We start from the raw sequence: 144,179 nt of genomic DNA on the forward strand, positions 1-144,179 counted from the left end.
TCCCTCAGAAGAAATGGAGTAGCAATCATGGTCAACAAAAGAGTCTGAAATGCAGTATTTGGATGCAATCTCAAAAACGACAGAATGATCTCTGTTCGTCTCCAAGGCAAACCATTCAATATTATGGTAATCCAAGTCTATGCCCCAACCGGTAACGTCGAAGAAGCTGAAGTCGAACGGTTCTATGAAGACCTACAAGACCTTGTAGAACTAAGACCAAAAAAAGATGTCCTTTTCATTATAGGGGACTGGAATGCAAGAGTAGAAAGTCAAGAAACACCTGGAGTAACAGGCAAATTTGGCCTTGGAATGAGGAATGAAGCAGGGCAAAGACTAATAGAGTTTTGCCAAGAAAATGCACTGGTCATAGCAAACACCCTCTTCCAACAACACAAGAGAAGACTCTACACATGGACATCACCAGATGGTCAACACCGAAATCAGATTGATTATATTCTATGCAGCCAAAGATGGAGAAGCTCTATACAGTCAACAAAAACAAGAAAATTTACATAGTTGGATTTAAACAAAAAGTAAGTTTGGAAAAGTCCTATTACTGTTATGGAAAATTAAACCATGGTTTTAAATCTTTTACAAAGACAACATAAGTCAGATTATATGAAGAAATATAAATATATGTGAATAAATCTATAAGTATAAGTAAATATATATGAATTTGTTACTTTGTTTTCAAAGTTGTACATTTTGGGGAGTATTCTCTTATTAATATTAAAAAGAATTTATTTATTTTTGGTTACTCTGGGTCTTTGTTGCTGTGTGTGGGCTTTTACTAGTTGCAGGAGTCAGGGCTACTACTCTCAAGCTGCAGTGTGCAGGCTTCAGTCATTGCCGATGCTGAGCCCTAGAGTGAGGGCTCAGTAGCTGGGAGCACTGGCTTAGCTGCCCCGCGGTATGTGGGATTTCCCCACACCAGGATTAGAACCTATGTCCACTGCATTGGCAGTGGGTTCTTAACCACTGGACCACCAAGGAAGTCCATCGTATTAAATTTTTTTTGTACTTAAAAAACTTTGGAGGGGAAGATTGTAGATTCACAAGCAAGTGTAAGAAATAATTCAGAGATTCAGTGTATGCTTTGCCTGCTACTGCTGCTACTGCTAAGTCGCTTCAGACATGTACGACTCTGTGCGACCCCACAGACGGCAGCCCACCAGGCTCCCTGTTCCTGAGATTCTCCAGGCAAGAACACTGGAGTGGGTTGCCACTTCCTTCTCCAATGCATGAAAGTGAAAAGCGAAAGTGAAGTCGCTTAGTCGTGCCCAGCTCTTAGCAACCCCATGGACTGCAGCCCACCAGGCTCCTCCGCCCATGGGATTTTCCAGGCCTAGTTCCCCTCAATGGTAACATTTAGAGGAGCTACACTATGAAATCACCAGCAGGATACTGACATTGATACAGACACAATACAGACAATTCCATCCCTACAAGGATCACTTGTATTGCCCTTTTATAGCCGTACCCATCTTTCTCCCAGACTTTCTTCTCCAGACTCCTGGCAACCAATAATCTGTTCTCCATTTCTATAATTTTGTTATTTCAAGATTGTGATATGAATGGAATCACTTAGTATGTAAACTTGTGAGACTGGAGTTTTTTACTCAGCCAATTCCAAGTTGTTGGGTGTATCAGTAGTTTATTTCATTTTATTGCAAAGTAATATGTCATAGCATGGGCATTCTATAGTGTGTTTGGCTATTTACCTTAAAGGACACTTGAGTTGTTTCTGGTTTGGGGATGTTATGAGTAAAGGTATTTAAAACATTATTGTGTAAGACTTTGTGTAAACATATCTTTTCATTTCTCTGGGATAAATGCCCAGGGGTGCAACTGCTGGATCATAAGCTATCAGTTAGATTTTTAAGAAAATGCCAAACCATCTTCCAGAGCAGCTATATCATATTTTATATCCCATCTACAATGCATATGTTTCTCAGCTTCCTTCCAAAATTTAGTGTTGGCCCTACTCTTTTAAGTTAGCCATTCTGATAAGCATATACTGATAATACATTGTAGTTTTAGTCTGTGTTTCCTTAATGGCTAACAATGTTGGGCAGAGCATCTTTTCATGTTCTCATTTGCCATCTATATATCCTCTTGGATGAAACATCTCAATGTTTTTCATGTCACTTGCCTGTTTCTTTTTTTCTTGATCTTGCCGGTCTGGAGACCACATTTTAAATTCTTCCCTCACCCCCTTTCTTTTTCCTTTTTTTAAAAAAACAATTTATCTATTTATTTTTGGTTGTGCTGGGTCTTCTTTGCTGCTCTCAGGCTTTCTCTAGTTGTGGTGAGAGGGGACTTTTCTCCCATGCAGTAAGCAGGTTTCCCATTGTAGTGACCTCTCCTCACTGCAGAGGATAGTCTCTAGGTACAGGAGCTTCATGAGTTGCAGTTTGCAGGCTCAGTGGCTGTGGTTTATGGGCCCTAGAGCACGCCAGCTTCAACCTTGCCCATTTCTGATGGAGTTGAGTGACTTTAACAGTTGCAATCTTTGGGTTCTTTATACATTCAGAATAATAGGCTTTTGTCAAATATGTGGTTGCAAATATTTTATTCCATTCTATATATGTCTTTTGATCCCCGTGATAGGATCTTTGACAGAGCAAAAGTTTTTGTTTTTGATCAAGTCCACTTTATTAACTTTTCTTCTGTGGTGCTTTTGGTGGCAAGTCTTAAGAATTCTTTGCCTAGCCCCGGACACCAAATACTTTCTTCCATGTTTTTTCCTAAAAGTTTTATAATTTTATAAAATTGTAAAAACATAATTAAATCTAAACCTGTGATCCATTTTGAGTTAATTTTTGCATTAAATGTGAGGTTTAAGTTCATTTTTAAACCTGTGGATGATTAATTGCTTTAGCACCATTTGTTGAAAAGGCTATTATTCCTCCATTGAATTAATGTTACAACTTTGTAAAAAATCAGTTGAGCATATTTATATGAGGCTATTTATAAGCTTTCTATTCTGTCCCATTGATCTATGTATCTGTTTCTCTGTCATATAGCCTTGACCATTTTATGATTTGAAATCAGGTAAGTCAACTTCTCCCATCTAATTCCTTTAAAAGATTGCTTTAGCTATTCTTTTTTTTGCCTTTCTATATAAATTTTATAATAATTTTGTCTATACAAAGAATTTTATTGAAATTTCAATAGGAATTTCACTAAAAATGTATCAATTTGGGGAGAATGGATATGTTGAGTCTTCTAATCCTTTAACTGGTATGTCTCTCCATTTAATCTTTGATTGCTTTCATTGCATGCTGTAGTTTCCAATATAACAGTTATGCACATGTTTTGTTAGACTTAAATTGAACTATTTCCATTTTTTGAGTGATTATAAATAGTATTGATATTTTATATTAGTGTCCATGTGTTTATTGCTCATATATCGAAAGAAAATTTATTTTTGTATGTTCATTTTGTCTACTGTGACCTTGCTGAATTCCCTTATTAATTCTAGGTTGTTGTTATTATTTTTTTTTTTTTTGTAGATTCCTTAGGATTTTTTATGTAGAAAATCACATAAGTTTCAGTTTTTATTTCTTCCTTTCTGATCTATATCTTTTAATTTCCTTTCTTGCTTTATTGCATTAGCTTGAACTTCCAGTACAATGTTGAATAAAAGTGATAAGAGCAGATATCTTAGCCTTGTTCTCATTCTTGGGGTAAACAACATTTAGTTTTTTACCATTAAGTATGATTTAATTGCATGGTTTTTTGTAGATGTTCTTTATTATGTTAAGGAAGCCTCCCTCTATTCCTAGTTTTCTATGAGATTTTTTTTTTAATCACAAATGAATGTTGAATATTTTCACATGATTTCTCTCTACAAGTTGACTTGTTGTTTAATTTTCTATTTTAGCCTGTTACTATGGTAGTTGATTACTTTTTGAACATTGAATCACCCTTGTATTTTGGTATAAACTCCACTTGCCATGGTATATAATCCTTTCATATGTGAATTCTGTTTGCTTATATTTGTTAAGGATCTTTTGTGTTTATGTTCATGAGGGATATTGGTTTTTGCTTTTTTTTTTTTAGGTGAGGCACTCTGGTTTTTGCATGAGGGTAATTCTAAATTTATAAAATCAATTAGTAGTGGTTCTTCTATTTTCTGGAAGAGATTGTATAGAAGTGATATTAATACTGCTTTTCTTGTTTTGGCAGAGTTCTCCAGTAAACCCATATGAGCCTGGAGACTTCATTTTTGGGAATTTAAAAATTATATATTCAATTTCCTTAAAGCTTATAAGGTTATTCGGGCTTCCCTGGTGGCTCAGCTGATATAAAGAATCCACCTGTAATGTGGGAGACCTGGGTTTGATCCCTAGTTTGGGAAGATCCCCTGGAGAAGGGAATGGCTACCCACACCATTATTCTGGCCAGGACTGAGCTACTTTCACTTATAAGGTTATTCAAATGATCTGTTTCACACTGGATAAGATATAGTAGTTTATGCTTTTCTGAGAATTGGTCAACTTCATCTAAGTTGTAAAATTTATGTGTGTAGGGATGTTCATGTGTGTGTTAAAGTTGCTCAGTCGTGTCCGACTCTTTGTGACTCCATGGACTATATAGAGTCCATGAAATTCTCCAGGCCAGAATACTGGAGTGGGTAAAATCCTGAAAGATGATGCTGTCAAAGTGCTGCACTCAATATGCCAGCAAATTTGGAAAACTCAGCAGTGGCCACAGGACTGGAAAAGGTCCGTTTGCATTCCAATCCCAAAGAAAGGCAATGCCAAAGAATGCTCAAACTACCACACCATTGCACTCATCTCACTTGCTAGTAAAGTAATGCTCAAAATTCTCCAAGCCAGGCTTCAGTAATACGTGAACCGTGAACTTCCTGATGTTCAAGCTGGTTTTAGAAAAGGCAGAGGGACCAGAGATCAAATTGCCAACATCCACTGGATCATGGAAAAAGCAAGAGAGTTCCAGAAAAACATCTATTTCTGCTTTATTGACTATGCCAAAGCCTTTGACTGTGTGGATCACAATAAACTGTGGAAAATTCTGAGAGAGATGGGAATACCAGACCATCTGACCTGCCTCTTGAGAAATCTGTGTGCAGGTCAGGAAGCAACAGTTAGAACTGGACATGGAACAACAGACTGGTTCCAAATAGGAAAAGGAGTACGTCAAGGCTATGTATTGTCATCCTGCTTATTTAACTTATATGCAGAGTACATCATGAGAAATGCTGGACTGGAAGAAGCACAAGCTGGAATCAAAATTGCCGGGAGAAATATCAATCACCTCAGACATGCAGATGACACCACCCTTATGGCAGAAAGTGAAGAGGAACTAAAAAGCCTCTTGATGAAAGTGAAAGAGGAGCAAGAAAAAGTTGGCTTAAAGCTCAACATTCAGAAAATGAAGATCATGGCATCCGGTCCCATCACTTCACGGGAAATAGATGGGGAAACAGTGGAAACAGTGTCAGACTTTATTTTTGTGGGCTCCAAAGTCAATGCAGATGGTGACTGCGGCCATGAAATTAAAAGATGCTTACTTCTTGGAAGAAAAGTTATGATCAACCTAGATAGCATATTCAAAAGCAGAGACATTACTTGCAGACTAAGGTCCATCTAGTCAAGGCTATGGTTTTTCCAGTGGTCATGTACGGATGTGAGAGTTGGACTGTGAAGAAGGCTGAGCACCAAAGAATTGATGCTTTTGAACTGTGGTGTTGGAGAAGACTCTTGAGAGTCCCTTGGACTGCAAGGAGATCCAACCAGTCCATTCTGAAGGAGATCAGCCCTGGGATTTCTTTGGAAGGAATGATGCTAAAGCTGAAGCTCCAGTACTTTGGCCACCTCATGTGAGGAGTTGACTCATTGGAAAAGACTTTGATGCTGGGAGGGATTGGGGGCAGGAGAAGAAGCGGACGACAGAGGATGAGATGGCTAGATGGCATCACGGACTCGATGGACGTGAATCTGAGTGAACTCCGGGAGTTAGTGATGGACTTGGCGTGCTGCGGTTCATGGGGTCGCAAAGACTCGGACACGACTGAGCGACTGAACTGAACTGAACCTCCCCCTTCTCCAGGGGAGTCTTCCCAACCCAGAGATCGAACCCAGGTCTCCCACATAGTATTCCTTCTTCCTAATGTTTTTGGAGTCTGTAATGATACCCCTGTTTCTTGATATTAGCAATTCTTTTTTTTTTTCCTTTGTCAGTCTTACTAGAGGTTTGTCAATTTTCTTTTCTAATTACCAGCTTTTTAAAAGTTGATTTAAAAAAAATATTTGTTGTTCTGAGTTCAATTTCACTGAATTCTTCTCTCATCATTGACTCTAGTATATGTTTGTGTGTTTTTCTTTGGATTTATTCAGGTGAGCTTTGCTTGGCTTTTTGAATCTGTAGATCGCGGGGTCCAGCCGCAGTGGATCCAGGGAATTCGAAGGGTGGACGGAGTCGGCGAGGAAAGACTTATTTATTTATTAATATAAGATTAGACTAGGAAGAAATAGTGTAGTAAAATTAAGTGGAGAGAAAAGGCTGATTAATTTGGGTTACGTGGAAAACCAATAAAGCTCCAGACAAGGAGCTTGCACCGTCTACATTAGGCCGCCGGCGCCCGTTTGAATATTGGAGAGTGCCCCGCCTTGGGCTCTCTCTCTTACGGATCTTAGAAGCCGGGACAAGTAAGTAGACACAGTGAGCCTCCACGTTCCAAGGGATCAGCCTGAAAAGGAGAGGGAGGGAGCAAGAGAAAGAATCGACACGGGGGAGGCCAGGCTTGTGCAAAAGCCCCCTCCAACTTTATTATTTAAAAGGTGTTTATACACCCTAAATTTTACATAATGGAAGATACAGAGTCACGCAGGGGCAGCAGTCCTGACCCTTTCTGTATATCTTTTTTGTATACAAAAGGTCTCAGGTGATTTACATTATCTTCTGGCCAGGAGGCTTGCTAACACTTTTTTGGCTCTCTTTCTTAATGAATGTTAATCTCGTTTCCCCTGAAGTGTTTTTCTTTAATCTGCATCTCCTTAAAGTATTAAAGTTACATCTCTATAGAACAAAGGTGCAGTGGGTTATAACAAAGAAGGTACTTAACTCAAAGATCTAATGTTGCTAATAACAGGCCTACTACTTGTTTTTCTATATACCAACTATATCTAAAAATAAAGGATATGGAAATTTGGCAGCAAGTATTGGCTCAACAAATGAAACTTTTAATCAATCCTATTCTAATGACTTTGACTCCTTGGAAGCCCCTACATTCCTAGGATGTTTTAAGCTTCCTGTGCCTCCTGCGGTGAGGAGACCTCAAACAATCACATGCGCAGCTATACGAGTCCTGCAGGCAGGCTAGAAAGCCATCAGAGGGATTTTTGGATTGAAATACTCTTTCAAATGCAGAAGACTAAAGCCCTGAATTGACTTTTTCCAGAGAATGTCAGAAGAGTGGAAAAACAGGCAGATTCTTATTTTTTGGGGTGTGGATGCTCAGGAAATTCCAGGGGGAAAACCTGAGGTCTGATTAGCCTTGCCATCAGAGTTCTGCCGCATGACCTTGTCACGGGTGGAATTCCTCACGCTGGCTCCCGGCATGTAGATTTATATATTTTGCCAAATTTGGAAAGTTTGCAGCCATTATTTCTTCCAATAATTTTTTCAATCTCACCTTTTTTCTCCACTCCTATGATTATTATTAAATAAAATACAGATTTTTTTTAATGGACCCATGGTTCTTGAATCTCTGCATTTTTCTCAGATTGGTGATTTCTTTTACTCTATCTTCAAGTTTAGTAATTCTTTCCTCTGTTCCCTGAATTCTGTTGAGTCAGTCGTTTGTGTTGTCTATTTTAACTATTGTGTTTTTAGTTCTAAAATTTCCATATAGTTCTTCTTATGTCTTCTTTTTTTTTGTTTTATTTATTTGCTGAAACTCTTTTTTCATTTGTTTCAAGTACCTTCACATTTCTTCAGTCAAGGATTTTTACTATAACTGTTTTAAAGTCTTTGTTAGAGAGTTCAAATCTCTCTGTCATCTTGGTATTGTCATCAATCAATTGTATTGTTTCATTCTTTTTGAGGTCTTTTCTTTAATTCTTGGTATGATGTGTGACTTTTTTTTATTGAAACCTGGACATTTGGGGTATTCTATTATGAGGTTCCAAATCTTATGTAAAGTTTCTGTTTTAATTGACTTTGGTGTGATATCACTCCATCAGGGAAAATGAGAGTGCACTTTGCTTGTCCCTCCCAGGTGGGGATGAAAAAATACAGCTTCCCCACTTGATTTCCATTGACACCTCAGGGGGCCTGACTGCTGAATAAGGATGAGAGTTCTGGTTTCCCATTCCGTGCTGATAACACCCTGCATCACGATGTTTCTTTTGATAGCTAGGTTCCTAGTTAGTTTACCTTCCATTGTCTACCTTTAAAAGCCATCTTTTGTATGTCTTTGTAGTTAGTGAAAAGAATAGGGAAAAGTGTGTCTAATCCATCTTCATAAAAGCTGAAATCTATTTTTAGCTTTATCTGTAATTATGTCTCTTCTTTAATTATTTTATGATCAATCATGCCATAAGTCTGCCTATTTTGTTAGGTTTTACAAAGAGCCAGTTTTTGGTCTATCCAGCTCTTCTGTTTTCTTCTTTTCTGTATCATTAATTTCTGCTTTTATCTTTATTGTAATATAGCTTAAAATTTTCTTTGAGATATTCTATTTTTTAATTTCATAAGTTTACACCCAGCTGATTAATTTTCATTATGTTTTATTATCTGGAATCAGTAATTAAGGCTATATGTTCCTCTCCATGTAATACCTTTGCCTCATCTCACAAGTTTTAAAATGTAATGTTTTAATTTTTATTCAGTTACAATTGCTTTAAAATTTCCTTTTTTATTTTATTGTTAGCTTATACATCAAGGCTCCATATTGTCACCCTGCTTATTTAACTTATATGCAGAGTACATCATGAGAAATGCTGGACTGGAAGAAGCACAAGCTGGAATCAAGATTGCTGGGAGAAATATCAATCACCTCAGATATGCAGATGACACCACCCTTATGGCAGAAAGTGAAGAGAAACTAAAAAGCCTCTTGATGAAAGTGAAAGTGGAGAGTGAAAAAGTTGGCTTAAAGCTCAACATTCAGAAAACAAAGATCATGGCATCCGGTCCCATCACTTCATGGGAAATAGATGGGGAAACAGTGGAAACAGTGTCAGACTTTATTTTGGGGGGCTCCAAAATCACTGCAGATGGTGACTGCAGCCATGAAATTAAAAGATGCTTACTCCTTGGAAGAAAAGTTATGACCAACCTAGATAGCATATTCAAAAGCAGAGACATTACTTTGCCGACTAAGGTCCGTCTAGTCAAGGCTACGGTTTTTCCTGTGATAATGTATGGATGTGAGTTGGACTGTGAAGAAGTCTGAGCACCGAAGAATTGATGCTTTTGAACTGGTGTTGGAGAAGACTCTTGAGAGTCCTTTGGACTGCAAGGAGATCCAACCAGTCCATTCTGAAGGAGATCAACCCTGGGATTTCTTTGGAAGGAATGATGCTAAAGCTGAAGCTCCAGTACTTTGGCCACCTCATGCAAAGAGTTGACTCATTGGAAAAGACTCTGATGCTGGAACGGACTGGGGGCAGGAGGAGAAGGGGACAACAGAGGATGAGATGGCTGGATGGCATCACTGACTCGATGGACGTGAGTCTGAGTGAACTCTGGGAGTTAGTGATGGACAGGGAGGTGCCGGGAGCCAGTGTGAGGAACTCCACCCATAGCAAAGTCATGAGGAAGGAGGCTTCAGCATATGCAAAGGCGGATTGAGCCTCACGAAACCCCCTGTTCCCGAGCATCTACCCCCAAAACCAGAGTCTACCTACTTTACTGTTTCATGCTCTCACCTATGCCTCTGACTTTACGGGGGGCTGACCCCCATTACCCCTCTCGGAGAAGGAGTTAACTTACCGCTCCAAGTCAATAAAAATTCCTGGGTGTGACAAGAGTGTTTCAACTTACGAACTCCTCTGAAGGTTATTTAGCCTGCCTGTACAGGTTCTCCAGCCACGTGTGTTTGTTTACAGCCTCCCAACCATGAGAGGCACGAGATACTTTAGACTTACTAAAGGCAGATTCTTTTGGGAAATTAGACATTATTAGTATAGTGGGTTGGTTAGGAATTATATTGGTGAAGGGTTTTTCATTTGTTGTGCCAATAATTGCTGCTAATTCCCTGCCCTGGGTGTGACAAGGGTGTCTCAGGTCAAACCTCTCTGTTGACAGACTAGCTTGTGTGACAACCTCTCAACCATAAACAGCACAGAGAGTTTGGAGTATTTTGAAAGTCTTAATTAGCATAGGGCTTTTCTCATTGTTGAGTCAATGATTGCTGCCAGGCCTCTGTATCCTTAGGCACCTGGGAATTTATTAATGTATTTGGAATATAGAAAAGGGAATATAGTAGTTTTTGATGTTGGCAATACTAGACTTTTTGAGTTAATGAATTTTCTCTTTTGTTATAGATCACTGTACTTTGTTATAAATCACTGTGTCCTTGCTATGTAAAAATGTAACTTTATCACTATCTTAAGACTAAATAGATCTTAAGGGGAACATTGGTGAAGGGTTTTCATTTGTTTGGCTGATGTTTGCTGCTAAATCTCCATATTTCCTGCCCTTATAATGAATATAACTAGCATATAGGAAAAATAAGAATTAACCTTTAAGATTAATCATGTTAACCTTAGGTTAAATAAATTCCTTTCTTAGTTGTAACCCACTACACCCTCACCCTATAGGAATGCAACTTTATCTGGTATCTTCAGAGGGTGGTGCCTGGTTTAAGAAAAAACACCCTTGGAAAAAATAAGTTTTTTGGTTATCAGAAAGAAAGGATCATAAAATGTCAGCAGGCCTCATGGCCAGAAGATGATGTAAAACCCCTTATACCTTTATGTATACTTTTATGTGAAGCACCTGATTTTGATAAAGGTCAGGACTGCTGACCCCCACATGACTTTAAAATTTCCGTTTGTCTCTATGTGTACCTAAATAATAAAGAAATCGGATCAGTTTCTGGAAAGACTGATTCCCCCGTGTTGTTTCTTTCTTGCTCCCCGTTTTTCTGGCTGAATTTCCATCTGGAGCGTGGGTGCTCGCCATGTCTACTTACTTGCCCCAGCTTTTAAGTTCCACGCAAGAAGGAACCCAAGGAGGGGCACCTTCCGATATTCAAGTGGCGCCGGTGGCCCAACGTAGATGGTGCAAATTCCTTGTCTTGGAATTTTATTGGTATCCCATGTAAACCAAGTTATTCAGCCTCTTTTTCTCCACTAATATTTCCTACTACACTCTCCGTTTCTAATCTCTCTATATATCTTTAATTAAGCAATTAATTCCTAGGACGCCGATTCCATCTCCCCTTTGAATTACCCTGGATCCACTGGGGCTGGACCCCGGCAGGGAGGCCTGGCGTACTGCGATTCATGGGGTCGCAAAGAGTTGGACACGACTGAGTGACTGAACTGACTGAACTATACGTTTTCTGGTTTGTTTTTAAATTTCCAAATATGTAGGGGTGTTTCTATTTAGTTATTTTTGTGATCCACTTCAGACTTCCTTGCATCCCAGTCCAAGAATATGCATCTCTTATGCTTATTGTTTGAAGTTGATAAGACCTCTTCTCTAGACAATAAATACCACTGACTTAAGCAACAGAAGCCCTAATTGCAATTTCACTGACACTTGTGGCATCTTCCCCAGAGAAGATTAGAATGCTCCCAGGCACATGATAGGAAGGCGTTGTTTTAGAAAATGCCTTATGGTCCAGCCTGATCAGAAATGGACGGCAGGATAGTCAGTAGCTTTGCCTGAAGACTGCATACATTCTTGGTCCCTCTGTTGCGATATTAATGCATATATCTGGACATCCTGCTGAACATCCCTGGGATCTCTTACATTGATGACATCATGCTAATCAAGTCAAATGAGCAGGCCAGCACACTAGAACACTTGGTAAGAAACAAGCGTCCTAGGGGATGGGCGATAAACACCCTGAAGACTTGGGGACTGGTCACATCGGTGTCTGAGTCTGTTTTCAGGAGAACATGAACTGCAACAGATTTTCTCATTAATTCTGAAGATCCTGAACTCTTGATGTCATATTTAATGAGACTAAAAGAACATGCTACCTTTTCATTTGTCATTTTCTTATTGCTGATTTTGTGTTTGGAGCCAGTGAAATCCTAAAGCCCCACTTCAGACTGCAGAATATAATACTGCATGAAACACACTAAACGAATGAGCAGCCCATTTCTGTGAAATGGCTCCTTTTCCTTGTTTTATATGATCCCTGTTACCCTATATCTGGCTTCCCTGGTAGCTCAGTTGGTAAAGAATCCGCCTGCAATGCAGGAGATCCTGGTTCGATTCCTGGGTCAGGAAGGTCTGCTGGAGAAGGGAACAGCTACCCACGCCAGTATTCTGGTCTGAAGAATTCCATGGATTGTATCGTCCATGGGGTCGCAAAGAGTTGGACTGACTGAGCAGCTTTCACCTTCACCCTATGTCTAGCCATTACCATGGACCAGTGAATCTGAACCATGTGCAGATCAAGTTCTTCTGTTTATTTGTCGTTTTGGTTGCACTGGGTCTTTGTTGCTTTGCACAGGCTTTTTCTAGTTGCAGCAAGTGGGAGCTACCTTCATTGCGGTATGCGGGCTTCTCATTGTGGTGGCTTCTCTTACTGTGGGACACAGGCTCTACGCATACAGCTTCAGTAGTTGTAGCAAATTGCAGCTTGTCGGATCTAGAGCATGGGCTCAGTTGTGGTGCATGGGTTAGTCACTCCGTGGCATGTGGGATCTTCCTGCACCAGTGATCGAACCTGTGTCCCCTGCACCAGCAGGTGGATTCTTATCCACTGCACCACCAGGGAAGTTCTCAACTTCTTTCATATCTAATAAACTAAGCTATAATGTCTTTTTGTTCCTGTATCATGATTTTAAATTAATGCTAAATTATCCTTAAACACTTAGCTCACTTGGAGCTTTCGATAGAGATATTTATAGAGACATCTTTTTGTGTAGACATTCAGAAATCAGATTGTCTTAGTTTACCAAATTGTAATCCATTTTTCTCTAGGACTTGGAGTTGGTGATGGACAGGGAGGCCTGGCATGCTGCGATTCATGGGGTCACAAAGAGTCGGACACAACTGAGTGAATGAACTGAACTGAACTGAACTGGAACTACTTTAATTTTGTTTTATTTGAGCTTGGTGTTTGTGATAGCCATGAAAATGCACTTTAAAGATCTCTAACTGTAGGGAGCTTAATTGACCAAGCGCCTTTTCTGTTGGACTCTGAAATTCATTCTTGCATTTGCATCAAGGCAAATTGCATGGACCTCTCACAGCCAGTGACTGATCAAAGCAAGGATACTAAGGCTGGTTTTGGACGATCAGAGACTCCTGATGGCTAATTTTTTGTTTAAGGATGGTGACAGTCAGTTCTCCAGAGCAATAGAACCAATAGGATGTGTATATATGTATGTGTATATATATATATATATATATATATATATATAGAGAGAGAGAGAGAGAGAGAGAGAGAGAGAAAGGTGGGGTCGGCGGGCTTCCCAGGGCTTCAGTGGTAAAGAATCTGCCTGCCAAGCAGGAGATGTGAGTTCAGTCCCTGGGTCGGGAAGGTCCCCTGGAGGAGGACATGGCAATCCATTCCAGTATTCTTGCCTGGATAATGCCATGGACAGAGGAGCCTGGTGGGCTATAGTCCATGAGGTCACAAAGAGTAGGACATGACTTAGTGACTAAATAACAACAACAATACAGAGAGAGATGTATACACACACACAAAATCCACACTCACACATAGTGTGTATGTGTGTGTGCTGTGCGTATGTTTTGTAGCTGAAGTTTGGAGGCACTCTCTCTAGAACTTCTTCCTTGGAAGACTTCAGTCCTTTTTCTTTTATGGCCTTCAACTGATTGGATGAGGCTCATCCATATTATGGAGGATAAACTGCTTCACTCACAATCTATGATTTAAATGCTAATATTATCTTAAAAATATCTTCACTACAACATCTAGATGGCTGTTTGATATAACATGTGGGTGACCAAATATCTGGGTACTGTGGCCTAGCCAAGTGACATAAAGTAAATCACTAAAATACAGGCTTTACCTATATTTTCAACAAATAGGATGAGATGATGATAGCATTTAAACAAAGGGTAAATTTCTGGACTTCAAACTGAACAATTTTCTCCTTCCACTAATCAAAGAAAATACAATTTTTAATTTTTACTTACTTTAAATGTATTCAGTAGAGATATAGGACTCTCAGGCTACAAAGCCTGCCCTAGAATTAGAAACTGGTCTACAATGTTATGATGATGATGTACATACATATTTAAGTTTTAAAAGTACAGAAAGGAACAGAGAATAATAGTACACATGCTTTAATTGGCATGGACTTCCTGACAGTAGAAAAAGAGAAGGTGAAAAATCTATAAACATTTCAGTGCATAGGAGCTCTTTTTTTATTTTCCAAGTTTCCTACAGAAACACCTCTGGAGGAGCAAGAATGTAAAAACAAGTAAGGAAATAAAGTACAAATTTTTAAGAGAAATAACTTAGTCCATTTAAAAAGTGATCTTCCCCTTGATGTTACTGAGATTTCTTTGCTAATCTACATTCCAAATAACCAGAAGCAGAATCCCATTGAGTTTCCAAAGCTCATTGTTCCAGCTGCCATTTGTTTGAGAGAGTTGATTAATATTTCTTTCTGAATACTAATTTGGGAAACTTCTTTCTTTTTCTGGTGGGGAAGCTGTACCAGGTGGCTTGTGGGATACTAGTTCCTGGACCAGGGATTGAAACCAGGCCTGGGCAGTGAAAGCACTGAGTCTCAGACACTGAACCACAGGGAATTCCTGGGAAACATGTGTTACAATGACCTGATCAGCGATTTTCAAGTTAAAAAAATATATCTGATGCCTTCTCGGTCTAGGTTGACTCTGTCTGAATTGGGAAATAGAATAGGCAATTTGGAAACACCTTTCAGGAGATTCTGTTCAACCGAAACTGCTGGCTTATGGAATAGTAAATTATTAATATTTAAATCTTATATTCCATATTTCTGTTTTTCAAGCCCAAATTCTATGGACCTAAGGAAAATATAAACCTAAATAGGTAAAGAGAATGATAGATCAATGTACTTGTCAAATTTGTCCAGCATAATTCAACTATTTTTTTAATTTGCAAAAAAGAAAAACGGACACACATTTATTACTCTGCTGTTCCTTGGCTAAGAGGCCTGGGTGCTGATGCTGATTATAATTATTATTATTAGTTTGAGCAAAATAAGAAAGTGATCATGATCTTCTTGAGTTATAATGAAGGTCAATAATGAAGGTTGCTCAGTCGTGTCTGACTCTTTGTGACCCCATGGACTGTAGCCTACCAGGATCCTCCGTCCATGGGATTTTCCGGGCAAGAATACTGAAATGGGTTGTCATTTCCCTCTCCAAGAGATCTTCCCGACCCAGGGATTGAACCAGGTCTCCCACATTGTAGACAAATGCTTTACCATCTGAGCCACCAGGGAAGTCTCTCTTGAGTTATACGATCATCTAAATTCCAAAGCACTCACAACATTGAGCAAACAGAGCCTGTACTTGCATACTAGGAAAAGGAAACATATTGCTGCTGGAAGCCACAGGCCAGGTCAAAAATAAATGTTTTATATCACATGGTAAAATAAAAGAGGGATTCTACCCCAAGACCACCTTGATAAAGACCCATAGTTACTGCAGCTGCAAGGGTGAGTCCAGTCAAGGCAGCTCAGAATAAACAGCAGCCTAAAAAGCAAATGTGTTAGCACATTATTTCAAACCCCACCCCACCTCATAGCCATCTGCTTTCCAGAGATAGTCTAGAATTTCTTGAAAGGGAGAGATACACTTGCAGGGCTGCCGGCCCCCCTCACCCAGAGATCCCAAAAAAGGAGAGGCAGCAGCATGGGCCAGACTGGGACTCTGGCTTTCTTAGGATGAACAAGTAAGGCATACAGACAGAGTCCCCCAAAAAAACATAATTAGATTTATCTGTGAAAAACGGATTTTGTGAGATAAAATTATTCTTACATTTTAACTTTGGCCCTAAAATGACAGAACTCAGACACCAAAGTTAGATGATACACCAAGATATGTATTTTCAAGGTAAATGTCCAAGAACCAATTAGACAACTGACCTACAGTAAATATTAAAAGAGTTGATAGCATGGAGCATGGGTTGGCAACCTTTTCCTGTAAAGAGCCAGATGGCTGTGCAAATATTTTAGGTGTGTGGGCTATATGGTCTTGGTTGCAACTATTCAACTCTGTTGCAACACAAAAGCAGCCAAAGCCAGTATTTCAACAAGTGAGTGTGGCTGTATTCCAATAAAACTTTATTTAAAAGTAAAAGACAGGCTGGATTCGACCCACAAGTTATAGTTTGTCCACTGCTGGCATTGAGGAAGAGAGGGTTTATGAAGAGGTTCTTTTGGTGACAATTCTCCCAAGCACCATGAGAATCTCATCCTGAGCCTGGGAGGTGGGGAGGAGGCTTCAAGGGGACCATGTGAAGTGCTTGATGTATCCTCTTGACTATTAGGCATGTTGTTCTCAAGACTGGACATTAGATGCACTCTGTACCAATGGTAGAACAAACATCCATAAGTGCTTCTCACATACCTGACTAAGCTGCTCTGAGTTCAAAAGGATCACCTGGGAAGGTAAGAGGATTCCAACCGAGACTATTTCTCTTAGAGCAGAACAAAACTTGGAACGGTATGGGAAGTGGCCCCAGAGAAATTATTGTGACTTGACCTTCTCAACTCTAAATTGAAACTGTATTTGAACAGAGGACTATTTTGTGCCAAGAGTGAGCAGATAAGTTATGAAGCTGAAATTTCATGCAGGAGCAAAGGAAAAACCCCCTCCAGTGAAAAAAATTGAATGGGATTGTTGAGGCAAAACAAACAGCATTTCTTGTTTGTTTTACAAATATTTTATAACAGAACACTTCGAAAGCACAGTCCAAAGAGAAGAGCAGAGTCTGATGACCTCTCATGGCTTCATAATACAGCACTTGTTAACTCTGGTTCAATCTTGTTGCAGCTATAATGCCCATCTACTCTCTTTTATCCATCTCCATATCCCATACACAGAATTACTTAGAAATATATCCAATGTCTGTATTTCCTTTAAATTGGAAGTAAGATCCAGAGGTTTGATTTGATTCGGGTTCATTTATTTGGTGAGACTGTCTCAGGGTTACAGTGTGCACTCCTATAGCACTTCCAGGACAGTAATGTCTGCTTCTCTCTCAGCAGTGTTAATATTGATCAGGATTTAAGACAGTTTGACTCGTCTATTATAGTTCTTTATCAGCTTTAAAAAAAAAAAAACAATCAGTTTTAGCAACCATTGATGATTTCGCAGATCCATAATTCTATTAGGGAAAATGACATTTTGATTACCTCTCATTGGTTGTGCATTGGTTATATGTATACTTGGTAGAACAATGGGAGACCCTGGATTGGGGACTCATTAGTCTTTTCACAAGAGTCCTTTTTATTCCTTAGCTTTGGAATTTTGCTGTATTTTTGTTTGTTTGGAAGCCTATGAGCTTCTTAGCTATAGAAACAAAATTCACTTTGCTCAGTTGTCACCTACTTCATGAAAAGGAAGCCTACTTCTCCAATCTACTTTGGTAAGATCTGCATACTTCTATGGGTATAACCTTCAGAGAACTGGTCCTCTGCTTTGAAAGATCCTTCGGTGCTAAGTACAGAGTACCTTCCCAGTCTGCCCGGTAAGATTAAACGTTGTTGCTGAGAGGTTTTCACCTTTTTTGTGAAATGGTTTTGCAGATATTGTAATGTCTTGGTACAATAACCATTGTCTTTTGATTCTGAAAAATTTTCACATTTAAGAAGAAAGTAGACAATCTTCCTCAGTCCAGGCCTTGGTTGGTTAATTGAGGGAATGGTGGGTTTCTGCAGCTGAATGATGACATTCACTGCTTCCCATCCCTTCCATGTTGTTGTTTACTCTTTAAGTCGTGTCCTACTCTTCTGCGGCCCCATGGGATGTAGCCTGCCATGTTCCTCTGTCCATGGGATTTCCCAGGCAAGAATATTGGAGTCCATTGCCATTTCTTTCTCCAGGGGATCTTCCTGACCCAGGGATTGAATGCGTGTCTCTTGTGTCCCTTGCTTGGCAGGCAGATTCTTTACCACTGAGCCACCTGGGAAACCCAATTCCATCCGGCTCCTTCTTATTCTGCCCTCAGTGGTGCTGTCCAAACCAAGGAAGATATTTGATAGTTTTCACATCTCTCATTCCTTGCTTTTTCATCACAGTCTATGTGGGACTTACAACATGCTTATGAGGAAATACAAATACTGTATGCACAGGGCCAAAAAACTAGAGTCTGTATCTATAAATTTGCCAACTTAAAGTCTGGTGGGAGAAGGAGAGGGTAGAGGACAAATTGAGAGTAGCAACGACATATGTACACTATCATGTATGAAACAGGAAACTAGTGGGAAACTGCTGTATAACAGAGGGAGTCCAGTTTGGTGCTCTGTGAGGACCAAATGGGTAAAATGTGTCGGGGGCGGGGAAGAGGGAGACGGAAAAGGGAAGGGGTAATTATGACTGATTCCCAGAAGAGGCCACCACAACACTGAAAAACAATTATCCTTCAATAAAAAAAAAATAAGTATACATCTTGGATCTAAAAAATTAAGTGGTATTTTGTCCATATTCTTGGAGCGAGAAGGCCAAACTCTTAAATAATCTCAATGTCGTAAGCAAGTGGGCCTCCAATGGAAAATCCCAGGTAAAAAGATACTTTTTCTATGCTTCTGCCGCTTCTGAGTTGACCCAGAAAAGCAGGTGTGATGGGTATTGTGATTTTTTCATTGATTCCATATTCTATGTATAAACAATTATTTCCAGCTCGTCCCTTTAACCGAAGCAAAAGCTCTTGGACTTTTTTCTCCTTCCATACATCTCCACTCTGCCACAAGGAATTAATATCAGCTGTCTTTTCAAAACATTGATCAATTTTTCCTTTGTGAACAAGTCTGTTCATATTGTTACCTTTCCCAAGAAAGAAATAGGCGATTGGTTGCTTTGTACGATACATATGCTTATATTGTCCCCGAAAAGAATTTTCCAGTGACCGAGCATACTTTTCCATTAGTCTAGAATCTTGATCTAGTTGTTGGTTTTCTGGCCAGAATAAGAGGGAAGCTAGGAAATAAGGTTCTGGATACTGATATGACATTCCTACTTGTTGTAAGACTTCTCGAAGCTGATCTTTCAGTTTTTTAATTGGCTTCACTATTTTGGAGGTCGGTTTAATACAGTAGAGAATGATGTTGGCCAGAATGAAATTTTGCTTTTCCTTTGGTGGGATTCTGACAGTGCATTGTTCAAAGAGAAAAGTATATTTTTTCATTATATCTTCCATGGTGTGTATAGCATCTTCTTGAGCTTTGATAAGATATTCCAAGAGTCCAGAAAACTTGTCTGCTTTTAAAACTTCCAGGTTTCTCCTATACAGTTCTACCTGAAGTGGCACACTAAGCTTTGGACAAAAATCTTTGTACTGTAATTCCTCTGAGGGGCCAAATATATCTGCATACCTCTTAAAATACCCAGCCACCTTTCTCCGAGTTTTGGCCTCTTCATTTTGCTTAATATTGTTCCTAGGTTTTAGAAGGACAAAGTATTCATCAAAAAAATCAAAGGATTTTTTCAAAGAAAATTTCAACTTGGTTAGGTAAGAAATAAAGTTCTTGAGGACTAATTTAAATTCATTGTTTGGATCTCCAGGAATATCTGTACTTCCTGATATAAAATTGATCATATCTCTTTTAGACAGTTCATTTTTATTGTCAAAAAAAGGAATGAACTGGAGAATCTGGATTGTGTAGAGCCCAACTTCTATCTCCCCTTGATAGCCAGCTATATTGTAAATATCATACCGCCTTTTTGACTTCTGATAAACCCTTCCCTTAACTTCATACTCTTTATCTTCACTTTGCTGTTGAGATTCCTTGAATGCATTTGAGGCATGTACTGCTAAATCCAAAAGACCAGATAGCTCATCAACAGAAATGCTCCTGTTTCTTTCATTATCTTCTACCCACCATCTTATTTTACTTTTGAAGACTTGGCCCAGTGTATCTGAGATATAAGAATTGTCAGGTTCTATCTTTTTTGCTTGCTTTGCCCAATGTAGAGCACTGTGAAAGTCCTTCTCTTTAATGTAGAAGTGTCTTGCCAAGGCTTGGCAAATGAATGCATTTGGGTTGAACCGACTAATACCTTCAAGTAATACCTTTTGAACTGCCACATTCCCTTCTTCTTTATGTAATGCTTCAATGAACGGGGAAAACCAAGTTCCTGTTTCACCTTCGTTTTCATTGCGCTGTCTCGTGAGCAGCAGTGTTTGCACATCTTCTAAAAATTTGCTTCTTCCTATTCCAGTATCGTAGAACAAATTTTCTGTTAGCATGTTCAGCATAATTTGACTCTTATCCAAGTCATAGCTTATCTTCAATTCTTCCAGTGAACGAATGGCAATCAAAGGGTGAATAATGCGTACTCCACAGTAGTTCCCACATTCTACCACCTCTGTTTTTATTAGAATTGTAGAGTAGGTGCCCATTTTGTCTTCAAATTTTTCTGTTCCCCAGAAAGCTTTCTTGTTTGTGATTCCTAGGAACTTTTCACACTGTGATAGTGAAATGGTGGTATCTGGCACATATGAGTTAAGAAGGGCCAGAAAGGAAAAAAGCTTTGCTTCCTTGGTGGAAATATTTTGTTCTTTCAGGATATTCCTGACCACATCTTCTATGTACTTTTTATTAAAGTTGGTTTTCATAATCATGAAGGAATAAAAATCTTGAAAGTTTTTATGTTGGTCTTCGATTTCTTTCAATTTAAGCTCAAAAGCTCTCTGTTCCTTGGGAGACAATTGTTGTATTAGGGCAATACTGTCTGAGATCTTTGCACTTTTTTCAGGATTCTGTGATCTCCTGCAATTTAGGATGATCACTAGAGGTTTCTCATATCGAATATACCTATTAGCTATAGCTGTTTGAATAGAAGCTTGCAGAAGATAGACATTATCTTGTTCTTCAAAATCATCAACAAGCAGTAATATAGGTAAGTATTCCTGATTATTTGTTGTCCCATAAGTTATTAAATTAGTCACTTGTTCTCCAATTTCAGAAAAATCCACTGTCTTGTTTTTCAGCACAGCACATCTGAATTTCTTCCTTAGTTCCCAGAGAATATGCATAGCCAACGTAGTCCCACCACAGCCTGGATGATGATACAGATGAATAATTTTGACACATATCGGCTTAGAAGAATCTGCCCCTCTTTGAATCATTTCTTCAAGTTTTTCATATTTATCCCTTTTCACAAAAGGGGAAGAATAGTTTTCAGAAGAGAAGTAGAAATTCCACCATGTTACTTTGCCTCCTCGATAAAAATCTTCCTCTTTCAATGCTTTGAATTCAAGTAATTTTTTTTGGTCCTTCTCTAAGATTGTATCTTCACATTCATTTTCACAGAGAATTTCCAGAGCAGTCATGATATCTTCTTCTTTTTTCAGAAGGACAGTAGATGAACCAATAGATGGTAAAAATCTCTTGGAAGACTGAGTCACAGATTTTAGCTTAAGAATAGTTCCATTTATCTCTTCAAGACTTAAAGAAGAAATACATTGGTTTGATAATTCATCTTGCTGTGTTGTTAATCTTGCTTCAAGTAGATCTTTCCATCCCTGACATATGCGTGAATCTACACAAATACACAATATATTTTCCATTCCTTTGAGATCTTGGTAGAAAGCACAGAAGGTCTCAATGAGGGGGTCTCTTGGGTCATCAACGGAGGAGAGTAATAGAAATACCACCAAAAACTTCCCTCTTGGCATTATGTCTTCTTGGGTAAGAAATGAAATCAGCTTCCTGACTTCAGACGCTTTTTCTCTTTGCCAGGAACTTGCATCTAAGGGTTTATACTCTTCACTGTCAAGATCTAACCGGCCATTGCAGAAAATCCAGCTGAGTTGTTGATAAAGATTCAGATTAGTAATCTTCTCATTTGTGGTTTTCCCCTCCACATACGAACTTGGGAAGTGAAGATTTGCTACTCGGGTTTCTTTGTATGCTTTGACCACACCCTTGCTCACAGATTCAGGATCAAACTCCAACACAGCAAACCATTTAATTTCCTTTAGGAAATCTAAGTGTTTGATTTGTGTAGGATGGCATTTGTTTATTACAAGAATGTACCAGTCGTAGTATGAATTATCTAACAAATCCTGATTTCCTGTCAACAATTTAACAAGCTTTGGCCCCTCGCTCTCTTTTTTATTTGTTTTTACTCGGCATTTCTCTTCTGCTTCTTTCCTAGATTCTGCCAGTTTTTTCAAATCTAATTTAAATGCTTTGAAATCTGCATTACTTTTCATGATGTCCTTAGAACTGGCCCCATCTCGCACAAAGACTGAGAATTTTGGACTTTGTTTCCATATTGTGTTGCTATAATTTTGCATTTTAATCTGGAAATAATCAACTTCACATTCAGAATATTTTGGAACAACATCCACTTCAATAACAAATCTGTCAGATAGAGTACTATTTGGCAGTAAAACTTCTACAAATCTTGGCTCTCGAATGCAGTTCTTTGCTTTTTGGACCTGATGGTCTTCAAAATATTGGTGGATCATCAGATTGAAGTGGTCAATGAGGGCTTCCTTGGTGATGGTGGTAAATTCCACACCAACAATTGTTCCGTGAGGTTTGTCCTTGACTCCAAAATGAATGGTGCCATTGGTACGTGAGTTCATACAAGCAGAAGCAAATCGGAAAGCCTCATTGCTAAATTTCATTTTAGCATCCTCTTCCGTGGCTGTTTCTGTGTTTGTGAAGGCTTTGAATTCATGTATTGGGTCAATGAGATTGAGTGGTCCTGTTTCAGGCTGTAGTTTAAAATTCAATTTGTAACGATATGGATCACTGAATTCATCAAAAGGGTATGCCATGCATGTCGGTTCTGTGGATGGTTGTTTTTTCTTTGTGTCATCTATTTCATCTTCTAAGAACTCATTTTTCAGTGACTTAGAACCTTTAGTAACTGTACTCACTGTAGAGTCATTAACCTTATCTGATTTCTTTTTATTCTTTTGTTTTGAAGTCCCTCCATCTTTCTCCTGTGTTTTAGGAACAGTTGCACTGCCTTTTCCACTCTTGCATGTTTGCAAAGGATCTCCAGAGGATGTTTCCAGCAACTCTTTGAAGAGATGTTCTATTTGGATAGCTGGTCCAAATTTTATGCCCATAGCAACAAGGTGATCTTTAGTTAAGTACTTCAAGTTTGCACCATTCACATCTTGTTCAATCAAAATTATTCTGTGTTTTTGTTCAATTTTATGACTTTCTAACCACTGATTTACATCCTCTTTTGTCCAGTCATCTGTATTTTCTGGTAAGTTAAGTTGTGCTGCCATTCTGATACCTATGTATAGAAAAAGAAAAATTATTTCATATTTTTATAAATAAATTTAAAAAATAATCAGTTAATTTTTCAGTTGACAATATGTGTGTGTCCTAGAAAATTGAAAATGGTGCAAAAGGATATACATGCCCTCTAATGACCCTGTTGAGAGGAAATTACCATTATCAGTTTCCTCTATATCCTTCCAGAGAAATACTACCAAATAGAAATGCGTGAGCACTTTTTTCCATTCAAATGGCAACATACCATGCACAATTCTCTTTGCCATGCCTTATTCATTAACTACATTTTGGGGATACATATAAACCATCCTCACAGAAAACCAGTCAATCTAATCACAGTAGGACCACAGCCTTGGCTAACCCAATGAAACTAAGCCATGCCCTGTGGGGCCACCCAAGACAGGCAGGTCATGGTGGAGAGGTCTGACAGAATGTAGTCCACTGGAGAAGGGAATGGCAAACCACTTCAGTATTCTTGCCTTGAGAACCCCATGAACAGTATGAAAAGGCAAAATGATAGGATACTGAAAGAGGAACTCCTCAGGTCAGTAGGTGCCCAATATACTACTGGAGATCAGTGGAGAAATAACTCCAGAAAGAATGAAGGGATGGAGCCAAAGCAAAAACAATACCGAGTTGTGGATGTGACTGGTGATAGAAGCAAGGTCCGATGCTGTAAAGAGCAATACTGCATAGGAACCTGGAATGTCAGGTCCATGAATCAAGGCCAAAATCACTGCAGATGGTGACTGCAACTATGAAATTAAAAGACACTTACTCCTTGGAAGAAAAGTTATGATCAACCTAGATAGCATATGCAAAAGCAGAGACATTGCTTTGCCAACAAAGGTCCATCTAGTCAAGGCTATGGTTTTTCCAGTGGTCATGTATGGATGTGAGAGTTGGACTGTGAAGAAAGCTGAGTGCTGAAGAATTGATGCTTTTGAACTGTGGTGTTGGAGAAGACTCTTGAGAGTCCCTTGGACTGCAAGGAGATCCAACCAGTCTATTCTAAAGGAGATCAGTATACTGTATTGGTGTTTTTATACAGTATACTAACACATATATATGGAATTTAGAAAGATGGTAATGATGACCCTGTATGCGAGACAGCAAAAGAGACACAGATGTGTAGAGCGGACTTTTGGACTCTGAGGGAGAGGGAGAGGGTGGGATGATTTGGGAAAATGGCATTGAAACATGTATACTATCATGTAAGAAACGAATCGCCAGTCTATGTTCGATGCAGGATACAGGATGCTTGGGGCTGGTGCACGGGGATGATCCAGAGAGATGATATGGGGTGGGAGGTGGGAGGGGGGTTCATGTTTGGGAACTCATGTACACCCGTGGTGGATTCATGTCAATGTATGGTGAAACCAATACAGTATTGTAAAGTAAATTAAAGTAAAAATAAAAATTAAAAAAATAAATAAATAAAGGAGATCAGTCCTGGGTGTTCTTTGGAAGGAATGATGCTAAAGCTGAAACTCCAGTACTTTGGCCACCTCATGAGAAGAGTTGACTCATTGGAAAAGACCCTGATGCTGGAAGGGATTGGGGGCAGGAGGAGAAGGGGATGACAGAGGATGATATGGCTGGACGGCATCACTGACTCGATGGACGTGAATCTGAGTGAACTCCGGGAGTTGGTGATGGACAGGGAGGCCTGGCGTGCTGCGATTCATGGGGTCGCAAAGAGTCGGACATGATTGAGAGACTGAACTGAACTGAACTGATACGTATATATGTATACGTATATATATATATATATATATATATATATATAGAGAGAGAGAGAGAGAGAGAGAGAGAGAAGTTTCATCCTCCTTAATGGTCATTTTCTATAAGGCGTGTTAGCTCTATTATTTATAAATATTCAATTCTGCTGTAGAAAATAAGAGAAACAAAAAAGGCTATATAAAACTAAAGAGAGATGGACATGTAAAATGAGAAGTATTTATGAAGCAAGGTATAGAAGCAAGTAGTTTGTGAAACATGTTATAATAGACATAGATAAAGTAAATAGAGCTGCTGCTGCTGCTGCTAAGTTGTTTCAGTCGTGTCCAACTCTGTGCGACCCCATAGACGGCAGCCCATGTGAGCGTTAAACATAATTAGGAAGAGACTGAAGGGCCAAATAGATATTAAATACTCATGAAGCACTCTTGAAGCACTTTATATGTTTAAAATTTTAATTGGGTCACCTACTGTTGACACCCATTCTGGTCTTTTGTGTCCTGTAATTAAGAAACATAAACAAAATCCTGAGTAGCTTATCAGACTAGTTGATGAGTTAGAGCTGCAGTCAGGCACACATGCCCCTCTGCATCTCTCAGATTGGAGCAAGTGGACGTCACTGACAAAAGGTATCTTGTATTTGTTGATTTCCCTTGGAAAGACCTTAGCTTTCATTCTCAAAACCACACAATCAGTAGAGAATGCTGACACTGCAGAGCGGGAGAGAGAAGATATATGAACTTGTATAACTTAGGTAATAAGACCCTTCTACCCTTCTTATATTGAATCCCAAGTGTGTTACCCATCTCTTCCCCCCTGCTTTTTGTTGTGTATTTAAATAATTTAATAAAGATGTGCCTCAAACACCTTAGACTGATCTACGAGCCATTCAGTTCTGACTTCTGGGATAGCTTGCTGGGTAGTGAATTTAGAGGTTACTATTACATTCATGTAAATTTTCACATAATATTTGGTAATAGCTGATTCCTGGGCAGTATTAAATGGCATTACTATTTGGTATACAAATGGAAAGCTACTATTTGGAAAATCATTGGCAATCTGGGTTACAGAAATATAGCAATGGTTAGGAAAAAAACAATAGACAATAATAGTTAGCTTTAAGTACAACCCCAAATGGCTCAAAAATGTGAGCTTTTAAAAAGCCTCTTGATGAAAGTGAAAGAGGAGAGTGAAAAATTTGGCTTAAAGCTCAACATTCAGAAAATGAAGATCATGGCATCCGGTCCCATCACTTCATGGGAAATAGACGGGGAAACAGTGGAAACAGGGTCAGACTTTATTTTTTTGGGCTCCAAAATCACTGCAGATGGTGACTGCAGCCATGAAATTAAAAGACACTTACTCCTTGGAAGAAAAGTTATGACCAACCTAGATAGCATATTAAAAAGCAGAGACATTACTTTGCCAACTAAGGTCCGTCTAGTCAAGGCTATGATTTTTCCTGTGGTCATGTACGGATGTGAGAGTTGGACTGTGAAGAAGGCTGAGTGCAGAAGAATTGATGCTTTTGAACTGTGGTGCTGGAGAAGACTCTTGAGAGTCCCTTGGACTGCAAGGAGATCCAACCAGTCCATTCTGAAGGAGATCAACCCTGGGATTTCTTTGGAAGGAATGATGCTGAAGCTGAAACTCCAGTACTTTGGCCACCTCATGAGAAAAGTTGACTCATTGGAAAAGACTCTGATGCTGGGAGGGACTGGGGGCAGGAGGAGAAAGGGATGACCAAGGATGAGATGGCTGGATGGCATCACTGACTCGATGGACGTGAGTCTGAGTGAACTCCGGGAGTTGGTGATGGACAGGGAGACCTGGCGTGCTGTGATTCATGGGGTCGCAAAGAGTTGAACACGACTGAGCGACTGAACTGAAGTGAACTGAAATAGTCAGCTTTAAGTACAATCCAAAAATGGCTCCAAAAACGTGAGCCATTTCTATGAAATCAGTATGGGAGAATCAAATCAACAAAGAAGAAAAGCCTGGGGGATAGTGGAAAATAGACTATATAGGTACACTTCCATGAAATAATTAATACACAGGCATATTGCCTACAAGAGGCAGGTAAAAACTCAGATTAGGATTTACTTTCTCTTTCAGACATAAAGCTGCCAGACCAATGGCCCAAGGTTAAAGCTATTATTCTCTGGTTAGTAATTCCTGTATTCATATTAAGTGAATAAAAGATACACCTTATCTTTTGCTATATCAACATAAAAACCGGCAAAGATATGCACAATTGATGGAAATTCTTACAATACTATGACAATCAGAAACCACAGAGATGCAATGCCTTGTAAAAAAGGTTAATTAGGTGAAATTTCTTTCAGTAATTTGGCCTGTAGATACTAAGTAGCTCAAATTTAAAATAAGCTGGGGAAAGAGAAAGAGAAGAGGTGGGAAATTGTTTTAAGTGTACTAATTTTTAAAGTAAGCCCTTTTGTGGGACTATATCAAACTCAAAAAACTATGCCTCGAAGGGCGCAATGAATAGAATGAAAAGGTGACTTACGGAACGGGAGAAAATATTTGTAAAGCATAGATCTGATGAGGGGTTAATCTAGAATATGTTAAAAAAAAATCTCCTACAACTCAACAACAACAAAACAAATAACCCAATTAAAAGTGAGCAAAGAGCTGAAACATTTCTCCAAAGATAATATACAAATGACCAACAAGCACATGAAAAGATGTTCAACATCACTAATCATTCATTTCGGTTCAGTTCAGTTCAGTCGCTCAGTCATGTCCAACTCTGCGACCCCATGAATTGCAGCATGCCAGGCCTCCCTATCCATCACCAACTCCCAGAGTTCACTCAAACTCATGTCTATCGAGTCAGTGATGCTATCCAGCCATCTCATCCTCTGTTGTCCCCTTCTCCTCCTGCCCCCAGTCCCTCCCAGCATCAGGGTCTTTTCCAATGAGTCAACTCTTCGCATGAGATGGCCAAAGTACTGGAGTTTCAGCTTTAGCATCATTAGAGAATTACAAACCTAAAACACAATACTGTATCATTTCACATCTATTATGATGCTGCTGCTGCTACTGCTGCTAAGTCACTTCAGTTGTGTCCGACTCTGTGCGACCCTATTATGATGACTACTATTAAAAACCTCCAGGAAATAGCAAGAAATTGTGAGGACAGTGTGGAGAAACTAAAGGAAACTTTGTGCACTACTGGTGGGAATATGAAAAGATGCAACCTACACAACCTACCTTAAAAGAATGGTGAAAGGAAGTTCTCTAAACAGAAAGAAAATAATAAGAGAAGAAACCTGGGTATATTAGGGAGGAAAAATGAACACAGTAAGCAAAAAAACTGGTAAATATAATAGACTTCTCCTCTTTGGTTTTTAAAACTTATGTTTGATTTTTAAAACACTGTCTGATATGGTTCTAAATGCATTTAGTGAAAATATTTAAGATCATTATACATGACAGGATAAGGGGATATGATAATTTCTATGCTTCACTCAAACTGGGGAAAAAAACCCCATTATTGAACTATCATAAGTTATGCATACCTAATGTAACATCTACAGAAACCAACAAAAAAAATTATACCAAGTTTCCCTCCCACATACAAATTTGACAACTCAAATGAAATGGAACAATTCCTCAAAAAACAAACTTCTATATTCCATTTCATACAAAACAGATTATTTGAATGGTTCCATAACTTAAAAGAAAGCTAGATTTTTAATTTTAAAGATCTCTCTACAAAGAAAAATTTCCAGGTCTAGATAGATTTACTGAAGAATTCTACCAAACATTTAAAGAATTAACACTGATTTTATATAATCTCTTCTAGAACACAGTAAAAGAGGGAATTCTTCTCAATTCATTTTATGAAGCTGTTATTACCCTACTAACCAAGCCTCTGCAAAACCAGCCTTGAGATGAGCTTCAGTGAACCAAGACTCCTGCTTCACCCTAGTAACAAGACAGTTACCGGAGACCCCAGGCTCAAGGTAGTCTCCTGCAGAATCGGGTTCCTGCCTTACTCCAGGACTGGGCCTGCTCCTATGAACTTAGGCTCTCTGTTTCCCCAGGTGCTGGGCTGGGCTCTATGGAACCAGACTCCAGACTGGTTCCTTTGGAGTCAGGCTCCTGGCCTCCCCCAGATTCCAGACTGGCTCCTGAGGACCCAGGTACATGGCCAGCCCCAGTGTCAAGCTGCACCTCATGGACCCAACCTTCAGGCCAGTATCAGCGGCCCCAGGCTATAGGCCAAATTCTGTTGCATCGGTCCATTACCAGGACTTCAGGGACCAGGGTTATTATCCCATGGACCCAAATGCCAGCCCACCCTTATAAACCCAAGCACTAGTCCAGCCCAGCCACTGACCCAGGCACCAAGCCTGCTCACTTGAAGACTCCAGCATCAAGCTCATCTTCAGAACCTACCAGACAATTCACCTACAATCTCTGGACAAGGTGACTGGAGAAGGCCTTTTCCTGCCTAAGCCCAATCTGTGAAGACTGGAAGAGGTGCCTACTTCTTCAAATGTGTAGACAATAATGCAAGGCCACAAGAATTAGGAATAATCAATGAAGCATGACACCATCAAAGGAAACTAATAAAGCTCCAATAAATGACCCTAAAGAAATAAAACTCAATGAACCACCTGATAAATACTTTTGAATAATCTTCATACAAAATTCTGTGAACTACAATAAAACACAGACAAACAAAATTAGTAAAACAATGAAGAACAAAATGAGAGGTTCAACAAAGAAACAGGGACCATTAAAAACAAACAGAAATCCTAGCATTGCAGAACACAATGATTAAATTGAAGAATTCAATAGAAAGCTTCAATAGCAGACTCATTCAAGCAAAAGAATCAGTGAACTTGTGAAGACAATACATTTGAAATTCTCTATTCAGAGGAGCAAAAAAAAAAGAAAAAGAAAAAAGAATGAAAAAGAGTGGAAAAAAAAGCCTATGTGCATTATCAGATACCATCAAATGTAACAATCCATTCATTGTTGGAATCCAAAGAGAAGAGAGGAAGAAAAAGCCAGAAGGTTTATTGAAAGAAGTCATGGCTGATATGACTCAACATTCCCACTGCTGGGCATACACACTGAGCAAACCAGAATTGAAAGAGACACATGTACCCCAGTGTTCATTGCAGCACTGTTTACAATTAGCTAGGACATGGAAGCAACCTAGGTGTCCGTCGGCAGACAAATGGATAAGAAACTTGTGGTACATATACACAATGGAATATTACTCAACTATAAAAAAGAACGCATTTGAGTCAGTTCTAATGAGGTGGATGAAAGTGGAGCCTATTATACAGAGTGAAGTAAGTCAGAAAGAAAAACACAGATACAGTATATTAACACATATATATGGAATTTAGAAAGATGGTAATGACAACCTTATATGCAAGACAGCAAAAGAGACACAGATGTAAAGAACAGACTTTTGGAGTCTGTGGAAGAAGGTGAGGGTGGGATGATTTGAGAAAATAGCATTGAAACATGTATATTACCATATGTGAAATAGATCGCTAGTTCAAGTTCAATGCATGAAACAGGACACTCAAAGCCAGTGCACTGGGACAACCCGGAGGGATGGAGTGGGGAGAGAGACGTGAGTGTGGTTTAGGAAGGGGGGACACATGTACACCCGTGGCTGATTCATGTCAGTGTATGGCAGAAACCACCACAATATTGTAAAGTAATTAGCCTCCAATTAAAATTAAAAAAAAAAAAAAAAGAAGTCATGTTTGTGAACTTCCTAATTGTTGGTGGGGGTGGGGTGGGGTAGAGATTTGGACATTGAAGTTCCTGAAGCTCATAGATTTCCCCAAGAGTTTTGATACGAAAAGATCTTCTCTAAAACACATAATTAGACTAAAGTCAAAGACAAAGAATTTTAAATGCAGCAAGAGGAAAAATATCCCACATACACAGGAACCCACATATGACTATCAACAGATTCCTCAGCAGAAATCTTACAGGCCAGTAGAAAGTGGGATAACATATTCAAAGTGCTAAAAGACAAGCGTTAGCCGTGAATACTAAAGAAACGTTCAAGTTGTCCTTCAGAAATGAAGGAGAGATAAGGATTTTCCCAGACCAAAACAAACAAACCGTAGAGTTATTCACCACTAAACCCATCTTACAAGAAATGCTAAAGGGAGGTCTTTGAGTTGTAACAAAAACATGCTGACAAATGAAAAGAATATGAAAGTATGACACTTACTGTAATGGTGAAAATATAGTCAAATCCAGAACACTCTAGTACTGTAAAGGTGGTAGACAAATCGCTTTTAACTCTGATGTAAAAGTAAAAGACAAAAGTACTAAAAATAACTGTGAGTAAAATAATGTGTTAATGGATACAATATGAATAAAAGATGTAAACTGTGGCATTAATAACACAAAATGTGGAGAGAGAAGTTAAAGTGTAGAGTTTTTGTATGTGGGTGAAGTTAAGTTGTTATAAACTTAAAACAGACTGTTATATCTATAGGATGAATAATGTAAAGCTACATGATTACTACAAGTAAAAAGCCTGTAGTAGATATACAAAGGGCTTCCCAGGTGGTGCTAGTGGTAAAGAACCTATCTGCCAAAGCAGGAGACTTAAGAGACTTGGGTTTAATCCCTGAAGAGAGAGATTCTTTACCTCTTTACCTATCAACAATTACTTTAAATATAAAAGAATTAAATTATCCAATCAAAAGATATAGTGTGTCTGAATGGATTAAAAAAAATCAGATCTGACAGTGATATGCTGTCTTTTCAAGAGACTCATTTTAGACTTAAGGACATACATGTACTGACAGTGAGAGGATGAGAAGACATATTCCATGCAAATAGCAATGAGAAGAAGGCAGGAGTGGTTACAATTAGACAAGATAGACTTTAAGTCAAAATGGTCAAAAGAGACAAAGAAGGTTACTATATAATGATAAAGTGGTCAATTCATCAAGATGATAATATATAATGCACCAAAATTCAGGTACTTCAGTGTACCTAAAAATAAAGCAACTACTAGTAAAACTAAATAGGAGAAATAGACATGTACAATAATAGTAGGTGACTTCAATATCCCAGTTTTAACAATGGATAGATCATTCAGACAAAATATCTATAAGGAAACAGCATACGTAAACAACACCATAGGTCAAATGGATCTAACAGACATATTCAGTACATTCCATCCAAGAGCAACAGCATACACATGCTTTCAACGTACACATGGAACATTTTCCAGGATAGATCTTATATTAGTTCACATGAGAAGTCTTAACAAATTTAAGAAACTTGAAGTCCGTATCAACTATCTTTTCTGATCACAATGATATGAAACTAGAAATCAATAATAGAAAGAAAGTTGTATAATTCATAAATATGTGGAAGTTAAATAACATACTTCTGACCAACCGTTTGGTCAAAGAATAAGTCAAAAGGGATATCAAAAAATATCTTGAGACAAAAGTGGAAATACAACACATCAAAACTTTTGAGATGCAGCACAAACAGTTATAAGAGAGTAGTTAATAGTGACAAAGGCCTACATAATGGAAGATCTCAAATAAGCAGCCCAATGTTATACCTCAAGAACAAACTCAATCTAAAGTTCACAGAAGGAATGAAATAATAAAATCAGAGAAGGAATAAGTGAAACAGAAACTAGAAGAACCATGGAAAAGGTCATATTTTCCCACTGCCAGACCTCTGGACTTGAAGGACTGATGTGGGGCTCAGAATCTCACTCCCATGAGAAAACCTCTGTAATATAATTTTTCTCTTATCTGTGGGTCACCCACCTGGGGGGGATGGGCTTTAGTTGTTGTTATGTCTTTGGTTGTAGAGGATCTTTTCTAGTAGGTTTCAGTGTTTTTCAATGACAGTTGTTCTGCAGATAGTTCTTCAGATGGTGATTTGGGTGTGTTCAGAAGGTGAGCTTAGGGTCCTTCTACTCCATTGTAGTCAAAAGAAGATCTTTGCATCAATACCAAGTTTCTTAAAAATAGTTTGTATCTTGAAGCAGCAGGGCATGAAGAAAATAACACTGCAAAGAGAAAAGAAGACCAGCCAAATCAGTGACAGAGGCATCAATCTTCTCTTGCTACTAAGAGCTATTGTTTTGTAACATAAACAAAATTGACAAACCTTGAGCTAGACTAAGAAACAAGTAGAGAAAACTCAAATATATAAAATTACAAACGAAAGAAAGATGTTACAGCTGATATCACAGAAATGCAAAGTATATTAAGAAACCACTGTGAACATTTATATGCCCCAAATTGGACAATGTAGAATAAATAAATTCTTAGAAACATACAAACCATCAAGACTGAATCATGAATAAATAATCTGAACAGACCAATGAGTAAGGAGTTTGAATCAGTAACTGAAACCTCCCAGACCAATAATGAGTAAGCAGTTTGGATTAGTAATTGAAACCTCACAAAAAAGGAAAAATCTCAGACTTCATGGCTTCACCAGTGAATTCTGCCAAATATTTAAAGAAGAATTAATTCTTTTTAAATTCTTCCAAAAAACAGAAAAGGAGGGAACAGTTATAAGTACATTTTATGAGGTCAGCTTAATGATGATCCCAAGGCCAGTTAAGGACAGTACAAGAAAAAGGAAGTTACAGACCAATATCACTGATGAACATAAATGTAAGAATCATCAACAAAATACAAGCAAATGAAGTTCAACAGAACATTATAAGCATTATAAAGATCATATACCATAATCAAATGGGATTTATCTCTGGGATGCAAAAATGGTTCAAGATATGCAAACCAATGAATGCAACATATCACATTAAAAGAATGAAGGATAAAAATCATATGATCTCTCAATAGATCCGGAAAGAGTATTTAATGAAATTCTTTACTTGTATTATATGATAAAAATTCAACAAATTTGGTTTAGAAGGGTTAGGGGTTATTACCTAAATGCAGTAAAGGCCATATATGACAAGCTCATAGCTAACATCATACTCAGTAGTGAAAAACTGAATGCTTTTCCTCTAGGATCAAGCCAAGAATTTCCACTCCCAGCACTTTCCTTCTATATAAAACTAGAAGTCTTAGAGCAATTAGCAGAAAAATAAATAAAGGCTTCCAAACAGGAAAAGGAAGAAGCAAAAAATTGTTTCTGTTTGCAATGATATTGTACACATAAAACCTTGTGTGTGTGCTTAGTTGCTCAGCTGTGACTCGTTGCGACCCCATGGACTACAGGCCACCAGGCTCCTTTGTCTGTGGGGATTCTCCAAGCAAGAATAATGGAGTGGGTTGCCATGTTCTCCTCTAGGGGATCTTCCCAACCCAGTGATCAGACCCAGGTGTCCTGAACTGCAGACAGATTCTTTACAATCTAAGCCTCCAGGGAAGCCCATAAAATCTTAGAAACCACACACACACACAAAAAGATAGATATATAGAGAGAACCTTTAGAACAAAAAAACAAATTAGGAAAAGGTACAGGATACAAAATCAATATTAAAAAGCTGATCCTCTACATAGAAAATCCTAAAGACTCCACCAGAAAATTACTAGAGCTAATCAATGAATATAGTAAAGTTGCAGGATATAAAATCAACACACAGAAATCCCTTGCATTCCTATACACTAATAAAGAGAAAATAGAAAGAGAAATTAAGGAAACAATTCCATTCACCATTGCAACGAAAAGAATAAAATACTTAGGAATATATCTACCCAAAGAAACAAAAGACCTATATATAGAAGACTATAAAACATTGGTGAAAGAAATCAAAGAGGACACTAATAGATGGAGAAATATACCATGTTCATGGGTCGGAAGAATCAATATAGTGAAAATGAGTATTCTACCCAAAGCAATCTGTAGATTCAATGCAATCCCTATCAAGCTGCTGCTGCTAAGTCGCTTCCGTCGTGTCTGACTCTGTGCGACCCCATAGACGGTAGCCTACCAGGCTGCCCTGTCCCTGGGATTCTCCAGGCAAGAACACTGGAGTGGGTCCTATCAAGCTACCAACGGTATTTTTCACAGAGCTAGAACAGATAATTTCACAGTTTGTATGGAAATACAAAAAAACCTCGAATAGCCAAAGCAATCTTGAGAAAGAAGAATGGAACTGGAGGAATCAACCTGCCTGACCTCAGGCTCTACTACAAAGCCACAGTCATCAAGACGGTATGGTACTGGCACAAAGACAGAAATATGGATCAATGGAACAAAATAGAAAGCCCAGAGATAAATCCACGCACCTATGGACACTTTATCTTTGACAAAGGAGGCAAGAATATACAATGAAGAAAAGACAATCTCTTTAACAAGGGGTGCTGGGAAAACTGGTCAACCACTTGTAAAAGAATGAAACTAGAACATTTTCTAACACCATACACAAAAATAAACTCAAAATGGATTAAAGATCTAAACATAAAACCAGAAACTATAAAACTCTTAGAGGAGAACATAGGCAAAACACTCTCTGACATAAATCACAGCAGGATCCGCTATGACCCACCTCCCAGAATATTGGAAATAAAAGCAAAAATAAACAAATGGGACCTAATTAAAATTAAAAGCTTCTGCACAACAAAGGAAACTATAAGCAAGGTGAAAAGACAGCCTTCAGAATAGGAGAAAATAATAGCAAATGAAGCAACAGACAAAGAATCTCAAAAACATACAAGCAAATCCTGCAGCTCAATTCCAGAAAAATAAACGACCCAATCAAAAAATGGGCCAAAGAACTAAACAGATATTTCTCCAGAGAAGACATACAGATGGCTATCAAACACATGAAAAGATGCTCAACATCACTCATTATCAGAGAAATGCAAATCAAGACCATGATGAGGTACCATCTCACGCTGGTCAGAATGGCTGCTCTGAAAAAGTCTATAAGCAATAAATGCTGGAGAGGGTGCAGAGAAAAGGGAACCCTCTTACACTGTCGGTGGGAATGCAAACTAGTACAGCCACTATGGAGAACAGTGTGGAGATTCCTTAAAAAAACTGGAAATAGAACTGCCATTCGACCCAGCAAACCCACTTCTGGGCATACACATCGAGGAAACCAGAATTGAAAGAGACATGTGTACCCCAATGTTCATTGCAGCACTGTTTACAATAGCCAGGACATGGAAGCAACCTAGATGTCCATCAGCAGATGAATGGATAAGAAAGCTGTGGTACATATACACAATGGAGTATTACTCAGCCATTAAAAGAATACATTTGTATCAGTTCTAATGAGGTGGATGAAATTGGAGCCCATTATACAGAGTGAAGTAAGCCAGAAAGAAAAACACCAATGCAGTATACTAACGTATATATACGGAGAAGGCAATGGCTCCCCAACTCCAGTACTCTTGCCTGGAAAATCCCATGGATGGAGGAGCCTGGTAGGCTGCAGTCCATGGGGTCGCTAAGAGTCGGACATGACTGAGCGACTTCACTTTTACTTTTCCCTTTCATGCATTGGAGAAGGAAATGGCAACCCACTCCAGTGTTCTTGCCTGGAGAATCCCAGGGACAGGGGAGCCTAGTGGGCTGCCATCTATGGGGTCACACAGAGTCGGACACGACTGAAGTGACTTAGCAGCAGCAGCAGCAACACATATATATGGAATTTAGAAAGATGGTAACAATAACCCTGTATGTGAGACAGCAAAAGAGTCACAGATGTATAGAACAGTCTTTTGGACTCTGTGGGAGAGGGCGAAGGTGGGATGATTTGGGAGAATGGCACTGAAACATATATAATATCATATGTGAAAGGAATCGCCAGTTCAGGTTTGACGCATGATACTGGGTCATGGGGGCTTGTGCACTGGGATGACCCTGAGGGAGGTGGGAGGGGGGTTCAGGATGGGGAACATGTGTACACCCGTGGCGGATTCATGTTGATGTATGGCAAAACCAATACAATATTGTAAAGTAATTAGCCTCCAATTAAAATAAATAAATTAATATTTTAAAAAGATTAAATTATGATTAGCATGAACAGTAGATCAATTTAAAAATAATTTTTGTAATAAAAATTTAAAATCAGTTAAAAAATAATAAAAAGCTGCATTTCTATACACTGACAGTAAACTATCTGAAAAAAATTAAAAGGAGCTCATTTACAGTAGCATAAAAATTACTTAGGGATACATTTGAAGAAGGAGGTGAAAGATCCATCCACTGAACACTGAAACACTGATGAAACTAAAGAAGACACAAATAAATGAAAAGTATCCTGTGTTATGAATTAGAAGAATATTATTAAAATGTTTATACTACCCAAATCAATTAGAGATTCAATGCAATAGTTATAAAAATTCCAATGAAATTTTTCACACACACAAAAAAAGCCTAAAATTCATATAGAACTACAAAAGACCCATGAAAAAGTGATCTTGAGTAGAAAACATAAATTGATTAAAGACTTAACTCTAAGACCTGAAACCAAAAAACTATAGATGAAAATAGAGGAAAATCTTCTAGACATCAGTCTGAGCAACCAGCTTTGGATATGACCCCCAAAACACAAACAATAAAAGCAAACACAGACAAATAGGACTGCAAACTAAAAAACTAAAAACTTCTGCACAGCAAAAGGAACAATCCACAGAATGAAAAGGCCCCCTGTGGAATGAGAGAAAATACTGGCAAACCCTATCTTAGTTCAGTTCAGTTCAGTTGCTCAGTCATGTCCAACTCTTTGTGATCCCATGGACTGCAGCACTTCAGGCTTCCCTGTCCTTCACCAACTCTGGGAGTTTTCTCAAACTCATGTCCATTGAGTCGGTGATTTCATCCAACCATCTCATTCTCTGTTACCCCTTCTCCTCCAAAATACATAAGAAACTCAAACTACTCAATAGCAAGAAAACAAACAATCTTATTTGAAAAATAAACAAAGGACCCAAACAGACATTTCTCAAACGAACACACAAATGGCCAACAGATATAGAAAAAAAGTGTTTAATATCACTAATCATCAGGGAAATACAAATCAAAATCAAAATCAGAATGAGGTAATCTCTCACACTTGTTAGATGTCTGTTATTCAAAAATAAAACTGATAACTAGAGCTGGTGAGGATGTGGAGAAAACACTTGTACATTGCTAGTGGGCATGTAAACTGGTACAGCCATTATGAAAAACAGTATGGAGATTCCTCAAAAAATTAAAAAACAGAATTACTCTGTGATCCAGCAATCTCACTTCTGACTGTATATCAGAAAGAAATGAAATAAGTATTTTGAAGAGACAGTTGCACTCCCACGTGTATTGTAGCAAATAAACATATTTACAATAGCTATGAGAAAGAAGGAAATCCTTCTATTTGTGACAATATAGAAGAAACTGAAGGAAATTATACTAAGTGAAATAAAACAGAAAGAGAAAGATAATTACTGTATGAACTCACTTATATGTGGAATCTAAGAAAATAACCACTTCCCCTTCAAAGCTGAACTCAGAGAACAGAGGTTACCAGGTGCTGGAGTGGGGAAGAGGGATGGGCAAATTGAAAGTGAGGGGAAGGAAAACCATATTCTGCACAAACTGAAAAAAGAAAAGCTGGAGTAGCAATACTTTTATCAGACAAAATATACTTTAAAAGACTACAACAAATGAGAAGAACAAAAAGAACAGTACATAAGGATAAATCAATACAACAAGAAGAGGTAACAATTGCAAATATAGATGCACCCAACATGAAAACAAAGTGTTAGTTGTTCAGTCATGTCTGACTCTTTGCCACTCCATGGACTGTAGCCCGCCAGGGTCCTCTGTCCATGGAATTCTCCAGGCAAGAATACTGAAGTGGGTAGCCATTCCCTTTTCCAGGGCATCTTTCTGACCCAAGGATCAAACCTGGGTCTCCTACATTGCAGGTGGATTCTTACAATCTGAGTCACTAGGGAAGCCCAACATCAGTTCATTTCAGTTCAGTCACTCAGTCATGTCCAACTTTTTGCAACCCCATGAATTGCAGCACGCCAGGCCTCCCTGTCCATCACCAACTCCCAGAGTTCATCCAAACCCATGTCCATTGAGTTGGTATTGCCATCCAACCATCTCACCCTCTGTTGTCCCCTTCTCTTCCTGCCCTCAATCTTTCCCAGCATCAGAGTCTTTTCCAATGAGTCAACTCTTCACATGAGGGGGCCAAAGTATTGGAGTTTCAGCTTTAGCATCATTCCTTCCAAAGAACTCCCAGGGCTGATCTCCTTCAGAATGGACTGGTTGGATCTCCTTGCAGTCCAAGGGACTCTCAAGAGTCTTCTCCAATGCCACAGTTCAAAAGCATCAATTCTTTGGTGTTCAGATTTCTTCACAGTCCAACTCTCACATCCATATTGTGATCCACACAGTCAAAGGCTTTGGCATAGTCAATAAAACAGAAATAGATTTTTTCTGGAACTCTCTTGCTTTTTCCATGATCCAGCAGATGTTTGCAATTTGATCTCTGGTTTCTCTGCCTTTTCTAAAACCAGCTTGAACATGTGGAAGTTCACAATTCATGTATTGCTGAAGCCTGGCTTGGAGAATTTTGAGCATTACTTTACTAGTGTGTGAGATGAGTGCAATTGTGTGGTAGTTTGAGCATTCTTTGGCATTGCCTTTCTTTGGGATTGGAATGAAAACAGAACTTTTCCATTCCTGTGGCCCCTGCTGAGTTTTCCAAATTTGCTGGCATATTGAATGCAGCACTTTCACAGCATCATCTTTCAGGATTTGAAATAGCTCAACTGGAATTCCATCTCCTCCACTAGCTTTGTTTGTAGTGATGCTTTCTAAGGCCCACTTGACTTCACATTCCAGGATGTCTGGCTCTAGGTGAGTGATCACACCATCGTGATTATCTGGGTCATGAAGATCTTTTTTGTACAGTTCTTCTGTGTATTCTTGCCACCTCTTCTTAATATCTTCTGCTTCCGTTAGGTCCATACCATTTCTGTCCTTCATCCAGCCCATCTTTGCATGAAATGTTCCCTTTGTACCCAACATAGGAACACCTAAATACATGCAGCAAATATTAACAAACATAAAGAAAGAAACTGAAACTGATACAACAGTATTATGGGACTTTAGCATCCCACTTATATCAGTGGACAGATTATCCAGACAGAATATCAAGAAAGAAACATGGGCCTTAAACAATATGCTAGATGAGAAAGGATCCTAATCATGATCAAGTGGGATTTATCCCAGTAATGCAGGAATGGCTCAGCATCTGTAAATCAATCAATGTGAAAGACCATATTAACAAGTTGAAGAATAAAAATGATCTGATCAACTCAAAAGATTCAATAAAAGTTTTTAGCAATCAATTTATGATAAAAAAAAAAACAACCCTTCAATACAGCAGGCATGGAAGGAACGTGTTCTGTGCTTAGTTGCTCAGTCGTGTCCAATTCTTTGCGACCCCATGGACTGTAGCCCACCAGGCTGCTCTGTCCATGGAATTCTCCAGGCAAAAATACTGGAGTGGGTTGCCATGCCCTCCTCCAGGGGATCTTCCTGACCCAGGGAACATATATCAACATAATAAGAACCATATATAACAAACCTACAGTCAACATCAAACTAGTAGTGAAAAGCTGAAAGCATTCCCTTTAAGACCAGGAACAAGATAAGGATGCTTACTCTTGCTACTTTTATTTAACATAGCATTGGAAATACTAGTGATGGCAATTAAACAAGAAAAAGAAATAAAAGTCATCCAAATTGGATATGAAGAAGCAAAACTGTCCTTTGAATTCTAACCACATAATACTATGTATAGAAGATAACGTAATACTATGCATGCTGCTGCTGCTGCTGCTGCTAAGTCGCTTCAGTCGTGTCTGACTCTGTGCGACCCCATAGACGGCAGCCCACCAGGCTCCCCCGTCCCTGGGATTCTCCAGGCAAGAACACTGGAGTGGGTTGCCATTTCCTTCTCCAATGCATGAAAGTGAAAAGTGAAAGGGAAGTCGCTCAGTCGTGTCCGACCCTCAGCGACCCCATGGACTGCAGCCCACCAGGCTCCTTCATCCATGGGATTTTCCAGGCAAGAGTACTGGAGTGGGGTGCCATTGCCTTCTCTGAATACGATGTATAGAAGAACATAAAATGCCACCAAAAAACTATTAGAACTAATAAATGAATTCAGTAAGATTGCAGGATATAAAATTAATATACGGAAATCTGTTGTGTTTCTATATATTAACAAACTATCAGAAGAGAAATAAAACAATCCCATTTATACTTGCATTAAAAATAACAAATGAGTAGGAATAAATCTAAGGAGGTAAAAGACTTTTACACTGGAAACCATGTGACACTGATACAACAAAACAGATGGAAAGATAGACCATGTTCATGTACTGGAAGAATTAATGTTGTTAAAATGGCGATACTACCCAAGGCAATCGACAGATTCATTGCAATCCCTATCAAAATAGCAAAGGCATTTTTCACAGAGCTAGAACAAATAATTCTAAAATTTGTATGGAACTATAAAAGACCCTGAAGTATTTTTCTCTAATATAGTAAGCAGGAATGTTGAATGTTTCCTACACCAAAATACATGATTTTCCCATTGCATATGCAGATGAAATTTGCAAAAATAATTTTTCAATTCTATATACTTTACTAGACCTGTCCCGAAAATTTGGTTCTGAGCTTCTTAGCAACTAGTATTTTAAAAAGGAACTTGTTAATTGATTGTTAGTTGATTGATCAAACACATATATATTTATCAGCTGTAGGGTTAACTTTAGGGCTGGTTCATTTTTCTAAAAGAAAAGGAAATTGAAGAGTAGGGTTTTAATCAGAACTGTATTTCCCTCACCCTCTGGTACTACCTTGTTCCTTACCTTGGAGAAAATCAGATATAAACCCAAGATTTTTACCAGGAAAGAGGAAGCCTGTTATAATTTCAAGTACTTTCTGTAATCTGTCTACAACTCTAGCACTATCTCTGTCTCTGCCCCTTTATAATACATGTCATCTGACACTAATATCTGAGGATTTATCAGGGAGTTTTATTTTCTGGCAACTCCTCAGAGTAGATTAGTAGGAAGTACATTTTAAATTTTTCATTATATGTTGAAAATATATAATGCCATAGTTCATCAATAAAAATACCTCTAAAGGAAAAGTGCCTTTAGTTTTCAAGTGCATCTTTTATGGAGTATTGTGACTCATTTTTTTTTTATTAATATAAAGCACACAGTGTCACAGCAGTGAACAGCTTAAAGTTTAGGCTTAAAACATCATTTTTTGGAGTATATTTCAATTTTCTAATTGAGAAGTAGATTCCTTCCTACTCAATAAAATGCTGCTGTAGATAGTAATAATACTGTTAAAAACAGATATTGTACTCACCCCGATTTTTCTTGCATAGTTCTAATAAACGACAGGAAAATCATGTATTTCAGTGTAGGAGGCATTCAAATGTCTGTGTTTTCTTCTTCCTAGCAGGCTAGAGAAAAATACTTTTTTTTCAGTCAGGTTTTTATGCACGTTTCTCCTCTGCTTCCACTTCAGTCTGAGCTCTAATTGGCTCAGAAATGGCAGTGTTTCTCAGTATGGGTGTGCCGAAACTGGAAGGTGGGGAGAAGGAAGTCTGCACATTTGATTTCAGTTTCGTTTCCCCAGATCTGCATTTACTGAAGTGACTTTTTTTTTTCTCTCTCTGAAAGAAGTCCTTCGGTAAGCCATTACTCATCCACTCTTCTGGTGTGTGTGGTTAGAATTCAAAGGTTAAAATCTTTTCTTTGCTTGAGACTTTTGAGGGCTGCCAAGAGCCCAGAACTTGAGTAGGACTTTAAGCAGGCATTTCACTGGTTTTCTTGGGTGCACTATCCACCTGTCTCTGTTTTCCCAAAAAGAATGTAAAGGAGTGGCTTTCAGGGCCTTTTTGGAGCCCCCTAGGGACTTCCAGGTGGCATGAGTGGTAAAGAACACACCTACAACGCAGAAGACAAGAGATGTGGGTTTGATCCCTGAGGGGAGAAGATCCCTTGGAGGAGGAAATGCCAACCCACTACAGCATTCTTGCCTGGAGAAGCTCATGCATAGAGGAGCCTGGTCAGTTACAGTCCATGAGGTCTCAAAGAGTTGGACATGAATAAGTGACTTAGCACATTCATGTTCAGTTCAGTTCAGTTCAGTCACTCAGTCGTGTCCGACTCTTTCTGACCCCATGAATCACAGCACGCCAGGCCTCCCTGTCCATCACCAACTCCCAGAGTTCACCCAAACCCACGTCCATCAAGTCGGTGATGCCATCCAGCCATCTCATCCTCTGTCATGTCCTTTTTCTCCTGCCCCCAATCCCTCCCAGCATCAGAGTCTTTTCCAATGAGTCAACTCTTCACATGAGGTGGCCAAAGTACTGGAGTTTCAGCTTTAGCATCAGTCCTTCCAAAGAACACCCAGGGCTGATCTCCTTTAGAATAGACTGGTTGGATCTCCTTGCAGTCCAAGGGACTCTCAAGAGTCTTCTCCAACACCACAGTTTAAAAGCATCAATTCTTCGGCGCTCAGCTTTCTTCACAGTCCAACTCTCACATCCATACATGACTACTGGAAAAACCATAGCCTTGACTAGACGGACCTTTGTTAGCTAAGTAATGTCTCTGCTTTTTAATAGGCTATCTAGGTTGGTCATAACTTTCCTTCCAAGAAGTAAGTGTCTTTTAATTTCATGGCTGCAATCACCATCTGCAGTGATTTTGGAGCCCACAAAAATAAAGTCTGACACTGTTTCCACTGTTTCCCCATCTATTTCCCATGAAGTGATGGGACCAGATGCCATGATCTTCATTTTCTGAATGTTGAGCTTTAAGCCAACTTTTTCACTCTCCTCTTTCACTTTCATCAAGAGGCTTTTGAGTTCCTCTTCACTTTCTGCCATAAGGGTGGTGTCATCTGCATGTCTGAGGTTATTGATATTTCTCCTGGCAATCTTGATTCCAGTTTGTGTTTCTTCCAGTCCAGCATTTCTCATGATGTACTCTGCATATAAGTTAAATAAGCAGGGTGACAATATACAGCCTTGACGTACTCCTTTTCCTATTTGGAACCAGTCTGTTGTTCCATGTCCAGTTCTAACTGTTGCTTCCTGACCTGCATACAGGTTTCTCAAAAGGCAGGTCAGGTGGTCTGGTATTCCCATCTCTCTCAGAATTTTCCACAGTTTATTGTGATCCACACAGTCAAAGGCTTTGGCATAGTCAATAAAGCAGAAATAGATGTTTTTCTGGAACTCTCTTGCTTTTTCCATGATCCAGTGGATGTTGGCAATTTAATCTCTGGTTCCTCTGCCTGAATGCTAAAGCCCTCCAGGTTAGTTCTGCAGAGCAGACCAGGGTAGGGCCCCCAGTGGCCACCCTGCTGGGATTCACCTTTTCTAATGTCTGACTCAGTGACAGGCACAGAACTGCCTGAGAATGGCAAAGATAGCATTTCAAAAATTAAAAGCAAGTGGCGCAGCTTTCTTGGAGGCTCAGCGGTAAAGAATCCACCTGTCAATGCAGGAGACACAGTTTCGATCCCTGGCCTGGGAAGATTCCCCAAGCTGCAGAGCAACTAAGCCCGTGAGCTACAACTACTGAGTCCATGCTATAGAGTCCATGAGCTGCAACTACTGAGTCCACGGTTTGCAGCTGCTGAAGCCTGCGTGCCCCAGAGCCTGTGCTCCGCAACAAGAGAGGCCACCACAACGAGAGGCTGGAACACCTCAACTAGAGAGAGTAGCCCCGGCTCATGGTGACGAGAGAACAAGCGCACAGCAATGAAGACCCAGTGCAACCAAAAATAAAAATTCTAAAAAGCAAGAAAAAAAATGTAATAGCAACTGTTAACATGTATTATGTGAACTCAGTTAGCTTTTGGCTTCCACATTCAGACTGGCTTCATATGTTTTTTAAGCATTTATTGGCATATACTGTGTACTGGGCACTGTTGTAAGTGCTTCCTATTACTTATTTCCTCTTCACCACAATCCTCTGAGGTAGATGCTATTATTATTTCCATTTTACAGCCAAAGAAACTGAGGCACAAACTGTTAAATAATCTCTCTCACTCCCCACTTCCCTCCTTCCTTCTTTCTCTCCGATATGTGCTACTGGTTTTGTTTCTCTGGAGAACCTTGCCTAACACAAACAGGTTGCAAAAATTAACTGACGCTCTGCTCTCCATACTTAGTTTTATTCCCCTGGCTTGTCTCATAGCTCAGATTCCCTGTGAGGCCAGTTTCCAGTTCTTCAACATGTGCAATCCTTCTCATCTATCCTGTGTCTCTCTCCTCATGCTGCCTCTCTGGCTATCCAGACAGTGCTTCTCCAATTCTTTATTAGACTGTTTCCCCCTTAAGGAGGAGGATTTCAACCTAGTTATCCTCTCCCTTGAAATTGTAATACTACAGATATACTGCGTGAGTTTATGTATATCTGTGCCCTATACATAAACAAGGGCATCAAAGGTCATCAGGAAACTGCAAATTCAAACAATGAAATACACACCTATTAGAATGGCCGAAATTCACTAACACCACCAAAGGCTAGTGAGGATGTTAGAGCAACAGGAACTCTCGTTTATTGCTAGTGGGAATGCAAAATGGTGCAGCCACTTTGGAAGACAGTTTGGCGGTCTCTTACAAAACTAAACCTTCCCTTACCATATGACCCAGCAATCACATTCCTTGGTATTTACCCAGAGGAGTTGAAAACTTGTGTCTACACAAACACCTGTACACAAAAGCTTATAGCAGCTTTGTTTACAAATGCCAAAGCTTGGAAGCAACCAAGATATCCTTTAGCAGGTGAATGGATAAATAAACTGGTACATCCAGACAATGGAATTTTCATTCAGTGCTGAAAAGAAGTGAGCTGTCAAGCCATAAAAAGATATGAAGGAAACTTAAATGCATATTACTTAGTGAAAGTAGTTAATCTGAACAGGCTACATACTATATGATTCCAACTATATTGTATTCTGGAAAAGGCAAAACTTTGGAGACAGCAAAAAGATCAGTTTTTGCCAGGAGTTTGAGAGGAGTGAGGAATAAATTGGTGGAGCTTAGGGGATTTTTATGACAATGAAATTATTTTATATGACACTATAATGGTTGACATATGCCATTACACACATATTTGCCAAAACCCATAGAAGATACAACACCAAGACTGATCCATAAGCTGAACTATGGAGTGTGGGTGATGGTTGTTAATGTAAGTTCATCAGTTGTAACAAATGTGCTACCCTGCTGAGGGATGTTGATAGTGGGGGAGGTTGTATTAATATATATGTGAGGGCAGAGGGTAGTTGGGAAATCTCTGTATCTTCTCAATTTTGCTATGAACTGAAAACTGCACTAAAAATGAGGTCTATTTTAAAGAAAGTCCTGATATTTTTTCTTTCTTTCTTTCTTTTTTTTTTTTTTTGCTTCTAAGAAGCAATTTTTCCTCCTTGGAGGTAAGTTGAGAATGCATGACCTAAATGTGCATGTACTCTTTGCCTGGATTCCTCGTTACTTCACCCACCCTGCTGGTTCAGTCCTGCTATTGCATATGAATTTCTTGGGCCAACTGTTTGCTCAAACAGTCCTGTAGAAAACAGAACCAGTTGTGTCTGTCCACCTGAGGGGGTAGACTCTGCTGGTGATTTCTGATGTTGTCCAGCGCCTCTTCTCCTGTGCTCTAAGATCTGTCTGGTTCTTCAACCATCAGCCCTTTCCTGCTGGGAGTCAGCCTCTGAATAATCCTGGGATGTGACCTGTCTCACTGGTGGTCATGATCTATATTTGAGAGGAATTCTTTGCTATAGATTGGGGGAAGTTCCTTCTCCCTTCCAGGCCTTCTTTTAAACTCTTTGTTGGAGTGAGGTTTTGTTATCTTTAAAAAATTATTTCAATAATCCAAAGAGCAAGGATCCTTTTAAGTGTTCAAAGTTAAGCTCCCTGGATACTATCTGATCGGGGTTTCTCTTTTAACTCATTTGGGGTTCTTATGCACTAATAAAATTATTATAATGTAGCAAGTACAGAAAAATTGGTCATGATCTAGAAATGCTCTGTAGAATAGCTCATGCTTTAATTACATGCTCTTGTTTTTATATAAAATTTCTCTTAGGAACAAAAACAACAAAAGTTTTACTTTTGATCATGTTCCTCTTTCTCTCAGATGAAGGAAGTATTACAATACCAAGAAGCCTCTTAGCTCATGAGACAGGATTTTTGCAAGCATCCGGAATACAATACCCTTGTTGTTATTGATTCAGAGTAATTAGGACTGAGAGTCATTTTGGGGGGGTGTTATTTGTTATTGTTTAAAAACTTTTAGGGCTTCTCTTGTGGCTCAGTTGGTAAAGAATCAACCTGCAATGTGGGAGACCTGGGTTCGATCCCTGGGTTGGGAAGATCCCCTGGAGAAGGGAATAGTTACCCACTCCAGTATTCTAGACTGGAGAATTCCATGGACTAAGCAAGAGAGTTCCAGAAAAACATCTATTTCTGCTCTTCTGGCTATGTCAAAGCCTTTGAGTGTGTAGATCACAATAAACTGTGGAAAATTCTGAAAGAGATGGGAATATCAGACTACCTGACCTGCCTCTTGAGAAATCTGTATGCAGGTCAGGAAGCAACAGTTAGAACTGGACATGGAACAACAGACAACTCCTTTTCCAAATAGGAAAATAGGAGTACATCAAGGCTGTATATTGTCACCCTGCTTATTTAACTTCTATGCAGAGTACATCATGAGAAATGCTGGACTGGAAGAAACACAAGCTGGAATCAAGATTGCCAGGAGAAATATCAATAACCTCAGATATGCAGATGACACCAACCTTATGGCAGAAAGTGAAGAGAAACTAAAAAGCCTCTTGATAAAAGTGAAAGAGGAGAGTGAAAAAGTTGGCTTAAAGCCCAACATTCAGAAAACTAAGATCATGGCATCTGGTCCCATCACCTCATGGGAAATAGAGGGGAAACAGTGGAAACAGTGTCAGACTTTATTTTTTTGGGCTCCAAAATCACTGCAGATGGTGACTGTAGATGAAATTAAAAGACGCTTACTCCTTGGAAGAAAAGTTATGACCAATCTAGATAGCATATTCAAAAGCAGAGACATTACTTTGCCAACTAAGGTCTGTCTAGTCAAGGCTATGATTTTTCAGTGATCATGTATGGATGTGAGAGCTGGACTGTGAAGAAAGCTGAGCATCAAAGAATTGATGCTTTTGAACTGTGGTGTTGGAGAAGACTCTTGAGAGTCCCATGGACTGCAAGGATATCCAACCAGTCCATTCTAAAGTAGATCAGTCCTGGGTGTTCATTGGAAGGACTGATGCTAAAGCTGAAACTCCAGTACTTTGGCCCCTGATGCGAAGAGTTGACTCATTGGAAAAGACTCTGATGCTGGGAGGGATTGGGGGCAGGAGGAGAAGGGGACAACCAAGGATGAGATGGCTGGATGACATCACCGACTTGATGGACATGAGTTTGAGTAGACTCTGGGAGTTGGTGATGGACAGGAAGGCCTGGTGTGCTGTGATTCATGGGGTCACAGAGAGTTGGACACGACTGAGCAACTGAACTGAACTGAAAAACTTTTAAAAACATGTATTCATTGTTTTTGGCTGAGCTGAGTCTTTGCTGCGGCGTGTGGGCTTTCGTAGTCGTGGTGTGCAGGTTTCTCACTGTGTGGCTTCTCTTGTTGCAGAGCATGGTCTCCAGGGCATGAGGGCTTAGTAGCTGTGTCTCACTGGCTCTAGAGTGTGAGCTCAGCAGTTGCAGTGCGCGGGCTTAGTTACCCCCACGGTACGTGGAGTCTCCCTGGACCAGGGATCAAACCTGTGTCCCCTGCATTGGCAGGTGGATTCTTAACCACTGGACTACCAGGGAAATCCTAATATTTTAAAGACGGTAATATTTATAGTATATTTTTTGTAATTAAAAGACTAACATGTGTCCAATTAAAAAATAAGAAACAACTAGGAAAAGAAAAAAGAAAAACAAGATCTACCTGACTTCTAACCCTTGTTCACAGTTATTAACATTTTTGGTATACAATCTCACTGTTTTATAATCTCTCAGCAAAATATTTGCCAACAGGAGAAACATGTGTCATAATATTTTGTTCTCCCATTCATCAAACTATAGCTTCTGTTTCCTCACATCATGAACTAGAGTTTCACAGCACAACTTCTTTGGAAAATTTTAAATACACAGTAAACAGGAAAGTATAATGAACACTGTATCCATCACTCAGCTTCAGAGTGATTGACTTTCTGATATTCTCCCTCTCTTTTTTACATTCAGTTACTCTTATTTCAGCTATATTTGTCCTGAGATAAAACTGGAGAGAACGTATATTAAATGTAAAATTTTAACAAACCACCCCAATCTAGACATAGAACATTTCTGTCACCCCATGTGCCTTCTCAGTCACTACTAACCCCCTCCAGAGGAAACCATTCTTCTTAGGGGGTGCTAGTGGTAAAGAATCCTCTGGCCAATGCAGGAGATATAAGAGACATGGGTTCAATCCCTGGGTCAGGAAGATCCCCTGGAGGAGGGTATGGCAACCCACTCCAGTTCTCTTGCCTGGAGAATCCCATGGACAGAGGAGCCTGGCGGGCTATAGTCCACAGGTCGCAGAGTCAGACACTACTGAAGTGACTTGGCACACACACACACACACACACACACACACACACACACACACAGATTAGCTTAACCTTATCTGAGAATTGAAATACTAGAATCATATAGAATATACTCCTCTTTATTCAATATAATATCATTGAGATTGGTCTAAATGTTGCCTGTATCCATAGCTTGTTTCTTTTTATTGTTGAATAGTATTCTGTTTTATTAACGTCCCACACTTTGTTTATCCAATTTTCTTTTAATAGACATTTGACCTATTTCCATTTTTGGCAGTCATGCAGAAAGCTGCCATAACTATTTCTGCACAAGTCTTATGCAGACATGTATGTTCACTTCTCTTAGGTAAACAGCCCTGGCAAGGTATTGCTGGATCAAATATTAATAGCTGCATGTTTAACTTTTTAAGAAACTGTCAAGCCTACATCCAGACTCGTACCAGAAGCAATACTCTTTAAGGCATGGTGAGTCTTCACATCAGATCCCTCTATCAGTCAAAGTGAAATCAGGAACTGGTATAATCTCACCTGGTAAGTTTAGGAATAAAGAAATAATGATACTCAGCATATCCGTATCAAGAGTCTGAGACTGCCAAATATCAGAGTTTTACCCTACCACATCTGTGAGTAAAAGGTGTTTTAGTTTAATTGGTACTCAAACTATATGGCCTGATGTTGCTGCTGCTGCTGCTGCTGCTAAGTCACTTCAGTCGTGTCCAACTCTCTGAGACCCCATAGACGGCAGCCCACCAGGCTCCCCCGTCCCTGGGATTCTCCAAGCAAGAACACTGGAGTGGGTTGCCATTTCCTTCTCCAATGCATGAAAGTGAAAAGTGAAAGTGAAGTCGCTCAGTCGTGCCCGACTGTTAGCGACCCATGGACTGCAGCCTACCAGGCTTCTCCGTCCATGGGATTTTCCAGGCAAGAGTACTGGAGAGGCTTGCCATTGCCTTCTCCGTCTAACCGTCTTAGGAAGGGTCAAATGTGATACTCAATGTTTATATTTTTACAATAGCTACAAGGAACATCATTTCAGAACTTGTAAGACGAGCCAGCAAAGTCAATCTGCTTTACATATATTGAGTGGACTGATGGAAAGTTAATACAAGTAGTTGAAAGAGTGAAATAAAGTGACATTATGGATATTGTGTCCTACCAGGCAGCTCTTGCTCCTTTGCACACAATGAATATCTTTTAAATAATAGACCATGTGGATATTTCCTATTAGCTTTCTATTTCTTACTAATTTCTTCTTTGTGGATGGACTTATAAATTGTGTGCCATGACTCATTTGAATGCCTCTTTCCATTTTTCTAAGACTGTAAGAAAAAAATTAATCTTCCCATGGCTATTTATATCCAATGCATGTGTTCAGTCTTTTGGACACATGAGGCTCCTTGAAGAGTCGACAACATTCAGGAACTGGCTTATATCCTATGAGCAATAGATAATCATTGCCAACTGTCCACTGGAAATGCCCCATTTTCCCACAGAGACTAGGTATGTTTGGACAAAATACCTAGTTGTTAGAATAGAGACTGTTCCACAGACTGTTAAAAAAAAAAGTTTGGGTAAAATCAGAGCACACAGGTACACTTTATTCACTCAAGAGTTACTCAGCTTTAAGCAGAGACCTCTGTTGTCTCTTAAAAAGTACCTCCCTGGCGGTCCGGTGGTTAGAACTCTGCACTTTCACTGCTGGGCCCTGGGTTCTATCCCTGGTCAGGGAGCTAAGATATCCAAAGCTGCAAAGTGCAGCCAAAAAAAATTTTTCTTCCCCTTTGTTCCATGTGTCTTTGGTAAGAGTCTTTTTGGTAACTTAAAAATACTATTCACATGATTTTAAATCCCACATTGGCTGTGCATTTCTTATCATAGCTATTTCCACACTAAAATACCAGTTATTCCTTCAGAGTGATATCAAGCTTACTGTAAGTTTTTGTCTAAGCCAGTCTCTGTTTATTTAGTCAAGTGTTTTGAGGAAGTATTGGGAGTATTGTTAACGCTGGAAAATAGAATGATTGTTCCCTAAAGAATTTGCTGATCCAAATAGTCTGTGTTTACCTGTCCTTCAGAGGTATTGTGATGTGGTTTCACAGTGATTAGTAGAAGCCGACCATGTTTAAAGATATGCTGGCTCTTAGATAACTCATGCATATTTGGTATTCAGGTACGTATGATATTTATTTTCTCAAAGAAAATGAAAAAATAAAACATTCAAATGGTTTGAAGAAACATTCTGGGGTATGATTTTTTTTTCAATTTATACTTCACTTAGGTATGAGTAATGAACTAAAAACAAACAAACAAACAAAAAACTATCCAGTTGTTCATTTCCTTGTTTCCAGTGTGATAATTAGTTTTCCAACTATTGGAAAAATATTGTTTCTACTTGAAATCATATAAACTGATGTACCTGTAACATATCTAAATGTGAAGGCGAGTATTGGAAAAGGGGTGAACAATATAGTTTGAGAAAATGAAGTTTATATGTTTAGGACAAGGGGATTGAAATACACTATCAGTGAATAAAGGACTTTAAACAAAGACTGAAATGGGGTGACAAAGATAGTTACTTAAATTCAAGAAGGTCTTGGCAAACTTGGTAAAACACACCCATCTTAGATCAACAAAGTGATATTCATTTAGTGCTTCACAAAAATAAATTGCCTTCATGACTGAATACACAAAGTGTGTTATATTCATACAATGGAATTTATTTGACAATAAAAAGAAATGAAATCATGATAACATAACATGGATGAACCTCAAAAACTATGCAAAATGAAAGGAGCCATTTACAAATAAACATATATTGTGTGATTCCAGTTATATGAAATGTCCAAAATAGGCAAATCCATAGAGACAGAGAGTGGATTGGTGGCTGCCAAGGGCTGGAGGATAGGGTAAATGGTGACTGACTGCTAATGGGTACAGAATTTTTAAGGGTGTGATGAGAATGTTCTAAAATTGATTGTGCACAACTCTATTGATATACCAAAAACCACTGACTTGTATAACTTAAAAAGAATTTTATAGTATGTGGATTATCTCATTCTAATAAGAGCCTACTAAGTGCCAGATATGTATCAATAACTTACACTATTCAATTTAATCGTTACCAGATGCTTGCAAACAAAGTTTATTCTCACATAACAAAGGAGAAAACAGAGTTCTAACTCACCTGGGTCACTCACTCAATGGAGGACTGGCACTGCTGGGCTTGCACGCTAGGCCTGTTTTCTAAGTATAAGCCTTTTCCATTGGCTGTCCTGCTTCACCCTGTTTCCAGAGTTTTTACTTTAGATCCTCGGTGAGCTCGACTCAGGGGGTCTCTGCATTGTCCTCTGCTCTTTTAACTGCTCTGGCTGTTCCAGCCAGACAGACCTTACTCTGGAGATGCTCCTATCATTCTCCGCAGACCTGCCCTGCCCAGGTCTGAGGCACTATCTTCTCTTAGCCAGTGTCTCACAGTAAGCTCCTCTGGGCGCCCCCAAAGACTGTGAAGAAAAGTTCTCGGTTTTCTCTCCAGTTTCAGCCAATGATTATAGCCTTTGCCTCTGGCCTGGAACGCTACAAGAAAAAGCCCATGAAGGATTTCCTGCTTACAGGCTATTACTTGCCCAGAGACACCGTGTGTGTGCATACTGGCATGTGTATGTGCGTATGTGTAACGTGGGGATGGTGGGAGTGATTTATTTTTTTACACTTCCTAACAGGGAGACAGGCTCTTTCTTGCTTTCTCCTTCATTGTTTGAATTCTCCCAGGAATTCTATCCAGGGAGATGGAAAAGAGTGACTGACATCTGTTCTTCCCAAACCAGTTTTTTTTTTTTAATTTTTTTGCGTTATCTCAAAGCTTCCCCCATTATTCAAAAATGAAGACCCTTTATAAAATCAACAAATTTCTCAACTGCCCACTCTTATGATGGGAGCTGAGAAGATACATACTTCTTTGAAGCTACTATATATTTGGTAATGCTTTCACATGAATTTTGCACTCTGTCAATTATATGAGCAACTTATATGGTCATGGATCCATATTTGGTCTGGAGTGATATATTGTACTTAATTTAAGGTGACAATTTGAGCAAAAAGGTCTTACAGTGCTTTGATATAACTCCTTGGCGCATCACTGTCTTCAACCTTTTCTTCAGTGATGGTTTGTTAATGTTTATACAGAACTTTAATCTAGTTCGTGGACTTCCCTGGTGGCTCAGATGGTAAAGCGTCTGTGTACAATGCGGGAGACCTGGGTTGCATCCCTGGGTCAGGAAGATCCGCTGGAGAAGGAGATGGCAATCCACTCCAGTACTATTGCCTGGAAAATCCCATGGACAGAGGAGCCTGGTAGGCTACAGTCCATGTCGTCACAAAGAGTCGGACGCAACCGAGCGACTTCACTCACTTTCCTTTAATCTAGTTCACTGTTCTGAGGCTTACAAAGGTCTTTCATGAACATTACCTGATCAGATTTATGTTCTGGACTGTTGGCATATTTTTAAACATGAGAGACCTTTATGTTTGGCAAGACTACACAGTGTAAGTAAAGGGGGTGGGGGAGTTGTGATCAGGAAAACTATTCCATAATTAAATTACGTCTTCTCTCAGCTAATCTGTTTCACCGCTCATTGTGCGTATTGGGCAATCGGACCAGAACCAGTGTTGTCTTGTTTGTTGCTTGTTTTTGCTTTGCTTCTTCAAAAGAGATGCACTTGAAACATCTATGTCTAAAATGGGTAAAGGGGAAGCTGCTCCTGGAGCTGGGGAGAAGAATTCCAGTTTACCTTCTTTATTCTGTTCTGGGAAAGTTTTGAACCCAGAGTTCTCTTTATGAGTACTTACTCTCAGGATCCATTGCCTAAAGTCTTTTATGTTTTCTCTTGGGGAGTGGTGAGCAGGAAGGATTAAACTAGCAGCTTCAGTGGTGAGAACCGGTGCCCACCCCCACCTTTAGGAGACTGGGCCTCAGCAGCCTGAAGGTACTCATGCCTCCAGGAAAGGATGCTCCCAGTCTTGGCCGGAGCCCAGCAGGCATATGCCTTGCTCTGATGTTCTTTCGGACTAAAACTACAAAGCTAGCTAGTTTCATTTTCCAGGACTGTGTTTAACTACATTAAAATTATGTAATTCTTCTCATAGTCTTTATACAAGCTAATTGTCAAGGAAAGCCTTGAGTAAAATGTTGATTAAACTTTGGAGGTTTTCATCTTTAACTAGATGTAAACTTTGATAGGGTTTCCCTGGTGGCTTAACGGTAAAAAACCCAGATTAGGGTTGATCCCTGGGTCGGGAAGATCCTCTGGAGAAGGAAATGGCAACCCACTCCAGTATTCTTGGCCTGGGAAGTCCCATGGACAGAGGAGCCTGGGGAGTTACAGTCCATGGGGTCACAAAAGAGTTGGACATGATTTAGCGACTAAACAACAGCAACAACAAAAACTTTTGATACCATCTTGAGTTACGTCGGACAGAGTTTTGCATAGCTGCACGTAGTCACAATTTTTTAAACAGTTTGGTATGCTTGAACTCCTGGTCTTTGATCTAAATTTTACTTAGGTCTTCTAGCCTCATCTCCAGAGCCTTCCACCATCAGAAACATTCTGCACCTTGCTTGCTGGAAGGTTTCTTTTTTTTAAACAGTGGCATCTGGCGATCTGTATATGAAAGCAATGAGATCTCTCAATACTTTTAGAATCATTTTGTTAGAAATGGCTTATGTACACTTCAAAGTATATTCATTTCCAAAGTTATGCTTTAGTTTTTAGAATTAGTTTTTAAAGATAGCTTTTAAAGAAAGTTGATGAAACAGATATCTGTAATTCTTAGAAACTTACCAGGGCTTATCTGAAAACTCCTCCTTTCATATCAGCAACTTGAAATAGGTCTTCAAGAGGTTCTTTGATCTCCTGCTATTAGATGAGCTGCATTTTCTTGTGAATTTACAGGAGTTACATTCCAGAAGGCATCTATAACGAAGCAGAGGTATGAGAAGAAAAGACCTGGTCATTGCCCAGCTTTACCTGAGGATATATTTGTTGAGAATCTATTACATTAAACAATCACAGCAAAATTAAAATGCAATTGATTGGACTGTTACTAGAAATTGCTTGTGGGACAGATTTTCCCCTTAACTTTTTACTAGAAAATTTTTCAAGTGTAGAAAATTTAAAAGCACATTCTTTTTTTTTTTTTAAAATAATTTCTTTGTTTTAATTGGCAGCTAATTACTTTACAATATTGTGGTGGGTTTTGCCATACATTGACATGAATCAGCCATGGGTGTACATGTGTCCTCTGTCCTGAACCCCCCACCCACCTCCCTCTCCATCCCATCCTTCAGGGTCATCCCAGTGCACCAGCCCTGAGCGCCCTGTCTCAGACATCAAACCTGGACTGGTGATCTATTTCACACATGGTAATATACATGTTTCAGTGCTATTCTCTCAGATCATCCCACTCTCGCCTTCTTCCACAGAGTCCAAAAGTCTGTTCTTTACATCTGTGTCTCTTTTGCTGTCTCACATATAGGGTCATCGTTACCATCTTTCTAAATTCCATATATATGCATTAATATATTGTATTGCTGTTTTTCTTTCTGACGTACTTCACTCTGTATAATAGGCTCCACTTTCATCCACCTCATTAGAACTGATTCAAACGCATTCTTTTTGATAGCTGAATAATATTCCATTGTGTATATGTACCACAGCTTTCTTATCCATTCGTCTGCCAGTGGACATCTAGGTTGCTTCCGTGTCCTGGCTATTGTAAACAGTGCTGCGATGAACATTGGGTACATGTGTCTCTTTCAATTCTGGTTTCCTTGATGTGTATGCCCAGCAGTGGGATTGCTGGGTCGTATGGCAGTTCTACATGGCATCTCATCCTATACGTAAATACTTTTAATTAAATAAACATTCAAAATATGTTGCAGGCATACTTTCTCTTTCTCTTCTCCCACATTCTACATTCAGTGTGGAGCAAATGCTATAGGTCACATCTTCAAAACAGGCATCTGATTCCCAGCTACCCCCTCCATTCCTGGTCCAGGTCCCAACATCTCTCTCCTAAATTAAGCAGTGGCTCCCTCACGAGTTTCCCTCTTGCTGTAATTGATCCTTTGGGGGACATCTCAAAATCTTGGCTAGAGTGACTCTTTCCAAGTGTAAATAACATACTAATATTCTGTTCAGTTCCTCCAGTGGCTCCCCATTTGACTTGCAGTGAATGCCGAGCTCCTTATTATGAACTTTATGTGTGTGTGTTAGTTGCTCAATTGTGTCTGAGTCTTTGTGGCCCCATGGACTGTAGACCACCAGGCTCCTCTGTCCATGAGATTTCTCAGGCTAGAATATTGGAGTGGGTTGCTATTTCCTACTCAAGGGATCTTCTTGACCCAGGGATTGAACCCAGGTCTCTTGGGTTTCCTGCATTGGCAGGTGGATTCTTTACCACTGTGCCACATGGGAAGCCCAGGCTGCAGATGACCAGGTACCCTGTTACCCCTCTGATAGAACATCTTAGCTTTGTTTTTCTGTCTCTAAATCTGGTACAGCTCTCTGTTGCTCCTCGCCCGTGGCATCTGCTCCTTCTTCCAGCACTTCCCTTGTTTCCTCTCCCTGGAATATCCTCGGACACCAGTAGGGCTCACTCCTTCTCTTCCTTCAGGTCTTTAGCAAACATCACCTTCTTACAGAGACACTGCTCTGGTAGCCTACTGAATACAACCCCATCTCCTGATGTCTCCTTTCCCTCATCTGGATTTTAAAGAAAGTTAGATAGGACTTGTCACAATCTAGTGTTCCAGTCCATGTATTTTTACTTATTTACCTTTTTAATGTTCTGTTCTCTCCATTATTCTGTGTCAAGAGTTTTTGTGTTTTGTTCACTATTTTCCAGTGCCTGGCACGTGGTAGCTTCTTAACAAAAATTTGTTGAATGAATAACGTATTTTCTTAGAGTAGTTAAAAATAATGAATTTTTGAAAATCATTGAGTTAGCAATGTCTGGGTCAAGGAATTTTTGCTCATTATACTAGGGCACTTATTTTACTTGGCTTGAATCCCAGACTGAAATCTGGGGAATTTTCTTTACTCTGCTGCCTGTTAGGCCAGACCTAACAACTCTAGCTTCAATCATCTGGTCACAAAAGAAGAAAAAAAAAGTTTTATCAAAAGGAAAAGAAAGTTAGTGTGTTTTCTCCCCCAGTCCTTCTAGGTACCCCAGTTCCATAATACCCCATAAAACTTTTCTGCTGTGTCACTCCCAGTCCCCAGATGAGGCCATTTCCCAAGGCAGGTTTCCCCCGGCATGGGTCCCTTTTTCTCCTGGGCCCTCAGGGTTGGCGCCTCGGCACGTCTGCTATTTTCACCTGCTGCCTCTGCTCGGGGAAGCTGATCTCCAGTGAGGCACCTGCGTCTTTCCACAGACGCACTCTGTTAGGGTCTGATGCAATACAGACTGCTTTCAGTAATTTAAACCATCTCCCCTCTCTCTGCATATCCTAAGGACTCAGAGGACAGACTCCAAATTTTCTCTTTTGATTTAACCAGTGACTACAATATTCCAATAAGACCCAACATTCTGGAAATGAAGCAGCACATCAAGAATTTCCCTCTGGAGCTCAGCCCAGTGCTCTGTGGAAACCTGGATGGGCTGGATGGGTGGGGTGCGTGGGAGCTCAAGATGGAGGGGATATATGTATACTTATGGCTGATTCACGTTGTTATATGGCAGAAACCAACACAACATTGTAAAGCAATTATCCTCCGATTAAAAATAAATTTAAAAAAAGAAAGAAAGAATTTCCTTGATTTCCTCGTGTAATCGGTCGCTTATTTTGACAGTTCTTTCTTTGGTTTCTAAACCTCCAGTGGCTCACTGTGTGCGGTGTCTAACGTCGGGGATGCTGCAAAGGGCAATTTGTGCCATCTAACAGGCAGAAAAAAGTTTTCTGTTTCATCTTTTTGTTTAGCTTCTGCCTATAGATACCAGGGAAATAGAAGTACTTTTCTCACATAAGGTCACTGACATTTATTCCTCAAGTATGGAGTCTTTTCTTCTGTTAAGAAGACAATACCTGGTCTCAAGAAAATATGCTAAACTCTTTAAAAATATCCGTGGACTGATTATAATTTCAAAAGTTTCTCAACTCCTCTCTCCCACATGATAGGAGTGATGACAGATAATGATTTTAACTTATTATATTTGGTAATGCTTTTAAAGTAGTTTATAGTTCATCAATTTTAAGACCATACGTATGCGTGTGTATGTATGTAGTTGGAAATATATAAAGGTCAAAATGACTGGTGTGGACAAGTTTTGAGACTGTCTTGACACACTCTTGGTTTCCCAGGGGCCCTCACCTTCCTGTTTTGAGATAATCATGAACACAAATCTCATTAGTAGTAGTAACTAATCATCAACAGAGGAGCCACAGGATGCCATTCTCGAGGCACTCCTCCCGTCTTCTCTCTTGAGGATTAAGAAATACCAAATCGGCAGAGCTCTTCAGGATAAGAACTAGGGCTCACCCACCTTCATCTCAAGGGGCTCTCAGTTGTTGTTGTTTAGTTGCTCAGTCGTGTCCAACTCTTTGCGACCCCATCGACTGTAGCCCGCCAGGCTCCTCTGTCCATGGGATTCTCCCGCAAGAATACTGGAGTGGGTTGCCATGCCCTTCTCCAGGGGATCTTCCTGACCCAGGCATTGAACCTGAGTCTCCTGCATCACAGATGGATTCTTTACCGCTGAGCCACCAGGGAAGACTAAGGTCCTCAGTAGCATCCCAGATATCATGCCCTGAGGAGCTGTTCTGCTTCACATGACTGAGAGCTGATTGAGGGAGAGACCATTCAGAATCCTGGCTGCTGCCCAGGAAGGCTACTCACATTGTCTTTTGATGGTCTGACAAACTGAAACCACACATAAGCCAAGCTTAGTTTTATTTTCCTAAGCGTAAGTTTAAGTTTTCATTTTAATTTTTAAACCAAATTGCTGTATGAGATGGATGTGAAGCAAGCACTTAACCTAAAAAATAGCCTCTGGGGGATGTTATCTTTGATCACATATTCTGTTGGACTTCTAATAACATCGTAAGTTCTGGAAGGCAGAATTGCACATGACCACAGGTTCCTTTACAATCGCTTATGTTAAACTTTCTGCAGTTCTTTGCATTGTTTCTGTATCGTTTTTCCCCACTGCCCTACATGATCAGAAACCTGCTCACCACCTTAGGTATACTTAATGATCCATTTCTTTTTAGAAGAACATTTACAAAGACAGTCTTAGTTAAATACACCAATATAGAATTAAAACACTCGTATTTCTCCTTTCAATAGTTTTACAAGTAATGGCTTATGTACAAACACATGTGTTTTTAATTAAAAACTACAGCTGGAGTTTATAAAAATAGCAGTTTCCTCATAAGCATAAAAAAATAAAAGTGTAATGATTGGGAAACTTACCAGGATTTTTCTGAAAACGTCTTCTTCTTATATCAGGAACTTTAAATGGTTGATTTTTAATTTTTGCTTTCTTATTCTTCTTCTAATGGGTAGGAGATGTGTGGTTGTAAGAATCCTTTTTAAAAAATAAGGCTTTAAGTTGTGACGTTTACTTGTCTCCTGAAGCCCTGACCCTGTGCAGAAGCAGAGTGAGGAAGTGGAAATGCAAACAGTTTCAGTTTTGCTTCTGAACATATTTCTTTAGGTTTGTAAAATATTAAATATATGTAAATATATGTTAATGGTTATAAAATATTAAAAGATTAACATTAAAGAAAATCAACAAAGTTGAACCATTGCTGAGAAACTGTTCACCAGACAGAGTTTCAAGTCATCCAGAGTTAAGAAATCGAGGTGGAAAAAAACAAAAAACCTACAGAAAAAAATACTGGGAAAACACTGAAAGCTCAGAGTAATCCAAGTGTCTGTTACAGGCTGAATTGTTTCCCCAAATTCATAGGTTGAAGCCCTAACCCTCTTTATCTCAGAATGTGACTGTATTTGCAGAGAAGGTCTTTAAAGGGTTAATTAAGCTAAAATGAGGCTATAGGGTGGATCTTAATCCAGATATGACTGGTTTCCTGGTAAGAAGAGATTGGTGTTACATGCTCACACACTCACACACACACACACACACATGCACACATCAAACGACCCTGTGAAGACACAGGGAGAAGAGAGCCATCTACAAGTCAAAGATAGAGATCTTAAAAGAAACTAACTCTGACAAATCCCTGATATTGGACTTCAAGCCTCTGTGAGCAAATACATTTCTGATTTTTAACTCATCTTATCTGTAGAAATTTGTTATGGCAGTCCCAGCAAACTAATACTTATGTATATTGGGTCATCATGAATTTCATTATTTTTTAAAAATTAGAACATTAGTTTTTTAAATTATGAATATAATTGAAGTTCATTTTCAAACTTAAGAAATACAGAATATAAAAAGAAGGGGAGGAACCATATTATCCAAATGCAATCTTTGTTTTCCATTATACTTTTTTCTATTCATGTATTTTAAAAATATAAGTTTAATATTCGAGAAATTTTACCAGACTCTGAAACATATAATGTCAAATAGGTAGTGAACACTGCCCAGTAAATGGTGAATCACATTTTATTTCTTGAATTATTCTGATATGAATATCAAAATTCAGAACCACTGGAATATGACAACTTTGGGGGTTGTGTGTATAGTTTTTGTTAATTTGTTTGCATTTTAAAATTGGAGGAAAATTGTTTTGCAATGTTGCTTTAGCTTCTGCTGCTACTTTTTAAAGAAACTGAAACTGCTACATCTGCTAGTAGAAGTGCTTTGTTTTGCTTTGAAGTTTTGAGATTGTTCAGGTGTATCCTGGTTCAAGGGCTTCCCAGCTGGCTCAGATGGTAAAGGCTCTGCCTGCAGTATGGGAGAACCAGGTCAATCCCTGGGTTGGGCAGATCCTCTGGAGAAGTACATGGCAACCCACCCTAGTATTATTGCCTGGAGAATCCCATGGACAGAGGAGCCTGGCAGGCCACAGTCCCTAAGGTCACAAAGAGTTGGACACAGTGACTAACACACACATCATGGTTCATAGACTTATAAAGAATGCCATGAACTATATTTATTCTTATATGAAATCTACAACTTTGGGGGATGATAGTGGAAGTGGTGCCTCTTACTATCTTATGTAACACATTTGAACATTTTCATCAGTATTACCATCATCTGTTTAAATCTCCCAGTGTATTTCCTCAAAGTCTGTTTACTTAAAATTGTATGGAATGATATCATTAATAAACAATAAAATCTTAATAACTCATACACCCCCACAACCTTGGTAAGCTTGTTAAGCAAAATCTCTAAGAATATTATGAAGATTTTTTTCATTAAGTAAAGATCATTTTTATAGTTGTTTGAGCTATAATGTCTACTGATAGTCCCAGGGGTTTTACCAAACTGGTGGGCTATACTAAAACCCAAGTGAGTGTGGACTTTCAGAATGCGCATGTTTCTGTGTTCCACAATATTCTAAAGATGAACAATCCACCCCAGTAGGACTCTTGCTACAGTTTTTGTTAAGTTCAGCATTATGTCCACAGTCTTTTGTTCTTTATCACACTTTGTCTCCCTCTCTGAATAAGAATTGATGCTTTCAACTGTGGTGTTGGAGAAAACTCTTGAGAGTCCCTTGGACAGCAAGAAGATCCAACCAGTCCATCCTAAAGGAGATCAGTCCTGGGTGTTCATTGGAAGGCCTGATGCTGAAGCTGAAACTCCAATAATTTGACCCCCTTATGTGAAGAGTTGACTCATTTGAAAAGACCCTGATGCTGGGAAAGATTGAGGACAGAAGGAGAAGGGGACGCCAGAGGATGAGATGGCTGGATGGCATCACTGACTCAATGGACAAGGGTTTGGGTAAACTCTGGGAGTTGGTGATGGACAGGGAGGCCTGGAGTGCTGCGATTCATGGGGTCACAAAGAGTTGGACATGACTGAGCAACTGAACTGAACTGAATAAGTATAGTTTACTAGATTCTCTACTTCCCATCTCCTGAAAATTCTGATCCCCTCATTCTCACCTGGTGACATCTCTTCCTACCTAATGGACAAAATTGAAGGCTTCAGGTGGGCTTTCTCATATACTTCATTCTCTAGATCCCTAAACCCACCTGTGCCCCTATTTACCCCTTCTTTGTACCTAATGGTGCAGTTCTGAGCCCAGACTCCACAATAACATCACCTGGAGTTTTCAATAAAAGCAGAAAATGCCCAGGACTGCTTTTGGGCAACCATATATCTCTAGGGACAAAGCCACATATCAGTACTTTTTTTAAAGCTTCCTAAGAAGTTCTAATATATAGACAGGGTGAGAATGTGTGGAATGAAATGAAGTCTTCATCTTCCCCTTTCTTTCCCCGACCTTCTTTTTATTTCTCTTCCATTTTCAAACAGTTCAGTCCTTAAATCATTATATGTGCAGAGAAAAGTAGATGTCTATGGTGGGAGAGTGGGAAGTGAGGGCCTAGGAAGGCGGCTGACCTGGCGGGGTGGGGGTGCGGTCGAGGTGGGGTGAGTAGAACCTGCATAGCGTGAAGGGAGTATCCATGTGTAGGAGTGACCGGTGCTGGGAATCCGAGCCTGAGGGAGGTGTGGAGGGTGTGCGGGGCCACCTGGCGTGGTGTCAGAGTGCTAGCACAGTGAGCAGAGTGTCTAAACAGAGGATTGGTCTGGTGTGGGCTATTAGAGCCCAAGCAGAAGGGATTGTTCTTCTGGGAGAAGATGCTAAAATGAAGAGTGTCAAAAATTGCACTGAGGAAGGTCAAACAGGCAAGGAAGACTTTATTTGAGAACTCATAGCTTGGTCAATAAAGAATTAGCCTGCAATGCAGGAGACCAGGATTTGATTTCTGGGTCAGGAAGATCCCTTGGAAAAGAAAGTGGCAACCCATTCCAGTATTCTTGCTTGGGAAATCCCGTGGACAGAGGAGCCTGGTGGGCTACAGTCCATGGGGTCCACAAGAGTCGGACACGACCTAGCAACTAAACCACCACTATGGTAATAGAGGGGGGAGAGAGAGACTGAATTCAGCTCTTCTGAAGTAAAACATGGAAAGGTTTTTAAACCCAGGAATGAACTAGTGGAAAAATAATTGGACTATTGTGTGGTAGGTTGGTCAAGTGTTGCTTAGTTTGCAAATGTTTTTCTCTGTGATTAGGCCCCCTGGGTTTGCTAGTTGACAGGCATCCAAGTTAGGTTTCCACCCTCTCACAGATACTGGGAAACAGGGGTGCTATCTCCTTTGATGTTTACATTTCAAATACCTCTGTTCCCTGGTGCTTGAGAAGGACAATCCTGGGTTATAGAACTGGAACCAGGCTGGGAGAATATTTGCATACATTTTAAAGGGGCAGAGAAATAATTTGGAACTACAAATTTTCTAAAGTAAATGCTTTAAGGAAATGGAGGCCTTTAGTCAGGGACCTATAAGCTAGAAGATACCTGTCCCAAGTTTAGTAAAGCTTGCACGCTCAGTTGTTAAGTTGTATCTGACTCTTTGCGACCCTGTGGACTGTAGCCCACCAGGCTGCTATGTCCATGGGACTTCCCAGGTAAGAATACTGGAGTGGGTTGCCATATCCTTCTCCAGGGGATCTTCCTGACCCAGGGATTGAACTCATATCTCCTGCACTGGCAGGAGGATTCTTTACTACTGAGCCACCTGGGAAGCTTAGAAATCATTAAAGTTCATTTTGGTAAAGAGCCAGAGCTGAGTTGAGAGAGGAGGGCACTTCTTCTGGGCAGGAGATAGCAGCATTGAGATAGAAGATTGATTACACAGAGGGATCACTCAAATAAGAAAATATATAAGGAAGTGAAAGCCATATTTCTCACTGTTGGAGAAGTGGGTTACAAACATGAGAAGAGAATAATTTGCAGTATAGAACTACAGTTGGAGATATCTGTGTGAATTCATGTTTCTAAAGTATATTTAGATATGGAAATAGATATAGCTGTGAATATATTTTCTTCTCTTGTTGATTGAGAGTGAGGAGAGACACCTCCATAGCAATGAGCACAACTAGCACTCAAATGGTGCCTTCTAAACATGATTTTTCTCTCTAAAAAGCCAGGGCCCCTTGGAAAGATAGCAGATTCCAGAGATGGGACAGGAAAAGTATAAGATAAGCTTGAAACTTCTTTTTTTTTTTTGGTTCAGAAAGCAAGGAAGAGATCAAAGAAAGATACAGAAAGTACTAAAAAGTTTAGTCAACTTGAATAGGCTCCTGATACTCAAATCTAGGACAACTGGAGGATCAAAATAAATAGTGAAGTAACAGATTATCCACTGAATAATCAGATAATTCACTGAATGATACAGAGAACCATGAGTTCAAATAGATATAAATAAGTAAATGAATAACTGGAAAATTTGATGAGAAATAGGCAATGGCAACCTGCTCTAGTACTCTTGCCTGGAAAATCCCATGGACGGAGGAGCCTGGTGGGCTGCAGTCCATGGGGTCGCTACCAGTCAGACATGACTGAGTGACTTCACTTTCACTTTTCACTTTCATGCATTGGAGAAGGAAATGGCAACCCACTCCAGTGTTCTTGCCTGGAGAATCCCAGGGACAGGGGAGCCTGGTGGGCTGCCGCCTATGGGGTCGCACAGAGTCGGACACGACTGAAGAGACTTAGCAGCAGCAGCAGCAGCAGCAGCAGTGTATTGATAAAGTTACAATTTACCTTCCCACCAAGTACTTACTAATGACAATGAAAAAGACTAACTTTACAGTGGAGAAGCCGGCAGGCCCTTTTTTTCAGTGTTATCTTTGAGTCATCGAGGTGAATGACATCAATATGGGACAAATGAGAATGATGAACCCTAATAGGATGGCGAGTATACAGCATCACTCCTGTGATATTCCTGCCAAGATACATAACTTAAATCTACTAATCCTGAAACATCAAACAAATGTAAACTGAGGGATGTTCTACAAAATAGCTGTTCTCTCATCTTGAAAAGTGTCAAGGTCATAAATTTGTAGAGGTTAAGGAAATGTTTCAGATTGGAGGAAATTAAATGCAACTTATGCTGGGTCTTTTTGTTATAAAACACATTATTGAGATAATTGGTGAAACTTGAATGAAGTGTGAGGATTAGATAAAAGTAATCAACATCTAAGTTAACATCAGTGTCCACCCCAAGCTGGCCATCCCGATTTGGATGGTTGTGTTGTGATTAGGTTTCCTTGTACTGTGGCTAGAATTTCCTTGTTTGTTGAAATTCACACTGAAGTATTGGAGGGTGATTCAATTTCTTACTCAAACTTCTCATTAAAAACTTTTGTCCTTGTACTTCCTATCAATCTGTAAGTTTTTGATTGGTGGATTACAAGTTGGTAATTACTGACACTAAAAAAAGAATCATACAATTGCCACCTGTATAATATCACTCCTAACCACAATAAGAGAAAGAAGTAAAGTGAAGTTCATTCTATCCTTCATTCTCACGGGCTTAACTCCAAATTAAAATTTCCCTCTTTAAATAGCATCTTTCTCAGCCATATGCAAATAAGTTTAGGATTCCTGGATTTTCACTGGAGATTCTACCACCCATAAAAATATTCACAGAAAACATACTGCTTGGTTTTGTCTACTGGAACTGGATTGTTACATATACATGTACTCGGCATTCACCCACATTGATGTAGCTGCAGTTATTTTTCATTGCTATTTAATATTCTACTGAGTTACTTTCCCATATCTGATTTATCCACGTTTCTGTTGATGAATATTAGAGTGGCATAATGTAGTTTTGAACATTCTTGTGCATGTCTTCTGAGGCACATGAACAAGGGCTATTCTAGAAAATGTTGCCTGGAGGGGAATGTTGGTTGATGTACATGATTAACATTCCTATATACTACTTAAATGTTTCCTGAAGTTGTAGCAGTTTACATTCCTATTGTTGTTGTTTTATCACTAAGTCATGTCTGACTCTTTCGTGACCCCCATGGACTGTAGCCTGCCAGGCTCCTCTCTAGGGATCTTCCTGACCCAGGGATCCAACTCTGGTTCCTACCTTGGTAGGCAGATTCTTTACCACTGAGCCATTAGGGAAGCCCCACATTCCTATAAGCAACAGATTAAGGGGTTTCTTTTACTCTACATCCATGATAACTCTTGCTATTATGAGACTTTCTAACTTTTATCATTCAAGTGGATATGAAACTATATCTTGCTGTGATTTTAATTTCCATTTGCCTCATTATTAGTAGATTGAAAATCTTTTCATATGTTTAGCTATTTATGCTTCTTCAGCTGTGAAATTCCTGTTTATTAATTTGCATATTTTAAAATCAGTTTGGTCATAATTTTTGTTGCTTGTTTTTGGGTGTTTTAAGTCCTAATCCTTTATTTACTGTGTGTATTGCAAATTTAATTCTAGCTCTTAGTTTCGCTTTTCACTTACTTTGCGGTTATAAACAGAAGTTCTTAATTTCAATGTGGTTAAATTCATGAGCTTTTTCCTGTGGTTTATGCTTTTTGTGTCTTATTTAGAACATCTTCCCTACTTTGAGATCACATTTTCTCATGTCATTCTGTAAATGCTTTCTAGTTTTGCCTTCTACTAGGTATAAAGTTTGGAGAAGGAAATAGCAACCCACTCCAGTGTTCTTACCTGGAGAATCCCAGGGATGGGGAAGCCTGGTGAGCTGCCGTCTATGGGGTTGCACAGACACAACTGAAGTGACTTAGCAGCAGCAGGTATAAGGTAAGGTAAGACTCTTATCACATATAGACAAACCTCTAATCACATATAGACAAAGGAAAGGGTACACGCTTATTCCATAAACTTAAAGTGTTAATCATGAATAGAAAGAGACAGTTATGTAAGAATTGACATGTGGTCTCTACTTTTAAAATTCAAAATGTGGGAAGAATGAATAAAAAAGAAATCTTGACAATTTCATTAGCCTATGGAGTAACCCACCAAATGGATCAGTAAGCAACCAAGAGAAAGGATGCAAAAAAGCCACTTCTTATCATCTCAACGTTTTCATCTTCACCCCAACTAGAGAACAGAAACACAGCAGAAAAATCAGATTTTCCTTCAGTGAAATATCTACAGCAATTGAAAGTTGAAAAAGGAAAGAAATAAGTAAGACCAGTGGAGAGAATGACTGGCTGGAAAGTATGGTACTTGGAGGGCTTCTGTTAAGTCTATCTTTTCACATACAGTTCAGATCAGCAATTATAATGTATAGATTTCACCTCTTTTTCTCTCTTTGTCTGTGAAGAGAATGAAAACAGTTCCTGAAGAGACAAGTGAAAAAAATGGTACTTAAAAGGTGAGCCAATTCTTTGAAAAAAAAAATAATAATAATAAGAAGAAAGAAATGTGTATAAACTTGGAATACAGTAACCATGGGACCTATCTCAAGGTAGATGGGAGGCTTGTGGTCTCTCTTGGAATCAATGTTTTGGGGCTTAACCTGACTAACAGAATGATGCAAAGGTATGTCCACATGGTGTCCATTACAGATCATACTCCCTGATACAGGACCAAATAAAATTAGATAACTTCAATCATCTTACATTAAATTAAATTGCAGATGGCATTGATTTAAACATAATAAATTCAATAATACACTTTCAGAAAACATGACCAAGTTTTAAAATTATTAAAGTGGGGAAAGGTATAGTAAAGGCCCTAAAAAACATACAGAGAAAAAGTTAATATATTTTTAGTTGCATAAATATGTAATCACTTTGTAAAATATTTCATAAAGTAAGCCAAAAGAGCACCAATCAACCAGGAAAACTGTAACACTTATAATACTGTTAAAGAGCTAACTTTGTAATTTATAAAGAATCTGTACAAATCAGTATGGAAAAAACAAAGACTTCAATTAAAAAAAATAAGCAGTTTTTAGGTCCATCCATGTCTCTACAAATAAGCCAATTCCATTCCTGCAGAAACAAACACAACATTGTAAAGCAACTATACCCTAATTTAAAAAAATAAGCAAAGGATATGAAGAGGATTTTCAAGAAAAAAAAAGATGAATAAATACAGTATTTTCAACCTCACTCATAAAAAAGTATTAAAAATGCAAAATATCATCTCATATCACATTGCCAACATGAAAAATTTAATAATAGCTGGTGTTGGGGATGATATGGAGAAATAAGCTAGCTCATAATACTAAAGATAGAAATGTAAATGAGAATAATGGAGAGAAATTCAGCAGTATCTGTGAAAACTATAAACATTCAAAAACAAAGAAAAGTTTGAAGACAAAACAGAGGAGAATATGAAGGTAGACAAAAATTTCTTAAGCAGGATATGAAAAGGGCTAATCATGTATGGATGTGAAAGTTGGACTGTGAAGAAAGCTGAGCACCAAAGAATTGATGCTTTTGAACTGTAGTGTTGGGGAAGACTCTTGAGAGTCCCTTGGACTACAAGAAGATCCAACCAGTCCATTCTAAAGGAGATCAGTCCTGGGTGTTCTTTGGAAGGAATGATGCTAAAGCTGAAACTCCAATACTTTGGCTACTTCATGCGAAGAGCTGACTCATTGGAAAAGACTCTGATGCTGGGAGGGGTTGGGCGCAGGAGGAGAAAGGGACAACAGAGGATGAGATGGCTGGATGGCATCACTGACTCAATGGGCGTGAGTCTGAGTGAACTCCGGGAGTTGGTGATGGACAGGAAGGTCTGGTGTGCTGCAGTTCATGGGGTCGCAAAGAGTCGGACATGACTGAGTGACTGAAATGAACTGAATGATAAAGAAAAAACTGATAAATTAGACTATATATATTATGTATATATATATATATATATAATAAAAATTAAGATTAAGCAACTGAAATGTTCATATACTGATCATGGGAGTGTAAATGTATATATCCACCTTGCGTAACTATTGGATTTTGTCTACTCAACCTGAACATTCTAGGTACATCCAAGAAAGAAGAATGCATGTGTCCACCAAAACACATGTACAAGAATGTTTGCAGTAGCTTTATTTATACTTGTCCACTATGCTGATAACATCTTGCCAATTGGACTCAGGGTACAGGAAATACTCTGGATTCCTTAGTAATAGAAACACATACCAGACAGCAAAGGTATATGGTACAAGGGGTCTGTCACACAGATGAAGTTTTTAGAGATCTCATGGTCTGGGAAGGAAGAAAAAGCTCTATAGAAGATAGTGCAAGCTGCTCTGCTTTTCAGCCTATGTGGCCTGGCAGAGCCCAAGATACTAGAGGTGTCCTTTGTGAATGGAGTCTCTCAAAAGGCCTAAGATTGGAGACATGTTGCAGATTTTCCAGGATTCTTGTAACAGCAGGACTTTTTGGCAGAGAACTACTTATATTTGAAAAAAAGGAAGCCCTAGAAGAGACTGTGTGCCCGACCATAGGATACCAAGTGACTGACTATGTGGCTGAGTTTCACAACACAAGCTACATGTGCTCAGAGTCGATGAGTCTTGAGGTCAAGCAGGGCAAGACACACAAATGCTAGAATGGCACCTTCAGATCACATCTCAGTAGGTCCAGAGGTCACACGAGTAATCACATAAAAGGTGTATCAGTCTCAGAACAGGACTAGAATTCCACATCATCTATCTCAGTTGCACTGTTGCCTCTCCCTGAAATTATACTTACGATATCTAGGGAATTCCTCATGACTGATAGAGAGAAAAGCAGGAAATAAGGTTTGGTTCACAGATGAGTCAGCTCAGTATATCGGTGCTAACTGAAAACGGACTTTGCCGTGCTACAGCCACACTCAACAGTAACCTTGAGTGAAGGGAAATCTGTCCAGTGGGTCATTCTACGGAGGGGAAATGATCTGAAGTATGGACATACATGCATCCTTTGAACAGTGGCAGATGGTTTAGATAGCTGTTCAGGAGTTTGAGGAAGAGGCATATGGACAAATCTTTGGGAGTGCTCACAAACCGGGTGCAGCCTTTCATCTTGTTATGTCTAGAGAGCACCCACTGAAGGGAGGCACTAAACAACTACCCTGTATGGCCAGATGGCAGCTCATCCTGTAGATGCTACTGCCTCTGTTCTCAGCCACCTCAGTGCTTGCACAGCAGCTCCTTAGATAAGCTGGCCATAACAGTTTTTGAGACTATTCAAGTATCAGATAGCAAGGACTCCCTCTCACAAAACTGGATCTAGTTATTGTCCCTGCATGTTGACCTAACTGCCCATAGCATAGACCAGTGCTGAACCTTCAATGTGACACCATCCTTCAAGGATACTAGCCAGGCACTAGTGGTAGGTTTATTATATCAGATCCCTTCCACCTTCTACTAGTTTATTCTTAATGGGGTTGGTACCCACTCTGGGTAGTGTTTGTCTTCCTTCCTAGAGCGTCTCTGGAATCCACATCATCTGAGCGATTATAGAACGTACGGTTTACTCACATGGGATTTCACATGAAAATACATCACACTCAACTGATCCATTTTAAAGCAAAGGAAGACTTATTGTCCTGGAAGGATCTGGTAAGTCCTGACTCGACAATATCTTAGCCTTGTGATCTTGGCCAAGTCATTCAATCTCTCCATCTCTTAAGACCAGGATGACAGGGATCCTGTTAAGATCATGTGAGGTGAAGCAGTATGTTAAAAAGCCTTTTAGATACTATCTGGTGTAGTGTTAAGAATGAATTCTGGATGTGCAGCTGTAGCTTGCAGGTATATCTTTAGAGAGAAGGGGTATTACTTGTTACAGGGTTTCCCATCTGGTAAGGGAAAGAAATGTGACTGCAGCAGCAGCTGTGGCCCTGAGTCTCTGGGGTTGTTTCTAGTGTTTGGGAGCAGATTCCAGATGGAGGCAGCTTTTTGCTTTCTTTTCTCAGGCAACTTTAATGTACAGTAATCATTCCAAGCTGGTGTGTTCCTTTCATTTTTTTGGACCATGTTCAGTTCCCCCCCCCCCAAAAGAACTATGTTGGAGGTTGTCTCTTTCTGGTATAAACTTTCCTAGAGATTCAAGAATTTTCAAGCTTGAAAGTGGGCACCCTTGTCTTGTTCCTGACTTAAGGGGAAATGCTTTCAATTTTTCACCATTGAGGATAATGTTTGCTGTGGGTCTGTCATATATAGCTTTTATTATGTTGAGGTATGTTCCTTCTATTCCTGCTTTCTGGAGAGTTTTTATCATAAATGGATGTTGAATTTTGTCAAAGGCTTTCTCTGCATCTATTGAGATAATCATATGGCTTTTATTTTTCAATTTACTAATGTGGTGAGTTACATTGATTGATTTGCAGATATTGAAGAATCCTTGCATCCCTGGGATAAAGCCCACTTGGTCTTGGTCATGGTGTATGATCTTTTTAATGTGTTGTTGGATTCTGATTGCTAGAATTTTGTTAAGGATTTTTGCATCTATGTTCATCAGTGATATTGGCCTGTAGTTTTCTTTTTTTGTGGCATCTTTGTCAGGTTTTGGTATTAGGGTGCTGGTGGCCTGATAGAATGAGTTTGGAAGTTTACCTTCCTCTGCAATTTTCTGGAAGAGTTTGAGTAGGATAGGTATTAGCTCTTTTCTAAAATTTTGGTAGAATTCAGCTGTGAAGCTGTCTGGACCTGGGCTTTTGTTTGCTGGAAGACAAGGGTGCCCACTTTCACCACTACTATTCAACATAGTTCTGGAAGTTTGGGCCACAGCAATCAGAGCAGAAAAAGAAATAAAAGGAATCCAAATTGGAAAAGAAGAAGTAAAACTCTCATTGTTTGCAGATGACATGATCCTCTACATAGAAAACCCTAAAGACTCCAGCAGAAAATTACTAGAGCTAATCAATGAATATAGTAAAGTTGCAGGATATAAAATCAGCACACAGAAATCCCTTGCATTCCTCTACACTAATAATGAGAAAGTAGAAAAAGAAATTAAGGAAACAATTCCATTCACCATTGCAACGAAAAGAATAAAATACTTAGGAATACATCTACCTAAATAAACTAAAGACCTATGTATCAGTTCAGTTCAGTTCAGTCACCCAGTCATGTCCGACTCTTTGCGACCCCATGAATCGCAGCACGCCAGGCCTCCCTGTCCATCACCAACTCCCGGAGTTCACTCAGACTCATGTCCATCGAGTCAGTGATGCCATCCAGCCATCTCATCCTCTGTTGTCCCCTTCTCCTCCTGCCCTCAATCCCTCCCAGCATCAGAGTCTTTTCCAATGAGTCAACTCTTCGAATGAGGTGGCCAAAGTACTGGAGTTTCAGCTTTAGCATCTATATATAGAAAACTATAAAACACTGAAAGAAATCAAAGTGGACACTAATAGATGGAGAAATATACCACGCTCATGGATCGGAAGAATCGCTATAGTAAAAATGAGTATACTACCCAAAGCAATTTACAGATTCAAGCAATCCCTATCAAGCTACTGGCAATATTTTTCACAGAGCTAGAACAAATAATTTCACAATTTGTATGGAAATACAAAAAACCTCGAATAGCCAAAGCAATCTTGAGAAAGAAGAATGGAACTGGAGGAATCAACTTGCCTGACTTCAGGCTCTACTACAAATCCACAGTCATCAAGACAGTATGGTACTGGCACAAAGACAGAAATATAGATCAATGGAACAAAATAGAAAGCCTGGATATAAAGCCACACACATATGGACACCTTATCTCTCACAAAGGAGGCAAGAATATACAATGGATTAAAGACAATCTCTTTAACAAGTGGTGCTGGGACAAGTGGTCAACCACTTGTAAAAGAATGAAACTAGATCACTTTCTAACACCATACACAAAAATAAACTCAAAATGGATTAAAGATCTAAACATAAGACCAGAAACTATAAAACTCCTAGAGGAGAACATAGGCAAAACACTCTCCGACATAAATCACAGCAGGATCCTCTATGACCCATCTCCCAGAATACTGGAAATAAAAGCAAAAATAAACAAATGGGATCTAATTAAAATTAAAAGCTTCTGCACAACAAAGGAAAGCAAGTTGAAAAGACAGCCTTCAGAATAAGAGAAAATAATAGCAAATGAAGCAACTGACAAACAACTAATCTCAAAAATATACAAGCAACGTATGCAGCTCAATTCCAGAAAAATAAATGACCCAATCAAAAAATGGGCCAAAGAACTAAATAGACATTTCTCCAAAGAAGACATACGGATGGCTAACAAACACTTGAAAAGATGCTCAACATCACTCATTATCAGAGAAATGCAAATCAAGACCACAATGAGGTACCATTTCACACCAGTCAGAATGGCTGCGATTCAAAAGTCTGCAAGCAATAAATGCTGGAGAGGGTGTGGAGAAAAGGGAACCCTCTTACACTGTTGGTGCGAATGCAAACTAGTACAGCCACTATGGAGAACAGTGTGGGGATTCCTTAAAAAAAATGGAAATAGAACTGCCTTATGACCCAGCAATCACGCTGCTGGGCATACACACCAAGGAAACCAGAATTGAAAGAGACACGTGTACCCCAATGTTCATTGCAGCACTGTTTATAATAGCCAGGACATGGAAACAACCTGTCCATCAGCCGATGAATGGATAAGACAGCTGTGGTACATATACACAATGGAGTGTTACTCAGCCATTACAAGGAATACATTTGAATCAGTTCTAATGAGGTGGATGAAACTGGAGCCAATTATACAGAGTGAAGTAAGCCAGAAAGAAAAAGACCAATACAGTATACTAACACATATATATGGAATTTAGAAAGATGATAAGGATAACCCTGTATGCAAGACAGCAAAAGAGACACAGATGTATAGAATGGACTTTTGGACTCTGTGGGAGAGGGAGAGGGTGGGATGATTTGGGATAATGTCATTGAAACATGTATACTATCATGTAAGAAACAAATCACCAGTCTAGGTTCGATACAGGATACAGAATGCTTGGGGTTGGTGCACTGGGTTGACCCAGAGAGATGATATGGGGAGGGTGGTGGGAGGGGGGTTCAGGATTGGGAACTCGTGTACACCTGTGGCAGATTCATGTCAATGTATGGCAAAACCAACACAGTATTGTAAAGTAAAAATAAAGAAAGAAAGAAAGAAAGAATTAAAAAAAAAAAAAAGAATTTTCAAGCTTGAAACTGATTGCCCAAGTCATAAGCCCATGAGAATCAGTGTTCCTAGTTGAAGTTCTGCTTAATTCAGGATGCACAGCAAGTGGGATTTCTGGGGGACCTGACCCATGTCTTGTAAAGGATAGAGTCTGTGAGCACCAGGGGCTTCTGAGTGACCTAAGAGTTGTGTTTCTCAGAGTTTGGAAGCTCTTTAAATATTCAAACACCGACTCATTTTTCCTGAGTTTTCCTTGAACATATTGAGCCAGAAAATGTTTGGTTAGGTATGTACTTCGGGCTTCTCTGGTGGTTCAGAGGTTAAAAAGTCTGCCTGCAAAGCAGGAGACGCAGGAGACATGGGTTCAATCCCTGAGTCAGGAAGATCCCGTGAAGGAGGAAATGGCAACCCACTCCTGGATTCTTGTTGGGGAAATCACACGGACAGAGGAGCCTGGCAGGCTACAGTCCATGGGGTCGCAAAAGAGTTGAACATGACTTAGTGACTAAACAACAACAACCAAAAGGTACCACTCATTTTAGCTTTAATATTCCAAAAGTTCAATTTTCCTGGGTCAGACTTCAAAGGACAGTGCAGACTATTTAGAATTTAAAGCTAGATGGGAGGTCAAATCATTAAAAACAATTACCCTGCTGTGGAATCATGGATTTCTAGGAGTTGGATGGGAGAAGGTGGAGAGGGTTTGGAGGAAAGCGCCTCCTGAGATAATCTCAGGAGGGAGAGTGAAGGACACAGGAAAGCTCCCTCCTACTCTCTGGGACAGTACGAGTAGGGCTCAGGGCATGAGGGCTGATAGCCAGGAAGGAATAGGCTCTGGCCCCTAAGGATCATAATTTCAAGAGTTGTGAAGTGAGCAGGCAAAGGGTTCCACTGTGCCAGCACCAAGAAGTGACTTGGTAAAGTAAGAGATGATGTTGGAGGATCAGTTTATATTGCCCACTCTTCAAGATCACTCCCTCCAGTGAGCTATGAGGAAATCTCACGGATCCTTCTCTAGCTAACCTAGAGTCACCCATGCAAAGAGCAGACCACAGGTAATTGCCCAGTCACAGTACAAAAGGCAGGGAGGGGATCAGTCTCTCTGTGAGGCTGAGCCTACTCAGGGAACTGGGGGGACACAGACACTGGCTCGTAAGCAGAAACCTACCAGGAATTGAACTAAAACAACTAGCCCAGGACTCCAGCAGTGACAACTTCATCACCAAGGTGGGAGTCTGGATGCAGGTGGAATCAACTGAAAGTCTGCCAAAGTGCTAATGATAAGCTGGTGAAGAAACAGATAGAGGGAGAGAATAAATTCACTTAAAAAATTCACAAACCAAGATTACAAAACAAACAAAGCAGCTAATGTCAAACAGACAGACAACAAAATTAACTATAAATTCATTCCCCCCTAAATAATTAGACTTTTGATAAAGATGTTTAGGATTATCAAAGAGACATGAAGAGATACTATCCATAAATAAAATAAGAAACTATGAAAAATTTAGAAGTTAAATAAGAAAATATAGAGAAGAGTGAACTGAAAAATCTTAGAAATTATACATATACACACACACATATATATACATATAAATATATACATAAATATTATATATATAATTTTGCTTTATGTGTATGTTGCATATATTATATATAATACATGTTATACATGTAGTAATATATTACATATGTATATTCATCTTATATGTATATATGCATATATTCAATGAAAATGATAAAATCTGATTATAGTAAAATAAGTTGTGTGTTGAAAGATACTTCTGAGGAATTTACCCACATTAAGCACAAAGAAAAAAATAAAAATATATGAAAGAACAATTAAAATATATAGTGAAGAGTTTGAGAGACTTCAACAAATGTCTGATGGCTGTTTTAAAAAAAGTAAAGAGAGAAAATAATATTTACTGTGATAATGACAGATACTTTTCAGAACTGGAAAAAAACTTGAATTCTTTTATTTAAAAAAGAAAAATAACAAATAAAAACAAAAGAAATAAAAATAAATCTATAGCTAGGTATAGCATGTTTGCGTGCATGCTCAGCTGCTTCTGTCTTGCCTGAATCTTTACAACCCCATGGACTGTAGCCCATCAGGCTCCTCTGTCCATTGGATTCTCCAGGCAAGAATACTGGTGGGTTACCATTCCCTTCTCCAGGGGATCTTCCTGACCCAAGGATGGAACCTGGGTCTCCTGGGTTGCAGGCAGATTCTTCACCACTGAGCCACCAAGGAAGCCCAGATATAGCATAATGAAACTGAAAAACAGTAAGTATAAATAAAAATTCAACCCCCCAAAGAAAAAATCCCAAATAATCTGCAAAAAACAAGGGGAGGGAACAGTATTCTCATTAGAAACAGCTGATGACAAAAGACAGTGGATAATATATTCAATATTTTGAGAGAAAATACACATTGGCCTAGAAACTTACAATTAGTTAAACCATAATTCAAAAGTAAACATTTTTTAAGACATTTTCAGAGATGTAAATTTCTAGAGGATTTATTACTAACTGATTCTAATTGAAACAGTGATTACAGGATGAATTTTAACAAGAAAAGTGAGCTTAGAACGAAGACACATGGCTTAAAAAATTGGAGGCACATAAAGCAATAAGGAAAATATGGAGGCACACAACTTGATGAATGTGCTGAAAATGTGATCCTCTAACTAAGACCAGCAATAACAAAGTGTGTGTGTAGGTGTGTGTGTATGTTCTGATAACAGAATATTAAAGCACTATATTTTCCAGAGAGGACTACAAAGGTATATATTAACTTCAGATTTTGAAATAAAAGTTATTTTAAAAATATAGTGTACTACTATGAAGGATAGAGGGATATATTCTAGAGCTTTCATGAGAGCAGGGGATATAAAAAAATGCAGATAATTTTATCAGTTGAATAGGAGGGAGGAAAATAAAGAAAAAAGACAATAAGCAGAAAATATATGAAGGAATTACAAAGAGATATAAATATATTGTAATCACAGCAAGTGTAAATGGATTAAACTCATTTACTGAAATTCAGTCTACCATTTGAATATATGCAGTTACAAGAGACCCAACTAAAATTAAAAAAAAAAAAAACCACCTCAGATTTATTTAAAATAAAGTATTGAAAAATATATCAGGCAAATGACCAAAGGGTGTATAAATGGTAATATAAAATGAAGTAAAATAGAATGTAAGATAAAAAGCTTTAATAGAGATAAAGAACATTGAACCAAGAAAATATAAAAATAAATTTGTGAGCATTTAATAACATAGCCTTGAACTATATAGAGCAAAAAAGGAATTACATGGTGAAATTGATGAATTATAAATTAAAATGAAACAATATGGTGAATTAACCATTCATTTAAAAATGTAAAACTGAAAAGATTCTATAAATTGATTTTGATTATGATTATGTAAATACATGGCACAGAAGAAATTATAGATGTTATGTTGTGCTTCTTTCTTCATGGACAGAGAAGCCTGGCGGGCTACAGTCCATAGGGTCAGACACGTAGAGTTAGACACAACTAAATTGACTGAGCATGCACGCACATGTTGTGCTTAAAAACATAAATCTGATGTCCATCAATAGGTAGATGGATAAAGAGGATATGGTATATGTAAATACACACATATACACACACAATGGAATATAACTCAGACATAAAGAATGAAATAATGCCATTTTTAGCAACATGGACAGACCTAGAGATTGTCATACTGAGTGAATTAATTCAGAAAGAGAAAAGACAAATATCATATGATATCACTTATATGTGACATCTAAAAAAAATAATACAAATGAACTAATTTACAGAAGAGAAACAGACTCAGACATAGCAAACAAATTTATGATTACTAAAGTGGAATGGGGGGTAGGGGACGACATGGATTGGGAACTAGGGATTAACAGATGCAAAATATTATATATGAAATGGATAAGCAACAAGGTCCTACTGTATAGCACAGGGAACTATATTCAACATTGCATAATAACATATGGAAAAGAATTTGAGAAAGGTATATAATGGAAAGAATTTGAGAAAGGCATATATGTATATATGAGGTATATATATATACACACACAAACACACACACATATCACTGAATCACTTTGCTGTACAGCTGAAACACTATAAATCAACGGTACTTAGATTTAAAAAAAAAAAAACCCTCTCTCACCCTAAATCTAGACCCTGAGTCCTGTATACTCAGGGGAAATAGACACACGGAGGGGCTGGAGAAGAAACCAAGCAGCAGCGTGGACAAGGACTACAAGCCAGAGGAGAAAGACTGGCCCTGCCTTACGAGCTCATCATAGGGAACCAGAGAGGAGTGTGAGGGCCACAGGGAAGGGGGCCTGGGGGGATTTAGTCAGTGAGACACAGCCCCTGCGCAGAGGAGGGAATGCGGGGTAAAAAGAAAAAGAAATGCTGGATGTGCGCGCGCGTGTGTGTGTATGTGTATACACATATGCATGGGTCAGAGGGGGAGGAGGAGGGTTCCTTCCATTGTGTATTATTACATGAGAGAAGGAACCAGTGTTTCTCTAATACTCAGATTTTAAAAATCAAGGTTTCTCAATCTAATGTATACTGAATGCCTACAAAAGCAAAAAGCACGTGCTCTATATGCTGCAAAGACGACAAACTCTCTTCTCATGGAGGAGCTGACAATCTGATGGGACAAAAGCAAGGACAGAATCTGGAAGGATGTTCATTATCCTTATGACAGTGCACTCAGCTGAGAGAACGTCAATGGATATAAATAGTTTTAAAGCAAGTTCTTAAACACAAGTTTTAAACACAAATGTATTGTGATACTTCTAATACTGTACTTAAGAGTTCGCTGACTCTGTAACTTGATCCTAGTATCTGAAATAAGGATATTGTGAAAGCAACTGATACGATTACTTGCGTTCATAAAAAAACAAAACAAGCTACCTTTTGAACTGCCTGTTACACAATCTAAAATTTTCTTATTATTTAAACACACATTGTTTACATTTCAGTTAGGACAATACTGGAAGGAAACAATGGTTCTCAAATTTGGTCCCTAGATCAGTTGCTTTAACATCACCTGACATTTGTTAAAGACAAGTTCTCAGGTAACATGACCTACTGAATTAGGTACTCTGGGAGTGGAGTCCAAAATCTGCAGCTTGACAAGCCCTCCAGGTGATTCTAAAGAATGCTAAGATTAGGCTGAATATATTTAGACATATATACACATAGCACATACACTATGCTATGCACTAACACAACATTGTAAATCAGCTATATTTCAATTAAAAAACAAAAACAAAAACTGACTTCTGGTTTTAGCTTTGACTGAAGGATGGGATGGCATCATTGACATGAGTCTGAGCAAACTCCAGGAGATAGTGAAGGACAGGGAAGTCTGGCATGCTGCAGTCCATGGGGCTGCAAAGAATTGGACACCACTGAGCTTGGAAATAGTTGCTCTTCTCTTCTCCTTACAACAAGAAAAATACTGAATGAAATGAAAATCAGTGACTTTTCTTGGACCCATCAAAGAGCTTACAAAGCAAATTGTCATCCTGAAATCTGCACGTATAAGCAAATTAAAAAAACCATAGTTGAAATCTACTTATCTGAATGGTAATTTTGATAAAATGCTAGAAGTTGAGTATTAACTAGCATGAGAATGAGAAACTTTCAGTCTTAGAGGAGTCCCCACACTTGCATGGGTTTTATCTCCAGGAAACTCTTGGTGAAGAACTAAGAAAATTCTGCCTTATAGCTGGGGCAACTGCTGCTACTGCTAAGTCACCTCAGTCGTGTCCAACTCTGTGCGACCCCATAGACAGCAGCCCACCAGGCTTCCCCGTCCCTGGGATTCTCCAGGCAAGGACACTGGAGTGGGTTGCCATTTCCTTCTCCAATGCAAGAAAGTGAAAAGTGAAAGTGAAGTTGCTCAGTCGTGTCCCACCCTCAGCGACCCCATGGACTACAGCCTTCCAGGCTCCTCCATCCATGGGATTTTCCAGGCAAGAGTACTGGAGTGGGGTGCCATTGCCTTCTCTGAGCTGGGGCAAAGGGAGGAGCAAAGTAATCATTCTGAAATAAACTTTTAGCCCTGTTCATAAGAAAGGCCTACTTTTCAGGAGAAAAGGCTACCAGAGTCTTACTTCACCCACTGCGAATGGCATTTACCCAACTCAAGTTCCCTTCATCCTTTCTGTCTTACCTAAGGGTTAGGGTTAGGGTTATGGCTTAAGGTTAGGCTTATGGTTAGGGAGACCCCACAAGACTGAGAGAGAACTGTGTTTGAGTGTCTCGGGAGGAGGTATGGGTCAGCAATGGACTGGGTCGGAAGAGTGAGTTGACATGAGTGGCCCACTGCAGGGTTGGGGGCACTGAGCAGCAGTGCCTGCATGGGACCCTTTGAAGGAGGTCACCATTATCTTCATTACCTCCACCATAGTTTGGCCTCAGGTCAAATAACAGGGAAGGAACATAGCACCACCCATCAACAGAAAATTGGATTAAAGATTTACTGAGCATGGGGCTACCCATCAGAACAAGACCCAGTTTCCCTCTCAGTCAGTCTCTCCCATCAGGAAACTTCCATAAGCCTCTGATCCTTCTCCATCAGAGGGCAGACAGACTGAAAACCACAATCGCAGAAAACTAACCAATCTGATCACATGGAACACAGCCTTGTCTAACTCAATGAAACTAAGCCATGCCATGTAGGGCCACCCAAGACGGACAGGTCATGGTGGAGAGTTCTGACAAAACATTGTCCACTGGAGAAGGGAATAGCAAACCACTTCAGTATTCTTGCCTTGAGAACCCCATAAACAGTATGAAAAGGCAAAAAGAAAGGACACTGAAAGATTAACTCCCCAGGTTAGTAGGTGCCCAATATGCTACTGGAGGTCAGTGGAGAAATAACTCCAGAAAGAATGAAGAGACAAAGCCAAAGCAAAAAACAAAAACAAACAAACAAAAAACACCCAGTTGTGGATGTGACTGGTGATGGAAGTAAAATCTGATGCTATAAAGAGCCATATTGCATAGGAACCTGGAATGTTAGGTTTGTGAATCAAGGCAAACTGGAAGTGGTCAAAAGGGAGATGGCAAGAGTGAACATCGACATTTTAGGAAACAGTGAAATAAAATGGACTGGAAATGGTGAATTTAACTCAGATGACCATTGTATCTACTACTGTTGGCAAGAATCACTTAGAAGAAATGGAGTAGCCATTATAGTCAACAAAGGAGTCCGAAATGCAGTTCAGTTCAGTTCAGTCGCTCAGTCGTGTCCAATTCTTTGAAACACCGTGAATCACAGCATGCCAGGCCTCCCTGTCCATCACCAACTCCCGGAGTTCACTCAGACTCACGTCCATCGAGTCAGTGATACCATCCAGCCATCTCATCCTCTGTTGTCCCCTTCTCCTCCTGCCCCCAATCCCTCCCAGCACCAGGGTCTTTTCAATGAGTCAACTCTTCGCATGAGGTGGCCAAAGTACTGGAGTTTCAGCCTCAGCATCATTCCCTCCAAAGAAATCCCAGGGCTGATCTCCTTCAGAATGGACTGGTTGGATCTCCTTGCAGTCCAAGGGACTCTCAAGAGTCTTCTCCAACACCACAGTTCAAAAGCATCAATTCTTCAGCGCTCAGCTTTCTTCACAGTTCAGCTCTCACATCCATACATGACCACAGAAAAAACCATAGCCTTGACTAGATGGACCTTTGTTGGCAAGTAGTGTCTCTGCTTTTCAACATGCTATCTAGGTTAGTCATAACTTTTCTTCCAAGGAGTAAGCATCTTTTAATTTCACCATCTGCAGTGATTTTGGAGCCCCCCCAAAAATAAAGTCTGACACTGTTTCCACTGTTTCCCCATCTATTTCCCATGAAGTGATGGGACCAGATGCCACTATGTTTGTTTTCTGAATGTTGAGCTTTAAGCTAACTTTTTCACTCTCCACTTTCACTTGCATCAAGAGGCTTTTTAGTTCCTCTTCACTTTCTGCCATAAGGGTGGTGTCATCTGCATATCTGAGGTTATTTATATTTCTCCCAGCAATCTTGATTCCAGCTTGTGCTTCCTCCAGCCCAGTGTTTCTCATGATGTACTCTGCATAGAGTTAAATAAGAAGGGTGACAATATACAGCCTTGACATACTCCTTTTCCTATTTGGAACCAGTCTGTTGTTGCATGTCCAATTCTAACTGTTGCTTCCTGACCTGTATATAGGTTTCTCAAGAGGCAGGTCAGGTGGTCTGGTATTCCCATCTCTAGAAGAATTTTCCACAGTTTATTTTGACCCATACAGTCAAAGGCTTTGGCACAGTCAATAAAGGAGAAATAGATGTTTTTCTGGAACTCTTGCTTTTTCCATGATCCAGTGGATGTTGGCAATTTGATCTCTGGTTCCTCTGCCTTTTATAAAACCAATTTGAACATCTGGAAGTTCAGGGTTCATGTATTGCTGAAGCCTGGCTTGGAGAATTTTGAGCATTACTTTACTAGCGTGTGAGATGAGTGGAATTGTGCAGTAGTTTGAGCATTCGTTGGCATTGCCTTTCTTTGGGATTGGAATGAAAATGGACCTTTTCCAGTCCTGTGGCCACTGCTGAGTTTTCAAAATTTGCTGGCATATTGAATGCAGCACTTTCACAGCATCATCTTTCAGGATTTGAAATAGCTCCACTGGAATTATATTACCTCTAGTAGCTTTGTTTGTAGTGATGCTTTCTAAGGCCCACTCGACTTCACATTCCAGAATGTCTGGCTCTAGGTGAGTGATCACACCATCGTGATTATCTTTGTTGTGAAAATCTTTTTTGTGCAGTTCTCCTGTGTATTCTTGCCATCTCTTCTTAATATCTTCTGCTTCTGTTAGGTCCATACCATTTATGTCCTTTATCAAGCCCATCTTTGCATGAAATGTTCCCTTGGTATCTCTAATTGTCTTGAAGAGATCTCTAGTCTTTCCCATTCTGTTGTTTTCCTCTATTTCTTTGCATTGATTGCTAAGGAAGGCTTTCTTATTTCTTCTTGCTATTCTTTGGAACTCTGCATTCAGATGCTTATATCTTTCCTTTTCTCCTTTGCTTTTCACTTCTCTTCTATTCACAGCTCTTTGTAAGGAGTCCCCAGACAGCCATTTTACTTTTTTGCATTTCTTTTCCATGGGGATGGTCTTGATCCCTGTCTCCGGTACAATGTCACGAACCTCCATCCATAATTCATCAGGCACTCTATCTATAGATCTAGTCCCTTAAATCTATTCCTCACTTCCACTGTATAATCATAAGGGATTTGATTTAGGCCATACCTCAATGGTCTAGCGGTTTTCCCTACTTTCTTCAATTTAAGTCTGAATTTGGCAATAAGGAGTTCATAATCTGAGCCACAGTCAGCTCCTGGTCTTGTTTTTGTTGACTGTATACAGCTTCTCCATCTTTGGCTGCAAAGAATATAATCAGTACTTGGAGGCAGTATGTATCCAAGTACCAAAAAGCAGTACTTGATGCAACCTCAAAAACGACAGAATGACCTCTGTTCATTTCCAAGGCAAACCATTCAATATCACGGTAATCCAAGCCTATGCCCCCACCAGTAATGCTGAAGAAGCTGAAGTTGAACAGTTCTATGAAGACCTACACGACCTTCTAGAACTAACACCTGAAAAAGATGTCCTTTACATTATAGGGGACTGGAATGCAAAAGTAGGAAGTCAGGAAATACCTGAAGTAGCAAGCAAATTTGGCCTTGGAGTAAGGAACAAAGCAGGGAAAAGGCTAACAGAGTTTGGCCAAGAGAACGCACTAGTCATAGCAAACATCCTCTTAAAACAACACAAGAGAGGACTCTACACATGGACATCACCAGATGGTCGACATGAAACCAGATTGATTATATTCTTTGCAGCCAAAGATGGAGAAGCTCTATACAGTCAGCAAAAACAAGACTGGGAGATGATTGTGGCTCAGATCATTAATTCCTTATTGTCAAATTCAGACTGATACTGAAGAAAGTAGGGAAAACCACTAGACCATTCAGGTATGACCTAAATCAAATACCTTATGATTATAGAGTGGAAGTGACAAATAATTCAAGGGATTAGATCTGATGGACAGAGTGCCTGAAGAACTATGGATGGAGGTTTGTGATATTGTACAAGAGGTAGTGATCAAGACCATCCCCAGGAAAAAGAAATGCAAAAAGGCAAAATGGTTGTCTGAGTAGGCCTTACAAATAGCTGTGAAAAGAAGAGACGTGAAAGGCAATGGAGAAAAGGAACGATATACCCATTTGAACGCAGAGTTCCAAAGAATAGCAAGGAGAGATAAGAAAGCCTTCCTCAGTGATCAGTGCAAAGAAATAGAGGAAAACAATAGAATAGGAAAGACTAGAGATCTCTTCAAGACAATTAGAGATACCAAGGGAACATTTCATGCAAAGATGGGCTCGATAAAGGACAGAAATGGACCTAACAGAGGCAGAAAATATTAAGAAGAGTACTAGACAAAAAAGATCTTCATGACCCAAATACTCATGATGGTGTGATCACTCACCTAGAGCCAGACATCCTGGAATGTGAAATCAAGTGGGCCTTAGGAAGCATCACCACAAACAAAGCTAGTGGAGGTGATGGAATTCCGGTTGAACTATTTCAAATCTTAAAAGATGATGCTTTGAAAGTGCTGCACTCAATATGCCAGCAAATTTGGAAAACTCAGCAGTGGCCACAGGACTGGAAAAGGTCCGTTTTCATTCCAATCCCAAAGAAAGGCAATGCCAAAGAATGCTGAAACTACCACACAATTGCACTCATCTCATATGCTAGCAGGAGAAGGCAATGGCACCCCACTCCAGTACTCTTGCCTGGAAAATCCCATGGACAGGAGGAGCCTGGTGGGCTGCAGTCCATGGGGTCACGAAGAGTCAGACATGACTGAGCAACTTCCCTTTCACTTTTCACTGTCATGCATTGGAAAGGGAAATGGCAACCCACTCCAGTATTTTTGCCTGGAGAATCCCAAGGATGGGGGAGCCTGGTGGGCTGCCGTCTATAGGGTCACACAGAGTCAGACACGAATGAAGTGACTTAGCAGCAGCAGCAGCACATGCTAGCAAAATAATGCTCAAAATTCTCCAAGCCAGACTTCAACAGTATGTGAACTGTGTACTTCCAGATGTTCAAGCTGAATTTAGAAAAGGCAGAGGAATCAGAGATCAAATTGCAAACATCCACTGGATCATTGAAAAAGTGAGAGAGTTCCAGAAAAACATCTACATCTGCTTTATTGACTATGCCAAAGCCTTTCTGTGGATCACAGCAGACTGTGGAGAATTCTTCAAGAGATGGGAATTACCTGCCTCCTGAGAAATCTGTATGTAGGTCAAGAAGCAACTGTTAGAACTAGCCATGGAACTACAGAGTGGTTCCAAATTGGGAAAGGAGTACGTCAAGGCTGTTTATTGTCACCCTGCTTATTTAACTTATATGCAGAGTACATCATGAGAAATGTTGGACTGGATGAAGGACAAGCTGGAATCAAGATTGCTGGGAGAAATATCAAAAACTTCTGATATGCAAATAACACCACCCTTATGGCAGAATGTGAAGAACTAAAGAGCTTCTTGATGAAAGTGAAAGAGGAGAGTGAAAAAGTTGGCTTAAAGCTCAACATTCAGAAAACTGAGATCATGGCATCTGGTCCTATCACTTCATGGCAAATAGATGGGGAAACAGTAGAAATAGTGACAGAGTTTACTGTTTTGGGCTCCAAAATCACTGCAGATGGTGATTGCAGCCATGAAATTAAAAAACGCTTACTCCTTGGAAAGAAAGTTATGCCCAACATAGACAGCATATTAAAGAACAGAGACATTACTTTGCCAGCAAAGGTCCATCTAGTCAAAGCTATGGTTTTTCTAGTAGTCATGTATAGATGTGAGAGTTGGACTATACAAAAAGCTGAGCACCAAAGAATCGATGCTTTTGAACTGTGGTGTTGGAGAAGACTCTTGAGAGTCCCTTGGACTGCAAGGAGATCCAACCAGTCCATCCTATAGGAGATCAGTCCTGAAGATTCATTGGAAGGACTGATGTTGAAGCTGAAACTCCAATACTTTGGCCTTCTGATGCAAAGAACTGATTCATTTTCAAAGACCCTGATGCTGGGAAAGATTGAAGGTGGGAGAAAAAGGGGATGACAGAGGATGAGATGGTTGGAGGCATCACCAACTCAATGGACATGAGTTTGAGTAAACTCCAGGAGTTGGTGATGGACAGGGAAGCCTGGCGTGCTGCAGTTCATGGGGTCGCAAAGAGTCGAACACAACTGTGCGACTGAACTTAACTGAACTGAAGGGTTTAGGAGCTAAGAAACATCTGTGAGTCACAGCTCAGGGATATGGTTCCACTAAAAGACTGCTATTTAATTATAAGAGTATAGAATGTTTTCCCTCCCCCATACCTTAGCTCCACATGACCAGGCTTCCAGGCTAGTCACAGTGCAGACTGTATTTAAGGGGGCTACAGAAACAAGAACTCTAGAGAAGTTTAAAGCTTCTGCAACCTCCAGCTCATACATTCCCAGAGCTCAGTATTTTAATTTTCTAAGGCTACTGCAATAAATTACCACAAACTGAATGGCGTAAACAACAGAAGTACATTGTCTCAGAGTTCTGGAGCCTAGAAGTCAAAAATCAAGCCGTGGAGAGGGTTGGTTTATTTTGAGGGTGTGAAGGGCATCTGTTTCATGCCTCTCTTCTGTCTTCTGGAGGCCTAAGCTGCTCCTTGGCCTGTACATAGTTTCCTAGTGTCTTCACATAGGCCTCCTTGTATATGTCTGTATTTTCACATAGCATTCTCTTTATAAGCACACCAGACATTAGATTAGAGGTCCACTCTATCCTGGTGTTACCTAATTATAACTAGTTACATCTGCCATGACTCTATTTAAGAGGTCACATTTCTAGGTATCAGAAATTACTAGGAGTTAGGACTGAAGGGGGGCTTCTCCAGTGGTGTTAGTGGTAAAGAACCCACCTGGCAGTGCAGGAGACCTAAGAGCCGTGGGTTTGATCCCTGGGTTAGGAAGATCTCTGGAGGAGGGCATAGCAACCTACTCCAGTATTCTTGTCTGGAAAGCCTCATAGAGGAGCCTGGAGGGCCACAGTCCATAAGGTTGCAAAGAGTTGGCTATGACTGAAGCATCTGAGCACACAATACAGGACTCAACATGTGAAGTTTGGGATGGGGCACAATTCAACCCATAATACAGACTAATAAAGGGAAAAAACATAAATGGATAATATTGAAAGAGAGGGCATCACTGCTTATCCCATTGACAGTAGAAAAGGTAAAAGAGGAATACCACAAACAACTCTATAATTACAAATTTGGTATCTTTGATGAAATAGACCAATTCCTTGCAATATATAAATTATTAAAACTCACACAAGGAGAAATAGATAATATAAACTGGCCTATATTTTAAGATATCAAATCAATAATTAATAACCTTCCAAAAAAGAAAAGACATGCCTAGATGGTTTTACAGGTGATTTCTGCCAGACATTAAAAAAATAAACAGCACTAGTTGTGTATAATCTTTTCCAGAAAACAGAAGCTGAGGGAACACATCCTGACTCACTCTATGAAGTTAGCAATTGTTGAATACCAAAACTAGACCAAGACATAAGAAAGGAAAATTGCAAACTAATATCTTTCATGAACACACATGAAAAAATTCCTCAAAAAGGTATTAGCAAATAAAATCTGACCATCTTTAATAAGAATTATACATCACAATCAAGTAAGATTTATTTCAGTTATAGAAGTTTTGTTCAACATTTGAAAATTAATGAAATCCAGCCATCAATGGGTTAGAGGAAAAAAATCATGTCAGCTGAGTAAAGGCAACTGGCAAAATCTGTTTTTTCCAGTAGTCATGTATGGATGTGAGAGTTGGACTATAAAGAAAGCTGAGCACCACAGAATTGATGCTTTTGAACTGTGGTGTTGGAGAAGACTCTTAAGAGTCCTTTGGACTGCAAGGAGATCCAGCCAGTCCATGCTAAAGGAGATCAGTCCTGAATATTCATTGGAAGGACTGATTCTGAAGCTGAAACTCCAATACTTTGGCCATCTAATGTGAAGAACTGACTCATTGGAAAAGACCCTGATGGTGGGAAAGACTGAAGGTGGGAGGTGAAGGGGACGACATAGGATGAGATGGTTGGATGACATCACCGACTCTATGGACCTGAGTTTGAGCAAACTCTGGGAGTTGGTGATGGACAGGGAAGCCTGGCATGTTGTAGTCCATGGGATCGCAAAGAGTTGGACATGACTGAGTGATTGAACTGACTGGACACCTTTTATAATAAAAACTCTCAGCAATCTAAGAGTAGTGGAGAAATTTCTCTGCTTGACGAAGAACATCTACCAAAAAACCTAGAATTAATACCCTACTTGGGATTCCCTGGTGGCTCAGGTGGTAAAGAATCCCTCTGCAAAGCAGGACACCTGGGTTCGATTTTGGGGTCCAGAAGATCTCCCTGGAGAAGGGATCTTCCCATGCCAGTATTCTTGCCTGGAGGATTCCATGGACAGAGGAGGCTGGTGGGTTGTAGTCCATGGGGCCACAAAGAGTCGGACACAACTGAGCAACTAACACACACAAAAAACCATACTTAATGGTAAGAAACTGGATGCTTTTCCCCTAAGATGAGGAAAAAGGCAAAGATGTCCTCTCTTACAATCACGCTTGTCTAAAACTGCATGGAGGTCCTGGCTAGTGAATTTAGACAAACATTAAACCAATGGTGTAGAGGTTAAGTAAAAAGAAATAGCACTATTAAAACTAATAGGCTGTAATGTAGTAACACAGCCAAGAGATAATGGTGACCTGAATTGACATAATGGTGGAGATAGAGAGATGATGGACTTAAGAAGTAGGAAGCAGAAGCCACAGAGCTTGAAGATGGATTAAATGTGCATAATGAAGCAGAGGGAAACATCAAAGATGACTTTCAGCATTTGCTGTGTGCAGCAAGCTTGGTGGTGGGCCATTTATAGAACTGAAAGAGGACAATGGAAGAGTAACTTTGGAAGGAAAACTCATGAGTTAGGTTTTGCTTAAATAGAGATTCAGGTACCTCCCATCGAGATCTCTAAAAAGTGAAGAAATACATATTTTTCACATGTGTTCTTGGAGCTCAGAGGAAAGTACTGGGCCAGAAATTAGGGTTTGTGAATCATCTATATATAGGTGGTAATATAAATTATAGCTATAAGGAATTTCCTAAGAAGATATTAAAGAGTGAGAAGAGAGTCGAAGACTGAGCTATGATACTGAATGGTCAGGAAGAGGAGGATGAGCTGTGAAAGAAACAAAGAAGTGCCTAGAGAAGGCAGGGGGAGGGGTGGCTGGGGGGGGGGAACCAAGAGTCCCGTGAGTTTCAGGAAGGAAGTGTTGGTCAAGGGTGTTGACTACGGTTGAGACACTACAATGAACACTGGAAAAAGTCCATGTTTAGCAACCTGGAGGTCACTAGTGATTTTATAGGGAGCCATTTTAATAGAGTGATGGGGGCACATACCAGACTGGAGTGAGTTTAAGACTGAGCAAGGAGGTATGAAAACTGTAATAACAAATATATAAATTAAGAAGCTTGACTGTGAAGTGAGAGATAAGATAAGACCATATTTTGCCAGAAGTCAGGAGGTATAGGATGTGGGTTTGAGTGAGGAATTCTTATTATTAGTTTGGACCTCACACATGACTGTACTTTATTATTTTTTATTTTTTGATATTTTATTTTTTATTTATTTATTTTTTATTTTAATTTTAATTTTTTACTTTATTTTACTTTACAATACTGTATTGGTTTTGCCATACATTGACATGAATCCACCACGGGTGTACATGAGTTCCCAAACATGAACCTCCCTCCCACCTCCCACCCCATATCATCTCTCTGGATCATCCCTGTGCACCAACCCCAAGCATCCTGTATCAAACATAGACTGGCGATTCGTTTCTTACATGCTTTCCCCTAAAGTCAGGAACAAGACAAGTGTGCCCACTGTCACCGCTACTATTCAACATAGTTCTGGAAGTTTTGGCCACAGCAATCAGAGTAGAAAAAGAAATAAAAGGAATCCAAATTGGAAAAGAAGAAGTAAAACTCTCACTGTTTGCAGATGACATGATCCTCTCCATAGAAAACCCTAAAGACTCCAGCAGATAATTACTAGAGCTAGTCAATGAATATAGTAAAGTTGCAGGATATAAAATCAACACTCAGAAATCCCTTGCATTCTTATACACTAATAATGAGAAAGTAGAAAAAGAAATTAAGGAAACAATTCCATTCACCATTGCAATGAAAAGAATAAAATACTTAGGAATATATCTACCTAAAGAAACTAAAGACCTATATATAGAAAACTATAAAACACTGATGAAAGAAATCAAAGAGGACACTAATAGATGGAGAAATATACCATGTTCATGGATCAGAAGAACCAATGTAGTGAAAATGAGTATACTACCTAAAGCAATCTACAAATTCAATGTAATCCCTATCAAGCTACCAGTGATATTTTTCACAGAACTAGAACAAATAATTTCAAGATTTGTATGCAAATACAAAATACCTTGAATAGCCAAAGTAATCTTGAGAAAGAAGAATGGAACTGGAGGAATCAACTTGCCTGACTTCAGGCTCTACTACAAATCCACAGTCATCAAGACAATATGGTTCTGGCACAAAGACAGAAATATAGATCAATGGAACAAAATAGAAAGCCCAGAGATAAATCCACACACATATGGACACCTTATCTTTGACAAAGGAGACAAGAATATACAATGGAGTAAAGACAATCTCTTTAACAAGTGGTGCTGGGACAACTGGTCAACCACTTGTAAAAGAATGAAACTAGATCACTTTCTAACACCACACACAAAAATAAACTCAAAATGGATTGAAGATCTAAACATAAGACCAGAAACTATAAAACTCCTAGAGGAGAACTTAGGCAAAACACTCTCCGACATAAATCACAGCAGGATCCTCTATGATCCACCTCCCAGAATTCTGGAAATAAAAGCAAAAATAAACAAATGGGATCTAATAAAAATGACTGTACTTTAAAACTGGTGGGATACATTTTGCTGGTTGGAAATACAGAAGAGAAGGATAATGGATGGTATAAAGCTGGTGAGTAGGTAACAGGGGTAGATGCCAAAGGAGAGGTAAAGAGATTAGTTTCCTCTATGATAGAGAAAAGCAGACCAGGATGAAGGCCCCACAGAAGTATGCATTTTTTATTTTAGAAAGAAGAAAGAGTTTCCACTTGGAAGGAAGTTTCCACTTCTGTTTTCTCTGCAAAGTACCGATTCTGTCTCATTTATAAGTTCTATTTTTTAGGCACATAGCTTCTTAGTTTTGTGGGTTATCGATTTTGTTTTTGGTGTGTTATTGTATACTGTAGTTATATTGTCTCTTTACGGTTCTGACAGTTTCTGAAAGACTTGAAATCTTTCTAAAAGGATACAAATGATAGAAATTACAACTAAAGGTAGTTTTCTCTTTTTTTGATATTTTTAAATGGCTGCATCATATTCCATCTCATATATGACTTATAATCATTGGAACATTTAGTTACTTTAATACTGCACTAAATATTCTTATACATGTGTCTTTGTGTCTCATCATCTCTTAAACATGGATTACTGGTTTTGTTGTTCAGTCACTAAGTCATGTCTCACTCTTTGTGACCCCAGGGACTTCAGGATGCCACTCTCCTCTCCTCCACTATCTCCCAGAGTTTGCTCAGATTCATTCCACTGAGTCAGTGATGCTATCTAACCATCTCATCCTCTGTTGTCCCCTTCCCCTTTTGTCTTCAATCTTTCCCAGCATCAGGGTCTTTTCCAATGAGCTGGCTCTTCACATCAGGTGGCCAAAGTATTGGAGCGTCACTTTCAGCATCAGTCTTTCCAATGAATATTCAGGGTTGATTTCCTTTAGGATTGACTGGTTTAAAGAGTCTAAACTGGATTAAAGAGTATAAACATTTTAAAATGTGCTAATGTATATTGGGAGATTTGCCCTCCAGAAAAACATTCTATTCATTTAGTGAAACCCAGAGGGCAAAATATAATAGAATGATAAATACTCTAATTTAAAATCAGATTACTGTTCATAATACATAGATCTTATACTTTAAGCTAACACTTTCTAATTTGGAACCATAGGTGGCACTAACAGATCAGGGAATGGAACCACTTTCAGAATCCCAGGTTGGAAAGGATTTTGTATGGACATCTCAGCCACCCACAAGCTATAAACAATTCTAGAAAAATAATCCTTCCTGTTCTTAACTTACCTATAAATCAACTTGATCAGACATTCTAACTTATACTTTTAGTATTAACTGTCATATTTGAGACTGTATAACAATGCAAGCTTCTTTGCATTTATCTTGTCTAGTCTGTGGACTATGCCTCAGCATGCCATTTGCAAAATGTTCCTAAAAAGACCAATTGTCTCTGCAGAAGCTTTTATTCTTCTGTTTCCATAGCTTTTGTTTTCTCCAAGAAGAAAACATATAGTGAAGTGAAAGAAAGTCAAAGTATTAGTTGCTTTGTCATGTCTCTTAGTAAACCCCATGGACTGCAGCCCCACTAGGGTCCTCTGTCCATTGAATTCTCCAGGCAAGAACACTGGAGTGGGTTGCCATTTCCTTCTCCAGGGGACTGTCCCAACACAGGGATTGAACCCAGGTCTTCTGCATTGCAGATGGATTCTTTACCATTTGAGCCACCAAGGAAGTTATAAACTGGGAAAAGAAATAGGCACTCAAGTCCAGGAAGCAAGGAAAAATGACTCCCCAAGGTTATCAAGAGCTCTGAGCTTCAGTCTCAAAGGACTGGAGGATTATTGGAAACAGTTGCCTCCTAACCATGGTGTCTTCATTAAATATACAAAGCATAGGTAATCCTATTCATTACAATTTGAAACCGTATATTGTATGTCTTTTAAAGTGCATATAATGGAATGGATGCTACAGGGGACACTCAGAAGAACTGGCTATCATGGGAGTGTGGTCTCTGAGGTGGCCATCACCTAGGACAACTGGTTTTTGTATAATTTAAGGGATTGACTGTTTTGAAGCTTCAGAAAGCCTCTGCCATAAACATAAAGTGGAATTCTGCTTCAGGGAAGAAACAATCTGCAGGTTTACGCCCATTGTGTGGTGAGTAAAAGAGTTGTCATCTCCCCCAGGAGTATATTGAAATGAGAAAGTTTTCAGACACAAATAAAAACCAAATGAATACTGTCAGCTATCCATATATGGGGGTTCTTCATCCTGGATCCAATCAATCATAGATTTAAAACACTAAAAAAAAAAAAATTCCATAAAGTTCCCCAAAGCAAAACTTCAATTTGCCTTGCAGACAACTATTTACACAGCACTAACATTGCATTTACAACTATTTATAAAGCATTTATGTTGTGTTAGGTATTATAAGTCATCTAAAGAAGATTTACAGTATAGGGGAGGAACCGAGGTGGATGAACCTAGAGCCTACCATACAGAGTGAAGTTAAGTCAAAAAGAGAAAAACAAATGTCGTGTATTAACACATCTATATACGGAATCAGTAACCTCAGATATGCAGATGACACCACCCTTATGGCAGAAAGCGATGAGGAATGAAAGAGCCTCTTGACAAAAGTGAAAGAGGAGAGTGAAAAAGCTGATTTAAAACTCAACATTCAAAAAATGAAGATCATGGTATCTGGTCCCAAAACCTCATGGCAAATAGATGGGGAAACAATGGAAACAGTGACAGACTGTATTTTCTTGGGCTCCAAAATCACTGCAGAGGGTGACTGGAGCCATGAAATGAAAAGACACTTGATCCTTGGAAGAAAAGCTATGTCCAACCTAGATAGCATATGAAAAAGCAGAGACATTACTTTGTTGACAAAGGTCCATCTAGTCAAGGCTATGGTTTTTCCAGTAGTCATATATGGATGTGAGAGTTGGACCATAAAGAAAGCTGAGTGTTAGGGGACAATGTTAGGACCAAACTGGAGCCAGGACAGGCTCTAAGGGGCAGGCTAGGCCTGAGGTTTAGTCTCTAGGAAAGCTGAGGCACTGGGAACTCCCGCAGGCAGTGTAGCTGGACCGATCAGAAAAAATTCCCATAGCCCCCCGCCAGCGCCAGACCCGAGCCAATCCGGATAGGGATGCGAGGTTTAAAAGTCCCACATGCGCGTACAGTTTAGCCAATCAGCTATGCTGTTACAGGAACAAAGAACCATCTGTATAAAAGTAGATGTGATTCAGAGCTCGGGGCTCTTGTCAAGACTCCACTGCGCTGGATGAGACGGGAACCCTGGCTCGAGCTAGAAATAAAACCCCTTTATGCTTTTGCATTGCTGTGGATGTCTTATTCTCTCAGTTTTGGGGACTCGGACTCTGGGCATAACACTGAGCACTAAAGAATTGATGCTTTTGAACTGTAGTGTTGGAGACGACTCTTGAGAGTCCCTTGGACTACAAGAGATCAACCAGTCAATTGTAAAGGAAATCAGTCCTGAATATTCATTGGAAGGACTGATGCTGAAGCTGAAACTCCAATACTTTGGCCACCTGATGGGAAGAACTGACTCATTGGAAAAGACCCTGATGCTGGGAAAGATTGAAGGCAGGAGAAGGGGATGACAGAGGATGAGATGGTTGGATGGCATCACTGACTTGATGGACATGAGCTTGAGCAAGCTCCGGGAGTTGGTGATGAACAGGGAATCCTGGCATGCTGCAGTCCATAAGGTTGCAAAGAATCAGACATGACTGAGTGACTGAACTGAACTGATATGAAACCTAGAGAAATGGTACTGATGAACCTATTTGCAGGGCATGAATAGAGATATAGACGTAGAGACTGGACTTGAGGACACAGTGAGGGAAGGAGAGGGTAGGACGAACTGAGAGAGTAGTATTTACATATGCACACTGCCAAGTGTAAAATAGATACCTCGTGGAAAGCTGCTATGTTACACAGGGAGCCCAGCCTGGTGCTCTGTGATGACCTAGAGGGGTAGGAAGGGGATGGGGTGAGAGGGAGGTTCAAGAGGGAAGGAATATATGTACCTGTAAAGCTGATTCATGTTGTTGTACAGCAGAAACCAACACAACATTGTAAAGCAATTATCCTCCAATTTAAAAAAAATTTTTAATTGTAATTCTATAAAGCAATAATCCTTCTATTAAAAAAATAAAAAATGTATAGGGGAATATTGTGTGGGTTATGCACAAAATACATTTTATATAAGTGACTTGAGCAAGTCTTTTAACTTTCTGAGTATTTGTTTTTTCATCTATAAAGCAGCCATGCTTTTTTCTAGCCCACAAGGTTCTTGGGAAGATCTATGTGTGTAATAATTGTAAAAGTATTTATAAACTTCAAGGTTAACATAATTCGACTAATAAGTGTATCTGGTAAATGAGAAGAAAGGAGAGCATCAGTGTTACATCCAAGTGCTGTGTCTTATTTCTGTGTACCCATTAGAAAGAAATCTCTGCTTGCTTAGTGCCTTATGAAACTAAAACAAACACATTCATATATATTTGAACATGAACTTTAGAAGAATATATAAAAATGACATATAAGTTCACAGGGATGATAGAAGCATACAGAAGCAGAAAATTACAAGTTTCTGAAAACAAGTTAAATCTTTAATAACATATAGTAAACTATATGCCATGTACTGAGCTATCATACAATTTTATTAAACAGAACTTTATAGGGTGTGTGATTTTGTAAAACTTAGGGATCACATGAAACTTCTTGGAGTGTATGTGTGCAGTTTATGTTAACTGAAATTGTCTTATTAATATGGAAGTGCTCAAATGTCAGAAAAACAAGGAAAAGTGTTTTATTCATAAGGATATTAATTTTTTCACTTAAAAGAGTACCAGTAGGATATACTCTTTCAAAATAATAAGCAGGAGGAATATGATTTTCTTGCAAGTTAGAAGCAGGAATATAAAGTTAAAAATTTTAACAACAACCACGATTATGTTTAGTAATAAGGAAAGAACTTTAGGCTGTTTTTTAAAGATTAATTTGTTAATTAGGTGAACATCTGGGTTGGTTCATCACTTCTCTTGATTAATTTATGAGATTTTCATCCCCATTTACTAAAAAAGCAGTGAGTCATCCGGTGTTACACACCAGTGACAGCAAAAGTTAATTGGATTCTAGATCCTTTCACATTTCTCCCTTTAGCAATTCCTTGCCACTTTGAGTGGAACCAAGCGCTAACAGGGTCTGTGTGTTTTTGTGTGTGTGAGAGATACAAAATTAAGAAGAATTACCTGTGATTGAAAAGTGAGTTTCAAAAAGATAAGAATATGTGCTTATATTTCCCTTGGTTGTGGCAAACCAAAACCCAAAACCAAACACTAATAAAAAAAGTTTTCTTAATGCATACTTTTTATAGGATTTTGATTTGCGAATCATGCAAATGTATAATTACCTATGTAAGAAAAGGCTGTTTAATGTTATATTTAAAATACATAACCAATAAGGACCTACTGTATAGCACCGGAATTCTGCTCAATGTTATGTGGCAACCTGGATGGGAGGGGAGTTTGGGGACAAATCGATACTTGTATAGGTGTGGCTGAGTCCCTTCACTGCTCACTTGAAACCATCACAACATTGTTAGTCAGCTATTAAAAAATAAATAAAAAATAAAAATTAAATAAGCTACAAGATATATTGCACATTACAGAGAATATAGCCAATATTTTATAACTATAAGTGGAATAAAATCTTTAAAATTGTGAATCACCATGTTGTACACCTAGAACTTACAATATTGTACATCCATTATACCTCAATAAAAAATTGTCATTTTGAACCAAACAAGAAAAAAGCTGTTTAAGACTGTCTATGTTTTAAAGTGTCCCCAAATCTAATCTGGAACAGGAACACAGTGAAGCAGCAGTAGCTTATTGTAGTTAGACTCTTGGTGCTGGAGAGGACTCTTGAGAGTCCCTTGGACTGCAAGGAGATCCAATCAGTCAACCCTAAAGGAAAGCAGTCCTGAATGTTCATTGGAAGGACTGCTGCTGAAGCTGCAGCTCAAATACTTTGGCCACCTGATAAGAAGAACTGACTCATTGGAAAAGACTCTGATGCTGGGAAAGACTGAAGGCAAGGGGAGAAGGGGACGACAGAGGATGAGATGGTTGGATGGCATCACCGACTCGATGGACATGAGCTTGAGCAAGCTCTGGGAGCTGCTGATGGACAGGGAATCCTGGTGTGCTGCAGTCCAGGGGGTCGCAGAGTCGGACTTGACTGAGCGACAGAACTGAACTCCAAGTAAGGAGAGACATGGTCTTTGGAAGAGAATTCAAGCTTGAGAAAGGAGAGAGGCGGATGGACCTGGGGTGACTGGGTGCCTGGGAAAGCTGATCTGCTCTCTCCTAGCCCTACAATAAGACTGCAACCTTTCTTCAGCTCTGACAACTACAGATTGCATTTGGTTTAGAGGCCCCTCCTTAGACATCCTCCTGTATATGCCACATGATCTCAGGGCTATAAAACAGTATTCTCAGATGAAGGGGAATTCATCATACTAGTTATTAACCTCATTTCTTTTTTCACATTGCTTTAGTAAACTCTTATTTTTCCTTCATCCTGTTTTCTTTATCACCTTTATTTTGAGGGGTATATTTTATCTTGTTATATTATGCATTTATATGAGCTACCATAAATCCTTTCTGGAACTGGAGGGAGTAGGAATAAACGTATGCATGACTAACCTGAGAAAATTCTAATAGGTTTTTTTTTTTTTTTCTGGGAGTGAAATTACAAGCAATTTCATATTTATTTTTTCCAGATTTATGGAGATATAATTGACATATAACATTGCGAAAGTCTAAGGTGTGGTGATTTGGTACATGTATATATTGTAAAATAATTACCACAATAAGGTTAGTTAACAAACACATCCATCACCTCACATAATTACATTTTTTTCTTTTGTCATGAGAACGTTTCTGGTCTACTCTCTACAGGTGATTTTAATTGCTTTATGGTTAGCCTTCTGCATTTCCAAGTATAGATACACTTTTAACAATGGGCATGGATTCCTTTTTTAATTAGATAATACATTTTTTTTAAACCAAACATAGAATAAAATATTTGTGGTAGAACTGATGGACTTTTCCAGCAGAAAAATATATAAGGCTGGTAGAGAAAAAAGAGCAGGAAAGAATGGGTAAGTTGTAGGATTTAGTTTTCCTTTCACTATGTGCTTCTACAAAAATATAAGAGGTAGAGTATAAATATAGTGGTTTATTTGAAATGCATTTTAAAAAGAAATGCTATTGTTTTTATTCTTCTTAAGAATTTTGTTTTTTATTGCAGTTAATTTACAATATTGTTAGTTTGAGGTGTACAACAAAGTGATTTTTTTCAGGCTCTTTTCCCTTTTAGGTTATTACAAAATATTGAGTAGTGTTCCCTGTGCTATATAGTAGGTCCTTGTTGGTTATCTAGTTTATATATAGTTGTGTATATGTGTTAATTCCAAACTCTTAATTTAGTCCTCCCCTCCCTTTCCTTTTAGGTAACCATAAGTTTGTTTTCTATGCCTGTAGGTCTATTTATGTTTTGTAAATTAGTTCATTTATATCATTTTTGATTCCATATATAAGCAATATCAAATGATATTTGTCTTTCTCTGGCTTACTTCACTTAGAATGATAATCTCCAGGTTCATCTATGTTGCTGCAAATGACATTATTTCATTCTTTTTTCGTGGTCATCTGATATTCCATTGCGTATAACTACCGCGTCTTTATCCATTCATCTGCTGATGGACAATCAGGTATTTCCATGTCTTGCCTATCGTAGATGGTGCTGCAGTGAACACTGGGGTGCATGCATCTTTCAGAATCAGCATTTTCTCCAGATGTAAGCCCGGGTGTGGTTATGCTGGGCCATATTGTAGCTCTATGTTTAGTTTTTCACAGAACCTCCATATTGTTCTTCGGAGTGGCTGCAGCAATTTTCCCTCCCACCAATAGTGTAGGAGTGTTCCTGTCTCTCCGCATCCTCTCCAACATTTATTATTTATAGACGTTTTAATGATGGCCATTCTGACTTTTGTGAGGTAATACTTCATCATAGTTTTGATTTGCAGGAAATGCTCCTCTTTTCTTTCTTCTGTATAATAGGCCATGAGACATAGCTTAAAGTTGGAAAATCTTCATAGTTCTTTTTTAATAGTTGGAAGGTGAGTCACCGCACGGGCTTAATGTCACAGATGTCATTTTAAATCCCCCAGTGCTGTATATTTAGACTGCTTCTACCTTTATTTAGCCAGAATGAAATCCTAAAGAGTGGCACTGGCAGGTCAGAGTATCTGTAGCCAAAGTCAATGAATATAAACATTTGTCTTTCATCTTCAAGGTCTACAAGACTTGGATGACTGTTCCGACCCCACTCCCCAGGCTTCACTGTGCCCTGCAGCTCTCCGTGCTGCTCTGCCTACCTGCTTCTCTCTGGGCCGTGACCACCTTTCCTACGCAGGGTTTCTACAACAGAATTCTTGGTAGTTTTATCTGGTAACTTTTATCTAGCAGTCTTGCCTAGTGCTAACTGGTATCTGAATCAGTTGTTTCATTTGGGAGTTATAAAATGGTTTTTAAATTCTACCATTTGGTTTCTGTTTTTGTTTTTGTTTTTGTTTTTTTTTTTTAAATATAGCAATATACAAGGAGAATTCACAATCCAATGAAGTAAAAATTTCAAGCCTGAAAAGTAAATAGCCATGTGCGAGCAAGAGTCTTATTTTGGTAGCTCTCCATGATGCACACTGGGGAAAAGGGATCAAAAAAATCTAAATCTATAATGTGAATTTATGTAAGATTTTTACTCTACAAGACAAAGAATCAAGGCTATACACAAGCAAAAGCATAATAATTTATTTGAATCCACTGTTCCTTGAACAAAAGTAAAAATCAGACTTTAATAAGTCATTTCCTTCAGTGTTTTACAAGTCTTTTAAAAAACTCCATTGGTGACTGACAACCTAGGAGAAGGCACACTCTTGCTTTTGTGACAATCATCTTTATTATTCCGTGGTACAAATAGCAAGAAGGAAATTTGGGAATGAAAATTTAAAAGTGCAGTAATTTAAAATTTAATAAAGCCTGCTGAAGATTTTACAAATAAAAGTTTCCACACTTATATGTTAGATAGGATAGTGTCAGTGCTGAGGAAAGGGAAAGTATAGATTAGAACTAATTGAGCTTTGTAGGAAACATGATACAAAAAAGGTAATTGGAAAGTCCCGTCCTTTTCTCTCTTCTGTCGGCATGATAAAAACTGCCACTGGGAACTCTTGCCCCACCACGCTCCTTGCAGCACAGTGCATTGTGGGTATGCTGGAAAATCTGCAGTCAGACTCTTATAAACGCCTTTATTCTGTGTTAAAAGGACCAGTGAGTAAGAGGCATCTGGCTTGATTTCTTCACTGATTCCAGATGAATATACGTTTCCACCGCTTTCCTCAAAACGTGCTTTCCTTATTTCACTTAAATGCATTGCGTTGCCCGTGAATGCTTACCTAGTGAAGAGATATGCAAAATGTTCTACAGATTTCCAGGTCTACAGGTTGAAGAACCTTAAATTCATTCATTCCCTTGTACAGCTGCAAATAATGAGAGCTTTGAACTAGTTCAAGAAAACTACATTTATAAGTAAGCCATCACTCAATTCTGTAGATAATTTCTTTTTGAAACTAAAAGGTTGACTTACGTGAATGCCCTATGAGCAAGTTGGGTTTAACACAAACTGTGCCAAGAGTGTTTAATGAGGTCGACAGACAGCATTTAAATAAATGCAGCCATGAATTCAATAAACAAATGACCGAGTACTAGGATATGAACACAGGCCAACTTACCAATTTGTTAAACACCGGTTCAGTTAGGTAATAGACGTGTGTAGTAATGAAAACAACACTGCTAGAATAATAGCCCAAGAGCCAAAGGAAAAATATTTTGGCTGTGTTTCTATCTCAGAACCAACTGTCAAATAGCGGTAAAGAAAGCAGTAAGGTACAGTTCTTTACCCCAAGCTGGGAATGCTGGAGATTCACTAACTACCTGTATTACTGCATTATTCATGAAATTGATCTCTGAATTTAATTGGACCTAGAGTTAAAACCATAGATAATAAGGAAATAAAAATGATTTATTCATTTCCTTTCCTTAAACATAGGGAATTGTTTATTCTATTGAGGAATACTTGTTCTACTAAGGATTACTGATCTTCAGTTAAAACAAGCAAAGAGGAGCCCACTAAGCTATGAAACCTTTAAAAGACTATGTCTTATATTTAATCTCTATCCCTAGTACATAGTTAATGACCTGGAGATGTTTGTGGTTTGACTATTAAAAAAATACAAGTGCAAAACAGTTTCTGATGAAATAAAAAGAAAATATTCTACCTGCTTATTTTTTAAATTTAGAATAGGTAGCCACATCTGCATTCAAGGAAAACAACAGTTTAAAAAACTGTTGGCTCCCCTTTAGGATGAGCTGGAAGAGAGAAAGAGGAGAAAAAATTTAAAAGCGATACTAGAGAGGAAGGAGACAGCCTTACAGAGAAGGAGAAGGAAAGAGAAGGCAGATTCAGAGAGGGAAGACATCTCAGGATGGAGGTAAAGTGAAGACAAAGACACACAAAGGGAACTTCCTCAGAAGATGGGGAGGAATGAGGTGAGAATAGAAAGGCCGAGGAGATGGGGAGTGGGTGAAGAGGAAAAGTTAAAACTTTACATAACCTCCTTCTCCTTCTGCCTCTGTAACTCAGCTTGCCCCTTGCAAAGTCTAGATCAGTAGGTCATGTAGTCTCAGAAAGTGGGGACTTGAAATACTAGGAACTGGAGTTTATCTCACTCACCCTTGTCCTGCTCTTGGCAACAGCCCAGCTCCCGCAAACCTGCTTCATCATGCCTGTCCAGACAGGCAGCCCCCCTCCCGATCTTGGCTGCTGCTCCTGTGCACAAAACCCCTTAGTTTAAACCAGCCTGTTAAGAGCTAGTGTTGCCCACTATAGTCTGTCTATAAAAACTCTGTAATCCCTTTGTTCGGGGCTCAGAGCTTGGAGTGTTAAGTCCTCTGGGCCCACCGGTGTAATAAACCCGAGTTCTCCAACTCTCTGAGTGTGGTGCTTGGTTTCTCGAGTACTGGTTTCTGCAACATGGGAAGCACTGGGGCTAGGAGTGTGTGTGTGTGTGGGAGTCTTATGTGCACTGCCCCTGGAAGGAGCATGTCCTCAACAGCAGTTAAATAGTCCTTAATGAGCTTGAAAAAGAGCTAGAATATGAACACAGGCCAACTTACCAATTTGTTAAACACCAGTTCAGTTAGGTAATATTTTCAACCTTCAAAGTTTATTTCTGAAATAAAATTTTATACTCTCAAGAAATTCTAGCGATATTGTTCATGTCTGAAAGCAGTCTAATTTCAGAGGATGATTTTTTTTTTAATTTGAGGAATCATTTTTTTTCAGCAAATCATTTTATTTGATGTTCTGAAATTACAGCTGCCATACTCCACAGTTGAAAATCAATATTTATTTCATTATTTGGAGACTTAAAAGATAAATCTCAAGTCTTCCTTTGGTTTGTTTGAAGGCTAACTGGAAAAATATAGAATAAAGGACATATAGAAAAACAAATGAATTTAAATAGGGCAAAATTTTTGCTTGGAAACCGTCTTAAAATAAGGAAGCAGATAAAATATTAAAATTAGGAAGCAGACCATACTCTTAAAATTCTATATATTTTTAACAAGGAAAACTACCCCTTCATTTTCTATTCCAGACAGTAAAGAGGGTTAGGTATCATTTTAGAGCGGTTTTGTTTAACTGTCCTGGAATAACATTCCACTATGGTGTCTTATTAGATTAATAACATAATGCTACAAAGCAATTTTCTTTTCTTTTCAAACCCGAAGCTCCCAGCTCTGTCAGAGTCTGCTCCTAGTTACCTGACTCCCTTTCCTCCAGGCTCGTTGAGACAAGAAGGAATGCACTGATGGGGTCCTCTGAGGCGTGCTTGTCACTTACTCAGCCCTTAAATGAATGCACAGGCCCCCCAGGGCTGGGTCTCCTCCCTGGAAGACCGTTTCCCATGCATTCATCCACTGCTGCTGCTGCTGCTAAGTCGCTTCAGTCATGTCGGACTCTGTGCGACCCCATGGACAGCAGCCCACCAGGCTTCCCCGTCCCTGGGATTCTCCAGGCACGAACACTGGAGTGGGTTGCCATTTCCTTCTCCAATGCATCAAAGTGAAAAGTGAAAGTGAAGTCGCTCAGTCGTGTCCGACTCTTAGCCACCCCATGGGCTGCAAGCCCACCAGGCTCCTCCATCCATGGGATTTTCCAGGCAAGAGTACTGGAGTGGGGTCATCCACTGCTAGCTGTTATTTTTGGTATTTACCCAGAGGTGTGCATGAATTACTTTGCTAGAACTGTTTTCTTTTGCCAAAGGGGAAGTTCCTGTGTGTGGTTATTGATGTTCTTTTCAAAGTCAATAAACCACAAATAAAGAAATGATGGATGATGATTCATGGCAGTTATGCCTGCTGGCAGTTACAGCCCTCAAAAAAAGAAAGTTCATTTCATTATTCCAAAAGGCTCTTGGCACAGTTTTTCCACCTGTGGGAAGGGAAAGTGACTGCCTGGTGCCAGCCCCCAGGTTAACTGGACGAGCAGTTTTCAGGCTTTTCTTGGAGTGAGCCCAGTCCTTTCCATGGTGGTTCTATTCACTTGAGTAGACTGCTTTGAATATGTGAGAGGTGGGCATTTGATGGGGACAGTGTTGGGCACATTTTGCAGGGTTTTTTTCCTCGTCCTGTTTGTGGTGATCCACCTGCCAGTGCAGGAGATGCAAGAGACACTGGTTCGATCCCTGGGTCAGGAAGATCCCCTGGAGGATGAAATGGTACCCCACTCCAGTATTCTTGCTTGGAAAATTCCATGGACAGAGGAGCCTGGTGGGCTACAGTGCACGGAGTTGCAGCGTCGGACACAGCTGAGTGACTGAACGTGAACACACCCATTTGTAGTGATAGGTCACTGAGTCTAAAGCCTCTACATGTGTGCTTAGTTGCTGAAGTCGTGTCTGACTCTTTGCGGCCTCATGGACTGTACGTAGCCGGCTATTCTCTGTCCATGGGATTATCCAGGCAAGAATACTGGAGGGGGTTGCCATTTCCTTTTCCAAAAACCCTACAGCCACTGGAAAATCAGCAAGATAACCAAGATGGCTTGAGGACTGGCCTAACGACCCCTTTCTTCTCCAGAAGTGGATTCATTGGGGGAAATGTTAGATTCTAGAGCTCTGCGTCTGGTCCACTGGCCCAAGTGCTTGGCCCCAGAAGATACTTGTACGTTTGCCTGTTTTATTTCTTAGAGATATTTTCAGGTGGGAAAGTGTGTCCACATGTACAGGGGCTATAATTTTCTGTTTTTAAAGTATTTTTTCTTCTGAACCTTTCAATAAACTCTGGGGACAGCAGGGGCTGAAGGCTGAGCCCTCTCAATGTATCATCATCAAAAGCAAGTTCATACTTACTCTGGATGATCTTGCTGTTGGGCAGGGATGTGCTGAATAACTTCATAAATTGTACTGTGCAAATCTTGCCCTGGTACACCATCAGAGTCTGGAACAGATCTCGTTGGCATCTAGAAAAATAGGGCACATTAAAAAAATTGGCAGACTAGCAAATAGAATTTCCACTATGCTATACAGTTGAAAACAACTGGAAGAGGTGATGATGAGAGAATCAGAACTGTTTGACTTCCCTTCATGGCCTTCCCTGGTGGCTCAGTGCTAAAGAACCCACCTGGCAATGCAGAAGATGTGAGTTTGATCCCTGGGTAGGGAAGATCCCCTGGAGGAGGGCATGGCAACCCACTCCAGTATTCTTCCCTGGGAAAACCCATAAACAGAGAAGCCTGATGGGCTACAGTGCACGGGGTGGCAAAAGAGTCAGATATGGCTTACTGACTAAACAATAACAACTTCCCTTCAATATCCATTTCTTCCTTGCTACAATTCCTTGCACTTACCCTATAGGAGTTTGTGCAGTGGCACAGCTATGAGATCAGAAGAAGAATAGCTGGGCAAACTATCACTTTTTTTCCTCCATTTAAGCAAAAAGCTGGCAGTACTGTAAAGGAAGTGTAATAGAAAGAGAAAAAAACAGCAAAAGAGAAGATATCAGGATAGCTTAGAATCAAAGAGCATATATTACTATCCTTTATATTATATCTCAGTCTTAGCTTTTTGATACTAATTGCCAATCACGTGTGCAAAGGTGGTTTAGGAAAAACAATAATGAATAGCCCTAAGCCCTTATCACGTGACATGTTAGTAAAGACAGTACCAAGAAATACAGAACATACAAAAGAGGATGGTTTGGTTTGAATGCAGTAATGGGCTTTAAAAATAAAGACATAAAATGGAATACTGGATGCTTTTATTTAACAAAATAAAACATACTATAAAGCTTGTTAATTTTAAAAAAATAAAGGCTTGGATGAATGTGGTAAGTATAGTAGCATATGTTTGGTTAAGATCAATATGGATTTTATTATTGCAAGTGGCATTTTTGTTTCATTAACTCCTATTTCTTATATTTGATGCTGTTATTCTTATAAATACTGCTTTCTAAGTCCTTAGCTAAAGTCTGGCTCCCCTCCTCATCCCAACTCATCCTATGTTCATTGTACTTGTGGCCACTTTCAGTCCTTTGTATTTATATAGTCCTACCTGTAGAGGACTCTTTGCACTATATAGATCATCTGAAGAGTTCTTTATTTTATCCCCATTTGACTTGGCAGATCACTTTGGAACATCTTAGCTTCAGGTTTTTCTGGAAACTTCCTATTTCCATTCTACTTGTTAAAGCTTTCACAACACTCCTAGGCTATGTGATTCAATTTATCCCATCAATTTTGTGTCAAGGGAACTTTGGTTCAGAGTCTGGAGTGAAGATCAACTCTTGATTTTCTTTGGTATAGGGGTTTTCAGGGACTATGATAAAAGCAACCTACAGGCTTCTCTGCTGTCTGGTGGTTAAGACTTTGCCTACCAATACAGTGAGTGCAGATCCTATTTCTGGTCAGGGGCTAAGATCCCACATGCCTCCTGGCCAAAAATTCGAAATGTAAAACAGAATCAATATTGTAACAAACTCAATAAACACTTTAAAAATGGTCCACATCAAAAAAAGTCTTTAAAAAATTTTAAAAAGCGATCTATATAGAAAATGTCTAAGTTACTTACCTAACCTAATACTAGAGCTGTTAGCAAGTAATAAATGTGTTCATTCCATGCCATTGCTTTCTGCACAATTCCCAAAAAGAAGTGCTGAATGGCCAACGAAAGGTATAGCAAGTAGACAGAGAAGTATTCATCTATTCATGTATCATGAGAAACTAAAAGATGGATTCTGATTTTTGAAAACTCATAAAGTTAGCAATTCATTCCCCTTCTTAACTTCAATTTTGAGATCTTGGTAATGTTATTATTATTCCTTTGTCAAAGCCATTGCACTCAGCTGCTAATCTTCACACAATTCTGGCTTCTTCTAACATGGATCCTTTTCCTCCTCTTTCTTGGGTTGTTCGTGTTGGTTTCTCACTTCTGCCCAAAGCATCTGGAACTGCCAATGAAAGACCTCAGCTGATTCCTCAGGAGTTTTCATCTCTGAAGATGGGTATGGTTCCAAATTGAGTTATTCCACTTACAACAGATTCCCCGGTGGCTCAGATGGTAAAAAATCTGCTTGCAGTGCAGGAGACCTGAGTTTGATCCCTGGGTTGGGAAGATCCCCTGGAGAAGGGAATGGCTACCCACTCCAGTATTCCTGCCTGGAGAATCCCATGGACAGAGGAGCCTGGTGGGCTACAGTCCATGGAGTCACAAAGAGCTGGACATGACTAGGTGGCTAACACTTTCACTTTTCTGGTATGTAATCAAGCAGTCATTTCTTGGCCTTAGGTTCTTTAGAGCTGTAGCATTTTGAGCAAACAGTTCCTCTCAATAGAATCTTAAAACTGAGTACTGGCTAATTGCAAGAATAAATTTAAAGTTTCTTACATAGAACTCACCCCTTTCCAATGCATCCCTATGAATAAAATATGACTTCAAAATTCATTTCCAGGTCTTATCAGGCTTTAGTTTCCTGCTTCCCCATTTAAAAGCCATGCCTGAGAGGGGGGCTTGCTGTCATGATGAGGAGCTGTCTCTGAAATACCTGATCCACCAAATTATTTATTTTTGTCTTTTTGGTTGCAGAAGTGAACGGTGAGCCTATCCTGCCTGAAACTGAACAGGACATGCCAAGATTTCGCAATGCCGTTTTGCCCTTTACCAGTGATGACGCGGACACTGGTGTTATGACTCATCCACAAGAGGATGAAATTCCATCATTCCCCCTCCATTACTCACGGGCATTTGAGAAATAAAGCCTGTGGCCAGGTAACTTGCTGGATGAACCTCAGAACCTTAGAATTCTCTGAACAAGTGTGACAACCAATCCCAAATGGCAAATAGTTTTAAAAAATGGAAATGAAAATGCCCAAGAGGCAAGTAGTTCATTTCAAGGGGCCCCTTTCTTAGGTGGACTATCACAGGGGAATAAGGAGACAGGAAAGATCGGTTGTATATAAATCTATAAAAATGTTAATGAGCTGATTAGCTCAGAGAAGCATTCTATTTGTCTCTTAAACAAAATTGATTGCTTCAAAGACCTTGTCTGTGCAGACTGAAAAAAAAAAAAAAGCTTCAACTGTATAAACATTCTCTTGCACCTTCAGAAAAAAATAAATATATGTACCTGCATATTTGGGGTTTATACACTACCTTTCTTCTGAAGAACATAAAGTACCTGTATAATCAATTGTCTCTGCAACGTCCTCAGGAGCTATGAGGGGGAATTAAAGGGGAAACTAAATGACAGAGAGAGTCAGTGAAGAGACAGTCCACAGTTATCAAAGTGATGCAGAATGACTTACATCAGGGCCTCTCCGTCCCTCTTTCATTCAATTCTTTTGACCTTCAACCGAGTTAATTCTCTCTCCACTGAGCTTACCAGGTAAAGAATGCTTATGAATTCGTGTAATTTCCTTATTTGCGTTAGCGTTTTTGATAGAGGCTTAGAAAGACACTTTAGCTCCCCACATCCGGCACTGTCATTCATTATAGAGTGAGTCAGTACGGCTGAGGGTAGCGCAGCCATTGGACTGCAGTGCCCCCAGGTTCAAAGGAATGCTGCTTACACCCCTGCTGAAGCAGAATGCTACTTCTAGGATAAGCAGCCACTAGAAAACCAACCCTGGCAACACCAGAAGCATCTGGAAAAGCAACAAATTCATATATTCCAAAGTCATCCAGCGCATCCTCGTGGCCTGAAATGGAAAACAAATACTCCTTACAAACCAAATGCCTTGAACTGCGATTTTTTTTTTCAAAGAAACCTTTATAAAGCTATCTTTATGGTTTGCTTCAAGTGGTATGTGTATAAAGCCAATTTAACATTTCCCATTGACTCAGTGGACATGAAGTTGAGCAAACTCTGGGAGATAGTGAAGGACAGAGAAGCCTGGCTTGCTGCAGTCCATGAGGTCGCAAAGAGTTGGACATGACTGGGTGACTGAACAGCGAGAACAATCCTCTATAGTCATGCTGCCACTAAGTAGTACTGGAAATCACTCCTTTTGAAGCTCAGAATTGAAACTGAATTGGGACAATTATTCTTAAAGTCTAGTGTAGGAACAGTGGTGTATCATATATATTCAAATAAACACATGTGGGCAGCCTTGCCCTTTGTAACTTTCAGTTACCAGAGACTTATGGCCACCAAGGCCTCAATCTGTCAATCGCAGCAGCTCTTAATCCACCCATAATATTGCTGTATCCTGCTAGATCTAACAGAGTCCACCAGGACTAATAATAAAAAAAATAAGCAACTAAGAGCTTCCTTGTGGCTCAGCTGGTAAAGAATCCACCTGCAATGTGAGAGACCTGGATTCGATTCCTGGGTTGGGAAGATCCCCTGGAGAAGGGAAAGGCTCCCCACTCCAGTACTCTGGCCTGGAGAACTCCATGGACTGTATAGACCATAGGGTCGCAAAGAGTTGAACATGACTGAGCAACTTTCACTTCACTTCATGGCTGCCTATGCATACAAAATAGAATATGCAAGTCCAATATCACCTAAGCTATCATCGGTAAAATGTAGGGTGGCTCTTCCAGATAGTCTCTGGCAGCTTTCAGAACTCCGACACTTTATTACTCACGAGAAGGACTAGACAAGGGGAAGAAGACCCATGTTTACTAAGAATCCAGGCATTGTATTAGGCACCTATTACACTGGATTTCATTCTCAGAGCAACCCTGAGGGGACGTTATGAGCTCTATTGTAGAGATGAGTTGAGGTCAGGAAAAATAATTTTCCCAAGGTGACATTAGGGGGAAGAGGCACATATGGGACAGAAATCCAGCTCCCTTGACTCTAAGGCCTGAGCACAAGCCCCACTGTTAACATAACAACTCAGGCGGGAGTCAGAAATGATGGCAGTGAGGGGCACCCCTAGGGTCGGAGAAGCAGCAACCCTGGGGACCCCCCTTTCCTCTTCTCCCCGGACAGGAGCTGCCAGCACTGTTTGCTTTACAAACTGACAAAGCGAGAGAACACTTGGGCAGTTCCCAAACTGTAAGAGGATCAGTGGAATATGGGTCAGTGATGGTGGGCGAACGATAGTCTCTCTGAGCCTTAGTTCTCTTGCCTGTAAAATGCTGTTGAAAGTGTCTTTGGGGGCTTATCTTGCAGATCTATGTGACCTACAGAAAACTAATACAAGGGATAGCACTTCATGAAGTGAGGGCAGTCACCCTGGGAGGGGATGAATTCTGTTACCTCAATAGTACATTGTATAGAATAGTTAATATTAACAATATATATTAATAATGATAATACATAGCCCCTCTCAGCCTGGCCATTACCTGAAAATGTTCGTGCTTTCCTGTATTCTGTTTCTGGCCTGAAAAGACAAATTGGTGTTTCTGTCAGTCTTAATCATTGAGGAGAAAGCATTCAAGGGAAAAATTATTTTCATAGAAACATATGCATTACCTGCCTTCTAGCTTTTGTTTTATAACTAAAAACCAAGAAAGAAAAAAACACAGTAAGATACTTTTTAGTGTACATATAAACCATTCATATATTATTTTAAATTTTAACCTACCTTTGTAGGGTTGATATTTTTTCCATAAGAGAAGAAGACACATGGATATAATCAAAAAGAGTGATATTCCAGTTATACTTGCTAAAGGGGACAATGATTTCCCTTTCTGTGCAAGCTTCTCTATTCCTAAATAAAAAGACAAGTATATTTTAATATTTTTATTAAAGATCAATAATAAATTATTATATAGCTTGACTTTATGCTTTATTCTAAATGGCACAGTATTGCAAATGTATATATATTATACTATACATACACACACACACACACACATACACACACATACAGAGTCTGAGCAAGACCTAACAGAAGGAATACACTTATTTGAGAATACACACTAAACTTTCTAAGGATATTTATGATTGGAAATGTGGTGAGCTGTTCAGGATAATACCATTATGTTATACTAGATGTAGCAAATAGCTCATGTCATATTTTTCAACAGTGTTTGCTAGCATTTAACTTGGATCTGTTTGATCTCACTGTGTGAACATCCCCAGATGCTAGGCTGCTTTCTCTCTCTTCCCACCTCACTTTTTTAACACTGTTCATGTATGTGGACTTTCTAGAATGGTGGTGTGTGATGAAATGTGCAAGAGGACAGGTATTAAGTTTAAATCATTACTAATTTTTGAACAATAAAGAGATTTTAATCTCTAAAATAAAATGTGGGTGATTGTCCACAGAATATTTTAAGTCCCACTTTCGACTACAATTCACTTTGGTTTGCAAGTCATCCCTTTTGTTAATATTCCTATATAAAATATAGTGTTAATAGCTAACACCTGTTGAGTGCTTACAATACATCAGGCTCCATTCTAAGAGTTCATGATACGTATTAACCCCTGGATGTCACAACAATGTTATTAGGGAGGGCTCAGACTGAACTGAACTGAACTGAACAGAGGGTAAAGAATTTGCCTGCAATGCGGGAGACCTGGGTTCCATCCCTGGGTTGGGAAGATCCCCTGGGGGAGGGCATGGCAACCCATTCCAGTATTCTTGCCTGGAGAATCCCCATGGACAGAGGAGCCTGGACAGACCATGGGGTCACAAAGAGTTGGACACGACTGAGCGACTAAGCACAGCACAGCACATTATTAGTATTATGCCCTCTTAGAGATGGGGAATCTGAGGCTTCCCTGGGGTCACTCAGGAAGTAAGTGGCAGAGTCCAGATGAGACCCCAGACTCTTTCACTCTGTGCTTGCTCATTTTGATGCTGTTTTGACAAATTACTAAGTATGGCAAAGTTGACACTAGTTTCAGACTTGTAACATGCTTAGTCAGAGAGTTAATCTATGAAGTGGAAATTGTTGTGACCTTCAACAAAAGCAAGTAACAGAAGTCTTCCATATAACATGTGAATCAGTTATTGATCAGGACATGAATGGTGGTAGCTGCCCACCTCAGTCCAGTTGAACGTGGGGGTGACAGTCATGAGATGTCACTTCCCTTCTGCCATGGTGGAGAACAGCTTGGAGCATCTGGGTGTGGCGAAGAACACAGTGGAGACTCAACTCTGCAATAAATATCCAGCCTGTATCCTGTTGACTTTTACCACAAAGACTTGGCTGAGGCCTCCAGCAGCCAAGATAAGTATGAAAATTTAATCTTTCCCTTCTTTCGCTGTGGACCTATATATAGTCTCTCAGCTTTTCTACCTACAACACTTGCACTTTTTAATCTTCCCTGAATCTTGTTATAATGTAGTGTATATCATGTATGTTAAACTCCAGTTAAAAAGTTAGGGAAATCATGATATCTCCTTGACTTTCTCTTGAATTGCTCCTGTTGTAGAAGACTCTTGAGAGTCCCTTGTTTTCTTTATATGTTTAAAAAAATCTGTTTATTTATTTAGGCTTTGTTGGGTCTTTGTTGCTGTGAGGGTTTTCTCTAGTTGCAGTGAGTGGAGGCTGCGCTCTAGTTGCGGTGTGCGGGCTTCTCCTTGCAGGGGCTTCTCTTGTTTGGAGCATGGGCTCGAGGGTGCAGGCTTCCGTGGTTGTGGCACACGGACTCTGGAGTGCGCAGGCTGCAGTCGTTGTGGTCTGTGGGCTTAGCTGCATTGTGGTATGTGGATTATTCCTACACCAGGGATCAAACCTGTGTCCCCTTCATCGGCAGGTGGATTCCTAACCACAGGACCACCAGAGAAGTCCTCAAAATGTTCTTTTTATGGCATTACAATAGCTATGTAATATTTATTGCTTTTAAACAGGTTGTAAATTAAACTTTTTTCAGCTTTGGGTAGAAGAAATAAGAGCAAGGTAGTATAAAATGAGCTAGAATCACAACTTAGTGGTTCTGATCTAGACCAAAACATCACAAAACTTATTAGAAAATTTTCTTCCTTTTCTCTCGGTTACTAATTTGTAGAAAAAGTTACACTCTCCCACTGTTAGAATGCTGGCCTTTTAGTTGGTAACTGTTGTAGCCCTTGGGTGGTCACTGAGTGAGGTCTAGGCCTTTCTTCAGATACCATGCTCCTACTTCACAGGTTTGTTTTCTCTAAAGAGCTGGGCAGTGTTGAATGAGCTACTTACCTCTAAGGGTCTGGATTTTCACAGCAGTAAAATGAGGAGGCTGGAGGGACTGGCCTTTAAGTTCTCTTGTTGCTTGGATATTATATGATTTGAGGCAGCCAAGAGAGTTTTACATGAAGTTTATGCAAATAGGACACTATATGCAATGGTATGGAGAAGACTCTTGAGAGTCCCTTGGACTGCAAGGAGATCAAATCAGTCCATCCTAAAGGAAATCAATCCTGAATATTCACTGGAAGGACTGATGCTGAAGCTCCAATACTTTGGCCACCTGATGCGAAGAATTGACTCATTTGAAAAGACGCTGATGCTGGGAAAGATTGAAGGCAGGAAGATAAGGGGGTGGCAGAGGATGAGATGGTTGGACAGCATCACAGACTCAATGGATGCAACTTTGAGCAAACTCCGGGAGATGGTGAAGGACAGGGTGCTGCAGTCCATGGTGTTGCAAAGAATTGGACATGACTGAGCAATCACGATGGTGTGATCACTCATCTAGAGCCAGACATCCTGGAATGTGAAGTCAAGTGGGCCTTAGAAAGCATCACTACAAACAAAGCTAGTGGAGGTGATGGAATTCCAGTGGAGCTATTTCAAATCCTGAAAGATGATGCTGTGAAAGTGCTGCACTCAATATGCCAGCAAATTTGGAAAACTCAGCAGTGGCCACAGGACTGGAAAAGGTCAGTTTTCATTCCAATCCCAAAGAAAGGCAATGCCAAAGAATGCTCAAACTACTGCACAATTCCACTCATCTCACACGCTAGTAAAGTAATGCTCAAAATTCTCCAAGCCAGGCTTCAGCAATATGTGAACCGTGAACTTCCAGATGTTCAAATTGGTTTTATAAAAGGCAGAGGAACCAGAGATCAAATTGCCAACATCCGCTGGATCATGGAGAAAGCAAGAGAGTTCCAGAAAAACATCTATTTCTGCTTTATTGACTGTGCCAAAGCCTTTGACTGTGTGGATCACAATAAACTGTGGAAAATTCTGAAAGAGATGGGAATACCAGACCACCTGACCTGCCTCCTGAGAAATCTGTATGCAGGTCAGGAAGCAACAGTTAGAACTGGACATGGAACAACAGACTGGTTCCAAATAGGAAAAGGAGTGCGTCAAGGCTGTATATAGTCACCCTGCTTATTTAACTTCTATGCAGAGTACATCATGAGAAATGCTGGACTGGAAGAAACACAAGCTGGAATCAAGATTGTCGGGAGAAATATCAATAACCTCAGATATGCAGATGACACCACCCTAAAGGCAGAAAGTGAAGAGGAACAAAAGAGCCTCTTGATGAAAGTGAAAGAGGAGAGTGAAAAAGTTGGCTTAAAGCTCAACATTCAGAAAACGAAGATCATGGCATCTGGTCCCATCACTTCATGGCAAATAGATGGGGAAACAGTGGAAACAGTGTCAGACTTTATTTTTGGGGGCTCCAAAATCACTGCACATGATAACCGCAGCCATGAAATTAAAAGACGCTTACTCCTTGGAAGAAAAGTTATGACCAACCTAGATAGCATATTCAAAAGCAGAGACATTACTTTGCCGACTAAGGTCCGCCTAGTCAAGGCTATGGTTTTTCCTGTGGTCATGTATGGATGTGAGAGTTGGACTGTGAAGAAGGCTGAGTGCCGAAGAATTGATGCTTTTGAACTGTGGTGTTGGAGAAGACTCTTGAGAGTCCCTTGGACTGCAAGGAGATCCAACCAGTCCATTCTGAAGGAGATCAGCCCTGGGATTTCTTTGGAAGGAATGATGCTAAAGCTGAAACTCCAGTACTTTGGCCATCTCATGCGAAGAGTTGACTCATTGGAAAAGACTCTGATGCTGGGAGGGATTGGGGGCAGGAGGAGAAGGGGACGACCGAGGATGAGATGGCTGGATGGCATCACTGACTCGATGGATGTGAGTCTGAGTGAACTCCGGGAGTTGGTGATGGATAGGGAGGCCTGGTGTGCTGAGATTCATGGGGTCACTAAGAGTCAAGCACGATTGAGCGACTGAACTGAACTGAACTGAACTGAGCAACCGAACAACAAGAGCAACAACAGTGCAGTGGTATGCTAATAACTGAGGATCAAAAAAGTTGTATGCACATATCTACATTGAAAAGTTATAAATTTTACTGATGTGATAGATGTGTAGCCTAATTTAGAATTAATAATAAAGTATGCAATACTCATTATTGCTAATTCCAGATATCTAACTGATTCTCATGGCTTGTTTTTGTTGATTTTTGCTGAACTCTTGTATTTTCAACCGTATTTTGAAACAATTAGATTTCAAATAAATGCTTGGTTATTATCCAATTCAGCAAGAAATAGTTTACATCAAAGAAAACAAGTATAACTTCACCATGAGTGTTGGTTGACATTTATTAAGGTGAAACTGAAACAATGGTGACATTTGTTGGAACTTCATTTAATGGTAATTTGAATAACTGCTTTGCTAAACTGGATAATAGTTTTCAAATACTGGAAGAACTCAAATATTTTTGGGCCATGTAGAATGTAATGGCTATGGAAACAATGCATTTTCAAATTTTCTCTGCATTATCATCTTCATCACTTAAGTGTAGCAATCAACAATTTTCCCATCACTCTCATACATGGCAACAATCTTATTGATTGAATAACATCCCCTGAATTCTGTAGTTGTTGTGTGCAATATTCATATTATTTCATTTAGGTTAAATTGTTTTTCTTTATTATTGTTAGGTTTTTGACTGCTTGTTCTATCAGTCACTAAGGATTATGCTAAAATCTCCCACTCTGTGGATTTTTCTATTTTTCTCGTCAATTTTTGCTATTTATTAGACGTACTTGGATGCTATTCTAGTAGATGCATATAAATTCAGAATTTTTATATCTTCCTGCTGAACAGACCACTTCATTTTTATGAAATGTCCATTTTTAACCTAAAGTAATATTTCTTGTCTTAAGAAATATATCTAATTCTTATCTAATTTCTTTGGTATTAGTGTGGCCACACCAGCTTTCTTTGGACCATTTGCATGGCTTTTTTGGTTCACTCATTTACTTTCAGAATCCTTTATACAATGTATATCTCTTATAAGTGTTAAATAGTATTTTAATACCTAGCTTTACAATACTTGTCTTTTAGTTGGAATATTTAGTCCATTAATATATAATGTAATTATTAATATATTTTGGTTTCTAACTATAATCTGATTTTTTTCTGCATGCCCTACATTTTTGCTCTCTCCTTTTTTGTCTTAATTTGGTTTTATTAGAGGTTTATTTTATCCCTCTTTTCCTCTCTATTTGTTTGTTATACACTTTTTGCCTCTTAGATTTTAGAGATGAAAAAATAATCTAACCAGAATTAATACTTTTAGGCAAAATATTCTGCGACATAAATCACAGCAATATTTTCCTAGATTAGTCTGCCATGGCAAAAGAAATAAAAGCAAAAAAAACCCCACAGTTGAGACCCAATAAAACTTGTAAGTTTTTGCACACTCAGCAAAGGAAACCATAAACAAAACAAAGAAGCAACTTAAGAACTGGGGAAAAATATTTGCAGATGATGCAACCAACAGAGACTTAATTCCAAAATATATAGACAGCTCATACAGCTCATTACCAAAAACCCAAAAAACTCAATCAAAATATGGACAAAAGACATAGATATTTCTTCAAAGAAGACATACAAATGGCCAACAGTCACACGAAAAGATGCTCAACATCACTAATTATTAGAGAAATGCAAATCAAAACAATGCAGTAATAACAGGTTTCATATTAAAGATGTTCAAGCTAAAATTCCAATATAGGACTCAAATTTAATTTAGTAGTGCTGACTACAGTTCTCTGCTCTTTCTACCACTTTTGCGTGACCATCATATAAGAAATAGAAATCCTTTAAATCATTACGCCCAAATCTACTCGGTTCTACCAACTGGAACTACAACAAATAAATCAGACCCTGCGTGATGCCACATTGATTGTTTGATGAAGCTCTTACTTCTCCCTTGAGAATTCTCTTCTTCAGATCCAGTATCTCCAGATGATATTCTTTATATGACTGATTTTCACATTCTCTACCATTTCAGAGGTACAATTTTAGAAACTCAACAAAACTATTCAATTTTACTTCTAAAGTATAAATTCAGAAGGACCCATACTCTGGTGTGGCTATCAATATGATAGAGGCAAACAGAATGGTCTGAGACACCAGCAGTGATACAAAAGCAAAGTAATAGCAGAAAAAATTGATTAAAAGTGCTAAGTAATAAAGTGGCATGATTTAAGATACAGCATGTTACTTGGGCACCACTTTTAGCAAGTGAATTCTCTTATTTGTTCATTTTAGATCCAGTTACTGAAATCAAAATTAGCCAATTTTCAGATATACACAATCAAATTTAGGGGCCTTATATACGTATAAAACCAAATGTACATTTGTTTCCCATTTATTTGGTATAGGTATGTCATATCAGTAATAATGAAAATAATAAAGAAATTAAAAGTGTCATTTATAGGTACAGATGAAGAAACAGTTTCAGAGAAATGAAAATACATGCGATAGTCAGTAAGTCCTAGAACAGAGACTGGAGAAACACATTTTTTCCCTGATTGCCAAAAAATTTAATGGTTTTAACAATTAATTGCAGGTAGGCTCAATACATTCATTTTTTCCTCTAACCTTTTCTAACACCAGGTTTGATGTACTCCAGCTCTCTGACTTCTTGATAGCCAGACTGCCTTCACTAAAATTCAATATCCCCTAGTCCCTAGAAATAAATTCAATGCTAATTTATTTGGGTCAACTGTCTACAATACACTTTACAATGAAAAAGATTTTAATGTAGTTGCAGCTGTTTTTCCCCTTAAGCTTGAAAACATGCTAATAATTATTATTTCAGAGTGTTTCTCGTAATGCTGAAGTTACACTCTGGCATACACTGGCTCTGCCAGGCGCTCCTATGATTCTGATGCTTTGTATTAGGTTCAACAAACAAGGACTGGATGTTTAAACGAGATAAGACACATCTCCTCCCCTCTCCTTCATTTTTAAATTTTTGTCTCTTTTACTTTGTGTTTCCTGGAATGACTGAATTTGTACATTCTGTTCCAGAGAGGATCCAACTCATTCTCTTTAGCATTACTTCCTTATTTCTTCAGGCTCCTTCCTTATTGCCCTAGTCTCTCTCCCCTGTGGCCTCTGTTAGTCCTCCATCAGAAAGTATCCTGAGGTGACTAGCACTTGTCAGCTCAAAACCTTGGCCATGGCTAAGGCCAAGTATCCTCTCCCTGGAGACTGAAGAAGAGAGGCAATCCTTTTCTCAGAACTAATGATCTTCCCTGTTTAGGCCCCCTTCTCTTCTAGAGTGTCCTGATTCTCTCAACACTGCTTCTCATACATGGAGTCTAGAAAAATGGTACAGATGGACCTATTTGCAGGGCAGGAATAGAGATACAGACATAGAGCATGGCCTTGTGGGCACAGTTGGGGAAGGAGAGGGTGGGACGAACTGAGAGAGTAGCACTGTGATCGATCCATCAATCTATCTATACACTACCATGTGTAAAATGCACAGCTAGTGGGAAGCTGCTGTATAAAACAGGGAGCCCAGCCCAGCGCTCTGTGCTGACCTAAAGGGCTGGGATGGGGGTGGGGTGGTTGGGAGGCTCAAGAGGGAGGAGTATATATATATATATGTGTGTGTGTGTATATATGCTTGTGAGTGATTTGTGTTGTTGTATCCATACAATCCTTAAGGAAATCCAGTCCATCCTAAAGGAAATCAGTCCTGAATATTCATTGGAAGGACTGATGCTGAAGCTGAAGCTCCAATACTTTGGCCATCTGATGCGAAGAACTGACTCATTGGAAAAGACCCTGATGCTGGGAAAGACTGAAGGCAGAGGGAGAAGGGAACAACAGAGGATGAGATGGTTGGATGGCATCACCAACTCGATGGACATGAGTGGGAGCAAGCTCTGGGAGTTGGTGATGAACGGGGAAGCCTGGTGTGCTGCAGTCCATGGGGTCACAAAGAGTCAGACACAACTGAGTGACTGAACTGAACTGATGGCAGAAACCATACCACATTGTAAAACAATTATCCTCCAATTAAAAACAAAACAAAACACTGCTTCTCTCTACCAGAATACACAAAACTTACCAGGTTCAGTATTTGAAATTTACAAAATAAAAATTTCCAGATTTGTCCAGGATGAAATAAAGTGGCACAGTTGTTGTGGCATCAGCTCCCAGGCAAGTGTGCTGTAGAGAGATGGATTTCTAGAACCCAGATTGAAACTAAGACGACAGGGGGTTTCTGACCTTACTGCCACAGAGAATGTACAGGAATCCCAAATGTGGTTCTGGACACTTGCAGCAACTCCCCTCTTCTTTCTTTCAGAGAATTTTGTACTCTTTAGCACATAGCATGCCATTCTCCCCCTTATTTAAACACGATTGACTCATTTACCAAAGCCCTATTGCAAATGCTATTTGCCCCCTCCTTAGGCAAACAAATAAAATGAAATAACATATTAAGTGCAAATATAGGCAAGAGGTGTGGTATCCATGGTATCGCAGCCCTGCTGTGTGAGAGACTGCCCCTAAAACAAGACAGCCATATGCCACCAGTCAGCGTTTCTATTTCTAGATCAGAATGGAGTCCTGAGATCTCTCCCATCCAGTCTGTAAGCTGCTTATGGCCAGTGATTCATGTTCCCATGGCAATGAAGATGGCCTACTGGGGGCATGCTATTTCCACACGCTACCACAACCCCACCTGACAGACACAGTTGTTCTGTGATAGAAGCTCATGGGATGTCACCTAAGGCTTTGGGGTCTGGATGTAAGGGTGGTTACTCATCTCAGTTGTTATCCTCCACGATCTAAAGTGAAATACATCTCCTGGAAATCTTAACCAGAGAAATTTCTAGGTAGTTAACAGAAATCAGTAAATTCATTTTCCTGCCTAGGAGTAGGGTCATTTTCCCATTCTCTTTTTTATGAAAAGTTGTGCAATTAGAAATAGATACTAAAAAATTAGAAATGATGCTGGATCACATACAAAAATATTTCTACTATGGCTAAATCTCAAATTGTGGCCATATGGCTCTTGAGAACTCTACTAACTTGTACATTGGAGTGTTGTCATGAAATGTGAACATTTGAATTCTGATTATAAATATTTTTATTTTATGTATATTGCATGCCACAACAGTGATTTAGAACCAGTTAAATTTTAAAGTAGGGATACTTGCATTCAAGAAAGTCTTTAATTACAGTAATAAAATCATTGTTCTTCCAAAATATGAATGCTAAGTTATTACTTTAATTGCTATTCTTTTCTTGAAAGTTACATGCTAGATATTACTTTTAGTTACAAATATTTCATTATTTCTCACTAATATGAAAGTATACATGTCTGGATAAACCAGAGTATCTCTTTGTTTATAGCATAAAGTTAGTTAAGGTGTTAAGAAAATACATACTATCTTGTACAAATATGTGACATATCCTGTATATATGTGACATATTTTTTAGACATTGATACTGTCAGTCAACGTCAAGGGAGACAGTTTACTCAGTGGTTAAAAAAAGGGGTTTTGAATTCAGATATTACTTTATCACTGACGAGCTGTGTGACTTTGCCTATTTCCCCTGTCTTCTTTAGGATATCTCTACTAAGATACAAAGAGGTCCACTGATAACTTAGATGTGAATCATAGTCCAAAGAGCGGGGAGGCACCATCTGGTTTAGTCTTAAACAGGCAGGAAAACATAGAGCTAATAGCCACATTCTCTAGTCTTCCTCTCCTGAACTGAAAGTCCCTATCAAATAATCAAAACCTTTGATTATTTCTGATGCTTGTTGTTTTCTTTCCAAATTTATGACTACATAGTCATCTTTGACTCCTTCTTCCTCTGCCTCTCATGTCTTATTGCTGAGATGTTTTTGATCGGCCACATTCTTTCCCTCATTACAAAGATATTCTGTAATATACAACTAGACTCTGGTTATGTCAAACGTAACTTGGTTTTACAAATATCTCAAAGGCAGACATCTCACCACTCTAAATTATTTTGCATTTTCCACAGATACTAATATAGGTAGCTCATCAGAGTGGGTGGTCAGTAAGTGTTCAACTGACAGTTACAAATGATATTCCAATTTTTTCATTGTAGGCTGTTGTTGTTTATTCCCTAAGTTGTATCCTACTCTTTTGCGGCCCCGTGGACTGTAGCCTGCCAGGCTCCTCTGTCCATGGGATTTCCCAGGCAAGACTACTAGAGTCGGTTGCCATTCCTTTCTCCAGGGGATCTTCCTGACCTGGAGATAAAAACTGCAACTCCTGTTTAGCAGGTGGATTTGGACTCTTTACCACTGAGCCACCTGGTTGGTTTGTACCTTTAATTTGCATTGTAGAGATTCATTGATTTGGAAAAGTTTCTAAAAATCAAATACTTAAAACACATTAATACTTCTCATTTTCTTTGCCATTTGCTACTGTTTAAGTTCTGTGGACATGTGGGGATTGGAAAACAGCTCTACAAACCACAAAGAGGTCATGAATGTTGACAACACTGAATCACTCTGAAAAATAAGCACCTGCTCTTCTTAGTTACAATAATAACAAATGTCTGGTCTTTGTACAGGTCAGACAGGTTTTTTAGATTTTGCAAAAGGTAATTATTTGATATTAAGACTATAGCTGTCTTTGGACTTTGGTAAAAAGATCTGAATCAAATATTGGGGGATTCTGATATTATGATGATAGCTTGGCTGAATATTAATGGAAAAAGTTTAGGTAGTAAGAAAGGTTTCAGTGCAGTATACACCTACATATCATAGACATGTTTTCACTTGCAATGAGTATGAGGAACAAGTCTAAGACAACATCCAGATTGCCACAAAATTACATACTATTTATGCTGCTTTTAAAAATTATGTTTCAGTTAACCACTGAGGTAAAAAGCTGGTTAAATATATTAAAAACTTGGTAAAATAGAAAGTAAAGTATGCTAGCTGTTTATTTACATGCCTGCCACCCACCCATATCAGGCTATGAGCATCTTGTTAGCAGGAATTATTTTTTTTCAGATGGCATTTACCCTAGTATTTGGACCATAACAGGGGTCAAATAATGAAAGATTGATTGCCCGATTTATATAACCCTAAACACTCTGGTGGCTCAGACGGTAAAGAATCTGTTTGCAGTGCAAGAGATCTGGGTTTGATCCCTGGGTCAAGAAGATCCCCTGGAGAAGGGAATGGCAACCCACTCCAGTATTCTTGCCTGGAGAATTCCATGGACAGAGGAGACTGGCGGACTACAGTTCATGGGGTTGCGAAGAGTCAGACATGACAGAGAGACTAACAAACACATATATGTTCTTGAGACCTATAAGGAAAACATGTTATTAACTACTGCCCAAATGAGGCCTAATTCAGGTAAAATTCCAGCACTGCATTGTCCAATACGGTAGTCACTAGATACATGTTCAGTTCAGTTCAGTCGCTCAGTCGTGTCTGACTCTTTGTGACCCCATGAATCGCAGCACGCCAGGCCTCCCTGTCCATCACCAGCTCCCAGAGTTCACTCAGACTCATGTCCATCGAGTCTGTGATGCCATCCAGCCATCTCATCCTCGGTCGTCCCCTTCTCCTCCTGCCCCAATCCCTCTCAGCATCAGAGTCTTTTCCAATGAGTCAACTCTTCTCATGAGGTGGCCAAAGTACTGGAGTTTCAGCTTTAGTATCATTCCTTCCAAAGAAATCCCAGGGCTGATTTCCTTTAGAATGGACTGGTTGGATCTCCTTGCAGTCCAAGGGACCCTCGGGAGTCTTCTCCAACACCACAGTTCAAAAGCATCAATTCTTCGGCGCTCAGCCTTCTTCACAGTCCAACTCTCACGTCCATACATGACCACGGGACAAACCATAGCCTTGACTAGGCGAACCTTAGTTGGCAAAGTGATGTCTCTGCTTTTGAATATACTATCTAGGTTGGTCATAACTTTTCTTCCAAGGAGTAAGCGTCTTTTAATTTCATGGCTGCAATCACCATCTGCAGTGATTTTGGAGCCCACAAAAATAAAGTCTGACACTGTTTCCACTGTTTCCCTATCTATTTCCCATGAAGTGATGGGAGTGGATGCCATGATCTTCGTTTTCTGAATGTTGAGCTTTAAGCCAACTTTTTCACTCTCCTCTTTCGCTTTCATCAAGAGGCTTTTGAGTTCCTCTTCACTTTCTGCCATAAGGGTGGTGTCATCTGCATATCTGAGGTTATTGATATTTCTCCCAACAATCTTGATTCCAGCTTGTGTTTCTTCCAGTCCAGCATTTCTCATGATGTACTCTGCATAGAAGTTAAATAAGCAGGGTGACAATATACAGCCTTGACGTACTCCTTTTCCTATTTGGAACCAGTCTGTTGTTCCATGTCCAGTTCTAACTGTTGCTTCCTGACCTGCATACAGATTTCTCAAGAGGCAGGTTAGGTGATCTGGTATTCCCATCTCTTTCAGAATTTTCCACAGTTTATTGTGATCCACACAGTCAAAGGCTTTGGCATAGTCAATAAAGCAGAAATAGATGCTTTTCTGGAACTCTCTGTTAGCAACTAGAAATACTTAAATTAAAATTAATAGGGACAAAACAAAAGCTTCAGTTCCTCAGTGGCATAACCATATTTTAAGTGCTCAAAAGCCAAATGAGCTATGGAAACTTGAATAGGATTTGCATACTACTGTTGTGTAAAAATTGTGTAAATCTTAATTATGTTGAATTGGTTCATGGTGCTTTTCAGGTCTACTATATCCTTCTACTTTTCTGTCTATTCATTCCATTAATTTTTGAGAGTTTGATATTGAAATCCAACTAAAACTCCTAATTTATCCACCAATACAGAATTGTAAAGTAAAATAAAAATAAATAAATTAATTAATTAAAAAAATAACTGCAATATATAGAGAAACTATATGTAACTTTGTTCTTTGTTTTCCAAGTCTCTTGTAAATTGCTTTCATAATTTAAAAAAGAAAGAGGAAAAAAAGAAGAAAATCCAAATGAGGCTAGGAAGTACTATATTAGATAGAGCAAATATCAAACATTTCCTTCAAAGCAAAAGTTCCACTGGATAGCACTCTTCTAGATAGTGTGGCATTTTCTTCATAAGAGTAAAAACAAAACCTTACCATGTTTGTATGTAAATTCCAGTGTACACAGATGATTTTTGCAAATATGAATACCCTCAACTTTAAGGAGTCTTGGGAAGATCCCACCTAGCATATATTTATCAATCCGTATATTTATAATAGTCTTACAATGCTTGATGGCTCATTATGAGTTTTTAAATAAATTTAATAGGCTATGGAGAAAAAAAGTCACCATAAACAAGTGGGTGTCTTGCTTGTGCTTGCTGAATATTCAGATCCCATTTACGAGCTGCCAGGTCCTGATCCGAAAGGTCTGAGGTATCTTAATGAAAATATATTATTAGATATCCCCATGTAATTCTGATGCACATGGCCTACTGGTTAAGTACTGAAAATTCTAAGGATTATATTCTTGTTTTACTTATTAAAAAAAATATGCACTGACTTTCTATGTAATGGGTCCTATCCTAGGCACCAGGGCTATAAAGACAAAGAAAGAGAAGGCACAAATGGAGATATTTAGGAGGAAGAGGAGGAGAAGGGGAAGGAAAAGGAGAAGAAGAAAAGAAAGAAGGAGGAAAGAGGAGAGAGGAGAATGGACTTGAGAGATAGGAAGAGAGGAAAACGGACAAACTTGATTGGATGGTGGGCTGGGCAATAAGCAAGAGAAAAGAGTCTGGGATGGCATTTAGCTTTCTGGCTAAGGTTGGTAGCTACTAGGACCATTCATTTAAATAGGGAAACATAAAGAATAGCAATTTGAGGGCAAAGAAGATGTTTCACTTTTGGTATATTGGACCTGTATGCTGCCCCTGGCACGTCAGAGTGGAGACATTTAGAAGGTAATTGTGTATACAGTTTTAGAGCCTTACAAATTTGGGATATACCAGTATCACATGAAACTATGGGAGTGCGTAAAGTCATACCGTAGAGAGAAGAGAAGGCTCAGAAAGCTGGGAGTTTGGTGGACATAAGTATTTTAGGCAATGATTCTTAAATCTTTGGATTTATGACCTTTCTAAAAATTAGATGACTTCTAGAAAATGCCAAATTTCATAAGTTTACAAAATTCTGTAGTTTCCAAGGTGTTGAGACCCCTGTTGCTAAATCCCACAGATTTCAGGTTTCAAATGGTTAAAGAAGAAAGGAAGCCCGTGAAGGACGGTGAGAAGGAAGCCAGATGGTAGGGAAGTAGTATTTCTAATTCACGGAGGTGTGTTCGTCTGACTTAATGCAACAGTATATATAAACTTTTATAAATGAGTAATCTGCTTCTCTTTTATTCCTCTTTGTAAAATCAGGAAAGCAAGAATGCACATTTAGAAGGGTTGTACTGAATTCTCTTTTTCTTTATAGCCCCTCAGAGCTAGCAACTGATTTCTCTCTCCACTATTCTTTGGGTTTTTTTCTTTGACTGTTAGAAACCATGGCTTAGTTAACTCAAAAAAGAGTTTCCTAGAATATATGATACACACAATGATATTTTCTTCCACACAAGTATAAAATAGGAGCAGAGCAAGGCTAACATGCATCTGGGTTTCATCGGATCCCCGCCTTTTACGTTCCACTTACCTACAGAAGTGATGATGATGGTGAAGTGAGTTTCATCTCGCCTTCCAGTGATGTTGTTGTAAGCACAGCACATATAGTCAGTTGTCTTCTGGGCTATTTTCTCGGATGCAACTTCCAAGCGAGGCCCATGCTTAATGACATATGTGGCATTGTTTGTCCTCTGGATCCAGGAGTAGGTGTTGGGAGGATAAGAGTCAGCCGAACAATCAAACAAGATGGCTTCTCCAATATCCACAGTGAACACTTCCCCTACTTTTAGTCCTCTATCAGAATTAACTCGAAGTCCATAAGGTCCATCTACATTAATTGAAAAGAGAAATATAGGGGTGACATAAATAATCACAATATAGTTATTGAGTTTGGGAGCGTTTAGCACCATTTTATTTTCATGAAAGTCTTCATGTAAACTTGGGCAATTAGGTCCTCATTTAGACTCCCAGTAAACAATAAGGACCTGAAAGGGTTTTATTCTGATATCCATGGAAAAGGAAGTCATTTGAGATGTGATTGAACTTGGAAACAGTGAAAGCCTTGAAACTTAGGATATAATTTTACAGACACGGTTATCATAATTGTGGTGCTAAGCTTTTGAGTCATGTATAGATAAATCTATAAGCTTGTTAGACAAATTCCATTTTTCTGAAACTGCAGCTGTACTTAAAAGTAATTTTAAAATAGATTATGGCTACTACTTTCTCTTTGACAACTTTTCTTTGAGTATTATCTGTTTTTTTCTAAGTGCTGGGACAGTTGATGCAAATATTTAAAAGTTACTTTGTTTTACATGGAGCACAAATTTATGCAAAAAAGTATAGGAGTGTTCCATATTTTCATGACATTTTAAGAGTTTTAAAAAATTTAAAAATTCCTCCCCACAAGCTAAGCTTAGATTCCATTTGGAAAAAAATACATCTTCATTTTCATTAATAAACTACTTAATCATGGCTATCCCATGGTGATTTTTCCTTACATAGCAATATCCCTGGAGCAGGTTGCTATTTCTATGGCACCAAATTGTCTACAGATTAAGACACATTTTCCATTGATTTCTTCAGAGAACAAATAAGAGAGATTAAAAAAAATATTCCCCAGCTAGACAGGTTTTTCTCATTCAGTTATATCCTGACTTATATTCTAAAAACTTTAAGGTTTAGGTATTAATGTGCTCATAATTTAGCGGGTCATAACCAGTATTTGTTGGCTATTCACCATCTGAAGGCACTTTAAGTACTTATGTAGACAACCACATTTAATCTTTAAAGCAACCATATGAGGTAATTGTTATTCCCATTATAAAGTGAAGGAAGAGATATTTAAAATTTAATTTTCCCATGGTCACAAAACTATTAAATAGCAGACCTAGGATTCTAAAATATATGTATTTAATTATCCATATTACCTCTCCAAGAAAAACTGCCAAGTTGTGTAACTTTCTTTTTCAAAACTAGTGTCTGTTTTCCTAACTGTATTATTTGTTGTACAATAAATTATTGTCTAATTACATATTAATTCTGTACTCAGTTAATCAAGTAGTCAATCAAAAAATACTTGTTTTAGAGATACTTAGTGCTCCATAATATATTTAATGTGTGAGTGATAAAAAATGTATAAGACACAGTTCCTACTCTCAAGGAATTTATAAACTGAATAAGGTTATTGATGGTTTGCTTAGAAATAATCTAATCTCAAACGTTCTAATTTTTAAAAAAGTAACACCTGTTCATCTCTCATTGTGTGGAATAATACAATGTGATGATTAGAGAGTAGGATATCTAGATTAAATTCTGACTTTTTCAATGATTAGCAAAATGTTCTTCAAAAGCCACTTAAACTTTTGGGGTCTCACTTTCCTCACCTTTGCTATAAAAAGATTGACTAGGTGACTAGCTGCCAATCTTGCTATCTTTGAAACGCCATGATTCATGCCAGGCTTGTTACTTTGGATACTGGCAAGTCAACCTCAAAATTTGCCGATTCCCAGAGTGGTTCTCCATTATGTCAGCATTTTCTGACCAACCTACCACTGGGGAGACAAATTTCCTAAGATACAACAGACACTGAAGGTACATAGCAATAAATTATATTTAGCTAGAGGACATACACTTTACACATATCCGCTTCCTAAAGACACAGAGGCATCTGAAGGAAAACTATAGATTTATATTAATATATATACATGAGATGATCCTGCTTTTAGAAAGCAAACATAGAAGTACCTTCAAATTCAAAGTAATCAGGAACTGGAGCTGGAGGATTCAAGTACAGAGAAATGAATGCTCCGTTCCTGGGACTGTACTAGAACTCACTGTTTTCTCATTTCATGCTGTGATACAGTCTCAGGGGGAAATTTCTGTTTTAGAATTGTGTGTTGCAAGACCATTGAATAGTTAGTTGTGTAATGGGGATGAAAAGTTGTTTTCATTCATTCAATCAAAATCAATACTGAGATGCTCCTGCATGCATGATACTGTTCTAGGCACTGTGAGGAGGACTGAGGTGTTAGGTGCTGTACACATGGTTCCTGCTGCTATTATCTCAGCTCCAGTGCAGCACCAGAGTCCCCTCAAGTTGACAGCACTGCCAGAATATTAGGGAACCAAAGGTCACTGTCTGGTGGACACTGGTTATGGTTCACATCATAGGAAACCAATGGGAGGAATCAACAGAGGTTTGCAATAGCAGAAGACCCCAGTCTGTCACAAAGACTGACGCCTGAGAGCATTTCTGAGAGCAGAGCAAGGAGGACTTGAAAAAGAGAAGTGTGGTCACTCACTACAAGTTTGTCTTTCTACTTGTTTTCAGAGTTTATAGGATATGAGTATAAAAACAAGTCGTTTGAGAACACACATGATGATGATAAATATTGCTTTCAAAGTTTGCTGACGTTACTCTAAACTTCTTTGGGAACTTTCCATTTGGAATCACTTTAGGACTGCTTCCCTTGTGGTTCATGTAGCAAAGAGTCCACCTGCAGTGCAGGAGACCTGAGTTTGATCCTGGGATCGGGAAGATCCCTTGGAGAAGGCAATGGCAACCCACTCCAGTATTCTTGCCTGGAGAATTCCATGGACAGAGGAGCCTGGCAAGTTACAGTTCATGGGGTTGCAAAGAGTCAGACATGACTGAACGACTAATACTTTCACTTTCTCACAACATAATGGCATATTTTTAAAAGCAGTAATTCTTCCATTTTGGAGAATGGGTTTGATTTGCAGAGGAAGCCCACAGTAATTTAAAGTGAAGGCTGGTGAATAAGGTTGATTATCTAATTTAATAATCACTCTAGTTTCAAGTAAAACATGTTTCTAAAGAAAGGAATCTGATTGTCCTTATTCATCTTCCCTATACTCATTTTTATTTTGATTTTTCTACTTCCTCATTTATTGGATTTCATGATTAGCATAATCTTTTCTCTTCTGTCTGTCTTAATTATCTGCTATATCTGGCTCCTCAGAGTTAGCATCAACTATCTCAAACTTCCTCAGTCTCCACACAAGCACCTCTTTCAGTTCTCAGAACCTAACACTTTGATGAATTTAAGTTCCTTGCTTCTGATATGATTCATTAAAATTCAGCATATTTTACCTGATTTTATAAGAAATACATTCCACTGCAGAAAATCCTAAAATTCCAGAGAGGCATGAAGATGAAAACTCATTTGTTTTCATCTCAGAGAACGAATATCCATATTTCAGGGTATGATCTTTAAGTCTTTTTCCTTTTGTTTTTAAAAAAATTATTTGTTTATTCTTTTTGGCCCAGTGGGTCTTTGTTGCTGCACATGGGCTTTCTTTAGTTGCGATGAGTGGGAGATACTCTCTAGATGCAGTGCCCAGGCTTCTCATTTCAGTGGCTTCTCTTGTTGCAGAGCTCAGGCTCAAGGGAGTGGGCTTCAGTAGTTGTGGCAAATGGGCTTAGTTGCTTCGTGGCATGTGGTATCCTTCTGGACCAGGGATCAAACCTGTGTCCCCTGCATCAGCAGACAGATTCTTAAGCAGGAAAGTCCTAAGTCTTCTTTCTTTACCCACCGTCTCTCTCATGCACACATATAGACTAATCTATCTATCTATCACATTCTACATACTGCTTACAATCTACTTTCTTCTGACTACACGATGATGCTGTTTCCTTCTTCATTACCACGGCAAGCTGACCATCGTTTACTTTGAAATGCAGCCTAACATATTATTCATGGCATGAGCAATCCAACTGAGGATATTTGAGTGATTCAACCAGTGTGGCCTCTGATGAAAACAGATGGATAATTCTATTTTGACTGTGGTTCAGTTTCTTGCCCTTGGCAGAGAACTCTCAATAGAAATGAAACCTTTGCCTCAGGAATGGGTGTTTACTAAGTGACTTGTAAAATCATATATCATCTGTTCTGTTTAACAATTTATGGCTGGGTGGGAACAGAACCTAAATTTCCATCATGATACTGCTTGCCATCCTGTTTGGGAGCAGATGGTAAGTATTTACTGTGAATGACCCTTTTTTCTTTCATATTTATCACTTAGAGCATTTCCCCATGAGCAGTGCCATATGTTGTACACAAAATGCAGTGGTTACTGGGTTATAATTTACAACACAGATGGGCATACACATTTCATGAACTGCAAGTAGATACCTGCCTGTATTACTGGCTTGACACTGTATTCCACCAAGGCCAACACCGGGTTGTGACACCAGAACCTCAACGATACACTGTCACTCTTGACTTTGTTATACTTTTTTTCTGCCAAAATAAAAAGCAATTCCTGTTTTTGTGAAGGAAATTGTCATAGAAACAGCACCTCAAGAAAACAGAAGAGGTGATTCATGCTGAAATTCTAAATTATGATGTGGGCCTCTTTGGGGGAATATTGAAATATCTCATTTACTACATTATTGAGGAACTTTGCTAAAGGTCAGAGAAAACAAACAAAAGCAAATGGAGGGCAGCATGAGGGCCCTGTTGAGAGGAAGGGCCCAGCCATGTGGTGCTGCAAAACGGCCGGAGCAGGCAAGGAGTGAGGCCAGAGCCACTCCGGAGAGGTCGGGGGCTGGTGGCTCTTTAGACGACATCAAGGGCTCCCTTAGAGGACAAGGAGCCATCCCCAAATAGATGGAAGTCCTTTCTTGGATGCTGGGTGTCTGAGCAGGGGGAGGAGCCTTGGGGATGTCTGTTTGGCCCTCACTTCAGAGAAGCCCCTGAGGAAGAATGAGAGAAAGAAACAGGATCCTGAGGGGTGACTGAGAGGATGCCCTACTGGCTAAGGGGTCCATTGTGTGATTTCTACATAGATCTTAGAGGGTGGAACTTCCTGTGGAAAACCCACCAGAATTCTCAGGATGCTCGTGTCATGACAAGTTACTTCCTCCTGCCTTGGCCAGGATTGCAGGGCCTCAAAGGGTAGCCCTTGGCAACCAGGTCTTTCCTCTGATCCAGCATACCACAGGCTACCCTGACAGTTAACCGAAAATGGAGTGCCAGTTACATTTTAAATCCGCATATGTTGGAGCAGCCTCATACACACAGTCCTCTTATGAACATTTCACAATGGGTGGTGGAGGTTACGGTCTTCCATTGCATTCAAGAGTGTTCCCCAGAAAGAGCTGGAGCTGGCAGATGAGAACCTGGAGTCTCTTAGCTGGTCTCATTCCTGTGTGTCTCACCGTGTGAGCATCTTGTGCTGGTTGTAGGTTCTGTCACCTAGCCCTGGTTTAGTCGTCACTTCACAGATAATGAACCACGTGCCTCTTCCTTCTCGTTGTGCTCGTCAATACAGATAGTTTTGTAAGTAGCAAGCTTGAGGTGTGACAACTTACAGCAGTTTTTTGCATGAGTAAAAGTCCCTCGCAATTTCTGACTGTTGGAAGAACTCGAAGAAGGCCAGAAAGGAGATGGCACAGTTAGCTGGGTCTATAAGATGAAGAAGACATGACCCAAGATGGACAAGGATGATAATTGGGCCCCCAAGAACAGTTTATGAAAAACGAATATACAAACTTAAAATAGAATGTGTAGCTAAATACCCAGAAGCATCCCCCTTTGTAATATTTGTAACAAAAATTAACATGAATGGAGTTAATAGTTCTAATGGAGTGGTGGACCCAAGAGCCCTATCAGTGTTAGCAAAATGGCAGAATTCATATAGCATCAAAGTTGTCCTGCAAGAACTTCAGCGTCTAATGATGTCTAAAGAAAATATGAAACTCCCTCAGCTGCCTGAAGGACAGTGTTACAGCAATTAATCAAAAAGAAAACCACAGGCCCTCCCCTGCCCCCCATTCCATTTAAGCAGTCTTCATTTTCCACAGTAGTAAATTTTCTAGATACGTCTTGTAGACTTCAAAGAACTGGAAAGAAAGCTCCCATTCAAAGGCAGTTTATCTTAAGATACTATTCAGTTCAGTCACTCAGTCAGGTCCAACTCTTTGTGATCCCATGGACTGCAGCATGCCAGGCCTCCCCATCCATCACCAACTCCCAGAGTTTACTGAAACTCATGTCCATTGAGTCAGTGATGCCATCCAACCATCTCATCCTCTGTCGTCCCCTTCTCCTCCCTCCTTCAATCTTTCCCAGCATCATAGTCTTTTCCAACAAATGAGTTCTTCGCATCAGGTGGCCAAAGTATTGGAGTTTCAGCTTCAGCATCAATGCTTCCAATGAATATTCAGGACTGATCTCCTTTAGAATGGACTCGTTGGATCTCCTTGCTGTCCTAGGGACTCTCAAGAGTCTTCTCCAACACCACAGTTCAAAAGCATCAATTCTTTGGCGCTCAGCTTTCTTTATGGTCCAACTCTCATATCCATATATGACAACTGGAAAAACTGTAGCTTTGACTAGACGGACCTTTGTTGGCAAAGTAATGTCTCTGCTTTTAAATGTGCTGTCTAGGTTGGTCATAACTTTTCTTCCAAGGAGTAAGCGTCTTTTAATTTCAAGGCTGCAATCACCATCTGCAGTGATTTTGGAGCCCCCCCTCAAAATAAAATCTGTCACTGCTTCCATTGTTTCCCCATCTATTTGCTATGAAGTGATGGGACCGGATGCCATGATCTTAATTTTCTGAATGTTGAGTTTTAAGCCAACTTTTCCACTCTCCTCTTTCAGTGTCATCAAGAGGCTCTTTAGTTCTTCTTCACTTTCTGCCATAGGGTGGTGTCATCTGCATATCTGAGTTTATTGATATTTTTCCCAGCAATCTTGATTCCAGCTTGTGCTTCATCCAGCCCAGCATTTCACATGATGTACTCTGCATATAAGTTAAATAAGCAGGGTGACAATATACAGCCTTGACATACTCTTTTCCTGATCTGGAACCAATCTGTGGTTCCATGTTGAGTTCTAACTGTTGCTTCTTGATCTACATATAGATTTCTCAGGGGCAGATCAGGTGGTCTGGTATTCCCATCTCTTGAAGAATCCTCCACAGTCTGCTGTGACCCACACAGCCAAAGGCTTTGGCATAGTCACTAAAGCAGAAGTAGATGTTTTTCTGGAACTCTCACTTTTTCGATGATCCAGCGGATAGTGGCAATTTGATCTCTGGTTCCTCTGCCTTTTCTAAATCCAGGTTGAACGTCTGGAAGTTCACGGTTCACATACTGTTGAAGCCTAGCCTGAAGGATTTTGAGCATAACCTGGCTAGCCTGTGAAATAAGCACAGATGTACGGGTAGTTTGAACAATCGTTGGCCTCTGTTGAGTTCTTAATCTGTGTCAAGTATTGCCTTAGGGATACAAAGGGATACAAAAGTGAATAACTCAGAGCTCCTACTTTTTCCTGAGATGCTTATGAGTGGAAGAGGCTCAGGGAAAGTGAGTGCTGGGGAGAGATGGGAATGGGGTGCTGAAGGTGCACAGCAAACATCTTAGGGATGCTGAGGGGGTGAGACAAGATGGGGGGCAGGTGAACCTTTCTGAAGATGATGATATTGTGATGGATGTAAATAGGTGAAGGAAGGGAAGTGAGAACGGTTTCCATTAAATGATAAAGATTATAAGCATGTTGATGCCATATCAGTAAGATAAATGACAGACCTTCAGCCTACATATTTTATTTAATTCTTAAAGACCCAAACCAAAAAGAAAACAAAAAGAAACAAGAAAATATGGCTAACTTAGTGATTTTATGGAAAAAATAATGAACATGTGTTGTGTTTCTATATGTTATATGATAGGTTGTTGTTTTTCAGTCACTAAGTCTGACTGCAGCATGCCAGTCTCCTCTGTCCTTCACTATCTCCCAGCTGCTGCTGCTAAGTTGTTTCAGTTGGGTGCGACTCTGTGTGACCCCATAGATGGTAGCCCACCAGGCTCCCTCGTCCCTGGGACTCTTCAGGCAAGAACACTGGAGTGGGTTGCCATTTCCTTCTCCAATGCATGAAAGTGAAAAGTGAAATTGAAGTCGCTCAGTCGTGTCTGACTCTTCATGGCCCCATGGACTGTAGCCTACCAGGCTCCTCTGTCCATGGGATTTTCCAGGCAAGAATACTGGAGTGGGTTGCCATTGCCTTCTCCACTATCTCCCAGAGTTTGCTCAAATTCATATCCACTGAATCAGTGATGCTATCCAACCATCTCATCCTCTGATGCTCCCTTCTCCTGTTGCCTTCAATCTTTCCAAGCAACAAGGTCTTTTCCAGTGAGTTGGATCTTCAAGTCAGGTGGCCACAGTATTGGAGCTTCACCTCCAGCATCAGTCCTTCCAAGGAATATTCAGGGTTAATTTTCTTCAGGATTGACTGGTTTGATCTCCTTGCTGTCCAAGAGACTCTCCAGAGTCTTCTCCACGACCACAATTTGAAAGCATCAACTCTTTGGTGCTCAGCCTTCTTTATGGTCCAACTCTCACATCCATACATGACTACTGGAAAAACCATAGCTTTGACTATATGGACGTTTGTTGGCAAAGCGATGACTCTGCCTTTTATTATGTTGTCTAGGTTTGTCATAGTTTTCCTTCCAAGAAGCAAGCGTCTTTGGATTTCATGGCTGCAATCACCTTCTGAAGTAATGTTGGAGCCAAAGGAAAAAAAAATTTGTCACTGCTTCAATTTTTTCCCCCTTCTGTTTGTCATGATGTGATGGGACCAGATGCCACTATCTTAGTTTTTTTTTAATGTTGATTTTCAAGCCAGTTTTTTCACTTTCTGCTTTCACCCTAATGAAGAGGCTCTTTAGTACCTCTTCATTTTCTGCCTTTAGAGTGGTATAATCTGCATATCTGAGGTTGTTGATATTTCTCCCAGCAATCTTGATTCCAGCTTGAGATTCATCCAGCCTGGCATTTTACATGATGTATACTGCATAGAAGTTAAATGAGCAGGGTGAAAATATACAGCCTTGACGTATTCCTTTCCCAATTTTGAACCAGTCTGTTGTTACGTGTCCAGTTCTAATTGTTGTTTCTTGACCCACATACAGGTTTCACAGGACAGGTAAGGTGGTCTGGTATTCCCATCTCTTTAACAATTTTCCACAGTTTGTTGTGATTCACACACTCAAAGGCTTTAGTGTAGTCAATGAAGCAGAAGTAGATGTTTTTCAGGAATTCCCTTGTTTTCTCTGTGATTCAGCGAACGTTGGCAATTTGATCTCTGGTTCCTACGCCTTTTCTAAACCCAGCTCATACATCTGGAAGTTCTCAGTTCATGTACTGCTGAAGCCTAGCCTGAAGGATTTTGAGCATAAACTGGCTAGCCTGTGAAATAAACGCAGTTGTATGGTAGTTTGAACTATCTTTGGCACTTCACTTCTTTGGAATTGGAATGAAAACTGACCTTTTCTAGTCTGCTGGCTACTGCTGAATTTTTCAAATTTGCTGACATATTGCAGGCAGAACTTTAATATCATCTTTTAGAATTTTAAGCAACTCAGCTGGAATTCCATTACCTCAACTAACTTTGTTTGTAGTGTTGCTGCCTAAGGTCCACTTGACTTCACACTCCAGGATGTCTGGATCTAGGTGAGGGACCACATCATCGTGGTTATCCGGGTCATTAAGACCTTTTTCGTACAGTTCTTCTGTGTATTTTCGCCACCTCTTCTTAATCTCTTCTGCTTCTGTTAGGTTCTTAACATTTCTGTCCTTTATTGTGCCCATCTTTGCATGATATGTCCCCTTGGTACCTCTAGTTTTCTTGAAGAGATCTCTAGTCTTTCCCATTTTACTGTTTCTTTGCATTGTTCATTTAAGAAGGCCTTCTTATGTCTCCTTGCTATTCTCTGGAACTCTGCATTCAGTTGGACATATCTTTCCCTTTCTTCCTGGCCTTTTGCTTTTCTTCTTTCCTCAGCTATTTGTAAAGCTTCAGACAACCACTTTGCCTTCTTGCATTTCTTTTCTTTGGGATGGTTTTGGTCACTGCCTCCTGTATAATGTTATGAACCTCCATCCATAGTTCTTCAGCCACTCTGTCTATCAGATCTAACCCCTTGAATCTATCAGTCACCTCCAGTGTATAACAATAAGGAACTTGATTTAGGTCATACTTGAATGGCCTAGTGGTTTTCCCTACTTTCTTCAATTTAAGCCTCAATTTTGCAATAAAGAGCTCATATCTGAGCCACAGTCAGCTCCTGGTCTTGTTTTTGCTGACTGTATAGAGCTTCTCCATCTTCGGCTGCAAAGAATATAATCAATCTGACTTCAGTATTGACCATCTAGTGATGTCTATGCATAGAGTCGTGTCTTGTGTTGTTGGAAAAGGGTGTTTGCTATGACTAGTGTGTTCTCTTGGCAAAGTTCTTCTTAGCCTTTGTTCTGCTTCATTTTGTACTCCAAAGTCAAACTTGTCTGTAACTTCAGGTATCTCTTGACTTCCTACTTTTGCATTGCTATCCCCTATGATGAAAAGGACATCTCTTTTTGGTACTAGCTCTAGATGTTGTAGATCTTCATAGAACCATTAAACTCCAGCTGTTTTAGCATTAGTGGTTGGGGCATTGGATGACTTGGATTACATTGGATGACTTGGATTACTGTGATGTTGAATGGTTTGCCTTGGAAACAAACCAAGGTCATTGTGCCATTTTTGAGATAGCACCCAAGTACTATATTTCAGACTCTTTTGCTGACTATGAAGGCTACTCCATTTCTTCTAAAGGGATTCTTGCCCACAGTAGTAGATACAATGGTCATCTGAATTAAATTCACTCATTCTTGTCCATTTTAGTTCACTGATTCCTAAGAGGTCTGTGTTCAATCCTGCCATCTCCAGCTTGACCACATCCAGTTTACCTTGATTCATGCACCTACCATTCCAGGTTCCTACGCAATATTGTTCTTTATAGCATTGGAGTTTACTTTCACCACCAGACACACCCACAACTGAGTGTTGTTCCTGCTTTGGCCCAGCTGCTTCATTTTTTCTGGAGTTATTAGTAATTGCCTTCCACTCTTTCCCTAACAGCATATTGGACACCTTCCAAACTGGGGAGCTCATCCCCAGGGTCATATCTTTTTGCCTTTTCATATTGTTCATAGGGTTCTCCCAACAAGAATAGGTGAATGGTTTCCCATTTCCTCCTCCAATGGACCACATTTTGTCAAAACTCTTCACTATGATCCATCCATCTTGGGTGGCCCTGCACGGCATGGCTCCTAGGTTCAGTGAGTTATACATGCCCCTTTGCCATGACAAGGCTGTGAATTATGAAGGGGTATATGATAGGTAGTAAATGGCTTAGCACAAAGAAGACCATGATGTTTGATTTTTTTAATCAAATCAAACCATGAGTGAATGAGTGAATAAATGAATGAATGAGTGAATAAGTGAAGGTCAAGAAGATGAGATGTTGACCCAGTGAAAGTTTTTGCATTCGAATGCAAAAATATCAAGAAGATGTTAACACTATTCACAATTACTACATAGTAAGAGTAAAAAAAAAATCTTTTAAAAATCATCTAGGTAATTCATCCTCACAATGTATAAGTGGAACTCATATGGCAAAATTTTCTAAACGTTCTTCTTTCAACTACCTGCCATTAGTCTTTACTCAAGACAGGCATTTCTCTGTGAGGTTTGCATCAGTTCAGTTCAGTCACTCAGTCATGTCCGACTCTCTGCAACCCCATGAATCGCAGCACACCAGGCCTCTCTGTCCATCACCAACTCCTGGAGTTCACTCAGACTCACGTCCATCGAGTCCGTGATGCTATCCAGCCATCTCATCCTCTGTCGTCTCCTTCTCCTCCTGCTCCCAATCCCTCTCAGCATCAAAGTCTTTTCCAATGAGTCAACTCTTCGCATGAGGTGGCCAAAGTACTGGAGTTTCAGCTTCAGCATCATTCCTTCCAAAGAAATCCCAGGGCTGATCTCCTTCAGAATGGATTGGATCTCCTTGCAGTCCAAGGGACTCTCAGGAGTCTTCTCCAACACCACAGTTCAAAAGCATCAATTCTTCAGCGCTCAGCCTTCTTCACAGTCCAACTCTCACATCCATACATGACCACTGGAAAAACCATAGCCTTGACTAGAGGTTTGCATAAATTATGTCTAAAAAGAATGCAAGGAAGAAAGTTCGGTCTGTAAATAAAAGATATGTTCTATAAAATCCGAACTTATTCAAATGGGGATATTCTAATTCTTTCAAATAACACAGGAAAGGAAAGGAAATTTAGGAGTTTAAAGCCTTTATCGGTGATTATGGTTTTCCCTCCATTTAAATACTTAACACACTGTGTAACACCATTTTCTGTGATAATTATAAGATTATGGTGTGAACATGCACATGTTGAAAGAAAGATCTTATTCAATATTTTTACTTTGTCAGATTAAAGTAAACTATATAGCAAAACAAAAATGTATTTCAAGATCATGCAAATGACATTTTCATGTATCTATAATTGCTTATGAAATTTTCCCCAGGAATTTTTCATTTAAATTTATGGCTAAAGTTCAGAGATAGGTAAATAGATGGCAAGATACAAAGGATTCATGTAAAGGAAATATTTTCATGTAGAAAAATGAAATGTTTAAAATAATGGTAATTTCTGGGGAAGAAAGTTCTTTCCAAAGTATTCTTTCAGTATTCTCTTTGAAGGTATCTTCTAAATTACCCAGGTTTTCCATAATTTCTTGATATCATGTTGCCAATTATGTCAGCATAGTTTGGGCTCCACATGAAAAGAAAAAAAAAAGAGGAAAAGCAAACTAGCTAATATTATTGGGTTTTTCCTATGTGCCACTCACTGCCTTCTTTACACATAAAATCTCACATAATCCTCCCCATTCCACTAGAGACAGGGTTAGTCTTACACTGGGACAGTGTTGGTAAGGAGATGAGGAAACTGACGCCTAGAGTAATAATGCAGAGCCAAAGCTTTAATGCAGGCAGTTTGAATGGACAGCTTAGACTCATAACACTGTGCTAAAGGCTATACTCTCCAAAGGACACAGCACTTATTAGAGTCTGTGTCAAAACAAAATATGATCAGGTTTTCGTCAGTGGACAAAGAATGCTCCAACACAATTTTCTGCTGTCTCTTATTACACTGAATGATTGTTTCTTTCAATTAATTTTTAGTTGATGATATCTGGCTGGTTTAATATCTTGTTTTTCATTTTGTACCTTTTCTATGTGAATGTAAATCGTTTAGACCAAATAATAAGGGACATCCTAAATAATGTAAGGATGTCTCTATATAGCCCTAGATTTGATTTCATTTGGCTGCTCCCATTTTCTTTCACAGTGTTCAGGTAACTTGAATGCTTAGGTCTGTGCTCCCTGGAGTTGAATGGATGTTTACCTGTATGTCCGAATAACCTTTTTCAGTCAAGAATATGACTACATGTACTAACATATAGTGCCAAATCTAAATTTTTTGATCTAATTCAATGCTAGTCATGCAGATAGTCACAATTTATACTTTGTAAGTCCATTTCTCTGTGTTTTAAAGCAGACAGAATATTTTCACACTGTTATCTGAATATCAGTCTATGTAAAACTACTATAAAAATATAGCTAAAAGTTTAGCTATAAAAACAATGTCATTGTTAAATACAATGTAACTAGTGATTGCAATAAATCTTACATAATTTGTTTGAAGAGTGGTGTTTTGGTATTTTTTTTGGTAAAAAACTATAACTTCCTTCTTCCTTTATGCTCTTTCTTTAATACATTGATAATTTCTCCTCTTTCTGCATGAAGGGACTGGCTCATCTTTGAGACACTGAATTCTGAACTAGGTTGGACTAGCAGATAATCCTCTTTGGGTTCCCCTTCATGCTGAATTATACAATATATGAAGTTTTTTCTATTTCTATGTGAACAATACTTTTTTGGAAAAAATGCTTTTAAGTTGCTCTTAAATGTGTTTAATTACTGAATGTAGCTCAAAATTGGTGACTTTTTTCTCTGTATGATAGGTTAATAAAATACATCCTACCTCCCTTTTTTCCTTTCCTATATATATTCTTTCTATAATTGTATGACATTTGTGATCTATTTTGAAAACATGCCCTCTAAACAAACATGTCTTGATTTACTCTATGTTTGTGTATTTATTTATAAAATTTTCTGTAGTCTTCTAAAAAATTTGGAGCTTCGCTTAAAAAATAATTTTCCTCATTGTTTACCAAGTGATGCCTGGTGTTCAAAGCTCCCTGCAATCTGACTCTGCTTTTCAAAGCTCTGCTTATACCACTTAGCTTTTATGAAAGACCTGCATTAATACCTGTTTTAGCTGACTGAATGGAGAAGGCAATGGCAACCCAGTACTCTTGCCTGGAAAATCCCATGGACGGAGGAGCCTGGTGGGCTGCAGTCCATGGGGACACAGACTGGACATGACTGAGCAACTTCACTTTCCCTTTTCACTTTCATGCATTGGAGAAGGAAATGGCAACCCACTCCAGTGTTCTTGCCTGGAGAATCCCAGGGACGGGGAAGCCTGGTGGGCTGCCGTCTATGGGGTCGCACAGAGTCAGACCCGACTGAAGCGACTTAGCAGCAGCAGCAGCAGTAGCTGACTGAGAGAAGTCTGGAGAGGACTTTTGCTTTCTCAATAAAGAGATGAAAAATGAAAAACAGCGTTCAGAGTTTGTTTTTTAGGAGCTGTTTTAGAGGCAGTGGGCTCCCCAGCAGCAAAAGTGGTGCCACCAAGCTCCTTCCCAGGGGACTACACTCAGCGTCTCAGTATCAAGCCTCCATAGCTTTGAACTTTGTGGACATCTGTGTTTTATTTTGACTCACTTTTTGCAGTTCATAAGGTAATGCTTGTTTACTTTGCACCATTTTGATTCATACAAGGTTTCAAAGGAATGTTCCATTTTCTGACAGAGGGGAGTGGGGAAGCTGTATCTATTCCTTGCTGTATCCTATACTCCAGTCAAACTGGACCATTTGCCAAATACTCTGCCCTCTGCTTAGTGTCTGTGCCTACTATCCCGACTGCCTGAAATGTTTTTCCAGACATTTCCCCTTGCCTCCTTCAAATCCATCGTTCAAGGTCCATCTCAAATGTTACTTCCTACAACAAGCCTTCTCTCCAGCTAGAAGTACTGTTTTCCTTCTCTGAATTCCCAAAGACACATAATATTGTACTAATAATAGTAGCCAACAGTTATATACTGTTTACTATGGGCCTGTCACTGTGGGGCTTTCTTAAGTGACTCAGATGGTAAAGAATCTGCCTGCATTTCAGGAGACCCGGGTTTGATCCCTGGGTGGGGGAGATCCCCTAGAGAAGAGAATGGCAACCCACTCCAGTATTTTTTTGCCTGGAGAATTCACTGGACAGAGCCACCTGGCGGGCTACAGTCTAAAGGGTAGCAAAGAGTCGGACATGACTGAGCAACTCACACTGAGTCACTGTTCTAAGCGAGTTACGTACAGTAACAGATTTAATCTGAATATTAACAGTACCTATGAAGCAGGTACTATCATTATCACCATTATATAGATGAGGAAACTAAGGCACAAGAGAGCTAAGGCAGTAGAAGCAGGATTTGAACCCAGGCGTTTCGTTCCAGAGTTCTGTGCCTATGCTATGCTCCTTTGTAGGCACTCCCACAGTATCTATGGCGTTCTCATACATTTCATCGTCACTTTATCTCACTTCTGCTAAAATACTGGATAGCTTCCAGTTTTAAGAATCAGAGTCCCATGTTCCTAGCCTGTACAGTGTTCCCGTTCCCTCCGATTTCTGGGTGAATTTGGCCACTGGGGATTCCTGGCAGAAGATTAGAATGAGGGAGGAAAATGAGGCTGAGATATTTGTTCTCCTTGTTCCTTTCCTCATTCTGGCTGTTTCTTTCCACCAGAAGCCCATGCTTTATGGAATTTTACTTTTCAAGGTTTCCAGTAACCTCTCCTTGTTCCTGTCCTTCTGGATCTAGGTGCAGAAACAGGTATTATAGGTAACAGTCTGGGGTTTTCCTACATCCATTCACATCTTTGTACTTAGTCCCTTTGATTATCCTAACCTGGCATTTGTTCACTGTTGAAGTCCAGATACAGCCAATAAACACATTAAAAGATTTTTAAAAAGGATCAATGGTTCCATTTTTCTTATCTTAATCTTGCTTAATGAAGCAGATCTTATTGTATACCTGTATCATACCACTGTACTACACTTCCCTGAAGTTGCTTTTCCGACCACATTTCTGGAGCTCAGTTTTATTGTTAAGCTTGATCTAGCAGAAAAAAAACCTACATATGCTGGTGCTTTTCCTCAAAGAATCAATAATATGCATTCTCAAGAAAGACTATCAATTTTCTATTGAAGAAAACAGAAGACAGATGTATTGATAACACAAACAGCCTCCACTTATTGGATGCCTGCTTGGTGTTAGTCACTGGCTACTTTTCAGGCAGGATTTCATTTATTGTAGGGAAGTAGTTTTAACCATTTCCATTTATAGATGAGGTCAAGGGATTTCTTAAGGTCACATATGTAGTGACGGAACCCACTGCCTACTTAGGTCTGTCTACCTCCTAAGCACTTAAACAATAGTCTTTAGGGCCTTTCTGAGCATTATGGAGATATGTTTGATGAGGGAGTAGATATGTTTACAAGGCTTAATTCTACCCTTGTGGTTCAACCAGCTGAACCCTCCACCCTCAACCACAGGGTGAGAAGCTTTTTTTTGCCAGGCCTTGTTTGTTTCGTTACACTGCTGTTGTGGCCATGCTCTAAGTAAGTTACGATGGTAACTGATCAGATGGCTTCCCAATGTGATAAGCCATTGGTTCAACTTGGGGAGCTTTTGCACAAACCTCTACCTCTCTCCTGCACTCAGGGGACATATGGCAATGTCTAGAGACACTTTCAGTTGTCACAACCGGAGGGAAGCGTGCTACTGGTATGTAGCAGGTAGCGGGTAGGTAGCTGTTAGACATCCTATAATGCAAAGGACAAGTGCCCACAACAAAGAGTTGTCTAGTCAAAATGTCATTAGGGTGGAG

General features: G+C 39.4%; 3 protein-coding genes across 6 annotated transcripts in view; 1 reads left to right on the top strand and 2 right to left on the bottom strand.

Moving 5' to 3' along the window:
* Positions 1-17,469: 17,469 nt before the first annotated feature.
* Positions 17,470-60,672, bottom strand: LOC120877857 (sterile alpha motif domain-containing protein 9-like). Of its 3 annotated transcripts, XM_040260274.1 has the most exons (4): positions 60,473-60,672; positions 42,717-42,813; positions 33,167-33,408; positions 17,470-23,612 (listed from the first exon to the last, which is right to left on the bottom strand). In XM_040260274.1, exon 4 carries the CDS (start codon positions 23,600-23,602, stop codon positions 18,857-18,859), a length of 4,746 nt encoding a protein of 1,581 aa, XP_040116208.1. In that variant the 5' UTR covers positions 23,603-23,612; positions 33,167-33,408; positions 42,717-42,813; positions 60,473-60,672; the 3' UTR covers positions 17,470-18,856. The 3 variants fall into 3 exon arrangements, with proteins under 3 accessions (XP_040116208.1, XP_040116210.1, XP_040116209.1); XM_040260276.1 differs by lacking the exon at positions 42,717-42,813; XM_040260275.1 differs by lacking the exons at positions 42,717-42,813; positions 60,473-60,672 and adding an exon at positions 42,828-43,258.
* A 44,964-nt stretch (positions 60,673-105,636) lies between these two features.
* Positions 105,637-144,179, bottom strand: part of HEPACAM2 (HEPACAM family member 2) — a 51,559-nt gene continuing 13,016 nt past the window's right edge. Inside the window, exons 4-9 of one of the 2 annotated variants that reach the window (XM_040260290.1) lie at positions 126,777-127,073; positions 111,506-111,631; positions 111,394-111,418; positions 111,264-111,301; positions 109,593-109,666; positions 105,734-105,934 (exon numbers count right to left, since the gene is read on the bottom strand). In XM_040260290.1, coding sequence (XP_040116224.1) covers positions 105,821-105,934; positions 109,593-109,666; positions 111,264-111,301; positions 111,394-111,418; positions 111,506-111,631; positions 126,777-127,073 — 674 coding nt within the window. In that variant the 3' untranslated portion in view covers positions 105,734-105,820. Of the gene's footprint in view, positions 105,935-109,592; positions 109,667-111,263; positions 111,302-111,393; positions 111,419-111,505; positions 111,632-126,776; positions 127,074-144,179 lie in introns of both variants that reach the window. The other variant, XM_040260291.1, reaches the window with a different exon arrangement.
* On the top strand, positions 132,629-133,150 carry LOC120877733 (ubiquitin-conjugating enzyme E2 variant 1-like; the record flags this gene model as incomplete). Its single annotated transcript, XM_040260091.1, is given in 3 exon segments — positions 132,629-132,674; positions 132,677-132,703; positions 132,706-133,150. Coding segments are annotated over 3 exon segments (378 nt in total), but the record flags the coding sequence as incomplete, so codon positions are not given.

The sequence above is a fragment of the Oryx dammah genome, unplaced genomic scaffold, assembly GCF_014754425.2.
Source record: "Oryx dammah isolate SB20612 unplaced genomic scaffold, SCBI_Odam_1.1 HiC_scaffold_18, whole genome shotgun sequence".
NCBI lineage: Eukaryota > Metazoa > Chordata > Mammalia > Artiodactyla > Bovidae > Oryx > Oryx dammah.

Bases quoted from the DNA above. Each gene is read 5' to 3' on its own strand.
- LOC120877857 (XM_040260276.1), bottom strand. From the start codon at position 23,602: ATGGCAGCACAACTTAACTTACCAGAAAATACAGATGACTGGACAAAA.